Below are 143,139 nucleotides of genomic sequence, written 5' to 3' on the forward strand. Positions count from 1 at the left end.
CACCCCTCAGGCCACAGCATCTGTCAGAGGAAGAAGACAGGCAGGCTCTATCTTTGAATTCCCAGCACCCGACCTAGAATGGTAAAGAAAATTCACACTGGCTGCTGGCCACGGAGCTGTCTACAGGATGTATCCAGGACTCACCTTCGCAACTGTTGATTGAATGGATCTTATAAAACTGCCTGCCTGCTCTTGAGAAAGGCCAAATATTCCATTTCTATCTTAAGTGACAACTTATAGAATGGTTGTTTTATGGTAGTGTCTTTTAAAATAACTTTTTTTTTTGTAAATGTGTTCAGTGTGAAGAGTTAAAACAACTAATCAAAGATCGAGGCCACTGTGAGCACATTTTGATGGACAGCCTTCCCTACAGCTCCTTATCTGCATGTACACAAGCAGGCACACATGCTTCTGTAAAACAAATATCCTACCTGCACCCACTGTGGATGGCCTTCTACCCTGCATCCCAGGCTTAGGTCAGACTTTCACCCTCTGTGTGGGAGGCCAACCTTACAGGTGACTGAGTTACACTCCCCAGCTGGGTGCTGAGGCACTTAGTCACAGAAATGGGTGTGTCTTGCTACAGCCCCATGGGTGAAGCTATGCTCACCTGTTCCTTTGTAATATAAACCCTTGCCCTGTTTAGGATAGAATCTTCCATGGAAGTGCCTAGTGTGTGTCCCTTCCTCTTACTGTGCCCTTGGGTATGGCCTACCCAGGTGTCAGTCAACCTGCTGACAGTGGACATCATGAAGATACTCAGCCCCCTGAAACCTGACCCCTTGCCTCACTTGAATAGCTTCTCCTCAATAAAAGGGGTCAGCGCGTGCTCTCTCTCTCTCTCTCTCTCTCTCTCTCTCTCTCTCTCTCTCTCTCTTTCTGCAGACCTTTAAGGTCAGAGGAGCTGTCACAGCAACCCCAAAGAAATAGGTATTTGTGTCTCTTGTGTGGTTGTTTCGTGCAGCCCAGTTAGCCCAGTTTAACTAGAGTGACCCCTGAGCCTTTTAGTCACGAGAACAGAAACCCGGCACCTCTGTCCACAGGAGGTTCCTCCTTGATCTTGGTTAGTCTTCACAGGGAACTTTCTATAAGGCAAGTACAGGACTGAAGTTTGCTCAAACTGACTAAAAAGAAGCAGTGGGTTGAAGGGGAGAGATGTCCTTCTCTCTTCCTCTCTTGAGCCTATGAAAGTAGACTTTAAAAGCATGTGTTCCTGGCTGGGTGCAGTGGTGCACGCCTGTAATCCCAGTGGCTCGGGAGTCTGAGGCAGGAGGATCATGGGTCAAGGCCAGCCTTAGCAGTCTAGCAAAGTCCTAAGCAACTCAGCAAGACCCTGCATCAAGGAGGTTTACCCAAGGCTTCAGTGCCCAGAGGTTTTCTTGGGACTTGGTCACAGCCTGCGTGGCTAACCCGTAGACTGCCGCCTATCTCTGGGCTAATACCTTTGGCTTGGTTTCTCTAGAGGTTGGAACTAATACTCCATAGCCCAGAGCCCCCAGGCAAACTCCATGTTTCTGCCCAGCAGGACGTTCCCAGTCCAGAGGACCTCCCGGTGACTGAGGGCAGAGGCTAGAGCTCTCTTTGGCCAGGGTTAGTTCTTCACTACATACTTGTACTTATATTTGTTTTCTTTTTGCAGATTCTCTTCTTTTACTATTTATTCTCAAAAGGATAAAACAATCTAAATATTCACTAAGAGGGGACTGGTAGAATACGCCAGCTAGAAAAAAAAATGGGGGATATACCTATAGACCATGAGGCGATGGCCAGTATGTTACTCAGCTGTCCATCCCTATAACAAAAGACATGAGATAATTAACTTATAAAGAGAAAATGGTTATTTGGGGCTCAGTTTTGGAGGATCTAGTTCATGTTTGGGAAGACCCAGTATATTTAGGCTTCTTAGTGGGATTGCTGGGTGGCAATGATGGGAAGCACGTGGCCGAGAAAAACTGCTCACCTCGTGTCCAAGAAGCAAAAGAGAAGATGAGGGGGCACAGTTCCCAAATCCCCTCTAAGTGTGTGCCCCCAGAGGCCCAAAGACCTCTATTAATTCTCCCTCTGAAATCCTCTACCACATCCCAATAGTGCTACCCTGAGAACCAAACCTTGAATACACAGGTTCCTGGGACACTTAGCCAAACTGCTGAAAGGAACTACTTAGTGAAAAGAGAAAGACGATGTTCATAGCAGCACAATTCACAATAGCCAGACTGTGGAACCAACCCAGATGCCCTTCAATAGATGAATGGATAAAAAAAAAAAATGTGGAATTGTACACAATGGAGTATTACTCTGCACTAAAAAAATGACAAAATCATGGAATTTGCAGGGAAATGGATGGCACTAGAGCAGATTATGCTAAGTGAAGCTAGCCAATCCCTAAAAAACAAATGCCAAATGTCATCTTCAATATAAGGAGAGCAACTAAGAACAGAATAGGGAGGAAGAGCATGAGAAGAAGATCACCATTAAACAGGGACGAGAGGGGGGAGGGAAAGACAGGGAAGGGAAATTGCATGGTAAAGGAAGGAGACCCTCATTGTTATACAAAATTATATATAAGAGGAAGTGAGGGGAAAGGGGAAAAAAAAACAAGAGAGAGAAACGAATTATAGTAGATGGGGTGGAGAGAGAAGATGGGAGGGAAGGGGAGGGGAGGGGAGGGGAATAGTAGAGGATAGGAAGGGCAGCAGAATACAACAGACACTAGTATGGCAGTATGTAAAAATGTGGATGTGGAACCAATGTGAATGTGCAATATGTATACGGGGTAAAAATGGGAGTTCATAATCTGCTTAAATCAAATGAAAGAAATATGATATGTCAAGAGCTTTGTAATGTTTTGAACAACTAGTAATAAAAAAATAGAAAAAATTTAAAAAAAAAGAAAAGAGAAAGTTGGAAAAGACCTGTACGTGTCATATTTCCGTTTACCTGGGGGGGCTTGAATATGTAAACAGTCACTCATAATAAAGACACGAAGGAAGGTGATACTAGAAACCTTTTTAAAGGTCATCTCGGGGGGAAAAAATAAGGTCATCTTGGGGAATAAGAGAATGAGGCATCTCCCATGTGCAGATGCAGTTTTTAAATAGTTTGTATTACTAAAAGGAGAAATGGCTTATTCCAGAGACGGAAATACTCTACTCCTTGACTTGCAATGGGGTCACAGCCTAATAAATCCATCATAAGTGGAAAATGTGGGGGTGGGGTATGACTAGTGATGCAGCACTCACCCTGCATACATGAGGCCCTGGGTTTGTTCCACAGTGTGTGCACACACGTGCACACACACACACACACACACACACACTCACTCACACATTTTTAAGTCAAAAGTGCATTTAATAACCTCACCTATGGAATATCATAGCCTAGCCTTGCCTACCTTAAGCATGTTCAGAGGACTTACATTAGTCTACCGCTGGGAAAAGTAATCTAATGCAAAGTCTGTTTTATAATGAAGTGTCAGGTATGTCACATAATTTATTGAATACTGTACAGAAAATGAAAAGCAGAGTGGCTGTGTGGGTATACACTCACATCATCCCACAGTCAAAAGATTGTTAGCCTGGAGTGGTGACACGCCTGTAATTCCAGCAGCTACAAAGGCTGAGGCAGGAGGATTGCAAAGTCAAGGCCAGCCAGACTCAGCAACTTAATGAGGCCCTAAGCAACTTAATGAGACCCTGTCTCAAAATTAAACATTGTTTTTTAAAAGGGCTGGGTGTATTGCTCAGTGGTTAAGCTGAGAAAAAAATTGTAAATTCACAGCATCATTAAGTCAAGGACCACTGTACATAAATGAGCCTGGGACATCTTGTCATGCCAGAGAGCAAAGGGACTGACCCGAGAGGACTGGTCATGTATGGAAGGATTCAGGGACCAGATTCACTGGCCAGAGATGACATCGTTGGAGCACCAACAAGGGCAATCATGGCCACAGGCTGAAACATGAAGTAAGCTGAACTCTGTGAGTTCCTAATGACATAAAGAGTTCAGCCAGAGGGGGCCTGGAAACCAATTCATTATTTGGAGAACTGGTAAATGAGGAGAAGACCCAACATCTACCCCAACTTTAATCTCATTTAATCAAACTGTATTCAGGATACCCCCGGGTGGATGGCAGGAAGTTTCTCCTTACTGCTGTATTCCAGGTGAGAAATGAAGAAGAAATGACCACGTGCAGTTCCTGCTGAGCTCAGGGGTGAGGGCCAGGGCCACCGCGACTCCTGACATCATTGGGAAGAAAAAAATCACGTGCCTCTGCCTCCCTGTAGCACCTATGATGTACCCAGGCCGAAAGTGAACTTGACAAGGTCTCTACACCTAAACAATCACTGTGAAGAAGAGAGAAAGAAAAAAAGAAAGTGAGGGAGGGAGGGAAGGAGATGGAGTGAGAGAAGGAAGGAAAAGTGGGAAGGAGGGAAACAGAAGAAAAGGAAGAGGGAAGCCAGGTGCAGTGGCACAGACCTGTAACCTCAGCAGCTTGGGAGGCTGAGGCAGGAGGATGGCGAGTTCAAAGCCAACCTCAGCTACAGTAAGGCGCTAAGCAACTCCGTGAGACCCTGTCTCTAAACAAAATACAAAATAGGGCTGGGGATGTGGCTCAAGGGTCGAGTGCCCCTGAGTTCAATCCCCAGTAATAAAACAAAAAAGGCGTGAAAAATTCCTCTAGGCATGGATTTTATTATTACATGCAAGTGTGTGGAGTGGTGATCATACACACAGCACGTACAACGTGATTAGCATCGCCCTCCTCTTAAACGTTCACCACTTCTTAGTGTCAGGAAGCTCTAATCTCCTCTCTTCTAGTTCCTTATAATTTTGTGATACGCTGTTGTAAACCACGATCGCCCCACTGTGATCTAACTGCACTTGAAACCATTATTCTCCCCAGAAGGTAGATTTGAAGAAGAGTTTTGATTCTCAAACAGTCGGAGTACTGTTGATGCTTGGTATTCTTGTCCTAAAGTCCCTGACCACTGAATTAGCCACGTTGACTGCTGCCCCTCGGGGTAGGTTCCTATGGGCTATGATCACATTTTCACCCACTGGTCAGGCTGCAGCCCTGTTCAATGTGCACCTCTGTTTCCCTCACTTAACTCACAGCTGACAGCACTGTATCTCCTGCCTCAGTGAAGCTTACCTAGCATATTTTCCCCACAGGTAAGTCCCAGATCTTGCTCTTAGGAACACGACACCGCACTTCAGTGCTTGCTTGGGGCCACTTGAAACAGCAAAATCTCCAAGAAAAAAAATGCAAACATGCAAAAAAAAAAAATCGTGGACTCAATAGAAAAGGACACTTGTTTGTAGCAAGTGAGAACTGAAGCAAAAAGTCAGAGTACCACTTTGAATGACCTCAGCTGGGGGTGTGCACGTGAAAGGACCCAAGGCTTGGCAGTTCTGCAGATGTCTGCAAATTCCTGCAAAAGCGCTATGAGAATTGAGTACTGCGGGTATGGGTTTTGGAGTTGCACATACGTTTTAGCAGGTTGTCAAATTCACAGACTCGGGAGGAATGAGGAGTAATTGTATTTCATAGACCCAGGATTGTAGCTAGGTGAACGGACTTGCTCCAGGTAGGCCGTTTTTGAAAGAGCCATGGTGGTTTTCGCTTTAGAAGGGATATCCTGACCTGCCCAGACCACTGGACACCTGGACACTCACCATGCAGCTTGACCCTGTACTTAGTTGTCTCTATGACCTTCCGACTTGTACCTGTCCTACAAAGGCACCCACAGTTCCTACTATTTCCTGTTACCAGCCCATTGCCATGAATGGACCAGCATGCTATTTGCAGGATTTCAAGATTGTCAAGGTTCCTCTGAACAAATGGACAGAACCCTGAAGCAAGACAGTGAAAATATAAGGCTGTCCCTGCAATAGAAATGCAAATTGCTTTTGACTTCTCCTCTGACAGGAATGGGAAAGAGAGCCTTTACCAGGTCAATCAAACACTATGGTGAATGCCAAAAATCCATGTGCAGAGCTGCAAACTTCAGACTTCAAACTACAGTCCGACCACTCCAACATTACTGTAGCATTGTCTAACTTGAAGACATATATATTTTACTATATAAATATATTTTGCCATTTGTCTATGTGCTTAGTAACAAATTTGCATTTTTTATTTGATATAACAAAGGCTTTGATGTAATTTCTCTTAGATTTTGCATTTTTCATTATTATTATGCTTAACCTCAAACATATTGATTCTTACAAAATTGTATTAGTATTATGAACAATCACATGAAATGTTGTGAATATAATTATAGGGCTTTTTTACATTTAGCATGAACCTTTCCATCAGTGTGGAAAACGAAGAAAATTTCTTCCCGCTGTATAATCTGGGATTTGTAGCTTAAAGTTTGTTTTTCTGTGAATAAAATGTACTCAATAAATGCTTATATAATTATATCAAAATGGATTCTGCTGTCATGTATGACTAAAAAGAACCAATAAATTAAAAATATATTCAAAATGAAAATTAAAAGATGAAAAAAAACCTATGGTGTTTAGAAATGAAATATTTGGGAGGTGATTAGGATTAAATAAATTCACCCCAGTGAAGTCCCCATGATTGGATACAGGTGACTTTATAAAGGGAGGGGAGTGGAGATTTCGGAGGATACCCATCCTTACACTTGTGGTTCTCGCCATGTGAAGCTCTGCCCTGGCTCGGGCTCTGCAGCAAGAAGACCATCCTCAGCTGCTGCCCTTGCCCCTGATGTAGACCTAGGAAACAAACCTCTCCTCTTTATACTCCTCCACTCTGGTGCTGTGTTATTAGCGACAGGGACTGGATTAATAGAAGGCGAATGCTCTGTTTTAATCAGATCACAGATTCATGTTTTGGGGCACATTGAAGTATAAAGTGACCACTTTACTGTTCAGGGCCTGGGAGTTGCAGAGGAAGGTAACGTCATTTATATACTTTAAATGAATTTACATAAGCAGCAAAGGTTCAGTATGGTACTTGATAATGTCTTTTCCCTTGGTAAGTGCTTCAAACAGCAAACTCAACAGCAGCAATTAATGTATCCTTCAGAAGACACCCTGTAATCAATTAACTCATGACATTTGACTATTCAGCCTATTATTAATCCAAATTTAATATTCACCTCAAAACCAGTTTGCCATTATCAAATCCACTAAAATGTCCCAATGAAACAATTTTCCAAGGTGAAAAAAATACAAAGATTCAAGCTGGGGACATGTTGGCTTCTTAAGAGGGATTTTAAGATTGTAGATCTTTGTCTCTTCCCAGCAGCTCTCTGAATATGACCCCAGTTTCCTCATGTTAAAACAAGGGCATTGCATAGTCTGGCTGGCTCTGTAGGTCTAAGGCTCCCGTGTCCAGGATCTGCCTATTTTTAGCCCAAGGCATCTTAGGGATGAGGCCAGAATTCCAAATGAGGTTCAAATTTGAACACCACTAGTGGCCCAGGTACACAGTCTCAGAAAAAGACTCCAAAATGACTTAAAATTAACACATCATACCAAACTTTTTGTTTTATAAGTGAGAAAACTTAATTAAGGAGAAATTTCATGTTTTCTTCCGATTAACCTACTTATCTTTCAAAATTCAGTTCTGAGCTGGAGGTACACAGCTCAGTGGCAGAATGCGTGCCTAGTCAGTGGGAGGTCCTGGGTTCCATGCCCAGCACTGCAGAGAGGAAGAAGAGGAAGAGGAAGAGGGAAGGAAGAGGAGGATGGGGGGAAGGGAGGACCTGAGAGGAGAGACTGATTTAATTTAGCCATTCACCCGGAAGGTACAGCTGACCACTCCCTACTGTCATCAACATCAAATATTCACTGTGTGTCAGTTATCTGCCAGTCCCTGTTCTAAGCACTTAGGATTCATGGTGCACAGTGGAGACGAAAATCCTTGCTCTCAAGTGGCTTATATTCTAGGTGGGGGGAGGGCCGGAGGCACTGCACTGTAAATGTAATAAGTAAATCCTGCTGTATGTGGCAGGGAGCCAGGACTAGAGGGAGACAGAAAAGGACCATGGGGATCAGGAACACCAAGAGTGGGAATGGCTGAGTTTGTGAGTGACTTATTTAGTTAGTTAGTTAGTTTTGAGTTTGAGATTTTTACCTAGTCTGATAGCTTCATAAAGAGGTGAAAGTTGATTAAAAAAAAAAACTTATAGGAGATGGGGAAACGAGCCAGGGAGTATCTAGAAGAAGAAGAACGGCAGGGTCCCACCCTGTGAACATTCTCCACCAGTTCAGGTCACAGTGAGCAGGCTCTTGAGAGCTAAGGCTAGGGAAGCTGGTCACACAGAGCCCTCGGGGCCACCACAGAGGCTTCTACACTCCAGGGTTTGAGTAGAGCAGTGACATGATCCAACTTCTTCCCTGCAGGCCCACCTACTCTGGTTGCTGTGTGGGGAATAGAACATGGTGGACAGGAAGAGAAACTCTGAAAGCCGGTGGGGGCTGTTGCAGCCCCTCAGGTAAGAGGCCAGGACTGCTTGGACCCAGGGCGGTAGCGGAGGTCGGCTCTGTGCTGAAAACACAACAGGGTGAGCTAAGAGATGAGATGACACTAATGGGAAACATGAGTAAAGTGTTTCCTTGAGTTTTGTGAGCAAACAAATCAAACCCGAGGACAGGGCTGTGGGAACTCCTGATTTATACCTGTCTGAAGTATAAGTGACAACCTACCACTTGAAACTGGCAATTTGAAGGGGGCGGGGTGTGGTCAGAGTCTTGTGATTCTGAGCTCTCAACTTGTAGTATCTGACACTATTTCCAGATAGAATTGGAGGACATTCAACTGCTGGTGTTCACTGCAGAACTGGTTGGTGTGTGGGGCTTCTCCCACATCTGATGTCTGAAGTACTGAGCGTCTGCATAAGAGGTAGTTGGTACTGAAAACCAGAGTGGGAAAGTGTTTTCCCCACACTGTGTAACACATTGCTGCAAACTTTGCAACTTTAAACAATACACCCTTATTCTCTCACACTTTCCATGGGCCAGGAGTCTTTAGCTAGGTCCTCTGTTAAAAGTTTCACAAGGCTGCAACTAAGGTGCCAGGCTGTGTTTTCATCTGGAGGCCCCAGTGAGGAAAATGTGCTTCCAAGTTCATTCAGGTTGCAGACAGCTGGTTTATTTGTGGTTGTAGGATAAGGGATCTAGCTGTTAGCTTGGAGCACCCCGCCATTCCCAGGGGTCACTCACAGTTCTTTGATGTCAACTCCTTCAACACTTCCCCCTCTTCATCAAGCTGTAAGGAAAGCCTTCAATGTAACATAAAGCAATCATAGGTGACACCGTATCACCTTTGCTTTATTCTATTAGTTATAAGCAAGTCTCTGGATCTGCACACTTAAGTGCCTGAACACCAGGAAGTGGGACACGCAGGATCACAGTGACCTGTATCATTAGAAGTGTGTGTGCCCCTCATCTCAATAATTCTGTCTCCTGTTAGCTCTGGCATAGCATGGCTATTGTGACAAAAGAACTTCATTTTCTTTTTAAATTTTTTTTTTTGGTTGTTGACAGACCTTTATTTTATTTATTTTTTATGCAGTGCTTAGAATCAAACCCTGTGCCTCACACATGCTGGGCAAGAGCGCTTCCACTGGGCCCCAGCCCTAAGAACTTCATTTTCAATTTAAAGAAATCTAATGATCAATTTAATTTAAAAACCCATAGTAAACTCAGTTTCAGGAAAAAAAATTTTGTGTAAGTAAATGAGACTTCTTTTTCAACTGTAAATTTTATAAAATTAGATACAGATCACATATCTCCACTGAAAACTCAGTGTTTAAAAAGTATGATTGATGTTAATTGTAAAGATATACATCAAGTTTCAAAGACAATACAAAAACCAGAAATCTCTTAAATAATTTCCAAAGTGATGTTGAAATGATAAGATATATTATTAAAAACAATTTTATCTGCTTGTACTTATTTTTGAAAGAAACGAGTTACCAGAGGATTTTAAGTTGCACACGTGGTTCAAATTCTATTGCTGAGCAAAAATAAAGAGGTGCTGAGCTTACACTTGGCAAGACACCAATGTCAGCTAATAGTGCAAGGAAACATCTGATTAATGATAGATGGGACACTGTGGAGGGCTCAGAGGGGTGCGGACGGGCTCTCCAAGCACTGGGAAGGTCTCTGGAGAAGGCTGACCTGTTGCTGACACACCCAGCAGGACGCCCCGCCCAAGCCGCTGCTCCGCCAGCTCTTCGCCCGGTGCCCGCTGTGAACGCGGCGTTGCTTGACCCTCGCGCAGCGCCGTAGGCCGCGGTGCACGCCGGGCGGCCGCGATGGCGGACGTGTCGGAGAGGACGCTGCAGGTGTCGGTGCTGGTGGCTTTCGCCTCCGGAGTGCTCCTCGGCTGGCAGGCGAACCGGCTAAGGAGGCGCAACCTGGACTGGAGGAAGCAGAGGCTTCAGGACAAGCTGGCGACGACGCAGAAGAAGCTGGACCTGGCCTGAAGCAGCAGGTACGGTGGGGCCGGGCGCACCGCGGGGTGGGCGAGGGGGCGCGGGGCGCCGCGGGGCTTTCCTCCCAGCGACCCCACTCCCTGGGAGCCGGCGTCCGACCCAAACGCTCCGCACCCCGCGACCTCCCCGCGCCAAACCCCGCTCCAGCCCGCGCTAAACCCCGCGCGAAACTCCGCTCCAGCCCGCGCTGCGCCCGGCCGGGCCAGCCACGGAACCTCCCGACCGTCCACGAGAGACCGTGTCCCCCGCCCTGACGGCCCCCAGCCGCAGGGTCTGCAGCCCAGGGCTGCGCTGGAGCTGCCCTACCCGCGCCCGCTCCGCGCTTTCCGGGGTCCCTGTCCCTGGAGCCACCGCTCTTGGGGCCCAAGCCTCAGGAAGAGTCCTACTGTGTCAGGACTGCAGGACCTGGAGGGCGAGCAGGGACATTAACTAGAGGACACACAAGTGATGTCAGCATGAAAGTTAACTTCAAAGATAAACCAGTGGCAAAGGAGATGAACTCTCCCAAAGACTGTGAAAATGGCCACTCTCAGTCTTGGGGGAGGCGTGGCCGGCCTGGCACCTAGACTCACTGCTCCAGGGTGTCAGGTTCAGCTTTCTGGAAAGCACTTCGAGGAGGTGTAGCCCATGTGCATGCGCCCAGGCTGGGTAGTGGAGTTCCAGAAACCTGCCCTATGTAATAATGAAACGTTGGGACAGAGATTGATAGATAGTAAAAGTACTGGTCTCATTGTTGCTTAATAGAAAAAATGATACACTTTAATGAGAAGTAATAGGGGAATGAATAACTTTTGATGGGATATAATAATACTATTACTAAACTTTTGTTAAATGTTAATGTGTTAGGGAAAATATTTGTGATCAAATGGCAAGTTAACAAAAACAAAACGGAATAAAAGGTATCTTAATGACGTTTTTCTATATATAGTACATGAAAAAGATATAAAAGAAAACATGCTGAAATGGTATCTCTGTGGTGGAATGCTGGGAGTAGTGTTTTTTCTCATTTTTAAGTACACCGAATGCCTATGCCTTTTTTTTTTTCCAGTACTGAGATTGAACCCAGGTGTGCCCTATCACTGAGCCACATCCCAGCTCTTTTATTATTTATTTGTTTTTGTGGCACTGGGGATAAGTCTGGGGCCTTGTGCATGCTAGGCATGTAAGTGCTCCACCAGTGAGCCACATCCCTAGCCCTTTTTATTTTTTATTGTGACACAGAGTCTGGCTAAATTGTCGAGGCTGGCCTTGAACTTGTGATCCTCCTGCCTTAGCCTCCATAGTAGCTTGGATTATAGGTGTGTGACATTTCATCCCAGGTCTATTACCTTGCGAGAAAAAAAAAGTAAATAGCAATTAATAGGTTCATTTTTTTTTAGATTCTTTATCAGTTTGCTAATTTTATTTTGTAAAAAGGATCTATTGCCAAGATTTTTACTCTAAATAAAATTATTTTATATCAGTTAAAAATAAGCCAGGCACAGTGATGCAGGCCTGTAATCCCAGCAGCTCTGGAGGCTGAGGCAGGAGGATGGTGAATTCAAAGCCAGCCTCAGCAAAAATGAGGTGCTATACAACTCAGTGAGACTGTCTCTAAATAAAATACAAAATAGGGCTGGGGTCATGTGCCCCTGAGTTCAATCCCTGGTACCTAAAAAGAATTTAAAAAAATAAATTTTAAAATGTACCAAAGAATTTGGCACATAAATATTTAAGTGACTTTGTATTGGAATCACAGTGGTACAGCAAAAGCAAAATTGTCTCCTGGTAGAAATGAAAAATAAAACTTGATGGAGTATTGACTTACTTACCGGTAACTTACTGTGGTTCTGCACTTAATTTTAAATTTAGTAGGACATTTAGAGAACCAGGAAATTTTTCAAAAGTAAACTATAAAAGCAGTTAGTAAAGCAAAAATAAAAGATGATTACAAAATTATTCAACTTGGGGACAAATTGATTCAGGAACCACTTGATACCTTGAATATCTGGAAAGGACGTTTTAATAGTATTAGCTCATTCTTTCTTGTATCCACAAAAGAGACCTGAAAAGAAAGTGGACGGACGGGGCTGGGGATGTGGCTCAAGCGCTAATGTGCTCACCTGGCATGCCCTGGGGGCGCTGGGTTCGATCCTCAGCACCACATAAAAATAAAATAAAGATGTTGTGTACACCGAAAAGTAAAAAATAAATATAAATTTTTTTTTTTCTCTCTCTCTCTTAAAAAAAAAAAAAAAAAAAAAAAAAGAAAGTGGAATAAATTTCCAGCATGATATCCATGGGACAAGGAATCACCTTTCTATTTGGGTCACTGAGTGTATGAATTTTGTAAATAACTCAGGTGGATGCCAAATAATAAGGACAGAGAAGAAGCTAGTGGAATTTACTTTTTTATCTACTTTATCTTTTGCACATAATCTGCAGAAAAGAAACCAAAGAAAGATGTGCCTTTTTGGAGGGGTACATTGACAAAGATGCAAGTAGTCTTTAGTAACACAGGAAGTCAGGACAAAGTCATGTAACATTCGATGCAATGAATACTATTTGGTAATAAGGAATAAACTTATGATACAACAGTGTGGAAGCATAACATTACATGGTTCATGTAGACAAGAGTTCATACTGTACAAGTTCATTTATGTAAAAGTTCAAGAGCAGGCAAAATTTAGGGTGGACAAAAATCAACACAAGTTTGTCTCAGGAGGAATGGGATGGAATTTACTAGAAAGGACATTGGAGTTCTTCTATGAGGTTTCAGTTATAAACACATATGTTTGTCAAAATGCAGCAGATATACCTTTTAGGTTTGTGCATGTCTTTGTATGTTTTACATCAAATATTCAGCTCTCTTAGTGGTCCCTATAGCACATTATTTAGGGGGCAGTGTATTGGTGACTGCGGTTGACTTCAAAATGCATAAAAATAAAGTGGGTTGATGGATAGATAGACTAAATAAGTAGGGTAAAATGTGAACAGTAGAATCGAGGTAGTGGCATATAGGTATTGCTATAAAATTCTTTCGACTTTATTGTATTATTTATTATGTTTATTTCATAAGGGGAGAAAAGTAAATAGACATAACTGAAATGTAAGAATCATAACTTAATATGATGTTTTAAACTGTCTCCGTTTGCCGTAGGTTGATAGTCTGCTTTCTGAGAGCTGATTGAAAGAAGCTCTAGAACCTAATAAAAGTCGAGATATTTACCAAAGGTAAAGTATGCTCAATTATTGGGTTTTCTTGGGACTAAGCTTATATCTCAATGAGTTGGATTTAAGGCACAGAAGTTGTTTGAGACTTTCTTGCCCTCTTTCCCTTCCTTTCTTGCTTTTTCTTTTTATTTATCTCTGTTTCACCCGAAAGACAAAATAATAATGGTAGATAATATTGAGGTAACAGTGAATAAGATTTTCTAAAATGTACTTTTAAATATTTCCTATCATTATCTAAATCTACCTGGTCTTAATTTGAAATGATAAGATCAAATAAAGAATAGTAAATATTAAAAAGAAGTACCCTTCATTTATTTTATACCCTGTATGTGCCGGGCATTATAGTCTGTACTCCTCAAACTTTTTCTTAAATTTTTTCAATAATACCATAAGGTACTTATTAACATAAATAAGAAAATCAAGGCTCACAGCAGTTAGTTAATGCATCTAGCATTACTTGGCTTTAAGACACTAAAGTTGGGAGCCTATGAAAATGTTTTAAGGTGGCTAAGGAATACAGAATTCCTGAAGCAAGGGAGAGCACTTGAGAACCTCAGAGGTGCAGGGTTTAGTCCATTACAACCAAATGGAAGGATTGCAGGGTGATGTCATGAAGGTCTAGAAGGAACCAGCTACACCTAGTGGTTGTGGGCTTGTTGCTATTGTGCAGCAACTAAAATCTGCTCAGAATGCACTGTGGTGGCTCACGCAGAATTACCCTAGACCCTTGGCTCATGTAGCCCAGAAATGATCAGAAATCTTGCTAGAAGCAATTTGTCTTTGCTTGGGATAATGACCTTTAATTTTCTTGAAAAGATACTGTGTTCTCTATATGAGTAAGTAGTTTCTGGTTTTAATCCCTGGGAAATTTTAACATTAAATAGACATAACGAACTAAACTGAACTAGACTGTTAACACTTTTGCATTAAGTTCAGAACATCATTAAGTAAATCTGCATATTTGAGGGTATTTAAAGAGTTTATAGCATTCAGAAGAACATGAGAAGGGGCACCAGGAGATAAATAGTAAATACTTAAGTAATAAGACCATGGGGAAGAAAAGAAAAGAGCATGAGATTCATTCTATTAACTTAAATTATTTATTAGAAGCATTTGGAAAAGTTTTACTTAAGCCAGCAATTCAAAGTGTCTAAAGGCAAAGTAAAATATAAATAATTTTTAAAATGTCAAATGGAATTTAATTTACCATTATTGGCAGGATTGATTGTTTAAGGAATTATTTCAAATTAAGTTAATTAATAATAGTGAAGAAAATAATAAAGGTAATCGTGCTTGCTTTGCTAGATTTAAAAACAAAATAATATATACAGACTATATTTGAAGCCCTGGGGAAAGCTAAGTTTTGAATTTTCTTTTAAAAAATATTAAGCGTTGGGGCTGGGGATGTGGCTCAAGCGGTAGCATGCTCGCCTGGCATGCCTGGTGCGCTGGGTTGGATCCTCAACACCACATAAAAATAAAATAAAGATGTTGTGTCCACCAAAAACTAAAAAATAAATATTAAAAATTCATTCTCTCTCTCTCTCTCTCTCTCTCTCTCTCTCTCTCTCTCTCTCTCAAAATAAAAAATATTAAGTGTTTATGGGGAGAAGAGATTGAACCCAGGCCCCTTTGCCACATGGTTACATCCCTCGTCCTTTTTATTTTTTTCTTCTGTGACAAGGTCTTGTTAAGTTGCCCTGGCTGGCCTCAGACTTTCAATCCTCCTCCTCAGCCTCTAGAGTTGCTGGGATTGTAGATGTGTGACACTCCGCCTGGCAATAATAAGTATTTTTAAGCCATAGTTAGCTTGTGAATAAAATGATCCCTTCACAGTCCCTTAAAAATTCACACTGATGTTTGCAAGTCTGAAAATGTCATTTTGCCCTTATGTTTGATGAATAGTTAGCTGGTTATAGAATTTAAAATAATTGCTACTAAAACTTTTGAAGGCATTGTTGAGTTTTCTTTGCATGCAGTGATGCTGGTAAGTCCAATTATCGTTCCTTAATAATTAGCCTGTTGACTTTTCAGCCTTGGTGTTTTGAAATTTTAGCAGAATATATTTTGGCATTGTTTTTATCTGTTTAGCACCAAGTGGATAGTTTCACTTTGAAAACTCATATATTTCTCATGAGCTCTGGGAAATTTTATTTTACTAAAGATCACTTCTTTACTTCCATTTATTTATTTTTTCTGAAACATCTTTGAGTCGGGTATTGAATATCTTGGATAGATTGTCTAGGTTTCTAAACCTCTCATGAATACTTTTGTTGCTTGTCTTTTTCTTATGCCTGGGAGTTTCTCTTGACTTTTTTTTTTCCCTCCTAAATGGAATTGTAATTGAGGATTGGGTAACAAATACTGACAGTATTTTGTGTAGCAGCCACAATTAAGTCCATCAGACATTCCAAATATAACACTAACAAAAATTTTTATAACTTCTATGAATGTTTTATTTTACTGATCATGTTGTTCATTTACTAGTGTTTTTTCTTGTTTTCAGTCTTTTTTTTTATACTATCATATTCCTGCTTTCAGATTTTCTCCTTCCATGCTTAGGTTTGTTTTTAAGTTTTCTTCTGTTCTTTGAATTGTCTTTGCTTCCTTGTTGCTCGGATTCCTATTTATTTATTTATTAATTTTACATTTTACCCTTATGTTGCTGGTTTTCTTTATTTAGTCTGGTGGCCCTTTACTATTCATTTTTATTTGAGAATGTGAGCCTGGGTTGATTATTCTAGAGCCCTTTCTCAGGTTCTTCCACTGTGGCATATCTTGGTGTCTTTCCTGTTAGCACCATATGCTGAATGCAAATTAAGTTCTTTGCAGGTGGACAGGGCTCATCATGGGGTCAGGAACCAGCCTTTAGTCTGAGGAGCCTTCAGTGCAGGAATAGGTGTGCTGGAAAGTTCTTTTGTAATTATGATTCTCCCCAAATCATTTTATTATTATTATTATTATTATTATTATTATTATTATTATTATTATATTTTAAGAAGAATCTTCTGGTTCAGTGGGAAAACAGAAGGTGAGATAAGAGAAGAGAGCTAACAGGCTGAGGATTTCTGTAAATAAACTTTAAAAGTTGCTACCTTTATTACAAAAGAGCCTTAACTAAATGTAAACTTAATGAGAATCTTTGCTCTTTCCCCGAGTAATACAAAGACCCCTGATGGCTTTAAGATTGATTTCCCTAAACGTGCACCCATGTGCATCCTAGACAGATCTTCATGATCCTGGAGTGTTCTGCCGGGTGTCCCTTGTGCCTGTGTGACACTTGATAAGAGTGTCACTTGATAAACGAACATGCTTCTGTTTTTTCCATGAAGCAGAAATTTGTTGCCCTCTCTTGCTGGCCCATGATCCTTTCCCATTCTTTGCTGTTTGGGGTTATTACCTTCGAAAACACTTTAGTCATTTTTTGTTCGGTTTCAGGAGGCAGCGAAGATGGGTGTGTGCTTAGTTTTTATCCTGAACCAGGAATCTTAAGAATCTGGGCTGTTTGAGGATTTGATAATTTTATAGATATGAAGCAGATATTTTCTTGGATTGTGTATTATAAAAAAATCATTTTGCACTCTGGCTCTCAAGTGAGATTTCTGAGTTCTTTCATTCAACAGGCCATCTGTCAAAATAAGCAGCTTTACTAAGTCTCATCTGACAAAACTCTGCTGCTGGATTCTCCCAGGTGGGTCAGTGGCTCCTGATGTCCCAAGACCAGCGGTTGGTGACGTTCTGTCTCTTCTGCCAGCCTCAGCTTGTTGATGATGTCTGTCCTCAGAATTGCAAAGTCCTTAGGGGGCAGTATTTAAGAGCAGGAAGGGGAGGGGGTTTCTTAATGCCTTGCTGTAGAGGCTGGGGGCAGGGGGCATCCTGAGCATGCTCTTTTATGTTCTGTTGGCCAGCCCAGGTGTCCCCCCACCACCTGCAGTGGAGGCTGAGAACAGAGGGCAGGTCACAGGATAGAGGAAGCCAGAGGAGGGTTTGGGGCAGGCACCTGGCAGGGTCAACCAGTTTCATGTTGCCATTTCTCTTTTTCTGCCCATTTCACAAAGGACTTTTGACTCCTACCCCTTTTCCCTTTTATGTCATTTCACTCACATCTGTAAGAGAAAAACAGCTCCAGTAACACAGAAGTCACTTTTCAGAGAGTGAGAGAAAAGCCAGGGCTCCGAATAGTACAAAAAGATTTGATGTTTGAAAACTCCTCTGGGTGCCACGGCACACACCTGTGATCTCAGTGGCTTAGGAGGCTGAGGCAGGAGGATCATGAGTTCAGAGGCAGCCTGAGCAACTTAGTGAGTCTCCAAGCAACTCAGGGACACCCTGTCTCTAAATAAAATGCAGAAAAGGGCTGGGGATGTGGCTCTGTGGTTCAGTGTTCCTGGATTCAATCCTTAGTATCAAGAAAAAGAAGGAAAACTCCCCTATCATCAGTTGTAACCCATTTTTGGTCATTTTTTGTATCTCTTCTCTGGGTGTCTGAGACTTCAACTGAGATATATGAGCTGTCTCTGTAGCCCAAAGCATTGCACCTGTCCCGAGAGCCTGTTCAAAAGGGGTGTGTAGTGGCAGTGGCAGGAAGAGGCAGCCACTGCCACTGCCACTAGTCCGAGTGCCCACTCGGAGTCCGGGTGCCCACCTGCCCTCCCTGCTGCCCTCCCAGGGACCCACTGTGGTTCTTTTTAGAACCTTATTTTCTCTGCCTGGAATCGGGCTTGTTGGGAGACTTACACAGCTGTGGTGGGGGTCAGTTGTGTCTCATGTCCAGTTCCTTGGCCTTGGCAACTGTAGAGCTGGGGAGGCGTCTTAGAACCCAGAGCCCCTCCTCATTTTAGACTCAGGAGACTGAGGCCCCAGGTCCCTGACATTTCTGAGCCTGGTTTTCCTGCCCAGGGCCTTGGAGCGCCCCTTGGATCATCTAAAGCAATGGGTACAAAGGTTTTTACATGTGGATTTTTAAACATTATTTTTAACAGTAGCCAATGGCCTTGCCTGCTTAGTGATTGAATGATTTTTTTAAATAGCTTTCTAATTGTGACAACAGAAAAATCATTATATTTTCTTTTTTTTTTTAAATTTAGATGTATCCAGTTAAAATAGGCAATAGATGAGAATAAAAATGTTCTTCAAAAGCTAAGAAAAGTAAGTATTATGTGAATCATATTAGAAAAAAAACTTTTTATATAAATATTTTCATGAAGAAGAATGAATTGGAGTCGGTAAGTTCCTGGGTTGCATTAGAAATAAAGCCCAACCCAGAGGTGCTGAGTGGGGGCATGGTCTCCCAGGTGTGCTTCAGAGCAGAAGAGAACCTCCAGCCCTGCTGAGGTCTTCAGCATTAAGGACCCAGAAACCAGACACTGCCTTTCAAATGTGTGCATTGTATAATTTAGATGAGTTGCATTTTGGAGCCATTTTGATTTTAATCCCACTGTGGGTAGAGTCTAGCCCTCGGTGAGTGGAAGGAAGTCTCGTCTCGGTGGTGGCTCTTACAGCAATGACTGCCAGATTGGAGGAGCCAGCTTTACCCTTGGCCATCCCTTCAGGAGTTTTTTTTTTTTTTTTTTCCTATGGGCCTGAGTTTCATCTACGTGTCTAGGGCTAGAGGCTCATGGAGCAAGTGGAAGTCACCTGAAAGTGTCCCCTGCCTGTGTCTGAATCCTTGTTACTGCATCTGAGTGTCTCCTCTGCATTTCTGCAGTGACACAGAACTTTTCAACGCAGGAGGCAGGCTCGCCCCGAGTTTGAAAACCTAGTTAACCCATTTCACAGATGGGAAAACAGCCTTCAAAGGTGAAGAAACAATGTCTCTGTCAGTAAGCGGCAGAACCTGGGACCAGCCCTCTCCTTTCTGACTCTGGAGCCAATATCCTGTCAGACCCTGTCCCCTACTTGACTCTAGAGTGTCTGCAGTGCTCAGCAAAAAACAAAACGAAAACAAAACCATGTGGTTTTGTGTTTTCATTTGGCTTGCATTCCAACTCAATTACTTCACTACATTTCTTGTAACTCTGATGTATTTCCCTAAGGTAAGTATAATCTCACACTAGTCTTTATTTTGTCCTACAGCACTTACTGTGGTTTTTATTGTTATTTTTTTAAGATGAATGTAATTAGGAAACTAAAAATCATTTTTCAATGAAATATTCTCTCCTAGGCGGATGAGTCTGCACCCGTCAGGAACTATAATCAGAGAAAGGAGGAGGAGCAGAATTTTCTGGACAAGCTCACTCAACAGCTGCAGGCGCTTGCTGTGACCACAAGCAGAGAACATAGAACTGAGTATGCTATCTTCTTGCCTTCATTCCTTTCTTTCAGATATTATATTGCTATCATTTTTACATTTGATTCTGAAATAAATATATGCTATAACAGCATAGATATGAGGAAATGACCACAATGGTCTGAATAATGAGTAGTTATTGTGCATGATAGGACACGTCAAATCCCAAGAGAGATGTAAAGATGTGCACGTCCTAGTCTTTGCCCTCAGATTACTCAAGATGTAGTTGGGAAAGCAAATCAGAGGTGCGAGAAGCTACGTAAACAAGTGTTAAATAACTAGGATGACGCCCTGAGTGTCAGTGTTGATGGGTAAGGAAAATGACTTGCAGTGTCTACTGACAGGGTCCCCTTTCTTATAAATGTTTTTTAAAAATTTGAAGTAGACACATAATTGTTTTTCTGCTGGAGAGAATGTTAATAATCTCTCTTACAAATTACAAAAGACTTGTAGGTATAAACAAACCCAATTTGTAGGGAGCAATAAAATATCAATTATTTAGACCCTTCAAATGCTCTTCCCCAGCTTTTTACACTGTGGGAAAAATGGTAAGAATATTGACTCGAAGATTCTAGAATTTTCACTGAATTCTAGCATTAAGAATGTCAGAATAGCTGATATTTTACTTAACTTTTCCACCACAAACAACTATAAAAATCTGTGCAAATAAATAATATGCATTCTTTTCAAATGAACATATAACATTAGTCAAAATGAGCCATATAGGACCAGAGAGCAATTTTCAATAAATTTCAAAGAATTGAAATTGTATATATTTTTTGATCTCTTAGAATTTTATTAAAGCTCAGTGACAGAAAAATAACTAGATATCATTAAAAGTCTGCAAATTATGTTACATACTTTATCTGTATGATGCATTAATTCAAGAAAGTATTGCACTGGAAATTGGAAAATATTTCAAATGATAAAAATGTATGACTCTGGGGCTGGGTTGTGGCTCAGCGATAGAGTGCTTGCCTAGCACATATGAGACGCTGGGTTTGAGCCTCAGCACCACATAATACCTTTATTTATTATGTCCAACTACAACTAAAAAAATATTTTAAAAAGGATGTATGACTCATGGGTTGCAGCCAAGGCAGTGCTTAGAAAGGAATTCATGGCTTCAATGAATAATTTTAAAAGATACCAAAAATCAATTATTGAAGCTGTTAACTTAAGAAGCCAGAAAAAAGAACAAGGTAAACCCAAGGGAAAGGAAAAAATACAATGGGAACAGAAAACAGTGACATCAACAGATAAACAGTGGTGCATTCAGCAAAGCCAAACATTGACTTTTCTGTAAATATTAATCAAATTGATAAATTCTTAGCAACACTGATTAAGAGGAAAGAAATACAATAGTGATGAAGATAAATGGCTCTAGGTATATCCAGATACTCCAGTATACATTCAAGAGCTCTACCACTGAGCCACTGCCTCAGCCCTCATCCTAACTGGCTCTGATGGGAAGCTCACTGCAGGCAGACATTGTTCTAAACACTTTACGGATTGTCACTCACCTCATCCTCATGACAGCCTTAGGAGTCAGGTTCTGTTGTTATCTCAACTTTATTTATGAGAAAGGGAGAGCTTACAAGAAGGTCACCCACGGAAGAGAGAGAGCCAGAATCAAAACCCCCACTTGTGTTTCAAGCACTGTGTGAGAGCGCTCAAGCAGCGTGTCCTGAATGGGGGACCCAGGCCGGGGGTGGGGTGCTCTTGTAGCACAGGCCTCGATCATATGAACCGGCTCCTTGTCCACCCTCAGTCCTTCAGGTCACGTGTGCTCAGCACGGTTGTGGGAACCATTAGTTGTACTTTCCTTTCATTGCTTTTTTTTTTTGGCCAGCTCCAAAAATGGAACAGTTCTTCAAGGTACAGAGGTTCTGCTCCAACTGGGTTTGTATTCGCATGTTTTTCCAAGAGATCTCCTCATACAAATGCTTTTTGTAGAACTGATGTACTTACTGACAAAGAGGAAGATGAGGATTCTTCTGAGGAAGATGAAGAAGGTGAAAATGATGACGAAATGGAAGAAAGTGGTGGAGAGGAAGAAGAATCAGAAGAGGAAGAGGAACAAGAAAATGAATGTCCTAAACAAACAAGTAGAAAATATATTGCTCTTGGAGATTTTACTGCTCAGCAAGTTGGGGACCTTACATTTAAGGTAAGTAGAGAAGACGGGGACCTAGTGTAAGGAGAATGTTTCTAAAGGCTCAGTCTGTTTAAATAAGGGATTATGATTTACAAGCAGTAGTTATGTGAGAGTCTATTATTAAAGTTACCTGTTCTAAAGATGTGGCTTTAGTGTTGATAAATCTTAACAAGGGGTAAAATTTTATAATTAGTTTCTGAATGTCATATGTACCGAGTTATTCAGGTGAGTTAGGCAGTGTTCTAGCTGAGGTAGGGGGAGCACTATCACACTTCTTCCTGTTGGCTTAGACTTGAAGGGGCGCACGTCCATTCTAGGCCTGTGCATACATAAGTGGCAGGTGGGATAGAAAAATGAAGTTGTGGGGTCTTGTTTGTTTATGCAGAGCAGGGATCAGACCTGGCCTAGCCGGGCAGGTGATCTACCCCTGACCTACAGCCTCAGCCATGCAGGTGTGGTTTGTAAAGGATTTGAGACAGTTTTCTGCTAGTGAAATGATTCAAAGAAATTTTTTTTTTTTTTTGATATTTATTTATTTATTTATTTATTTTTTAAATTTTAGAGTGAGAGAGGAGAGAGAGAGAGAGAGAGAGATAGAATTTTTAACATTTATTCTTTTTAGTTCTCGGCGGACACAACATCTTTGTTGGTATGTGGTGCTGAGGATCGAACCCGGGCCGCACGCACGCCAGGCGAGCGCGCTACCGCTTGAGCCACATCCCCAGCCCCAGAAATTTTTATTGAATATATAAATCTTGATCTTTTGTTTAACTTCAAAGTGTGACACTCATTAATAGTAAAATATGCAAGAATATTGTACAAGTAATATCTTTATTGTTTTTTGTTTGGTTTGGTACCAGGGATTGAATTTGGGAGTGCTTTACCACTGAGCTACGTCCCCACCCCTTTTTATTTTTACTTTGAGACAGGACCCCTTGCTAAGTTGCTTAGAACCTTGCCAAGTTGCTGAGGCTGGCCCCAAACTTGTAGTCCTCCTGCCTCAGACTCCCAAGTCTCTGAAATTACAGGCATGTGCTACTGCACTCAGCTAATACATTTTAATTCATAGGTTTTTTTTTTAACTTTTCCTGGAAAAATGCCACCAATACTAAATAATAATGTATATTCTAAGAAAGTCTTTGCTTTTACATGTCTTCAGTAGTGGAAATTACTGTTTTTCAAGGATGGATTATATTTCGTACATGAACAAGTATTGTTTTCAATGGACAAGTATTGTTGAAAACATGGATTAGGTAGGTAGGAACATTGGGTAAACTATTTTTGTTTCAAAATAGGGCTTAACTTAATAGAATCATTTTTCTTCAGGGATTTATATGATACTCCTGGAAGAAATTTTCCAAAGAGAGACTTACAAATTCAAAAATATTTTCTGCAATAATCAAATTGCTAGAATAAGTACGGGTCCTCATAAATGCTTGTGGAAATGGTCCCCATTTGCATGTAGAATTTGAATGTGTGTTGAGCAACCCAAAGGAATGATTCATTTATAGTCACAAAGGTATTGGGGTATGGCAGTAGGGAAGCATTTGATAAAAGTTAGGATAAATATTGAATTAAGGAAGTATTTCCTTTTTTCAGTGTATATTTTAAAGCATTAGTAATGAAATGCTACTCATGACTAGTGAGCTTTATTTTTATTTTTAAATTTGTACTTTGTTTTGCGTTAAGAAAGGAGAAATTCTTCTTGTAATTGAGTTCCTGACGGAGGGGCGGGGTTATTCTCTGACACCACGGGTGTCATTTTCCATATCAGCTCCATAGCACCAGCCAGTGTCCAGCAACTCAGTTGGATTCTGGCCTTAACTCCTGGATTTAGCACAGGTGTCACACAGTAAGGGCACAGTTCCACTAGACTGCCCTATGTTCAGATGCCAGTCACATGTCCCAGCAGCCACTTGTACTTCTGACTGATTGGCCAAAAATTCAGAAGTCTCATCTCCTTCTGCAGGGGTCTCATGATTCCCTAGGGTGACTCACAGAACTTGGGAGAACACTTTCCTGTCTGTCCTCTGTATCTGAGGATACAGAGCAAAAATATCTTAAAACAGTTGCGTCTATATTGAACATGTACATTTCTTTTTCTTGTCATTATTTTCTAAACTATACAATACAATAATCATTTATTTGGCATTTACATTGTGTTAGAGATCATAAGTATTTTGTATATGATTTAAGGTATGTGGGAAGATGTATACAGGTCATATGCAAATACTGTATCATTTTATATAAGTGACTAGAGCATCCTTAGGTTTAGTATCCATGGGGATTCCTGGGACCAATCCCCTGAGGATACTGCGGGACAACTATACTTGGATGTACCAGTTTATTATAAAGGATGCAACTCAGGAACACCAGTGAAGAAGACGCACAGGGCAAGATGTTGAGGTGGGGCATGCAGGACCTAAGCGTGCTGTTCCCCAAAGCCTTTGTGTATTCACCCACCTGGAAGATACCGAAGCCTCAGCCTCCCGGGGGTTTCTATGGAAGTTTGTTTATTCTCATTAACTAAACCACTGACCATTGGTGATGAATTTAATCTCTAGCTCCTCCATCCTCCCTAAAGTTTGGAAGGAAGAGCTGAAGGTTCCAACCTCTAATCCCTTCCTGAAGCTGTCTAGGGGTCCTCTAGAGGCACCTCACTAGCCTGCACACTAGAATGGTTGAACTTCTTAGGAATAAGAAAACTTCTTATGGATAAGAATTCAGGAGATTCCAAGAGTTTTAGGAATTCTTTGCCAGCAAAAGACACAAATATATATTTTCATTACATTCATTAAGAAGTAAACAAATAGGGGGAATTATTTTTAATATTTTATATTGTCTAATATATCAAAAATATCGTTTCAACACATGATCTATATTTGGATATTGAGTTACTTGTTTTATATTAGGTTCAAAATCCAGTGTGTGTTTACGTGGACAGCACATCTCAACCTGTGCTAATGTGAAGAGCTCAGTAGCCACGGGTGGCGAAGGGCTATGCACCATGCAGGACAGGTCTAGGTGGTCCTTTGGAAGGCAGCAAGCATTCCAGCTCGTGGTGACATTTATTCAGGGTGTTTGCAACCTATAATCACCATCAATTATGCCACAAAGAACCTAAAATTAGCTTCTATGAGTTACCAAAAAATCTCCCCAAAGCAGCTCACCTGAGGTAGCTGCGTCTTCTCCCACACATGGAAGGAGTGTGGAGATGGCTTTCTGGTGCTGGTTCAGGCCCCACCTGCAACTCCATAGCTCCAAGTGAGGCAGCTCTTCCTGGGTTACCTCTTTAGTTAAGTCAGTGGCCAAATCCTTTAATGATTCTGAGCAGCAAAAGGAAAAAGAGGAAAGAATCAAGAAATATGAGCTGCTATCTAAGGAGGTAAAAAGTTTTCTGGAAGTTAGAAAACTTCAGCCACGTCTCGACGACCAGCATATTTAGTCCCCAGGCCACACCTAGCTGCAAGGGAGGCTGGCTGGCCAGATGGAGTCTCAGCAGACCCGATGAGTCAGTGGTTCTGCTAGAGAGGAAGAGGTGGAGGGTGGCCACCTGCAGCCTGTTTGGATCAGTCTGAATGTACCTCTTTGTAGACTCTTGGTTGTTCTTCTTGGGTGAAATCCTACATGCTTGTCAGTGCTTCAAAGGGTTTACACCTTTATATCTTGATTTATTTTGCCAATTTTGTCTTGGCAAAATTATGGCCTCCTATGTCAAGAGGGCTTATTTCCCCATGCATCTGCCGAGGCTGGCCAGTACCAGTCTGTCTTAGCCTTTGCCAATGTGGTCAACAAAACAGCCTCATAGTTTTTATTTGTACTTGTGATACTCCCAATGAGGCCGAGCATCCTTTCATTTGATTTACTACCATTTGCGCTTCTTCTTTGTGGATAACCAGTTCAGTTTCTTTGACCATTTTTCAAATGAATTTTTTTAAAAAATCTTTTTCTTGATTTATAAGAGCTTTTTATGAAATTAACCCTTAGAACTTGGTGTTAATGGTTTCTTTATTGACCTTCAGCTGCGTGTATTTTTTATTAGTGAAATCTGCTAGCATTTCCATTTATGATTTTTTAAATTTTGGTATCGTAACTGCAAAGGGCTTTACTCCACCTTTATTTTCTCTTATCAAAGGTAATTCTTTTAATTTTTTTCATTTGAATAAATTCTACCTGGGATTTATTTTGGTGAATTTGCTGTTTACTTTAGTCTTTGTCATTGTTTCACATAGTGAAGTTATCAGTCATGGGTTGAAATTTTTTCCCTGTCGCATATAAATTCCCCTCTGTGCCTGAAAGTTTCTGAAAGTCGTAACATTTTTATTGGTTGATTTTTGTGTTAGTTGGAAAGCACTTCCTGTTTCAACACTTTTCCAGCCCTGTGACAAAGAAGAGGAGCAGGCGACAAGTGAAGAGGGCAGTGAGGAGGACACCGGGGGGACGGAGGGTGAATCCGAAGCTAATCAGAGGTACAGAGCGCGGGAGAGCGAGCAGCTTCTGCCGACTTTTTATTTATTTTTACTATTAAAATAATGCAAGATTTTCTTGAAATGGAGTCAACTTATACCCAGAGAGCTTTTCATATTATTGTTGACCTAAAGGTCATGGCTACTTTAGTTCTGCAATTATTTTTAGTGCATTTAGTTCTAGCTTGGTCTCGCCTAGAGATTGTTTGGTCTTCAGAATCTACTGAGTGTTTGTACTTGTTCTCTGATTCGTGTGGTGAGGGGCAGAGGCTGCGCCTGCACTTACCTGCTCTTTCATTTCCCCAGAACTGATACTCGCCGCAGTGCTGTTCAAAAAGCTATCTCAGAGGTTGGTATCTGCTGTCTTATTAATAATACTTTATATTTGATGTCTTATAATATTTTTGGCAATGAAGACATTTGGGATGTCCTAAGTGTTCTATTACCTTTAGTTCTGGTTGAGTTCAGATTCAAACCAGGATGGAGACTCTTCTAGACTGCCTAGATCTACCCAGGCTCAGGTGTGGAAGGTGCAGGGCAGAAGGCTTCTCTTTCTGCCTTAGCAAGCCTGAGCTGCAACCAGCATTTCTCATTAGGGCTTCTGTACAAGAAGAGTAGATCATCTCATTCATGGTGTGATTTCAGAGCTCGGAATCTTTCTCATTGATCCTATCCAGATTATTTATCATTTTGGCAAAGGCTGGCATTAGATTTTAGTTATTATTTGAAAAGTCTGAAAAACCCAGAAAGGTAAGACACTATCTGTAATACTGTCATTTAAAAAAAATGACACGACAAAATGAAAATTCTCCACCCCGTGAGTAATCACCATGAACGGTTCAGTTAGCATCTTCTTGACCTTCTACTGCTCTTCTAACTCCCAAGGAGATGCTAGTGGTATCATCTGCTGAAAGGCAGTGCAGTTGGGGTGGGGGTGGAGCAGGAGCATTACAGTCAGAATGTACTTGAAGCAGTGATCTAGAAACACAAAGCTCTGCGCCCAGCACTATGTGGGCCCCAAGTCCTTGTGAGAGTGCAGATCCAGTGATGGCCACGTCCTCTCAGGAATTGGGTCACGTTGCAGCACTTTCCCGACACGTGCACATGGTGTTTTCCCGTTGGGTTGGGCTTGCTGTGGTGCTGAAGGGACACAGTGGGGAGGTGAGGAACCATGGATGGAAGCGAGCAGACCACTTTTGTTTGTCCTCTCTTCGGCAGATGAACACCGTGGGTGTGTTAACCAGCATGGGGGCTATCCCCGCAGGCTTCAGGCCTTCCACACTCTCCCAGCTGCTGGAGGAAGGTACGGTGGCGCTCGGCCTCTGCAGCCATGCTTGGAGGCTAATTTTTCTCTGGTAGCTAAAACAAGTTGAGGAAGATGCCGAGTCTCACTTCTCTTTGGAGCACGTCCTTTCCTTGTCCCTCTTGTGACCATAAGCAAGGACTCCAGTTCTATGAGAGGGCCATCTGTTTACCTGTGTTGTGGGCTCCAGCCCTTCCCTATTCTCTTTAATTGCCAGCCCTTTCCTGCTCTCTAGCCTGCCTGTCCTGCCTTCCCCTGCCACCACTGTGAGCAGCGCACCACAGTGCCAACGGCCCATCCCGTCCCAGCATAGTGCCACCAGCCCATCCCATCCCAGCGAGGAAGCCTCCCTTCCTCTGCTCCTCTTCACAGCAAGTGCTCTCCTGGAGCGTTCCGTGGGCTTTCTGATTCCTGTTCACCCTGGATTTCCCGCTACTTGGCAACTTTTGTCTAGAAGCTCATTTTGAAGGGGAGTCATGAGGGGCAGGCTGGCTCCTGTGTGCCTGAGCCATTAACTGTGGGTGGAAGGGCTGCTTCAAGGTTCCTTCTGCTGGGAAGGTTCTTCCTGCCCCTTCCCATCCTGTAGTCTCAGGGTCCCTTCTACCTTGGCAGCGATGCCCGCTCTGGCAGCGCGGCTTCCCTCCCACCCTGTGAGCACATGCACTAGTCTCATGTGCCTACTTCTCTGTTTCCCTCACTCAGCTGTGGTCAACAAGGATTCTCGGCTCCATTTGCAGCTCCTAGCACAGCCCATGGCACAGGGCAGGGACTTAAATGATTTCTTAAACAAAAAAGTGATTTTATAATAAATATTCTTCATGATAAACTATGGAAGAGAAGTATAAAAATGCTTATGTATCTCCCATATCCTGCGTGGGCAAGGGAATGGCTTCCCTTCGGAGGGATGGGCTGGCTGGGAAGTAATAGTTAAAAAAAAGTACCACGAGATGACCTCAGAACACAGGAAAGCAGTTTCAGAGCAGGGGCATCAAAGGGCAAAGCTGACCAGATGGGTCTAGCTCCTAACAAAGAATGGAGCCCGCGCTTGCTTTATTTATATTGGAACACATCAAAGACTTTTGGTAGAAAATTCTTCACCAAAGCAGGATAGAGGTGGGGACAGGTAGGCTGCTTCATTCCTGACAGGTCATACCCATCTCCGGTGCTGCGCAGGACCTTTTGGCAGAGTGGAGGGGGAGTTCACTTGCATTGGGTGGTCTTAATAGCAGAAGTGCCACTATAAGTTCCCAAATACGAGACCTACCCCCTCGCTGGCTTAAGTGTTGAAAAGGTCCTCGTGCATTTTGTGGATGGATTCCTGCACTTTTGTGTTAAGAAGTAAAACTAGGTTCTGGGGCCGGGCTCAATGTAGAGCGCTTGCCTAGCACATGTGAGGCACCGGGTCCATCCTCAGCACCACGGAAGAGTAAATAAATAAAATGAAGGTATTTTGTGCGTCTACAACTAAAAACATATATGTGAAGAAAGAAGCAGGGCTGGGACTGGGGCTGGGGCTCAATGGCAGAGCACTTGCCTAGCATGTGTGAGGTACCAGGTTCGATCCTCAGCCCCACATATAAATAAAAATAAAGTTACATCAACAACTAAAAAAATTTAAAAAAGAAGCAAAACTAATGGTTATGTATTTTTTCTAAAATATATAAAAAAATGTTACACATTTCTGCATTTTATAGAAATATTTGAATAAATCATCTTCACTGTGAAGCATGTTGTTGGTCTAAACTCTTTAAGATCTTCCTTAAAACTATCTTAAAGTAGTCTTTTATCAGTTTTTATCTTAAAATTTTGAGCATGATTCTATCTTGGTTCATCTGTCTTGGAAAGCAAGTTGCTAGTAAGCCCCTTGGCATTTTGGAAATATCTGTTTCCTAAATTTGTAGCATAATGTCTTAGACTTTTGGTTTTGAATTTCATTCTTCTTTTTATAAGAAAATAAAGGAAAGCTGTTTTTTCAGGGAATCAGTTTCGAGCAAGTTACTTTCTGCAACCTGACCTCACGGCATCACAGCTGGCCTTCAGAGATCTGATGTGGGACGCGAAAACAGGCACTGTGAGTACAGCGACAACAGAGATGCTGCAGCCTGGCTGCCGTTGTCCTGGGGCCAGCACATGAGTGACATGTGGCTTTAAAGCAGTGGTGTTCACATAGCCAAGGCAGCACCTAGACTTGGTCCCCTGACTCTGGTTTCTCTTAGCGGTTGTGCCCTTCTCCCATGGCCACAAAGGATGTAATACTGAGTCTCCCTGTTCATCATGCTTTACCTCAGTGTCTTCATCTGGGAACAGGGATGACAGTCCTCCTAACATCGAGCGGTTGTGAGAATTTATGAAGGCTTTGGCAGTGCCTGGCAGAGTATGAGAACGCAGTCAGTGTTGGCCAGCACTGTGCTTTGGATAGGTGCCCCACGGCCCATGGGTCAAGGCTTGCTGCCAGCCTGGGGGCTATTGGGAAGCGGTAGGACCTGGAGCTGGGGCCTAGTGAGAGGAAGTTACATGGCTGAGCCACACCCATGAAGGGATTGTAGGACCCCAGCCCCTGCCTCTCTCCCATCTGCTTCCTGGCTGCTGCGAGGTGACACATCACGCCACCATGTGCTCCCCGCTCTGATTCTCTGCCTTGCCACTGGCCCCAAAACAGTGGAGCCAAGCGAACATGGACTAAGACCTCTGAGACCAAGAACTAAGCAGACTTTGCTCTCTGCGAGCTGCTCATCTCAGATCTCTTGCAGTGGGAAGCTGCCAGCTCCGTCAGGAAGAGTGGAAGTGACATGATCTTAGTTGAGTGGGAATGAAAAAGTCGGCAGAACCTCATGATCACACTTTTTGGGTACCACCAAGAAAAAAAGATTCTTGCTATGCCAGTATTTGAAGTAGAATATGCTCTTGATCTTTAATTCTACTTTATATGTGCCTGTAACAGATATAAACTGCATTAGAGTATGTCACTCTCTTCCCATTTACCTTGACTTTACCCCTCAGTGTTGGCCGGGGTGGTAGGAAGGGGGGTGCAGAACTTGGTGCCCCTAATCCTCTCACCCTGAGCATCAACTGGCACCTTAGTAGGAGGTGCTGTATTGCGATTGGGCAGAGGGGCTGCTTGGTGCACCAGTGCTTGAGCAGATCACAGTTAATGCCGTGAACTTGTGCCCGGGAACTAAAAACCCAGCTCTCATTACTTAAATAAAAAGGTGACAGATTATTGATATTATCTTATCTTTTGCAACAATATAAATTATTTAAATGAAAAGGCTTGTGATCATAAAGCAGAATGTAAAGTTTAGCTGATTGAAGCTGTTCTTTAAAAATAAAAATACAGAATGCCAGTTTATGTATTCACAATCTGACCTTTATCTGTGAAATAGATTTGAACAGTCAGACCAAACATGACATTCTATGTCAAAGCATCTAAGAGCCAAAGAGGAGGTAGCTGGGTGACATTAATGCCAGGTATCTTGGTTGTCATGCTAGGGTAACTCTTTACAATTCCTCACATCGTATGGGAATGGACCTGGAGACTAGAATACAGTGATTCGAGGGTCAGGTCATATATTTTACCTGCTAGTACTAGTAGTCTTTCATTGAAGTTTTTAAGTAGTTAAGAAAAAAATGCAAATATTTCAAATATAACTTTATGCAAAATTTACCTGAAATAACTGGGTTTGATTTTGAACAGACTATTGAAACTCTGTGTATGTATATCCATGTAAAAGTTTTCCTTTTTGTATTCTATGTATATCTTCTTAAGCTGTATTTTACAAATGATGCTTTGGAAATGAATTTGTACCACTATTAATAGGTTTTTATGTTTTTCTTTCAGATTAAGTCAAGGCCAAGTCGTGTTTCCTTGATCCTCACCCTGTGGAGCTGTAAGATGATTCCTCTCCCAGGAACGAGCATCCAGGTGCTCAGCAGACATGTTTGCCTCTGTCTGTTTGATGGCAGTAAGGTAAGCTCACTGAGTTGAACCATCTCACACAGGATGATGGAGAAGCCCTTGTGTGGTACCACACATTAAATGTGGAGTGCGCTGTGTGTGTGAGTGTGTGGTACCGCAGTGGGTTAACCCTGGCTCTTCAGTGTGTGATGTTGGTACACACACAGTTAACCCATCTGGGCCTTAGATTTCTTCACTTATGAGAGGGACTGGTACCTGTCTTCTAGTGTTGTGTACAGTTCAGGTCTAAGTATAGAGCATTGCATTTTTGAAAATGCAATGTATATCCAGCTCCCCAGGCAAGATATGGAGCATCGCCATCTCTGGAATCCTTTTCTGCTCAGCTCTTCCCTGATTCCTAAAAGACCATTTTTTACCTAATACCAAATGATAGTCTGAATGACTTCTAAAAAAATAATGTATCTTTCATGAGATGTAGCTTAAGTGGTGCTTAGGTAGAAATCCGTAGCTTTAATTGCATATACTAGAAAGAGGGAAGGTTTAAAATCAGTGATCTAAGCTGGGAACTTAAGAGACTAGAAATTGAAGAGTGAATTAAACCTAAGAATGTAGAAAAGAGGAAATAACAAAAGAGTATAAATTAATGAAATAGAAAACAGGTGGACAGAAGAGAAAATCAATGGAGATGAAGGTTGATTCTTTGAAGAGATTAATAAAATTGAAAGATGCCCAGAAAGACTGACCAAGATACTTTAAAAAGAGTGAAAGAAAGCCGGGCGAGGTGGCACATGCACACCTGTAATCCCAGCAGCTCTGGAAGCTGAGATAGGAGAATCGCAAGTTCAAAGCCAGCCTCAGCAACAGTGAGGTGCTAAACAACACAGTGAGACCCTGTCTCTAAATTAAAAAAAAAAAAAAAATAGGGCTGGGGATGTAGCTCAGTGGTTGAGTTCAATCCCTGGTACAAAAAAAAAAAAAAAAGAAAAGAAAACAAATTATCAATATCTCCTATTGAAATAGAAATATCATTACTGATCCTGCAGACACTGAGGACAATAAGGGATATTATAAGGAATTGTATGCCAGTAAATCTGACAACATTGATGAAATAGATAATTTTATAAAAAACCATAATTTACTGAAACTGACATAAGAAGAAATAGAAAATTTGAATTTCTCTTTTAAAGAAATTATAACTTCAATTAAAAAACTTCCTACAATGAAAACTCCAAGTCCTTATGGCTTCACTCTAGTGACTTCCCGCAAACATTTAAGGAAGAAATAATACCCATCTTATGCACTCTCTTCCAAAGAATAGAAAAGGAGAAAACATTCCCTAACATATTTCCTAAATCTAGGAAAAACATGACACCAAACGATGACATTACAAGACCAGTATCCTTCATGGATATAGAAACTAAAATCCTAAACAACATTCTCAAGTTGGATCTAGCAATTTATAGAAAGGACAGTAGGTCACGACCAGCTGGAATTTCTCCCCATGTTCAGATGTACACACCTGTGCATCCAGCATTGGATATGCGAAATTGTAATGTTATTTCATCATATTAGTAGACAAGAAAAAATCATGTGAACATCTCAATAAACAAAGAAAAAACATTGACAAATTCCAGTGCCCATTCACGAGTTTTAAGAAATTCCCTACAAACTAGGAACAGGTGGGAACTTCCTCAAATTTATAAAGAACAAGAAAAACCTAAATTTCTATCATTGACAGTGAAATGTAGAAAAAGATAACTCAGTTTTTTAAATGAGCAAAAACTTGAACAAGCCCTTCAAAAAGAAAACATGAGAAACCAATAGGCATATAAAAATATACCTAACATGTAATACATTATTAGGGGAATGTAAGAGTTTACAGTGAGAGACCCACTTAGATGCTCCATACAAGAAGCCCACCTTAAATAGAAAAACGTAAGTTAAAGGGAGGAGGGTTCCCTATTCAAGATATTAATGTCAGGCTGGGAATGTGGCTCTGTTGTCTCAGGCTTGGGGCGGGGGCAGAGCCATGAGCTGGAAGGACCCCATGTCCCTGTGAGCCCTCTGCTGGCCAAGAATATCCCCCTGGGCCTAAAAATATCCCCTGGGCCAGGGATGAGGAAGACACTGCCTGGGTCAGCCCGATGGATGGCTGGCATTCCACATGGCAGCCAGGAAGTGCGCCCAGTGCTTCTAGAAACTTGGTATTCCTTAAGACTGGCCGCTGGAGACCCATACCACTCATTGACGTATTCTCCCTACTGGAGTCTAATACTCCCATGCCTTGAGGCTTAGAGTGATTTCACATCGAATAGCAAAGGAGGGCATGAAGGCAAGTCCACCAAATGTGATCATCGTGGGCCAGTGCTGATCAGAGTTGTCACCGTCACCCGGAACCTAGGAGCAAACCGAGTTCCTGGCAGGAGGCAAAGGAGAAGGAGGAGAACAAAACTGACGCCAGGCCAGCCCGTTTTCATATTTGGTCAACAACAAAAAGTCAGTATTCTTGGAGATCCATTTTGAATTATGCCTGGATAATTTTTTCATTCACATACCACAGCCTGAAAGTGTCCAGCCAGAGTCTACTTTGTCTCATGAGCCAGTTTTGAGCTGTGTGACTGACAGTATGCTTGATGCCCCAACTCTTTTACTTTTACTTCCTAGAGAATCGTATCTTTTTTAAAAACTGAAATGATCAATTATTTTCAAATGATTAGCACAACCCCAATTGTTTTATGAGAAGCATTTAATAAGATACTGTGCTATTACCAGGTAGACTTGATCTTCATAAATTTTTGTAACTTATACTCTGAATTTAATAGTTACTGTGCTAAGGGCATATAAAGATTGTAAATATGGAAAAAACTAAAAAATGTTGCCATCTTAAAATAGGACTTGCCATCTTAAAATTGGACTTTATCCATTTGTTATGTATTCCTCTGATGAACTGAATTTAAGCTTTGCATATAAACCTTTTTTTTTTCCTTAAGTAAATGAAGACAGACATTATATGAAAAAGAAAGAAGCAAATGCTTTTGAAGAGCAGCTATTAAAGCAGAAAATGGATGAGCTTCATAAGAATTTGCATCAAGTGGTGGAGCTGTCCCAGGAGGACCTGCCGAGTGTCCAGGAAAAGCCTTAGGTACAGACATGCTCTGACCTGGGCGTCCTGTGCCCAGCGGTGGGGATTGTTGGCTCTCTAGGCCCTGTTTTAGAGTTAATTCTAGCTAGTAACTTTCCAAAATTTAAAATTGTGTGATTCAGAAAGACATTCAAATGAAGAATGAACAAAGGAATGTAGAGAATAGAGGGCTGAGGTTTCATGTATGTGTGTGACCATGCTTATATATTCACACATTAGCACTTAGCGTCCTTTTTCTGGCTTTCATACAATGACTATAGACTTCCAATAATGTGTCATCTAGACATATTTCTGTTTGCCATTGTCTTGTGTGGGAAGAAGAAATAGGGATGAATATTACAGCCACATATTTTCTTGAAATTATTTATGAATGGGAGAGATTGGGAATAATTTAAGCTATATTACATTTGCTTATCTTCCACATTGTATATGTCTGTCTGTGACATAGGATACTTTAAAGGTAAAGCTTATTTAAATGCATGTTTTTAAAATGATAGAAAATTCATGACTGCAATGATTTTTTTTTTAATATTGAATGAAAGGTGTGTGTGTGTAATATATATATATATATATATATATATACATATATATATATATTATGCAAAATCTATGCCAGAACATTCACTAGATATAAGTATGTATACCCAATTATGGGGAGCCACTCTGAATGATTTGCACCTTCCATCCTGGAGCCGAGAGGCTTTGACCAGTCACTACATCTTATAGTGACCTGGACATTGCCCCGGTCCAGGAAGTTGAGGGCGTGCCTTCAGATGTAGGTGTGTTGCTCCATGGCCCCTTGGGTTGAATTACACTCATCTATCCCTTGTAACCCTGCCCCTTCTGGCCTTTTTTGGATGGAACTTTCTAAGAATAAGGTCCCCCAATAAAAGCCCGCTTCCGAATGTGCTTGCTCTCTCTCGCCAGCCTCTCGTGACTTTCTCTTGCTCCCCCATTTGGGGAGCCTGAGGCCGAGAGCAGAAAAGCCGTGTCCTGAAGCTTGCTTAAAGGTAAAGCGTGTGTCTGTGTTTTATTTGATGTCCCTGGAAATTCACACAAGTGACCTTAATTTCAGCTGCCCACACGGGTCGGGGGAAGACTCAAACATACATGAATATCCACGAATGTTCTTATTCAGTGCTAATTGCTGAAATTTATCTTTTTTCCAGATATATGCTGTGCATGAACACACATAAAAATGAACACAGTTGAATTTTCCATATAAATAAGACTTATTTTCTGCTTTTTCTACAAACATATCTTTCAATATCACTGCACAGAGACCCAGTTTACCCGCTGCAGCATGGTCTTCTGTCATACTTACAGCAGGGCAGGTACCAACATCATACAGAGACTGTTACAAACATGATACAAGATTGTTTCTCTAGAAATGATGGAAGTACAACTGTTGCCTTTGAAGTTTGTGCACCTAAAATACTGTCCTCTAAAAAATTTCATTTTACCTCATATCAATAGTATATAAAATTACTTGTTTCTCACATACACTTTGATAATGTTAGTTATCCTAAGTATTTTCAACCACCTGTTTCTTTAATTACAAGTGGTACTGGACATTTTTAATTGATTTAGTGGCTTTTTGTCTTCTTTTTTCTTTAAATTGACCATAAAACCAGGTGTGGTGGTACACATCTAAAATCCCAGTGATTCCAGAGACAGAGACAGGAGGCTCACAAGTTCAAGGCTGACCTCAGCAACTTAGGGAGACTCTGTCTCAAAATAAAAAGGGCCGGGGGTATGACTCAGTGGTTAAGCACCCATGGGTTCAATCCCTGGTACCAATCAAATAAATTGACTTTGATGGATTTGTCTATTTTTCTATTGGGTTTTTTCATTTTTAATGTTTATTTCAATTTTTATATAACTTGTGTTTTCCCTTGATAGATATAAGCAATTGTTAAAATAATTGTCTCATTGTTTTGTTTTTATGTATTTTCTTGCTTCTTATCAGTCATCTATCCCCAAATTCTGAAGAAACTTAAAATATTCATCAATCACATCCAATACATCAGATGCACTCCCATTCCCTTTTCTTGGCCAGATGTCTCCCAGAGCCTCTGAGGAGTGGTTCTTCCTGCTTCTCTCTGGTGGTATATCCCTGATTCACATGCCATTGCTTTTCCTTAAGGTCCCCATTTTAAAGGTACACAATCTCTCATAACTTTTTTAAAAAGCATGTATGAGGGGTTAAGTTTTTGAGATCTCTTGCTTGTCTAATGGTGTCTTTGTTCTACCCTCACACTGGTTGATGATTTGACTAGAACTGTTCTAGGAAGGAAATCATTTTCCCTCAAGTCATTTTGGATTTTATGCAGTACTAGAGATTGAACCCAGGGTTACTTTACCACTGAGCTATACTCTCAGTGCATTTTCTGTTGGTTTGCTTTTGATCTTGGAACAGAGTCTGTTAAGTTGTCCAGGCTGGCCTTGACCTGGCAATCCTCTTGCCTCAGCCTCCCTTAGAGTTTTCAAAGGCATTGCCCGTTGCCTTTTGGCTTCTACCATTGGTATTGGAAAGTCCTGGATCATTCTGACTCTCGGTTTTACAAATGTAATCCCTTTTGTTCTTGGGAAGCGTGTTGTAACAAAAGAAATGTGATGCACAGCTCTGTCCCTCCATCATACTCAGTACCCTAAGGGTCTGGTCCTCCAGGTCCCTTTATAGGATTTTCCTGTGTAGAGGTGGCATGAAGATGTACTTTCCAAAATGAATTGCCAGTTGTCCATAAATCATTTATTGACCAGCTTGGCCCCTTTATTCAAAATATGTTTATCACATACTAAGTTTTTATATTATAAAATTCATTTCTAATATTTGTTTTAGTCACTATCTCTCTTCTTTATACATATATATATATATATATATATATATTATTTACTCTTTTATTGATTTTTTTTTTAAATACATGACTGCGGAATGCATTACAATTCTTATTACACATATAGGATACAATTTTTCTTATCTTTGTATATAGAGTATGTTCACGCCAATTCATGCCTTTATTTACCTTTTTTTGCATTACAGTTCTTATTACACATATATACCACAATTTTTCATATCTGTTTATATATAAAGTATGTTGACACCCAATTCGTGTCTTCATACATGTACTTTGGATAATGATGTCCATTATATTCCACCTCCCTTGCTAATCCCCTGCCCCCTCCCTTTCTCCAATTGCCAAAAAATCAAATGAGGAGGCTGACTTATAGTGGGGTAGGAAGGGGGAGCATGGGAGGATTAGGGGAATTCTGGATAGAGAAGAGGAGTGAGAGTATATCTCTTCTTGATCTTTCCATATTGTATATATGCTATAGCTTTCCTATTTTGCTATCTGGTAGAGAAAATCTCTGATTATTCTTTTTAAAATATTTTCTTCAGAACTGAATATTGGTCAAGCATCTCTGAAATCTGGAAAGCTCCCAAATCTGAAACTTTTTTAGTGTCATGTCCCATTCTCAGAAAGTTGTGGATCTGAGAGCATTTCAGATTGCAAATTTTTGAATAAGGGATGCATGCTTAACTAGTCTATGAAAATATTCCCAAAATCTGAAAAAATTTTGAAACCTGACACATTTCTAATTCCAAGCATTTTATATAAACAATATGTAAGTAAACCTGTATTACAATTATTTTTTTTTCTGTTCTTCTATTTATTTTTTATTTTTATTTTTTTATTAGTTGTTCAAAACATTACATAGTTCTTGATATATCATATTTCATACATTTGATTCAAGTGGGTTATGAACTCCCATTTTTACCCCGTATACAGATTGCAGAATCTCATTGGTTACACATCTACGTTTTTACATATTGCCATACTAGTGTCTGTTGTATTCTGTTGCCTTTCCTATCCTCTACTATCCCCCCTCCCCTCCCGTCTTCTCTCTCTACCCCATCTACTGTAATTCATTTCTCTCTCTTGTTTTTTTTACCCTTTCCCCTCACTTCCTGTTATATGTAATTTTGTATAACAATGAGGGTCTCCTTCCATTTCCATGCAATTTCCCTTCTCTGTCCCTTTCCCTCCTACCTCTCATCCCTGTTTAATGTTAATCTTCTTCTCATGCTCTTCCTCCCTGCTCTGTTCTTAGTTGCTCTCCTTATATCAAAGAAGACATTTGGCATTTGTTTTTTAGGGATTGGCTAGCTTCACTTAGCATAATCTGCTCTAATGCCATCCATTTCCCTGCAAATGCCATGCTTTTATCATTTTTTAGTGCAGAGTAATACTCCATTGTGTATAAATGCCACATTTTTTTTTATCCATTCATCTATTGAAGGACATCTAGGTTGGTTCCACAGCCTAGCTATTGTGAATTGTGCTGCTATGAACATTGATGTAGCAGTATCCCTATAATGCGATCTTTTAAGGTCTTTAGGGAATATGTAGATTGGAGCTTACTTTTTCTTCTATCAGACACAGAGTCTCTGATTTGATATCAAGCTCCTTGATCCCTTTTGAGTTAACTTTTGTGCATGGCGAGAGAAAGGGATTCAGTTTCATTTTGTTGCATATGGATTTCCAGTTTTCCCAGCATTTGTTGAAGATGCTATTCTTCCTCCATTGCATGCTTTTAGCCCCTTTGTCAAATATAAGATAGTTGTAATTTTGTGGATTGGTCTCTGTGTCCTCTATTCTGTACCATTGGTCCACCCGCCTGTTTTGGTACCAGTACCATGCTGTTTTTGTTACTATTGCTCTGTAGTATAGTTTGAAGTCTGGTGTTGCTATACCGCCTGATTCACTCTTCCTGCTTAGAATTGCTTTTGCTGTTCTGGGTCTTTTATTTTTCCATATGAATTTCATGATTGCTTTATCTATTTCTACAAGAAATGCTGTTGGGATTTTGATTGGCATTGCATTAAACCTATAGAGAACTTTTGGTGATATTGCCAATTTGATGATGTTAGTTCTGCTTATTCATGAACAGGGTATATTTTTCCATCTTCTAAGATCTTCTTCTATTTCTCTCTTTAGGGTTCTGTAGTTTTCATTGTATAAATCTTTCACCTCTTTTGTTAGGTTGATTCCCAAGTATTTTATTTTTTTTGAGGATATTGTGAATGGGGTGGTTGTCCTCATTTCCATTTCAGAAGATTTGTCGCTGATATACAGGAATACTTTTGATTTATGTGTGTTGATTTTATATCCTGCCACTTTGCTGAATTCATTTATTAACTCTAGTAGTTTCTTTGTAGACCCTTTTGGGTCTGCTAGGTATAGAATCATGTCAACCGCAAATAGTGATAATTTAAGTTCTTCTTTTCCTATTTTTATGCCTTTAATTTCTTTTGTCTAATTGCTCTGGCCAGTATTTTGAGAACTATGTTGAACAGAAGTGGTGAGAGAGGGCATCCCTGTCTTGTTCCAGATTTTAGAGAGAATGCCTTCAATTTTTCTTCCATCAGAATGATGCTAGCCTGAGGCTTAGCATAGATAGCTTTTATAATATTGAAGTATGTTCCTGTTATCCCTAGTTTTTCTAATGTTTTGAACATAAAGGGATGCTGTACTTTATTGAATGCTTTTTCTGCATCTATCAAGATGATCATATGGTTTTTATCTTTAAGTCTGTTGATGTGGTGAAAAACGTTTATTGATTTCCATATATTGAACCATCCTTGCATCCCAGGGATGAATCTTACTTGATCATGATGCACAATATTTTTGATATGTTTTTGTATCCGATTTGCCATAATTTTATTGAGGATTTTTGCATCTAGGTTCATTAGAGATATTGGTCTGTAGTTTTCTTTCTTTGAAGTGTCTTTATCTGGTTTAGGAATCAGGGCGATGTTGGCCTCGTAGAATGAATTTGGAAGTTCTCCCTCTTTTTCTATTTCCTGAAATAGCTTGAAAAGTATTGGTATTAGTTCTTCTTTAAAGGTTTTGTAAAACTCTGCTGTATACCCATCCGGTTCTGGGCTTTTCTTAGTTGGTAGTCTTTTGATGGCTTCTTGAACAGAAGTGGAGAGAGAGGGCATCCCTGTCTTCCTCAATTGATATTGGTCTGTTTAAGTTGTGTATATCCCCCGAACTCAATCTGGGCAGATCAGATAACTTAAGAAATTTATCGATGCCTTCACTATCTTCTATTTTATTGGAGTATAAGGATTAAAAGTAATTTCTAATTATCTTCTGTATTTCTGTAGTGTCTGTTGTGATATTGCCTTTTTCATCCCGTATGCTAGTAATCTGAGTTCTCTCTCTTCTTCTCTTCATTAGCATGGCTAAGGGTCTGTCGATCTGATTTATTTTTTCAAAGAACCAACTTTTAGTTTTGTCAATTTTTTCAATTGTTTCTTTTGTTTCAGTTTCATTGATTTCAGCTCTGATTTTAATTATTTCTTGCCTTCTACTACTTTTGCTGTTGTTTTGCTCTTCTTTTTCTAGGGTTTTGAGATGAAGTGCGAGATCATTTATATGTTTTTTTTTTCTTTTTTTAAGGAATGAACTCCTAGCAATGAATTTTCCTCTTAGAACTGCTTTCATTGTGTCCCATAGATTATGTTGTGTCTTTTGGGATAGAGGGAGTAAGAAGGAGAAAAACAAATAACAAGGATAGAAAGAGAAAAAAGAGGGTGGGAAAAAGAAAATAAGAGAAAAAAGAAATAAAAGGGGGGAGAGAGGTGGGGCATATGGAATTCCTCTATATTACATTATTCTGGTGACTCAGTTGTTAAAGGCCTTTTTCATGCACAATTCTTGGTTTCACATATGTTGAGGTTTCGAGGACCACAGTGGGAAGGGTAGAGGAGACTGGATGAATGGATGAAAAGAGAGAGAGAAGATAAAAAAAGAAAGAAAAAAAATGCCTCTCAGAACTCTGTTTTCATATCTTCCAGTTGGTGGCATTGTCAATTCCTAGCTGGAGTCTCTGGGTTCAGGGTGGTGGTGGTAGTCAGTATGAGAGGACTTGAACTTCCACCTGTGGCCTCTCCACTCTTATTCTCTGAGATGTAAACCAGGTGCCTGATCCGCTGAAGAACCAAACTGGTAGCCACGCCCACCGGTTGTTGAGTTTTAAGGGTTGGTGGGATTTTCCAAGATGAGTTCCATCAGTTTTTCTCATAAGGTGTTTGATGAGGTGGGGGGTGTTGGGGAGACCTATGTTTGTCCAGAGCTCAGTCAGGTGACCGTATGGGCAGGCGGCTCCTCCAGTTGGGGTGGTCTGTCTACCTCTCTGGCGGGCAGCTGTGCCCCCTCTCCGGGTCGCATGGTCTGCCGACCGTGCAGGCGGGAGGCTGGGCTCCTCCTCCAGTTGGGGTGTACAATTATTTTTGATCTGTACTAATTTAGTAGGTAAGGAAATGATGTAGGTCGTTTTAAGTTATATTCTTTGATAAGTAGTGTTATTGTTTAAAACAATATTCTAGACATTTGATGTTTTTCCTAACAATTTGTAAGGATACTTTTTGGGCAAGGAATTAACCCTTCTGTCTTTTAAGTTGGTAACATTAGTTCTAATCTATGTACTTGTGAGTAGAAAAACAAAGACCTTTAGTCTAATTCTTCCCAACATGAACCCTATTTCTGAGGCAGTTCATATACACATGTCCTATTTAGGAAGACGACGCTGCCTATCAAGGGTAGTTTAAGAGAACACCATTGTGAGCGTTTGGTAACATTGATTTATTGTTTTTTTTTCCCTCAGTTTAATAAAGAGAAACAAGACACTTCTTAAATACTGATATGACTGCAGAGGCTGGTTATTTTCCAATGGTTAGAAGTGTGAGTGGCATTCACAGCCGGGGTTGGAAGCAACAAAGCATTTGTTATGTTTTGGAGTGGTCTTTTTTGGTCACTGTTGAAAATTTCCAGGTGTTTTAAAGCACCTGGAAGGATAAGGGTCACATGCTTTGAAAGCTCTAATACCTGATAATAACATTCTGGTCTTTGTGGTTTATTTTTGTTCCTTTGTTTGTCTGGCATGAAAGGTGGATTCAGCATGTGTGGGGCTAGGCACAGGTGCTCAGTGGGAACTTGGTGCTCGATGTCTTCTGTCACTCAATCAGCAAACCCCAAAGAACTTGAGCGAGAAGCCCAGAGAGGTGCCTCCTGTTGTTCCTCCTGCGGCAGATGCTGTTCCTCCTGCTTTGGTGTCCCCAGCAGTGTGCCAGAGCATAGCTCCTCCTACTCCTTTGACAGCCCAGCCAGTGACAGAGTCCAGGTAAGTCAAAGCCAGTCCTGGAGATGAGAGTGGTGTAAATGGCATCTGTCAGGTTCTTTTTTATGACCTGCAGTATCAAGAGCATTATGTAAGAGATGGGGTATCTCTATTAAAAAATGTTTTTCTTGCAGTACTGGAAATTGAACCTGAGGGTGCTTTATCGCTGAGCAACATCCTCATCTCTTTTTTGGTTTTGTTGTTCCTGAGAGTATGTACTAAGCTGCTGAGGCTGGCCTCAAACTTGGGCTTCTCTTGGCTCAGCCTCTTGAGTAGCTGGGATTACAGGTGTGTGCCACCATACCCAGCTAAAATGATTTACATGAATATGTTGTTGAAAAAAATTATCAAAAAAATTGAGCCCAAAACTTTCAAACATGTGTATTTTATACCTCTTTAGAGGGATCTATCCCTCTTCTAGATTTTAGATTTGTTTGTCTTCATACTTTTCTTCTGAATTATAAATTAAAATTTCCTGAAACGCAAGTCGCTCTGTATTTGAAGAATAAACACCTGTAGTTGGAATTGCCTTTTGCCTCCTGGCTGTGGCCAAGGCCTGCAGGGGACATTACTCCAGGCAGTGGCTGGCATGCCCTCGTACTCCTTTTGTCCTCCCACGGAGCAGTATGGGATCCATGTTTGTGACTCCATGTCACAAGCCACGTCCACACTATTGTGAAAGTTTTTTTTCCCAATTTTGAGAGTTTTATGGGTTTCAGATATTAGAATTAATGTCACATCACTTGTTGTTTGTTTTTATCTTCAGTCACTGTGACTGTCTTGCAACTTGTGATTTGATATGATATTGTTTAATTAAAAGTGCTTTGTGCTTTTTACTTCACATTTTAATGACATTCCTTAAGGGAATCCTGGGCAGTATGAGGTGAGGCCCCTGCCCCTAGTGTACTAACCACAGCTTTAATGCAAGTGGTTTGCATAGCTTTCTTATCTTTGTTGGTAGCTATTGTTTTAAAATCTGGATGTTAGCCTGAGGCTGTGGGCTCATCAGAAAGGTATTCGCTCAGCTGAGGCACATTGGTGCCTCCACCTTGTTGGGCATCAGTGCCCAGTCAGCCCCTTATGCTGTACAGCAAATGAGCCCATTGGAACTAGGAAGCCATTGTCCTGTCCTGCCACAAGGAGGGCTGGTTGTTGTGGTGCCGAGACACAGAAGTGACACGACATACTAGTGTTCCATGCCTGGCCTTTATCTGTAAGAGTGTTTTCCTCAAAAAGAACTGAAGAGAAAAAACATTTCATTTATTTACACCGTGGATCTAAGCAGCTTCATCTGTGTTTCAGCAACAGGCTGTGATTGTTGACCAGCTTCTTTTACTATTATTTCTTGAGAGTTAATGAGAAACTCTCTTGTAAGACATGTTGATTCTTGTGTGTCTCAGGGTTTTCTCTTCCAGATGTATGAGTCAGAGTGCTCATGGATTCCAGCCACAGAGTGGAGCAGAGACCAAAGAAGGTGAGCTTCATGGGGGTCTCTTCATCCTGGCCTGCTGGGGCACACTCCTTGGGCTGTACTGGGGCTATGGGACAGGAAGCCTTCTGACCTTACTAAACCTAAGCGTTAGGAATCCTCTTCTTAGAATCCAGGGGTTATTTCAGCCCCAGACTATTGAAAACAATGGTATTAATTGTAAATATCTTATCAGTTCAGAGTTCTTTGAAAGATTAATTTATGCAAGTTTTTCTATTAACTTTCTCAGTACATTAATCTAAAATGAGTCATGTTAGTTGGGTCGAGTAAGAAAGGTGATTCAAAGTTTAACTACGAATACTGTTCTCCTGTCTGGCACCACACTGGAAGTGTGTGCATAGTTTATTAAATTACCTGGGACAGTGTGGGTGTTCCCTTCCCCCTGCAGGTGGCTGTGGCATTCTTTCCATTGACTATTAATGAGGGTGGGCCCTCTGAAACAGCTGGAGACTCATTCTATTCAACTGAGACTTGGTGCCTGCTTGCTGGATGCTGGGCACCAACCATTCTACATCGTTAGAGATGGAATCTTGACAAAACAATGAAAATCCCCCCAGGAATGAAAGGGCTAATATTGAAGTAAGGGGTTAGATTTCAGAGAAGGTGAACAGGGAAGATGCTGGTGAGGGTAATGCCTGCATAGAGGAATAGGGAGGGAGCTACTCATGCAGCCACCTCGGAGAACCAGTTTTCAAGCAGAGGAACTGCAGATGCAGAGCTCCCAGGCAGGACTATCCCTGGTGTTCTAAGCACAGTAAAGAGGCCAGAGCTTCAGGGCGAGCAGGGCAAAGAGGAATACACTGAAACCTGGGCAAGCAGGGCCCAGGCTGTGCGGGCCTTGTACACCACTGGCTCAAGCTGAGTGGGATGGAAAGTGGTCTAGGACTGACAGTGGGGGGGTGGGGGTTACACTCTGACCACAAGCAGACAGTACTTGAGACATGGTGGAGCTCAGGATGCTACCTGTGACAAAACTCTAATTGGTTTGATCTCAGGCCAAACACCCGGTGTCTTTGAGCCTTCGCTTTATTTTGTGTGAAACTATGATTCTTGCCTCACCTACTTTATGTATTCTTACAAAGATAAGTATGTGGGTCTGGAGTGATGATTATTGACAATTACGGTTACCACGGTAACCTGGTCTAATTGTAGTAAGTTATTGAAGCAGTTGTGTGCCTTCTAACACGTTTTAAATGACCTGATGATCCTGCTCTTGGTCCTGTTCCTTTGCCAGTGTATGAAACGCACAAGGTGGCCAGCGCAAGTTCTTTCCATGCGACTCCAAACACGTCACTGGGAATGGTTCAGGCAACACCCTCCAGAGCCCAGCCCTCGTCCACGGTGCACACCAAGGAAGCACTGGGTAAACCATTTTGTTTGAATGTGTAGCACCTTAAACTATAAAAAATTTAAACTCTTTTGCAATCTGTTGATGGATATTCTTTCTGGTTTTTAGGTTTCATCATGAATATGTTCCAGGCTCCTACACTACACTTCCTGATGTTTCTGATGACAAAGATGAATGGCCATCTCTAGACCAAAATGAAGACGCATTTGAAGCCCAGTTTCAAAGTAATAATTTATTTGAAAGCTAATTGATGCATTGTACTGTGGGTGGAGCCCAGGCATTGTCAGGGATTACCTAAGATGTGGCCTTGCCTTGGTCATCACAGAAAGTGCATGAAATAGAAGTGTGGCAGAGTTGGACAAGGTTTTCATGCGTGTGGTAGAGTTGGGGTTTGCATTATGTTGGGTTGGGTTAGGTGGGTTGGGTTGCTATAACAGTGATATCTAAAGGAGGATAAAATCCCCATGGGGAGGTACATCAGGAAGAGCTGAGTAGTCCAGGAGTGATTTGAGGCCTTCTTGGTAGAAAAGTGGCCAGATGGTGGTTGGAGGCCAGCAACTAGCCCTCTTACCTAGGGCCAGGGGATTCATGTGCTGGGAGCCAGAGATTGTAATAAAGATCAGTAGGATCCATTTGGAGTTGGGAGAAGAGATTTTTCTTAAAGCAAATGAAAACTAAAACCACTGAGAGCTTTTATTGAATGAGTCAGGTGATAATAGAAGTGGCATAGGAGAATGATGAACTGTGTTCTTGATGTGTGGCAGTCATTTGGGACCTGAGGCTGCCCAGTGATTATAGTTAAATCACTTCATCCCACTTCAAAGTGATTTGCCTTACCACCTAGTATTTAAAAACTGATGCCAGTTCTTTTCTATAAGCTTTTCCCCTCTACCTCCCATTTCATTTGTAGTTGAAGTTTTAGTGTAAAGGGTCATGTTTTTCCTAGAACAGTCATGAAATACATTTTTTATTCTCTTGCAGAAAATGCAAATTCTTCTGGGGCTTGGGGAGTCAATAAAGTTGTCACTTTGACATATGCTTTTCCTATTTTTGAAGATGGAAACAAAGAAAATTATGGGTAAAGAAACATCAAGTTAATATATCACTGGGGGGACACATGTCATACTGCCACAGGATGCCTGGAGGTGCCTGCAGGACTCAAGATGGTGAGGCAGCAGGGAGGGAATTTGGACTGTCTGCCAGGGTGGTCTGGTTCTGGCCCAGCTCTGCACTGATAAGCCTTTCTACCAACAGCTGGGAGCTTGTTGCCAGTGTTCTGCAGAGCCACAGTGCTGTGCATGGGTTCCAGGAGGGCAGAGCTCCAAGTGAAAGCACAGTAGAAAAAGGAAAGCATTAGAATTTGTCAAAGAACAGGATTCTCTGGTTTGAAATTGTTTCAGAATGTAGAGGAATCAGTGCAGCTGTCCGTACTGTGCTGTTTACATTTGCAGGATTGATAAGTGGGAAAGGAGGCAGCTTACACTGGGTAACGCTGCAGAGAGAATGTTTTAAGGCAGAGGCACATGATACTAGAGAGTGGTTAATAGTTTAAACTATGGAAAAAGAGGTATCTGGGTGAATTACAAGTGTCTTGGTATGGAGGAAATTCACACCGAGGCAGAATGGAGAAAGCATGACCAGCATGCAGAGAGAAGTTCCCTATCTCAGCCAGGCACTGGGAAAAGAGCTAAGGTGTTTCAAGGCATCCAAGGTATTTTATTGGCCATGCTTCTAATTGTTATTTTGTTCCTAAAAAAAAAATTGTAACAATTTAAAAACTAACAAAAATTGCATTTTCTACCCTCTCTTTGGTAACTGTTAGTCAACTTATATTTACATAGTCAGTTCACTTTTTCTGGAAGTGCAATAGTAAGAAACCCCTTAATAAATGAGGGGAGAATCTTTCTAACATTAGATCAAGTGGTAGCATTTATTTCATCACCATATTTTGCTGTTTTTGATTTTATAAATCTTTTCTTTAGGTTACCACAGCCTAAAAACAAGCCCACAGGAGCCAGGACCTTTGGAGAACGCTCTAGCAACAGACTTCCTTCAAAACCAAACGTAAGCCAATCTCTACTTCATCTGACACAGATCTGCCAAGTGATTATGCCACTCAAATGGTGTGATGTCTATAAAACCACAGTATATTGTGCGAAGTAGAAAATCGTTATTCTACTTATTAGAATACTTGTTATTGTTCTAATATTGCTAGAATATTGTTTGACAATTATTTGAATACCTGTGATGTGCCAGATATCTAATATGTATAGGAAATAAAAATGTATTTGATATGATCCTTGCCCTCAAAGAGCCTTCCCTCTAGTAAGAACAAGCCACCTGGGGATATTTGTTTTTCCTAGATGGAGGAAGTGAGGCCTAAGTGGAATATCAGTGAGAAACCCAACAAATCTGAATCCAACTGAGATGGACCATCCTCAGCACAGCTCAGCAGGCACCCTTCACTGCCCAGTAGCCCACTGCATTCCACTACGGTGGCCTTTGTGTCCGTCCTCATTGACTTCCACCCTGGTCCTAAGTATACCCACAGTGTGCTCGATCCCCAGCCCCTGCCTGACCCCATGGCAGTGAGGCACCATTGAGAGCCACTGGCTCACCAAGCACCTCACTAGGACACCAAGTCCTGGCTCCTATTTGTAGTCCCTTGGGGGGTTGTTTGGATGAACTATTGCCTGGCTCCCTAATCCCTCTGATGATCTATTGAGCTTAAAATTTTCACAAATAATGAAGTGAATTGCAGACATAGTGCCATCACTTTAAAGGTACATTTTGTTGAACTATTACTTTTACCAAACCCACAATGCATTTTCCATATATCCTGATGCTAAACATAAGCCAGTACTTTATCTTATATCATCTGAAGAAGCAATCTGCCAGTTTCGCCTCCATTGGAAGAGATGGTGGATTTTATGAAGACAATGCAGAAGATATAAAAATTATGTGTGAGAACCAAACCCACATAAGTACAGTTATCTCATACTAGATAAAGGCACCATAAGCATACATTGAAGAAAAGATAGCCTCTTAACAAATGGTGCTGGGAAAACTGGAAATCCATCTAGAGCAGAATGAAATTGAACTCATATCTACTAGAAGAAAACTGGAAATCCATCTAGAGCAGAATGAAATTGAACTCATATCTACTAGAAGAAAATGTAGGCCCAACTCTTCATCATGTTCACTTAGGAACCAACTAAAATGCATGAAGCAAAATCAAGAATCAATAAATGAGATGGTGCCAAACTAAGAAGTTTAGCAAAGTAAACAATTGAAAACATGGAGAGAGGGAGAATCCTCTCCCCTACAGAATAAGAGAAAATCTTCTTCATCTGCCACTCAGGTAGAGCATTTCTCCAGCATATGCAAAGAAAACCCAAAAAACATAACACCAAAAAATGAAATAACCCAACAGTAAATAGTTAAAGGAACACAACAGGCACTTCACTGAAGAAGAAATACGAAAGGTCAAATCATATATGGAAAAACACTCAACATCTGCAGCAATTAGAGAAATGCAAATTAAAACTACACTGAGATTCCATCTCACTTTAGTCAGAATAGCAATTATCAAGAATACAAGTAACAATAAATGTTGACAAGGATGTGAGGGAAAAGGTCTACATCCATTCCTTATGGGACTGCAAATTGGTGCAACCACTCTGGAAAGCAATGTGGAGATCCCTTAGAAAACTTTGAATTAAACTACCATTTGGCCCAGTTATCCCATTCCTTAGTTTATACCCAAAGGACTTAAAAACAGTACTACAGTGACACAGCCACATCAGTTCACAATAGCTAGGCTATGGAACCAACCTAAGTGCCCTTCAACGGGTGAATGGATAAAGAAAATGTGGTATATTTACACAATGGAACATTACTCAGGTATAAAGAAGAATGAAATTATGGCATTTGCTGGTAAATGGATGGAACTAGAAGCTATCATGTTAAGTGAAATAAGCCGATCCCAAAAAAACAAGGCCAAATATTCTCTCTGATATTGAAAGGTTAATAAAAAAGGTACTTGTCATTCCGTTTCTCTATATGCTTAACAAAACACTGTTGAAATTTTAAGGACTGTTTGCTAATCTTGTTCTCAGAATGTGCTGTCCCTAACTGTGGACTGTCTGCTAATCTTGTTCCCAGAATGAGCTGTCCCCAACTGCCAAACTACAAAATGTAACTTCTCTCGCTGCCCTCTCCAAGGAAAGTATATAAGCTCTGCTCAAGCTGTTCTCAGGGCTCTATCTCTTTTTGCTATAGAGAGAGCCCTAGCATGCTGGTCTCCAAATAAACCCACCCTTCTGCTTTTGCATAAGACAGTCTCTTGCGGTCTCTTACTCCGACGTTTCGCCGGACCCTTACAATATGTGGATGCTAATACACAATAAAGGTGGGAGGCAAACAGAAGTTCATTGGATTGAAGGAAAGGGATGTAATGAAGGGAAGGGATGGAAGTAGAGAAGACAACAGAATGAATCCGATATAACTTTTCTGTGTTCATATATGAATACACAACCAGTATAACTCCACATCATGAACAACCACAGGAATAGAATCCTACGTTATACACCATGTATGTATAATATGTCAAAATACGGTCTACTGTCATGCGTATCTAAACAAATTAAAAAAATAAAAACCATGGGTGGCATTGTAAGGGCAACCAAAGGGGGTCATGAGCTATGGACCTGACTCAGCAATTTGTCTTTCCCTACAGACTCTAAAAAACTTGACCTGTAATTCTGTTCTTGGAGAAGTGCCTGATTCTAGGGGCTGGGGCAAGAAAAATACAAGATAAGTCTGGAGCATATTGTGCTAGAAAATTAAGGAAGGATTTTGGGTTTTGTTTTTTCCTATAAGAAAACCAAGAAAGATGTGGCATATCAAAAGAATATAGATGCCAACCTGAATGAGCCAATGGCTAAACCTAGAAAAATTTGAACAATAAGTAGAATAAAGTAATATTGAATTATCACCCAAGAAATAAAACAGATATTGATATAAATAAAAGGGAGCAAAGGATGATTCTTCCTTAGAGAAGAATTCCAAGTGATGTGGAAGGCATCATTAGAGTCCCAATAAAATAAATGCTATAGGCAAGATCCACTAAGGAACAGACATTGGTGAGTAAAACTTCAGGAAGAAACAGGCACTTCTGGAGCTTCCAAATATCACACCACTGTTGATTCTGCGGTGGTTTAACATTTGTCCACAAATGCTTTAATGACATCCTAGAAGGTGGAGTTTAATTTACCTCCCTTGAGTTTGGGTAAGACATTTTTCCCATTCTCTAACAAATAGAGAATGGGAAAAATGGTTTCCCGTGAGGAAACCTCACAAATGCCTTCTCAGTGATTGGGTTTAACCTCACCAGGAACAAGCCTTGTGGCTAGCTAGCATGCATCCCCACTGTATAATGAGAAGGTCCTTTACCCCAAGTTTTCCCCAAAACCTATAATTCTAGTCTACATGTGAGAAAACGAGCCCAAATTAGGGGGACATTCTGCACAGTTCCTGACTAGTGTTCACAAATTTCAGTGCAAGGAAAGAGTAGGAAGGACTGATAGATGGTCATAAACTAGAGGAGACAAAGTCAACAGGACAGTCCACATGCCATCCTGGACTGGATCCGGGACAGCCAAGGGATATTGGAGGGGACTTGTGAAATCCAGATAAGGACTGATAGCTACAAGTGGTGTTTAACTTTTTGAAATGTGCCAGGATCTAGAAGAAATTGACACTAGTGGGAGCTTAATGAAGGTTATATGAGACTGTGCCACCTTTGTAATCTTTCTATAAACCTGGAATTTTTTTTTCAAATTTAAAGAAAAATGTAGAATTAAAATAAAAAATGTGACCCTTGTGTTGTAGTTCCACTGAGATGTATTAAAGATGAGGGGTAAAATGTTTTTTGGGGACAAAATCTCGCTGTGGTGCTCAGACTGGTCTCAAACTTCACGTGATCCTCTCACTTCAGGCTCCTGAATGGCAGGGATACATTCTGTACCACTGCACCCAGCTTGAAGTCTTAATGTCTAAATTTCACAGACAAAACAAGAAGATGGCGATTATTTTTCAGCTCCTCCTTTGTTGTAGGAAGTGCCTCATTCTGAAGAGTTTTTGGATGATTCAACCGTCTGGGGTATTCGCTGCAACAGAACCCTGGCACCCAGTCCTAAGAGCACAGGGGACTTCACCTCTGCTGCCCAGCTTGCATCTACCCCCTTCCACAAGCTTCCAGCAGACGCAGTGAACAATCTGGAAGATAAAGGTATGCGACATACTTTTTCAGTGTCTGTCTTCTACAAACATTAGTATTAGTTGGTTCATTACTATTATAGTGTTCTTGAAAATTCTAAGGGGGACGTTCGAAAACCATAAAGGGGCTTGGAATCCATTAATTGTTTTTTTCTTTGGCATACTAACTTCATAAAGTCCACATATTTTGAAAATTTAATAACAGATCATAGGTAGAAATGGGGGAAACTTATAGAAGCATATAAAGGCAAATATACAAAGTCCAAACCATTTGTACAGGAGTATGATTATGTTTTTCAAAAGTCAAGAGGGGAGCACTACAGATAATTATTTGAATGCTAAAAATACTAAACATGGTTTTTAATGAATAAAAAAATAGCCAATTTTGGTCCTTGATACATTTCTATAAATTTTTATTATTTCAGACATGCAGCCAAGGATACATTACACATAAAATAATTTTGTTTTTTAGTGTTTTGCTTCAAGGGAATAATGACAAAACTCACAAATAGTCTTTTATTTCTACTGCATCCCAAATATAGCACCCTATATAAAAGAAATATATATCTCTGAATTGAACCCTGATATGTGGCATTACATTGAGCACAGATAATTATTAGTTTTTTATTACCAACCTACAGTATAAATATTATGAGATCTGGGACTTTGGTACCATTTCAGTGACTACCAATTTACCAGCCAAACTCTGTCACTGCTGGTACTTCTTAAAAGCAATAATGAAATAACTGCCAAGGAATTTCACTTCACTAATCTCCTGAACCTGGCTGTGACCTGTCACCCATGCCAGTGACCACCTGTGTGGTCATCCTGTCTGGAGTGGACCTGCTGCTCTCTGGACTCTTTGTTCTTGAAGGATCATTATAGATCAGATGTCAAAACTGAAGTGCTCCCCTGTACGAGAGGGTTGAGTGATCTTGATTTTCCGCATCTTATCGCACTTTGCCATGGAACACTATTTTGAAATTATAATGAAAGTCATCATATAAAGGAATTCTAGAATTGTAACCATGTCAAATGGTATGCGCGTGCATATACATGCATGAAATGTTTGTGTCTCTCGTTTTTGTGTATTTCAGAAAGCATGATAGCAACGCAGTGCACCCATGTGCCGTTGAGTTCTTGTGTTGAGAATGTGGTGGAGCCCTTGAGAGACAGAAAGTTCAGGTAACTTGCAGTTGTGCCCTTCTCTGCATTTCCACTTGAGCTTTCCATGAGCTTTCCTTTTCCAGATGTAAGAGAATGCCTAATCCCATCCTAAACAACTCATAAAGTGCTTAACAATTGGCAGCTTGTAGTCAGAAGGTCCTCTAAGCCCAGTAATGAGCCCCCCTCTTGGTATCAGGACAGTGAGAGAAGCAGCTAGGGTGACAGAGTCTGCAACTGACTTGTACTCATTTGGGGATTAGAACTGGAAAGCCTTTTACCAAAAAGAGACCCTGCCATGTGAAGACTGTTGCAGAACTGGGCAAACACAGAATTGCTTTTCATACCCAGTAAAATTGAGAAAATTGATGACTTCCTTTAAAGAGAAGAGAAGGTACTTAAGCCTCCTAAGGAATAAGCAGTAAAGGTAGACTCGGCACCGTAAACCCCACCATGTCTGCGCAGGCTGTAAACCTCAGAGATCCTAACCAAGGCTGCCATCTTCTGGGTAACTATTTTATTCTAGACACAGTACTTACGCTTTTCCTGGACTCTGTCTTTCAGTTAGCCCTTATAATAACTGAGTTGTGGGGACTATTCTTTCTTTTTCCATTATAGATAAGGAAATTGAGTCTCAGATAAATTATTGACTTAAAGTCATAAGGCTGCAAATTTACAGAATTGGAGTGTGAACCTGTATTTGTCTGAGTGCTGACCCCTTCTTCTCACTGCCTCCTATTAGAAACCCACAAGGCACAAGTTCAATTAAAAAGCAAAAATATATTGAATTTGCATTAATTTTATTATTGATGTTAATCACTTTCTATATGTTTAGGTTCATTTATTTTTTTTTTCTTAAGTAATTTCTGTTCACATCTTTTATCCAATCATTTGTTTATTTGGGTCACAGTTGAATGAGGTTTTTGATAACAAGAGCCATCAGGAGTGGCTAAGCCCAGCCAGACCTTTGACTCACAAGAATGCCATAAGCCATCCTTGATGTAAGATTAACTTAGAAGTACATAGGGCAGAAATCCCAGTTGCTGGCTGGGTGCATCCTACCCAAGGAACTGTTGTCTTTGGCCCCATGTGACAGTTCAGTTGCAAGGAAGCAAGGCTCACATGAACCAAGTGCAGGATCCTCGCTTAAGAGCCTTATGCAACACCTCCATCAGGTCCCAGGGTGCCCATGAGAAAACCCACTGGGCACAATTTCAATTAAAAACCAAAATTTATTGAATTTGCATTATTTTATTATTGGTGAGTTAACCATTTTCTACATGCTTATGCTAATTCATTTTTTTTTCTGAAAAATGAATAACTGAAACTATGGGTTCCTAGCAGATATTTGTAATTCTACTCCAGATACAGTTAACCAGTGAGGGTTATTTTTAACCATAACCAATGGTGACAGAGTAAGTTTTTAGGGGAAAAGAGCTAACAGTTAACAGACTCAGATTCTTATGGACAAGAGAGAAAGATTTTGTTAATCATTTATGCATTGACAGTAATTTGGATACCCATGTTACCAGTATCGGTAGTATAAGGTATGGAAACAATTTTTCAATGTACAGGTAAGGTACCCCTAGTGTCTATTTGAGAAGCCAAATAGTGGCCAGTACTATTTGAACTATCATGGTCTTGGGAAACTAGGGAATACTAAGAAATTGTTGCAGTTGAGAAAGGGACATATTTATTTGTGATGTATATGTATAGATGTAAGGGTTAAATGTGGGTGTAGAGATATACATGATTGATTCTCATTGTTCCTTGTAGTGTATACTGGACACTTGTCCAGGGGAAATACATGCTTATCCTGTTGCCATGTTTGTTTAAAGTCACCTTATTTAACACATATTACTCATGACTTACATTGCACTTGTGCCTGGATGAGGCTTACCTGTTTTCTCTGTAAGGCATCTCAGAGCCTTCTATGTTTAGGAACAATAGACACACTTCAGCAAAACACCTGAAATCCCAACAAAAAGCACAGAAATGCAAAAACCATGGCATTAGACTCCAAGCAGGGCAGTGAGGAGCATAAGCTGTAGGCTTCACCTTGCTCCACCTGGCCTGGGAACACGCACCCAGATTTTTCATTTCTCTAAAGTCTGCAAATGACTGAAAATTATAGAATGTTGATCTGGATGTTTACGTAAATTTTAACACATAGGTGCATTCACAAATCTGAAACCTATGAATGGGAATCAGCTGTGTATGCATGTATATACACACACCCATATGTATGGAAATGTGTAGGATTTTGTTAGATTGTGGTTGACATTTTTTTGTTGTCTGAATGTTATAAAAGAAGTCATTTTTAGAAAGAAGTTAGATATCCAGTCTTGATCATAGCAGTGCTGCTGAGATACCCTTTCTCTCGACATTCCCTGCTAAATAATACCAAGCATATCACCACCCCCATTTATCTAGTATATCATCATGTCTTTGATTTTTATTTCTATTAATATTGGACTAGCTTTGTATTTGCCTATAGTTGTGTAAGAAAATGATTTAATCAACTCAAGCTGTGCAGCATATTTGAAGTGACATTCCTAGAATGAAAAGGAAACTCTGTTGTAGAACTTTTGTGTGATCAAGTCCATTAGGCTTCTAATAATAGGGTGTTTTGATTTTCTCTATAATTTTCTTCACATCCAGTTCAATTCAAGAGAAGAGCCCAGAAGGCACATGCCCCAGAGACCTCTCTTTGGCATCCTTGCACCATTTCAGCCAGCCTGCCCTGGGTGCTGCACTTACCCAGGAAGCTGTATGGGGCCTTGAAGCTTGTAAACTCACAGACACTGACCGTGCCGTTGTGGAGGACCTGTCCGATGCCAGTGCCAGGCCCCAAGAAGACCGGATGCAGATGGGTCCCCATGGGGATGTCAGTGCTCCAGGTGTGCACAGAGGCTCAGGCTTAGTCATGCCATTAGGACCACAGCATAGGAAGAGCTGTTCTGTGGAAGAACTCAGAGGGGGACCCGTGTGCCATTGAGTAGAACCTACAGTCAGACACTTCTCACTGTACTGAAGTGCAGTCCAGCAGGAATGTACTTGAAGGGCAAATCGATCCATTTTAATTTTAGATTTCAAGTTAAGTACTGTTGGAAGAGGGAATTGGAATTCAAGGGCCTACTGTGTGTCAGGCATTTAATCTAATGCTGTTTTCCCCACTTTACAGAAAAGTCAACAGAGGGTCAAGATTAAAGAGATCCCTCCTACTACCTCTTGTCACCCAGACAGTCTCACCTACTGGTAGAGAATATGGACCAGAGATAGAGTGGCTAGGGGACAAGGCTAGGTTCTACCCTAGCAGTCCTTTCATAATTGCCACTAATAAGAATACGTTATTATTCTAAGTTGGAGAGAAACCTTCATCTTCCCTTTAGAAATTGTTTTCTATCTTAGACCAAAGTACAACTCATGTGCAAATTGTGTTTTGTGGGTATGAGTGGGCAAGCAGTTAAAGACCGTGTATCTGTCTGAGCACATTTGAGGTCACTAACCAACCCCATCTGTGCCTTAAATGTGCAGCCATCACTGCTAAAGGCAGGACCTAGCATTTTAGGTGAGCGGAGTGAGATGCAGATGATATCCCTTTGTCACCCTGAATGTTGATTTAAACTTTCAAATCCAAAATGGCAGATGGTCAACTGCACAACTCCCAGTTCTGACTTTTGGAAACAATTCTCTATTACTTGAATCAATGCTCTCTAAAGGATGAGACTTTTGAAAGCTTAATTAATGAATGAATGTCTCCACTTGCTTTATCTAAAATTTATTAAGTAAAATCTTTGAATACTGAACTCATGTTTCTTTTCTTATTCCTGTTCCTTTAAGACTTCACTATTGAGAATCCGTGGGATGATAAGTTGATTCTCAAACTTCTGTCTGGGCTTCCTAAACCAGTGAGTTCCTATCCAAATACTTTTGAGTGGCAGTGTAAACTTCCGTCCATCAAGCCCAAGACTGAATTTCAATTGGGTAAGAACTTTATGGGTGATATAGCTTTGAATTCTTGTTCATCCATGGAACGTTGATGGTGATTCATGTGTATGTGAGATTCTCCTCCTGTCCCCCAGCCCCAGTAAAGAGTTACAGCTACAGTATTGAGAAATCTTGTTAATCCATGGCTATAGAACCATGAGTGCTGTTGGACTGGAACCCATTTAAGTCGGAGATCTCTATCAAAGTAAAAATGCACGTGCTTAGGCTGGGGAAGCTCAGCAGCAGAGCACTAACCTGGCATGTGTGAGGCTGCGGGTTTGATCTCCAGAACTGCAAAATTTTAAAAATGCAGTTAGACTATTTAAGAATTTCTTACAGATTTTATAGTCAAAAACAGGCATTGATAACAAAATGAGGATTTTTTTTTTTCCATTCTGACCACTTTTCAATATACTGAGGCACTAAGGACGTTGATAATAAGCACATGTGCAACTGTCACCACCATCTTATTATAAGTTTTTATCATCCAAATGGAAACTTGGGTTTTTTTTTTTTTTTTTTTTTTTTTAGTACTGGTGCTTGAACCCAGGACCTCACACGTGCTATGCAAGGACTACTACTGAGCTACATCTTTGGCCTTTTTTATTTTATCTTGAGACAACGTATCCCTACATTGCTCAATCCAGTGTCAAACTTGTGATCCCCCTGCCTCAGCCTCCTAAGTAGCTGGGATTACAATATGCACCACCACACTTGGCAGAATGGAAACTAATTCTGTATGGACAGTGTGTGTTACATGTTTCTTAAGAAGAGGGATAGTATTATATACTCATTTGATAATATTTCTGGAAAACTCTTGAAGAATACTCAAAACTAAAATAGTTGGCTTAGTGGGAGTGGGAAAGTGGGTGGTTGTGGATAAGGCGAGAGCAAGGCTTTTCACACATAGAGCCGCAATAGGCCTTCAGAACAATTGAGGGGCCATCAGAGTTCCCCATGCCTACCTCCCTGCCCCTCCCAGATCCTCTGTTAGCGTCTTGAATAAGTGTGCCTGCTGATTGTGACAGTGATAAGCCAGTACCGGTATGTGGCCAAAGTCCACGATTTCCTTCGAGGTTCCCTGTACTGTGCGTTCTGGGGTTTGGAACGCTTGGCAGATCTCCTCGCTGCAGGGCACTTCAGAATAATTGGCCTGCCTTGAGTCTCCTGTGCTTTCCCCTTCTCCCCTTCCTCTGCACCCCAGAAGCCCTGGCAGACACTGACTGGGCCCTTTATTCCACAGTTGGCCTTTTCTAGAATGTCATGTGTTTGAAATTACAGTTTGTAGCCCATCAGGCCATTTCCTGACACTTAGCAACAGAATTTAAGGCTCCTCTTTGCCTTTTCATGGCTTGCTAGCTTTTTTTGAATCACTGAATAGTCCCCACCGTCTGGATGGCCCTGTACCCCACAGCTCATTTACCCATTTACCTACTAAAGGCCACCTCATTGCTTCCAACTTTTGGCAATTATGAATAAAGTTGCTTTAAACATTGTATGTAGGTTTTTCTATGGACGTATTTTTAACCCATTGAAGTAAATACCAAGGAGTGTGATTGTTGGATTTCGAGGCATGAATATACACTCATCCCTCAGGTCTGCACAGGCTAGCTCTAGGAACCCAGTGGGTGCCAAAGTCCATGATGCTCAAGTTTCTCATATAAAATGGGTAGCCGTGCATATAACTTAACATATACTTTAAATAATTTTGAGGTTACTTACAATACTTTGTACAGAGTAAGTAGTTGATATGCTCTATTATTTAAGGAATAATGATTTAAAAATATTTGTACATATTCAATCTATAGTTGGTTAAGTTTATAGATTTGGGGGCTGGGGATGTGGCTCAAGCGGTAGTGCGCTCGCCTGGCACGCCTGCGGCCCGGGTTCAATCCTCAGCACCACATATAAACAAAGATGTTGTGTCTGCCAAAAACTAAAACAATAAATATTAAAAAAAATTCTCTCTCTCTCTCTTTAAAAAAAAAAAAAAAAAAGTTTATAGATTTGGATCCTCATATACAGAGGGCTGAGTGTTTGCTTATATGAGAAAGTGCCAAGCTCTGCTAGTGTGGCCATACCATCTGTGTCTTTATCAGCAGTGAGCAAGAACTCCCTGCTGCACCCTCGCAGCTTTTGCTGTTGTTTTTACCCTTCTGGTAGGTGTGCAATAGTGTCTCACTATTTCAGGGTGACAACAGTGATGTTCACCAGTAAGAGTGAACATTTTTTCATGTGTTTACTTGCTGTCTGCATACTTTTAATGAGCTATGTGTTCAGATCTTTTGCCCATTTTTTAATTGTCATATTGTTAAATATCAAGAATTTCTCAAATAGTTTAGATAGCAGTTCTTTATTAGATACTTGTTTTGCAAAGATTTTCTCCCAGTCTGGTTTGTCTTTCTATTTTTTTTTAAATTGTGTCTTTTAAAGCACAGAAGTTTTAATATTAATGAAGTCCAGTTTATCAGGTTTTTTTCCCCCTACAGGTCATGCTTTTGGTGTTACATCGAAAAACTCATTGCACCAGTGGAAACTTAAATAGTCTTCTGTATTCTTTTCTAGAAGTTTTACAGTTTTATTTTTTCCGTTTCGGTCTGTGCTCCATTTTGAGTTAACCTTTGTGCAAGGTATAAGGTGTGTGTCTAGGTTCATTGTCACTTGTGCATGTCTGAATGCTTGGCACCACTTACTGAAGACACTGTTTCTCATGTTTGATCCTTTGCCCAAGAGCAGTTCTAAGTCTGTGTGGTTCTGTTCTGGACTCAGCTCTTTTCCATGGGTTTGCTTGTCTCTTGCCAGCACCACAGGGTTATGGTCAGTCTCAGAGTGGGATGAAGTCAGCCCTTTACTTCCTTCTTCCATCTCAATATTGTGTTGACTTTCTGGGTCTTTTGCCTTTCCATATAAACTTTAGAATCAGTTTGTTGGTGTTCACAAAATAACTTCTAGATTTTTATTGAGATTGCATTTAGTCAAGTTGGGAAAAGATGACATCTTGACAAAATTGAATCTTATCCCTGTTCATGGAAATCTCTCCAATTAAATCTCCTTTGATCTTTCATCAGAGTTTAGGTTTTCTCATATAGATCTGGTACATAATATATATTATTACCTAAGTATTCTTTGTTTTTTTAATTTCTCATTCTAATTGTGTATTTCAGGAACATAGGGAAGTAATTGTATCTTATATATCTTCTTTGTGTTTTATAAGCTTTCTGTATCCACTAATAGTTCCAGGAGATTTTGTTAGTGTTGATTCTTTAGATAGTCCTGTCATCTATAAAGAAAGATAGTTTTATTTCTTCCTTTTCCAATCTGTATACTTATTTTTTTAAAATGTCTTATTGCTGGGCTGGGGATGTGGCTCAAGCGGTAGTGTGCTCACCTGGCATGTGTGCGACCCGGGTTCAATCCTCAGCACCACATATAAACAAAGATGTTGTGTCCACCGAAAAACTAAAAAAAATAAATAAATATTAAAAATTCTCTCTCTGTCTCTCACTTTCACACTCTTTCTTTTTTTTTTTTTAAAGAGAGATTGAGAGAGGAGAGAGAGAGAGAGAGAGAGAATTTTTTTAATATTTATTTTTTAGTTCTCGGCGGACACAACATCTTTGTTGGTATGTGGTGCTGAGGATCGAACCCGGGCCGCACGCATGCCAGGCGAGCGCGCTACTGCTGAGCCACATCCCCAGCCCACACTCTTTCTTTTTAAAAAAATAAATAAATAAATAAATAAATATCTTATTGCACTAGGTGGGAATTCTAGTACAATGCTGAATAGAAATGATAAGAGACATCCTCACCTCATTCCTGACCTTGGGGCTGCATCTATGTAGTGTATCACCATCAGGTCTGATGCTGGATATAGGTTTTGTACATGTTCTTTATCAAGTTGAAGTTTCTCTGTTGCTAGTTTGCTCAGAATTGTTATGAACGGATGTTGGATTTTATCAAATGTTTTTCCTGCATATGTTAATATGATCATGTGATTATATTATGTGATTATTCTTAGCCTGTTGGTATGATGGGTCAGGTTAACTGATTTTCAGATGTTGAGCTATCCTTGTGTTTCTTGGATCATTGCTATGGTTTGAATGTCCCCTTCAGATGTCATGTTTAAATTTAATTGCTATTGTCACAGTTTAAGAGGTGGGATCTTTAAGAGTTGATTAAGCCATGAAGGCATACCCTTACGATTGAACTGAGGCCATTGTTGCTGGGTGGGTTAGTTGTAATGGGGGTTCTGGCAGGCCATCTCCCGCCTCACCCTCACCATGTGATGCTCCTACCATCTTAGGATGGACGATGAAGATCCTCACCAGTTCTAGCCCCTCAATCTTGGACTTGTCAGCTTTTGGAACTATGAGCCAAATAAATCTCTTTTCTTTATAATTTATCCAGTTCATAATATTCTGTTATAGCAGCAGAAATCAGACTAAGACAGTCGTGGTATATAACTTACTGTATACATTGTTGGATTTTACTTGCTAATGTTTTGTTAAGATTTTTACACTCATGAGAAGTATTTGTCTGTAGTGTTTCCTATAATATCTCCATCTGGTTTTGGTAACCTGGAAATGCTGACCTCATAGAATGAATTAGGAAGTATACTCTACCACTATTTTCTGGTAGAGATTATAGAGAATTTCTATAATTTCTTCCTTACAGATTTGATAGAATCTGTCAGTGAGTGCATCTGAACCTGGTGCTTTCGGCTTTAGAAGGTTATTAGTTATTAATGCAATTTCCTTAATAGATGCAGAACTATTCCAGTTATCTAATTCTCTTTATGAGCTTTGATAGATTTTGTCTTTCAAGGAATTGGTTCATTTCATCTAAGTTTTTCTCACTTGTGAACATTATGTTCTGAATACTCTCTTATTATGTCTTTAGCGTCCATGAGCCTTTCATTTCTCATTATTTGTGTCTTTTTTTTTCTTAGCTTACCTGACTTGATGTTTATCAATTTTATTAATCTTCTCAAAAACACAATTTTTGGGGTTTTCTTATTTTTCTCTATTGATTTCTTTCATAATATTTTCTTTTGTTTACATTTAATTAGTTCTTTTTTCTTAAGTTCCTAAGGTGGAACCTTAAATCATTAATTTTGTATCTTTTTTTTGGTTATTTTTATTCTTACTTTTTTGTAAACAATTCTTTTTAAAAATGTGTTATTTTTAGTTATATACTCTTTCTTCTTTTCTAAGTCCTTCATGAGACTTCTTCAATCCATGTGTTATTCAGAAGTGTGTTTAATCTCCCAAGATGTAGGGGCTTTCCAGCTGTCTGCGTTAATGGATCCCCAGTTTAATTCCACTGTGGTCTGAGAGCAGACATTATATGATTTCTATTCTTTTAAATTTGTGAGGGTGTATATTACAGCACAGAATGTGGTCTGTCTTGGTGAATGTTCCAAGTCAGTGTGAGAATGTCATATATTCTGTAAATGTCATTCAGATCCAATTTTCTGTTTAATGGTCCATTTCTTTTTTTTTTTTTTAATGTTTATTTTTTAGTTTTAGGTGGACAATATATTTATATTTTACACAATATATTTATTTTTTTATTTTTATGTGGTGCTGAGGATTGAACCCAGTGCCTCACGCATGCCAGGCGAGCCCTCTACCAGTTGAGCCACATCCTGAGCCCCTTAATGGTCCATTTCTGATGGAAGGATATAGGAATCTCCAAGTGTAATAGTGAAGTCACCCATTTTGCTTGCATTTCTATCAATGCATGCCTCATATATTTTCACATTCTTTTCATGAGATGTATACACAACATGTCCTGTTGGAGAATTAACCCCTTTTTCATTCTGTAATGCCCCTTTTATGCCTGTTAATTTTCCTTGATCTGAAATCTGCTGTATGGAATTAATACAGCTATTTCTGTTTTCTTGAGATAACTGTTAGCATCCTATATCTTATTAACTGTTAATCTGCATTTGTCGTTATACTTTCAATGTGTGTGTTTTCATTGGTGGGTGAAGATCATTGGTGTTCTGAGTGATTATTGATATAGCTGGACTCATATTTCATTTGTTAGTTTTCTAGTCATTACACTTGTTCTTTGTGGGTTTTTTCCCCCCACTCTCTGCCTTCTTTGGCTTTGAATTATTTCATATTCTGTTGCGTCTCCTCTCTCAGCATATCAATAATATTATCTTTGTCACATTTGCAAGTGGATTCTGCAGAGTGTGCAGTATATATACACTCAGAGCCAGTCCAAGTCCACTTTCCGATAGCACGTCACCCCCTCACAGCAGGGCCCACACCATGCAGCAGGGGTGTCATTCCCTCCCTCCTGCCCACCTCTTCTGTCATTGCTGCTGTTGGTTTCACTTATCCACTGGTATGCCACCACTAGGTGGACACTATTGTTTTGAACAAATGGGTTTTTGTTAGATAATTTAGAATAAGAAACATCAAGTATTTTACTTAACACTCTTTGAGTCTAAGTTTCTGGCCTATATTATCTTCCTTCTCTCTGAAGAACAGTGCACGTTTACCAGTGACAGATTCCCTCCATTTTTGTGTAAGAAAGTCTTTATCCTTCACTTTTGAAGGATAGTTTCATGAAGTAGAGCATTCTAGCTGGTGGTTTTTCTCTTTCAGCCCTTTAAATGTTGTACTGCACACTCTTGCTTGTGTGGTTTCTAAGGAGAAATCTGATGTACTTATCCTTGTTCTTCCGGAAGTAAGCTCTTTTTATAGCTATTTCTATTTTGTAGCATTTTTCAAAATTTTCTTTGTCTTTGATTTTCTGCATTTTCTTTGTGATGTGCCTAGGTGTAGGTTTTTCTATCTGTACTGCCTGGTATTCTCTGAGATTCCAGGATCTGTGGTTTGGTGTTGGTCTTGAATTTTTGAAAACTCACACTTTTTTCTTTTCAATTTACATTTCAGTTTTTCTCTTAGGGTGTCCTGGAGCTCACTGATTCTTTCCCTGGCCGTGTACAGTCTACTAAAAGACATTCTTGGTTTCTGGCACAGAGTGGGTTTTTTATTTCTAGCATTTCTTTTTGCTTCTTTCTGCTTATTTGAGCTATTTGTTCTTGAAAATTGTCTCCTTTTTCTGTTAGAATCCTTAGCACATTCATAACAATTTTAAAAACTATCCTGGTCTGATAATGCTGAAATCTCTGCCCATTTCCAGTGCTTGCTCTGCCTCCTCAAGCTGTGTTTTGTCTTTTAATATGCCTTGTCAATTTTGTTGCTGGCCAGACCTGATGGACTGTGTAAATGGAACTGAGATAGTTAGGCTTTGGTGTAACCTTTATCTGGCTAGAAGTTAAGCTGTGTTGTCTTCCCTGTTGCCTTTAAGGTTCCCTAGAGACTTTCTTTTTATACTAGGGATTAAACTCAGGGGCATTTTATCACTGAGCACATCCCAGTCCTTTTAATTTTTTATTTTGAGACAGGGTCTCACTAAGTTGCCTCCTTAGTCGCTGAGATTGCAGACGTGCACCAAACAACCGAGTCATCTTCTTAGATAATCTGAGGAGTACTGTCCTTCCCATTGCTAATTCCAGCGTGGTGTCTGCTGTGAATCTCTGTGTCTTCCTCTCCGTCTCCCCACTTTGGGTGCAGCAGTTTTCCCTCTGATCTCAGTTTTTTAATAGTTCAAGAAGAGCTGTTGAATTTCAGTTGTCCAGTTACTTTCTTGCCATAAAAGTGGAGTGACAGCTTTCAAGCTGCTTATGTGCTAGACTGGAAGTCACAGATTTTTTTTTTTAAATATATATTTGATTTTGAATGGGAGGATTATTTTTAGAATTTTTAAGAATCAAATGCAACATCACCATGGTCTTTTTCTCCAAAATCAATAACCCCAGTGTAACCACAAGGAAAATATAAACAAACCCAATTTGAAGGACATCTGACTAGTACTCTTTGGAACTATCAAGGTCAATTAAAAAAAAAAAAAGACAAGAAAAGTCTGAGACATGTCACAGGCTAGGAGTAGCCATGGAGATAGAATGACTAAATATAATGTATCCTGAAACACAGAAAAACTAGTGAGTCTGCAAGTGTGGATTTCAGTCAGCAGCAGCAGCACTCCTCGGTTGGTTCCTTGTCTATGACATAAGAGCCATGTGGGATGCAGAAACTCCGCTTTCTTGGCCACTTTTCTATCAATCAAAAACTATGTAAAATTAAAAGTTGAATTAAGTATTTTAAATTGTCTATTGCAAATGTTTGCTATCATTTTATTTTGCCCTTTTTATTTTAATTTTTTTGTTTTGTTTTAATAAAGTTTTATTTTTCCAAATGCACAGTTGCTTGGACCTGCTAGTGCATCTGCACAGCAACAGGGGCATCTCCATCTCAGTATTTCTGGTGTAAATTACTTGAGCTCTGTGCTTTGACACCAGTTTGAAAAGTCCTTTACTGAGGAGCTCCTGAAGGGCTGCCCTGGCCAAGGAACCGCAAGTCCTTATCCCTCGAAGACCCCAGCTGTGCTTAGAAGCTCGGAGTTGGGAACGTCCTTACAGAGTTTGTCATAAGTAGCTTTGTCAGACAAGACTAGATGTTGAGCTTGCCCTAATCTTTGCCTTCGGACCACTTCTTCTTTTCAGCGTTGCTCCAGATTTATTCACTGGGTCCTTGCCTTTCTTGGCCGACCTTCCGGCATCTCTCTTCTTCTTGTCACCCTTGAGCAGCGTTGCAAAGCCTGGAGAGCAGCACTAGCTATTGGAGCCTGGTCAAGATGTCTTTTTTATTTTTATCCTATTGTAAAATGTGTTTATTTCAAAAAGCTTTATGTATCACTTCAGGGAGGATTTCTCCTGTCATCTGCCTGCAAGATGGGCAGCACAGGTGCTGCTCAATTTAAAATGCGAGAACCTTGATGGGGAGGCACTGAGTGCCCAAACCCACGCACCTTAGTGACCCCCGCAGGCTGCCCTGAACTTGGTAAGGGGGCTCTTGTTGCAGGTATTTACTTCCTTTCATCTAAGCCTGTAAAACATTTCCCAAGCAACTGTGGCCATTTTTATTTATGAAAGCAATTCAAGTACAAAGAAAATTTTACAAATTCTTCATTTGGATAAAGTCCTTAATATTTTGAGCCCATTTGTCATTTTGACACATTTATCTCTTCCCAGGTTCTTCACTGGTCTACGTCAATCACCTTGTTGGAGAAGGGGCCTTCGCCTAAGTCTATGAAGCTACCCAGGGAGATGTGAATGAGACCAAAAATAAACAGAAATGTGTCCTAAAGGTAAATGGTGCAAATACATTTTTGAACTGTAGAGAAATGATTTTCAGCCTCTTTTTTTTTTTTCCTTTAAGACAGTGATGTTTTTATTGAGCAATTAAGAAATAAAACAATACTATGAGGATCTGGAATTGCTTTCTGCAGAACAAATCATAATGTCATTACTTTCTCATGTCCCTTATTAGGATACTATTTTCCAGAATGTGACTCTGGATATAAATAACACATACCTGGTTTTGCTTGTAGGTCTAGAAGTCTGCCAACCTCTGGAAATTCTACATTGGTACCCAGCTGATGGAGAGACTAAAGCCAGCTGTGCACCACATGTTTATCAAATTCTATTTTGCCCACTTATTCCAGAATGGGAGCATCTTGGTAGGAGATCTCTACAGCTATGGGACACTATTAGTAAGTGTTCTGTTTTTATAATATGGATATGAATTTAAGTGCATTTCTGGTTTGTGCCTTACCCATATATTTTCTGGTTAGAGCTTTAGTTGGAGTGCTAAACAGGGGCAAAGTCCTTGACTTGAAATTTCATTAATCCTCATCCAACTCAGGATACCATTTGCATTGTTTCTAGAATGCCATTAACCTCTACAAAAATACCCCCAAAAAAGTGATGCCCCAGGCTCTCGTCATCTCTTTCGCTATCAGGATGCTCTACATGATTGAACACGTCCACAGCTGTGAGATCATTCACGGAGACATTAAGCCAGACAATTTCATACTGGGAAACAGGCAAGTGTGGACCTCTGAACAGGGTTCTTTCCTGAACATCTAGCAGCCCTTTGTCATTTGTGCTCATTTCCTGTCCTGAATTGTATTTAATCTAGGTTTTTGGAACAGAACGATGAAGATGGCGATTTGTCTACTGGTTTGGCACTTATTGACCTGGGTCAGAGTATAGATATGGAACTTTTTCCAAAAGGAACTGCCCTTACAGCAAAATGTCAAACATCTGGCTTCCAGTGTACTGAGATGCTCAGTAACAAACCATGGAACTACCAGGTACGGACCTAAAGTAAGAGGTTTGGAAAATTTTCCTCTGTTGTACCTACCAGATTTTCCAAATGAATTTGGAATCTTGTTAGTTTGAACTGGTCTCTTGGACACAGTTGAAGAAGAGATGGGGGCCAGGAACGTGGCTTAGAAGTAGGGCACTTGCCCAGTAAGCATGAGGTCTTGGGTTGACTCTGTAGCATTCAAAGGGAGAGAAGGTAGTAAAGGAGAGATGGGACTTAAGGCTCAGGGGAAGGGAGGGATGAAATTCTGTTCCTGAAGAGTACACTTTTCTTATTATTCACAAGAAGGAAAGCAGATATGTTCTGAGTTTGACCCTAGGAAAGGTATTTAATGATCTGTGAACCCTTCAGAACGAAAGTCTGCCAATTCTACTTTATATGTGCCTGTAACAGATATAAACTGCATTAGAGTATGTCACTCTCTTCCCATTTACCTTGACTTTACCCCTCAGTGTTGGCCGGGGTGGTAGGAAGGGGGGTGCAGAACTTGGTGCCCCTAATCCTCTCACCCTGAGCATCAACTGGCACCTTAGTAGGAGGTGCTGTATTGCGATTGGGCAGAGGGGCTGCTTGGTGCACCAGTGCTTGAGCAGATCACAGTTAATGCCGTGAACTTGTGCCCGGGAACTAAAAACCCAGCTCTCATTACTTAAATAAAAAGGTGACAGATTATTGATATTATCTTATCTTTTGCAACAATATAAATTATTTAAATGAAAAGGCTTGTGATCATAAAGCAGAATGTAAAGTTTAGCTGATTGAAGCTGTTCTTTAAAAATAAAAATACAGAATGCCAGTTTATGTATTCACAATCTGACCTTTATCTGTGAAATAGATTTGAACAGTCAGACCAAACATGACATTCTATGTCAAAGCCAAAGAGGAGGTAGCTGGGTGACATTAATGCCAGGTATCTTGGTTGTCATGCTAGGGTAACTGTCTTCAATTCCACACATCGTATGGGAATGGACCTGGAGACTAGAATACAGTGATTCGAGGGTCAGGTCATATATTTTACCTGCTAGTACTAGTAGTCTTTCATTGAAGTTTTTAAGTAGTTAAGAAAAAAATGTAAATATTTCAAATATATTTACCTGAAATAACTGGGTTTGATTTTGAACAAACTATTGAAACTCTGTGTATGTATATCCATGTAAAAGTTTTCCTTTTTGTATTCTATGTATATCTTCTTAAGCTGTATTTTACAAATGATGCTTTGGAAATGGATTTGTACCACTATTAATAGGTTTTTATGTTTTTCTTTCAGATTAAGTCAAGGCCAAGTCGTGTTTCCTTGATCCTCACCCTGTGGAGCTGTAAGATGATTCCTCTCCCAGGAACGAGCATCCAGGTGCTCAGCAGACATGTTTGCCTCTGTCTGTTTGATGGCAGTAAGGTAAGCTCACTGAGTTGAACCATCTCACACAGGATGATGGAGAAGCCCTTGTGTGGTACCACACATTAAATGTGGAGTGCGCTGTGTGTGTGAGTGTGTGGTACCGCAGTAGGTTAACCCTGGCTCTTCAGTGTGTGATGTTGGTACACACACAGTTAACCCATCTGGGCCTTAGATTTCTTCACTTATGAGAGGGACTGGTACCTGTCTTCTAGTGTTGTGTACAGTTCAGGTCTAAGTATAGAGCATTGCATTTTTGAAAATGCAATGTATATCCAGCTCCCCAGGCAAGATATGGAGCATCGCCATTTCCCGTGAGGTCTCCTGGAATCCTTTTCTGCTCAACTCTTCCCTGATTCCTAAAAGACCATTTTTTACCTAATACCAAATGATAGTCTGAATGACTTCTAAAAAAATAATGTATCTTTCATGAGATGTAGCTTAAGTGGTGCTTAGGTAGAAATTCGTAGCTTTAATTGCATATACTAGAAAGAGGGAAGGTTTAAAATCAGTGATCTAAGCTGGGAACTTAAGAGACTAGAAATTGAAGAGTGAGTTAAACCTAAGAATGTAGAAAAAAGGAAATAACAAAGAGTAGAAATTAATGAAATAGAAAACAGATGGACAGAAGAGAAAATCAATGGAGATGAAGGTTGATTCTTTGAAGAGGTTAATAAAATTGAAAGATGCCCAGAAAGACTGACTAAAAAGAGTGAAAGAAAGCCGGGCGAGGTGGCACATGCACACCTGTAATCCCAGCAGCTCTGGAGGCTGAGATAGGAGAATCGCAAGTTCAAAGCCAGCCTCAGCAACAGTGAGGTGCTAAACCATACAGTGAGACCCTGTCTCTAAAAAAAAAAAAAAAAAAAAATAGGGCTGGGGATGTAGCTCAGTGGTTGAGTTCAATCCCTGGTACAAAAAAAAAAAAAAAAAAAAAAAAAAGAAAAGAAAACAAATTATCAATATCTCCTATTGAAATAGAAATATCATTACTGATCCTGCAGACACTGAGGACAATAAGGGATATTATAAGGAATTGTATGCCAGTAAATCTGACAACATTGATGAAATAGATAATTTTATAAAAAACCATAATTTACTGAAACTGACATAAGAAGAAATAGAAAATTTGAATTTCTGTTTTAAAGAAATTACAACTTCAATTAAAAAAATTCCTACAATGAAAAATCCAAGTCCTTATGGCTTCACTCTAGTGACTTCCCGCAAACATTTAAGGAAGAAATAATACCCATCTTATGCAAACTCTTCCAAAGAATAGGAGAAAACATTCCCTAACGTATTTCCTAAATCTAGGAAAAACATGACACCAAATGATGACATTACAAGACCAGTATCCTTCATGGATATAGAAACTAAAATCCTAAACAACATTCTCAAGTTGGATCTAGCAATTTATAGAAAGGACAGTAGGTCACGACCAGCTGGAATTTCTCCCCATGTTCAGATGTACACACCTGTGCATCCAGCATTGGACATGCGAAATTGTAATGTTATTTCATCATATTAGTAGACAAGAAAAAATCATGTGAACATCTCAATAAACAAAGAAAAAACATTGACAAATTCCAGTGCCCATTCACGAGTTTTAAGAAATCCCCTACAAACTAGGAACAGGTGGGAACTTCCTCAAATTTATAAAGAACAAGAAAAACCTGAATTTCTCTCATTGACAGTGAAATGTAGAATTTTTTTTTTTTAGTCTAAGATTAAGAACAAGTCAAGGATGCTAAGAAATAAAAAAGATAACTCAGTTTTTTAAATGAGCAAAAACTTGAACAGGCCCTTCAAAAAAGAAAACATGAGAAACCAATAGGCATATAAAAATATACCTAACATGTAATACATTATTAGGGGAATGTAAGAGTTACAGTGAGAGACCCACTTAGATGCTCCATACAAGAAGCCCACCTTAAATAGAAAAGGTAAGTTAAAGGGAGGAGGGTTCACTATTCAAGATATTAATGTCCGGCTGGGAATGTGGCTCTGTTGTTGAGTGCTTGCCTGGCATCTGCAAGGCCCTGGGTTCAACTCCCAGTGCATTAAAAAAAAAAAAAAAATGTCAAACAAAGTAGATACATACCCAGTCACCCCATGTTAGAGCTTCAAAACACATGACCTAAAAATTGATGGAACTGAAAAAAGAAATGGGAAAAGCCACCATTATAATTGGAAACTTCACTACTGTTCTCTTAGGAATATAGAACAAGCAGACAGAAGATGAGAAAGGATATTAGGAATTGATTAACCTATTGACAAACTAGGTAGGATCAGTATTGAGCAGCACTTCACCTCTAAACAGTAAGAAGCATGTTGTAAGTGCATGTGGAATATCCACCAGTCTACACAGGTGGACCTGGGTCAGAAAATAAACCCCAACAAGTCTAAAATAGAGTTGAGAGCCAGGTATCGTATGGCCTTTGAGCACATGAGATTAAGCTAGATATCAGTAACAGAAAGATCCGTGGGCAAAGTCTTCAAATGCTTGGAAATTAACAGATTTCTAAATAATCAATGAGTCAAAGGGAAATTAGAAAATATTTTGTACTAATCACAAAGTGGAAGTGAAACAGACAGTCTGGTAGATGTCAGCTAAAGCCTAGTTAGAGGGGTTCCCAGAGTGGGTGAGAGCCGCAGAAGAGCTCCTCACAGCCTCACCCTCTGAGCTGAGGAGCCCCAGGCCTCCGTGGGACATGCAGGCAGAGGCCCTCTGGGGAGGGGACTCCAGGGGGAGCAGGGTGGCTGCCAGTGTGGAATCCTGACAGGGAGTGTCTGGAAGGCAGGCAGTGTGAGAAGCAGTGCGCGTCTGTCCTAAAAACAGCAGAGGGCACTGAAGGAGGTGACATGATGAGATTCATGTTCTAGAAAGATCTCTGGCTCCTCTCCGAAGAATAAATAGAAAAGGTAAGTTAAAGGGAGGAGAGGGCAGCCAGAGGGGACTCAAGTGGATCACTGGGGTCAGGGCCCTGGCATGGCAGGCAGAGGACAATAGGCATCATCTTGAAGAAGCAAAAATCTGGATCCAGCTTGCTTAGGATTGCCCCTGGCGCTGGCATTTGCACAACATGGGACCTTGACCTTGCTCTCAGGCTCCTCCTCTTGTACCTCCTGGGATCAATGTGAGCAAACTGGGTTATTATAAGTAAAGCATGGAGAACAACACATGGAGCATAATAAGTGCAACCAAAAGAGTGATGACGATTACAGCTTGGGTGGAGATCAGGTCGGGGGAGATGCAGGAGGCGGGAATCAACGGGATTGGTGGTGGGCTGAGTGTGGAGGGTGGAGAGAGAGCAGGTGTGGAGCGGGCAGTAGGTCTCAGACATCCACCCCTGGATAGACCATGGTCACCCGCACACAGGTAGGGAGGCCTCGGGGAGGACTGCGTGTGGCGCTGCCCTGGTGGTTTTCTTCCACCTGAACTTGGAGTAAGGGTGACCACAGGGCTACTGTGCACAAAAGCACCACCGCAAACGGGCCAGGAGGTGTCAGCAGTGACCAAGAAGAGAGGACCTGCTGTACTCTCCTGTTCTCACGTGAGAACCGAAAACAAAAACTAGAATTTCACTTTAATAACAGAAAATATGGGATTCATTTTATATCCAGATCCTAGAAGTTCATTTATGAAATTAATTTTTATCAGAGTTCGAAATCGAGAAGTTTTGCATCACATTTAATAGTTAGAAAATTGCATTATTTGCTCTTTGAAGGCTTCTTTAACAAATCTAGCCTATTACAAAGGAAAGCTCTGTTGTCGAGCCTGGGCAGTGCCAATCCAGGACGCCCTCCCAGCACCCACCGTCCTCGCAGGGCGGGTGCACCCACACCTTCAGCGTCGGGGGGAGCCTCAAGCCTCTGGGTCTGCTGCCTGCTTTTCTTTTTTGTTTTATTTTCTAGGGCTGGGAGGGAGCCCGGCTTTGTTCTCTCTCCCTGTTGTCCTCTCTTCTCTTTCCTCCTCCTTGCGTGTGGCTTATTCGTTTCTTAGAACTCCATTCTGAATTATCCGTGGTGTTGAGTGGTCTCTCTGGGTGGCTTCCTGGGTGCTTGCTGTAGGTGTCATTTTATACACCCAGCTAATCACAGTGACCACAGGCAGCGTTCTGGTTGGAGAGAGAGAGGCAGAGACTGTCCCTCTCTCTAATTCTCTTTGTCCTCATTCACTCACAACTGACTTGCACATTTCCTCTACATACACTGAAACCACATCATCTAGTCTTACAATTTTTGCTTTAACCATCAACTGAGAAATTAGTAGTATTTAATCAGATCTTTACTGTTCCCATTGATCTCCTTCCTGATGTTCCAAGATTGCTTCTTTAGCTTGTCTCTTCTGTACAGAGAGTGTCCTTTAACCATCCCTTCAGGGTGACAGATTCTCTTAAACTAGCTTTATCTGAGTATCTGTCTCCCTTCCTTCCTAAAGGACCTTTCCACTAGATGTGGGACTCTGGATTGACAGTTCTTTTCATCTACCACTTAAACACCGTGGTGCCACCTCTTCCTGGCCTCTGGTTTCTGCCGAGACACCCACTGCCATCTGAGTCATTCCCCTGGCTTAACCTGGCTGTTTTTCTCTCTTGCTACCTTCAGTGTATTTTTTTTTTTCCTGTTTACTTTAGAAGTGTGGTGTACCTGGCACAAATCCTTTTGGATCTCCCCTGTTTGGAATTTGCTCAGCTTCTTAAATCTGTCGGTTTCTGTCTTTGGCTGAAATTGGGGATTTTTCAGCCATTATTTCCTACAGTACCTTTTAAACTCCTCTCCTCTGGGACTCTGATGACACAAGTGTTAGATCTTCTGTTTTAATCCTCTAGGCTTCTGAGGTTTCTACCTAAAGTGTCACTTCCTCTTCTAGTAAGCATATCTCAGATATTGAGTATTCACTTGATGTGGTTTATTACTGTCACAAGGGCACAAATGTGAATCTATTTTATCAGCTCCTTCATTGTTTTATTAATAAGTATTGGGACCATTGTTTTCACTGTTTGAAAAGTTAGATGCATACTATATTGGATGAAGAAAGAAACCCAGATCTTACAGAACTGCATGAAATAAAAAATGGAAGCCCCTCCTCTCCCTCTGCCCTGACCAATATAGCCACTGGTAATTATCTGGGACTAAGAGGGTGATGTTTCAAAGAACTTCCTACAGCCTGATCTGAAATCGGAAAATCTTTCAGGTCCTGAGCAACATTCACACTGTGAGGGCCACGTGGCAACCCAAAAAGCCCAAAACCTGGACCTTTCTCCCCAGGTAAGAAATGTGCTGAGTAGCAGAACAGGAAACACCCTGCTTTCCTCCTAGGCGACCAGCAGTTAAGACCTAAGACGAGGCTGTGGAAGCATCACATTCAGCACAGAGCACATGGAGCCACATGTGAACCCTTAGATTCTTTACTGTTCTAGGAGGACTTTGATTAAAGTTATTTGTGTTTCTGACTCACCAAGGTTATAATTCCAATGAATCATCCTATTCATTGGATTTCAATTTTAGGAAATGCCCATTTGATGAAAAATGCAGACAAGAAGATAAAATTTAGGAAGTGAAGTGTTTTTCAGAAATGGAGTCTTACAACTGCACTAATGACAGTTGTGTTTTCCTCTGATGAAATGAAAGGTGCCGCCTAGGGAACCAGTACACTCCGGACTGTCAGAACTGGGATGAGGTTAAGGTTTCTACCACTGAGTCAGTCTCGCAGGGATGGATGCTAGTGAATCCAAGATGTCTCTCTGTTCTTTTAATAATACAAATTGTCTGTAGTTCACCTACTTCCACCCCCAGGTTTCATTACTTGAGTGTTTACTTCCCTCCCTCAACTAACTCCCTTTGTTACTGCACCCTAATTACCCTTCTCCTAATAAAGATCTTAACACAAATGGGGGTTCCTTGAGAGGGCACTGGCTGTGAGTGAGGCCCGCAGCTTGCTGGGTGCCACAGGCATCCTTGCTTGACTACAGCACAATGCCTGAAAGTGAGCATGGCCTCCTGACCTCCTGACCTCCCTGCCTCCAGGGAGACACACCACATATCTTTGGGTCTGTCATTTCACAGTTCTGTGATGCACAGCTGTGTGTCATGCTTTCTCAGGATATAAAGGTGAGCTTTGGGAGGAATAACAAAGTGCTTGTCACCTTCCTGAATGAACTGAGGTATCCGTTACGTGCCCACTTCTTCCTAGTGCATGAGGGTTTACTTGTATGTCAGTGGGGAAGAAACACAGGTGCAAATAATAAGAATGCTCTCTACTTAGGATGCTCTAGCCACGCACAGGCCCTTGGGTCCCTGGTTTATTCAATCCTTAGAGTGGCCCTGTGGGGCGGGCGCTATGGATTACTCTGATCAGGCAGGCTGTGAGGATATGGGTCTCCAAGCGCTTTGGGAAACACAGAGGAGAGGGAAGTTAATTCTAGCCCTTGAGCCTCAGGAGGTTTTGTAAAAGAAAACTAGACCTCAAAGACGGGGTAGGGTTTTATAGGCAAGAAGGGGGGGATGGATGCTGTGTAGGGAGAGGGGTTGGAGGAGCCCAAGGGGAGGGGGCCTGTTCCAGGCAGGCATCAGGAAAGCCCAGCAGACATGTGTGCCCAGCCACTCAATTCTGTTTAAAATGAACAGCGATTGGCATAAAAACCTTACAGCATATGCCAAGTGGGCCTTGAGCACCTTGGGGTGGTTTGCTGCACAGGTTGTATGTTAGCCCTGCTCGGAGAAAAGTAAGTGAAGAGAAAGGTGTTTCCCTCAACAAGGGAGCTGAGTGTGTTTACCAAGTCAGTGGTGTGGATGGGTCAGTCCGTCTGCTCTTAACTTTCCTTAAGAGACCTTTGTGGTAATGCAGAGGCACAAGCCTTGTGCCTTGGACGGGGCAGAACGCCCCTTCCCACTGTGCACTGTGGTCAGTAACCCATGTTTCTTTATCGTTCCAGGTCACTGGCTTCTTGCCATGCTTGCTCCATGGCGACTGTTTTATCAGGTCCAATTCTTCATCTCCAGACCTGGGAATATTATTTGAACTTGGAATTTCTTCGCAATGTATGTCAGACGCAGGATAAATGTCACTTTATAATATACCAGTTAAAAGGGAATTGGCAGGCTGGGTGCCATGGTTCAGGCCTGTGATTTCAGCGACTCAGGAGGCTGAGCAGGAAGATGGCAAGTTCAAAGCCAGCCTCAGCAACTTTGAGAGGACCTAAGCAACTTAGTGAGACCCTGTCTCTAAATAAAAAATTCAAAGGGATGGGGATGTGGCTCAGTGGTGAAGCACCCCTGGGATCAGTCCCCCCCCCCCCAAAAAAAAAAAGGAGTGCTGGAGTGTGTGTGTCTGTGAGTGAAGTCCTGGAGGGTTTCCCTAGGTGGGATTTTCATCTCTGGTGGAACGAGCTGGCAGTGCTGATGATTCTTATGCAGTGCTGCTTTCTCAGTGGCATTTAAGATGAACAGGACCTGCTTACATGTGTAGCACCAGTGAACGCCAGAGCTCCTAAAGAATGGAAATTCAGAACAGAAGGGGTTTTCAGAAAGTGATCAGAAGCACCATGGCACTTCAACCCCAGGACCCAGTGCACCTGGCCCTGCAGTCAGGAATTCTTATTGAGAGACCTGGCCAGGTGGCGGTTCTGTGCAGGGAACACCAGAAGCATGGTGTCATGTGAACTGCTGGAGCCGAGGCGTGGCCATGCTAGCAGCCCTCCATCTCCCACCCCCTAGCAGCATCTGAATGCAGTATAGGAACCCGGCCCCTCGTAGCCCAGAGCCACCACAGGTACCCTGTGTACTGCATCATCCCGGGTTTCTTTAGGACAAGTAAACCCAGGGGAGTCGCAGATGAGTCAGAGCGAGGAGAGGAGCAGCCCGGAGCCAGGCCCAGTGGCCTCTGGCAGTGGACAGTGGGGCAGACTTCCAGGTGTCAAGGCCTTTGCATGCTGAATCCCCACAGTCCACTGCAGGGAGACAGAGCTTGCTGATTCAGGAGCACCCATGTGCCTCTGGGTGATGCCACAGGAAGTGCTCAGCTCCTGAGGCACCTGTTGGCACATCAACAGTTTCAGGGATTTTCAAGGGAAATTTTGACAAAAGGTGAGCATCACTTAAAGTGCCACCTCTGCTGTACCGTGGGACCCACCACGTTTCATTTGATTTTCTGGGGCAGAACTGCTTAGCCCTAAGCGGGGATACTGGCCTTGTTCCTTTCAGGGGCTTGCATGTGCTTATAATTTTGACTCGTTCAGATGTTGTTTCTCAGACTTGTTTTATTTCCTAGTCAACGGGTGAGAGAGGAGAGTTGAGTTGCGGCTGGGTGTTTCTCAGGCTCTTCGATGCCAGTGGCGTTCCAATACCAGCAAAGTAAGTGCTCTGCGAATTCCTAGCAGTTGTGTGATTTTGTAGAAGTTCTTTTTTTAGGATCAAGGAACTCAGGTTTGTTCTGTTGGCATGTCAACAGCTTTTGGGGCGAGGGCTTTTAATGTTGATTTTAGTGTTGTATAAAGTAGTGTATGAAAGCAACACACACACCCTCCCCCAGAGAGGGAGAAGGACACATAGGACATGTTCTAGAATATGCTTGCACTGTCTGCCTGCTGGGACTGTTCCCTGAAGTACTGGCACATTCCACCATGCTGAAAACAGTGCAAAAGCTAAGTCCAGGGTCCCCAGGTCCTCTGTGAATCTGTGTAGGACATTGAAATTATAGCAGTTTTTTTAATATTTATTTTTTAGTTGTAGTTGGACACAGTACCTTTATTTATTTATTTTTATGTGGTATTGAGGACTGAACCCAGGGCCCCGCACTTGCTAGGCAAGTGCTCTACCTCAGCCCCAGCCCTCCTGTAAGCAAATTTAAACTTTAAAAGCACAGTGCAAGCTAGAAGCAAATATCCTCATGCATACCACAAAGTTGGAATGTTGTTAGCCCTAACGTAAAAAGAGCCCTTGAAAACTAATAAGTAAAAGATCATCTGAATTTGTATTTATTTATTTATTGGTTCCAGTGATTGAACCCAGGGGTGCTTAACCACTGAGCCACATCTCCAGTCCTTTTTATTTTTTATTTTGAGACAGAGTCTCGCTGAGTTAGTTAGGACCTCACTAAGTTACTGAGGCTGTCTTTGACTTGTGATCCATCTGCCTCAGCCTCCCAAGTCACTGGGATCATAGGCATGTGCCTCCTCACCCAGCTCATCTGAATTTTTAAATGGGGAAAATAAAGATCTAAGTCTAGGATATAAACAGGACATTCACAGAGGGCTACAGATGGACAAGCAGTAGGGAGGATGGTGATCAAGATTCTAAATTTGTCATTACGGAAACTCAGGGTGCTGGGTCCCACACTGCCTGTATAACAGGAGGTATGCGCCATAGTGTCCAAATTCCCCCCACCTTTAATCTGGGGAAATAATTCCTACCCCACAAGCTCCTGGTGAGGATTAACTTGGATAACATGCCCTGCACAGCCTCCTTACCACTGAACCCTAGTTTCTAATTTCATCCTAGCCGGAGCAGGAGGGGCGCCCCATTATCAGGAGTGAATACAGAAACTCAAGTTTCTTATGATTCTTTAAAAAATATGTTCAGGGTTTTCACTTATACTTAGAAGAAAAAAATAAGGAAACATCCAAAATTCCACCTTGGCAAAGTGAGGTCCCAGTTATTTCCTAGAAGGTGGAGCTCGGTCGATAGGGAAGCATTCTGATGTGTATTGTGAGGCACAGGGAGTCACAGGGTGGGTGACAGTCAGGGCAGGAGACTTACTGAAGTAGGGGGAAGGACAGAGGAATTTTTCACTTTTTACGTGTCCTGTCTATGCCATTCCAACATTTTTCTTAAATATTTATTTTCTAGTTATCGGTAGACACAATATTTTTATTTTTTATTTTATGTGGTGCTGAGGATCGAACCCAGTGCCTCACGCATGCTACGCAAAGTGTTCTACCTCCAAGCCACAACCCCAGCCCCCATTCCAACATTTTACAACGATCTATGTTACTGTTTTATTTTAAAAATCATATAAATTCATAATGGGTTAATTTCAAATATTGATTCAACACATTTAAAAACAGTAATTACTTGCTATTAACAAGTCATTCAAGTCAAAACATCTTTATTTTTATTTGTTTATTTTTATGTGGTGCTGAGGACCGAACCCAGTGCCTCACGTGTGCAAGGCAAGTGCTCTACCACTGAGCTACAGCCTCAGGCCCATCTTAATAACAGAAATCTTTCTCATTTTCATATAAGTACATTTCCTGTGTTGATGCTTGGGACAGAGTCTCTTTGCTGAGATGACACCCCATGGAAGGGTCAACACTGTCATTCTCATCCATCAATGAGACATAATTAGAATGAATACATTTGTGCTAAAAATGTTTCACTTCTGGTTCAGGTGTCTACGGAATGCCCGCCATGCGCAGCCATCATAGTATGTTATTCTTTCACAGAACTTACGAGCTCTTCTTGAATGGTGGCACTCCTTATGAAAAAGGTGTTGAAGTGGACCCTTCAGTGTCCAGAAGAGGTACTGCAGTGGTGCGCTGCCTTCTGTCAGCTTTCCGTCACTGTGACAACGTACCTGAGATAATCAACTTCAGAAGAAAGAGGTTTATTTTGCTTCACGGGTTTCCGTCCATGATTGCTTGGCCATTTCTTTGAGCCTGTGACATCAAGGTGGGAGCACAGGGCAGAGGAGGCCTGTTCATCTCATGGTTGCCAGGACTCAGAGGAAGGGTTGGGGTCCAGTATCTTCAACTGACCAGTGTCCTAGCCTCCTCCCATAAGGCCCCATCTCTTAAAGGTCCCACACCTTCTCCCTCAGTGCCACAGGCTGGTGACCAGGCCTTTAATTTGTGGGCCTTTGGGGAACACCTCAGATCCAAACCGTGGCACCTCCTTTTCCTTAAAGATGAAACAAATGGCAGAGGCTTCAGAGAAGGCAGCCATATTCCAGTAAGCATGACAGTTTCTACTTGGATTCCCATGTTTTAAGATGTGCCATTTGGTGATGTGATCTTAGTCATTTTTATCTCAGTGATTGTTATTTTGGTAGCACATGTAAGACTATAATGTTGAAAATCGTGAGAAATGGGGCCCTGCGTTAGTTCTGTCGCTGAACGCTGAGCTGATGCTGTGGCAGGTACAGAGTGAGTGAAGCCGGCTTCCTCAGAGATGGCCCATTTCAGGGTCAGGGCGTGTAGGCATTGAAATCGTGACATGCATGCCACCTCACCCTCCAGGAAGATGGAGCACCCGTCAGTATGTCTGTTGGCCAGGGGACACCAGGGAAGGGAGTGGAGGGCAGCACAGATGGGCCCTCCCCCGGGAAGCTGTGGGCTGACGGCTGGAGCCCCCTCGCACGCCTCAGCCCTCCCGTCCTTGTGTGGTCCAGGACACCAACCCTGGCTGCTGCCCCAGTGGCAGGCTCTCTCCTCCTTGGAACAGGAAGGAGTTGGGGTTTGGGGTGTAGGTGCTTCTTCCTGGGGCCGCATGTGCCCTTCCCCCTTTCCCTGCGTGCTGCTGCGGCCATCTGCCCTAGTGGCCAGGGGTGCTGTAGGGAGGCCGCAGGTGTCTGTCACCGCCAGGTCTCTTCTGACAGCCGGAGGGATGTGGGCGCCTCCTGCCTGCTATAACCACCAGTTGTGCTGACCTGTCACTTAATAGTCTTAACAAATAGTCTTACCCGTTCCGAGCGCTGACAGCTGTGGGTCTGTTTCTGTTTGACAGCGCAAGGCAGTGTTTTCCAGCAGATGATGACCATGCGGAGGCAGCCTCAACTCCTGGTGAAACTGAGGTCTCTCACCCAAAGGTCATGGAGCATGCTCAGGTGCGTCCCGCTTCCCGGGCAGTGACCGCGGGGCACTCGGCCCCAGGTCGCATCTGCCTTGGGTCCCCCCTGCTTGGCTGTCTCTTGTCATTTACTTTTTACCTAATTAATTATTTTTGCCAAAGAGCAGAAGAGAAATAGAAAAATAATAAAGCTTAGCATCATTTACTCTTCTTTAACACTAAGCTCAAGTGACAGACTTGGTAATAAATCCTTCAGCTACTTTTGAACAAATGAGACTTACCAATGCCTGGGCCTATCTTCAGGGAAATCTTTTTTTACTTGTTCTTTTTGGTTTTATAGGACAGGAGAATGTATTTTGACATATCCTACATACATGGTGTGCGACTTCCCATTCTTGTGGTTGTACATAGTGTGGAGTTCCACTGGTCGTGGGTTCATATGTAAACACAGGAAAGTGACGTCCCACTCATTCTGCTGTCTTTCCTATTTCCAGCCCCTCTCCCTCCCCCTCACACTCTTTGTCTAATCCAATGAACTTTTCTTCTTCCCTCCCCTCCCCTTATTGTGCTTTAGCATCTGCATATCAGAGAGAACATTTGGCCTTTGGTTTTTGGGGACTGACTAGCATATTTCACTTAGCATGATAATCTCCAGTTCCATCCATTTATTGGCAAATGCTATAGTTTCCTTCTTCTTTAGGCTAAGTAATGCTCTCTTGTGTGTATAGATACCACATTTTCCTCATCCATTCATCTGTTGAAGGGCACCTAGGTTGGTTCCGTAGCTTGGCTACTGTGAATTGAGCTGCTATAAACACTGATGTGGCCAAGTTACTACAGTATGAACTTTTTTTTTTTTTTTTTAATCTTAGGTTTATTTAGGTTTTACTTGCATGCAGTAAAATTTATGATTTGGGGGTTGCAGTTCCTGGAGTTTTGACAAATGTACCGATCACGTGACAATCACCACAATCCAAAGAATATTCCCTTTGCTCTCAAAGGTTCTTTTGTGTCCCTCTGTTGTCAGCTCCCAGCTCTGGACTTGGGGAAGCACTCTTCAGTTTTTTTCCCCAGCACTTTGGCCTTTCCCAGATGCCATAGGTGGACTCATGTGGCCTGCGGCCTGCAGCCTCTGAGTCTGGCGTCTTGGACCATCATACATCTGAGGCTCGTCCACGCTGTTGCCTTTGTTAGTGATTTGTTCCTGTTCATTCTAAATGGTTACTGCTGCATTTCATGGACATGCCACCATGTGTTTATCATCCTCTAGTTGGTGGTCATTTGGGTTTTTCTAGGTTTGGGTGACTATAAATAAACCTGCTCTAAATATTTGCATACACGTTTCTGCGTGTGTGGATGTGAGGCTACCTACATCTCAAGTAGGACTGCCTAGCAGAGGGTTTGTTGTTACATCTGGTGTTGGTCTGGCTGCTTCCCTGAATGCCTGTGCCATTGACCCTCTCCCCCTCTCTGTGCACGGGTTTCAGTGATTCCGTGTTCTTGGCAGCATGTGGTATGATTTTTCTGTTTAGACCAGTTTAAAAAGTGAACAGCAGTTTCTCACCATGGTTTCATTTGCCTTTTCCTGGGGAGATCCCAGAGCTTCCAGTTCTCACTGGATCCCCTGTAGTCATGTAACCTTCTCTCGGGGTTTCAGTAGCTGCCTCTTTAAAATGGGGATAATAGCAATGTCAATTCCCTCCAGCTGTAATGAGGTTTAATTGAAAGCAAGTATATAAAACACTTAGTCCATATTTATAGTCCCTGGCTATACAGAAACACAGTGGTGTTGGCTATAATTATCTATATCCTAATTATTTTATATCCAAATAAATGTCAGTGCACACCAGGTAGATACATGCTGCCATTTCCTGAAATTTGTTCAAATGAAGAGGACTGAGGAATTTAAAACAGATGTTAACCGATTGGAGGGATGAGAGGGCCTTCCTCCAGGTCACACAGGGGACAGGAGACGGTGAGCCTGATGCAGGTTGGGGAGCAGCAGGGGAAGCAGACTGAGTGGTGGCTTCCGCCCCTGGGTCAGGGCCTTGCTTTAAATATCCCCTGTTCCTTCTCCAGAGCTGACAGGTGCTTGTCATCACACACGGGTGTTGAGTCTTTCAGTAACTGTTAATAACGTGCTCCTGGGGATTAATCTCTCCTTACCTGCCCCGCCTCTTTTTTCTTTTCCTGGATATTCGTGGCCCTTTTTTTGGCAAATCTTTTCTCAGAAAATTGTGTTTTTTTCCCAGTGTGAGGAGAAGCAGCACAGTAGCGGTCTTTGTCAGGGGCCAGCCGGACCCATGGGGCCTAGTTCTCCCTCTTGCTGCTGCTGCCAGCCGCTCCTCCGGGAGCCCAGGGCACCCCCGCTGCCCTGTCAGCACAGCGCTTCCGGCAGTTTCTGTGGCTCCAGATACTAGCTTTTAAGTCCCTTCACCATCTCAAGGTCAGGTTTGACTGTGGTGCAGGGGGTGGATGAAACTAGGAGCACTCTTCTGTGTGTTGGCTTACTAAGAAGGGCCCTGGGTCCTTGTCCCCAACCTCAGGGACTGAGGCTCTCGCTTGAGTGTAGTGCACACGGGCACCCAGACCTTTGATATCAGAGCATGCCTCTCAGGCGCCCTGCTGCTGCCGCCCCTGCCCCTTACCCAGACTTGGGCTGTCCTGGCATTGCCTCTGCACATGGCGAGATCCTGCCGTGTGCGTCCCTGGTGATGCTAAGGGTGGGTTTGGGCACCCTGCTGTTGTGACCCAGGGACAGGCTGGCTCACCGACAGCAGGCCATGGCAGTGAAACCAGAGGCCCTAGGCCTTTCCAAAGCGTGGACCATGGGCTGCGGTGTACATAGGTCAAGGTCAGGGGCCAGATGTGAACTTTAGGATGTTGCTGCCCTGCCTGAGCACCTGTAGGGGCAAAGGCAGGACTGACCCAACTGGGCATCCTCGCCACCCATCCTGCTACCTACAGAGAGAAGGGAGCGAGTGTGGCACCTGCAGCCCTCTCCTCTCTTTCCAAGGAGCATCCACCTCCAGCCCCACCTGCCCTGCCTACCAGCTCCACCTTGGCTCAGCCATGTCTCTGCTCCCAGGAGACACGAGGGGTCTTTCCAGGACGCCAGCGAGCACAGAACAGTGGAGCAGCAGCGCCAAGAGCAGGAAGCCCTATTTGTCTCAGAGCCCTTTGTCCCCTAGGGCCCTAGCTGCCCCAGCCCACAGCCTTACATGAGTGTAGCCTGTGGGTGTCAAGAGACCTTGAAAATGCGGATGAAGCTGGGCAGACCCCTGCTCCCTGGAGAGAGCTCCAGGGTCCTGCACAGGGGCCCAGCAGACTGTTCAGCGAGCTGGCTGGGCTGGGACAGGCTAGGGGGCGCTGTCATCGTGGCAGGGAGCACACAGGTGTCTCAGGCTCCCCAAGGCTTGGCTTTCTGACTCTGGAGCTGTTTCAGATCTAACTTAGTGCTCTATATTGTTTAGCCTTCTCTCAGGGTTAAATAGGAATTACCTCTCTCGTTCTGGAGCTCTTGTACAAAGGGTTCAATTTGCAGTGATCAGGTTCTCAGCCCCTTAGGGGAGGGGAAGCTCCGAATTTTAACTCTGAGTTCTGAGCACCAAGAAGCGCTGGCCTGTAGAAGGAAGCTACGTGCATGTGTGTGTGGCGGTGCTAGAAATGGACTTCCCTTTGCCTTTTTGATGCATTGTTTTTTCTTTTTTTTATTTTTATTGTTGGTTGTTCAAAACATTACATAGTTCTTGATATATCATATTTCACACTTTGATTCAAGTGGGTTATGAACTCCCATTTTTACCCCGTATACAGATTGCAGAATCACATCAGTTACACTTCCATTGATTTACATATTGCCATACTCGTGTCTGTTGTATTCTGCTGCCTTTCCTATCCTCTACTATCCCCCCTCCCCTCCCCTCCCCTCCCCTCTTCTCTCTCTACCCCCTCTACTGTAATTCATTTCTCCCCCTTGTATTATTTTTCCCTTTCCCCTCACTTCCTCTTGTATGTAATTTTGTATAACCCTGAGGGTCTCCTTCCATTTCCATGCAATTTCCCTTCTCTCTCCCTTTCCCTCCCACCTCTCATCCCTGTTTAATGTTAATCTTCTTCTCATGCTCTTTGTCCCTACTCTGTTCTTAGTTACTCTCCTTGATGCATTCTTTTCCTCTCTTTTAATGCTGTTATATTATTGCTAAAAATAAATAGGATATGGCCTACCTGAGGCCCATTCACCCCAATCACAGCACCTCTGCCACCAGAGACTGCTGGTCCCCGTGTGAGGTCAAGAGGATATGTTCTTACTACTTCAACTCAGCTAACCTTTGGTGACACAGAACTTTCTGGCCATCTTAGGTTTGGAAAAGTCAGGAGGTTTCTCTAAAGGAATTTAAAAAAAAAAAAAAAAAAACAGGTAAGCAGCATTGCCTCATGGAGTGGGAAGGTGCCAGAAGGAAAGGCGTGCCCACTGTGGGAGTGCCCAGCCTGCCAGACAGATGAACAGGGAGGTGGGCAGCAAACAGCAAAGGAGGGGGTGAGAAGGAAGGAAGGAAGGAGGGCTCAGCCTTCCCCTGCGCAGCACAGCGACGACCACTGTTACTCAGCAGCAGCTGGAACACAGGCCATGGGGGCCTGGGGCAGAACAGCCTCTGGAGTCGCAGCATGACTGCTGGGTGCACATGGGGCACTGAGGCTGCCAGTCTTCGGCTCCTAGGTCAGGAGTAGACATGGGAACCTGAGTGGCTTCAAAGAGGGCTGAGGCTGCTCCCGCCTGGAAGTGGGGGAAACTGGCCTGCACCATGCCTTGATGCTTCTGGACAGTGGGCAAGGTGCTGCTCCAGTTCCCAGGAAGCTCAGGAACGGGGATCCCCTCGCTCAGGCCAGCCCAGGGTCATGATCACCGTTTCCTTCCAGCCAGCTGGAAGCCTGAATGTGGCCCCTAGGATAATTGTTCTAAAACTCTGGAGTTAATTAAGATAGAGGATTAATTTATAAAATTAAGATTTCTTTTATAACTTCTGAGTGTAAAAGTGAGTCTCTTATAGGAAAGCATATAGTTGGATCTCGTTTTTTGCAGCCACAGGCCTAACTCCTAGGAAGCTGGGGACAGGTTAGGACTCTAGTTAGTTGCTGTCCTGCCTTAGCACACCACCTGAGGTGACAGCTCCTCTGGCAGGGCTCCAAGGGCCCCACCTTCCCCAGGGAGACGGGGGCGGGGCCTATGCCAGGGCGGGAACATGGAGCCTGGTCCCCCACAGCTCAGTGTGGGAGGAGCCCGGAAGTAGTGCCCTGGAGGCGGGGCTGCAGCTCCAGGTGTGGTGGGTCCAGCTCCTGGGATCCAGGAGCAGAGAAGGTGAGCTGGCCTGGAGCGGCCCAGGTCTAGACGCCCACAGGAGGTTGGGACCCCAGGAGGACTCTGACGCCGCCCTGGAACCTCGGCCCCGGGTTGCCTGTCCCCTGGAGCCCAGGGCGGTCCCCACAGCGCCCACCGCGAGACCCCGCTGTCCTGGTTCTCACCTAAGGGCTTTCCTCAGCGGAGCTGCTGGTCACAGCTGGTGGGTTTTGATTTGCAGGGTCCTGTTCAGGATGCGGTGGCCTCAGCAGTGTGGCCTGCGCCTTGGACCTCAGAGGAGAAGAGGTGGCCTGATCCATCCGCAGGCCCCCTGGAGAGGGGAGGGCCAATGGAGGAGCCCAGTGTGACCTGGGGGCAGGAGGCAGGTTAAAAGACAGACCTGCCCAGGTATTTCAGGTCTCACTGACTCTGTGTCCTTTTGTTTTCCTGTCGCACCTGTGGATTTTGTTTTAAGTCCTCGCTTTAAAAACCCTCTCCTGTTCCTTCTGTGTACCTGACCCATCATTTTAAACCATGTTCCAAGGTCACTTTTTGGTGTATGTGTGGTTCTGGGGATTGAACTCAGGTCCTTGAGCCTGTTAGGCAAGTGACCTACCTGAGCTACACCCTCAGAGACCCCTGTAAACTTTTTCCCCTCTGCCACGGGGTCAAGTTGCCAAGGCTGACCTCGAAGGTTCCTCTTCCTCAGCCTCCCTGGTGGCTGGCATGACAGGCATGCACCTGGGACTGTCACTCTAGCCTGTGATGGGAACTCATGTGCATCTGTCCAGGGCTAGGCATGGTTCTGCAGAGCTGTGCTCCAGGCTCCCTGCAGGGCTGTGGAGGCTTCTGCTGCCCAGCAGCCCTGGTGCCATGGCCAGGGCTCCTCCCACCCTGGGGCAGGCAGCTGCCCATTGCTGTAGGCTGACCTTATTTTCTTATGGCACCCTTACATACCCTGGAGTATGTTGGATTGTTTGTCCATTACAAGTCTAACAGGTCCTTTAGAACCTTCAAATAATTAGTAAAATTCCTAAAGAGTAAGTGAGCATGCAGAGAAATTGGGCTAATGGGAAGAATGATGTTGGATGATATTTTCATGACTTGAATATATTATCCAACATGAAGTTACATTTTATTACAAAATAATAAAATAATGAAGCAATACCATGGGCTGAGCCAAAATAAATCCTCAGGATCTTAGGCATTCTGTAATAAATTTGCATCATTTGAAGTATAGAGTTGATCATCTCTGGGTAATGAAATGGAAGTAAAGGTATCAAAGCCAATGATCATCTGTTTCCAATTTTCTGTGATTTGCTTCAAGTGGTAAAGTGGTGATATTTATTAATAATGGATCAAATAGGTTCATAATTGTTTTAGATAACAATTAGATGCCTTTACACTTTAGGCTATATGGGCACATTTGAGAACGGTTTCAGCCATTCTCTCATCCTTTGGGTCATTCCCTTCAGATGTCCTGTGAGACATTTTCTATGTGAGGCTTTAAGAGGAAGAAGAGAATATTCTGTAAAGAAAGCCTTGTGATCTGTGCATTATAAAATTAAATGGGTTCATTCAGAAATCAGAATTTCTATTGAAAGCTATTTGCATGAGCCAAATAAAACCTATTTCTAGGCGTCCTGGTGAAGACAAGGTTTTATCTTTATATGTCTCATTGTTTCTGCCTTGCGACCAGCTCGAGCTTCATGAAAGAAGGTTCAGTTCATAAGAAATTGCTAGTGAGTTTTAAATTAAAGACACAAGACTCTCATTACCTTTCACACAGCTCTGAGACGGCTTCTTCTAGCTCCCACTTCTAGCCACCTAATGTGGTGGCGAGGTTTACACAAGAGACTAGGGAGAGAGGGAGAGCATGCAGGGAGTAAGCTTTTATTGGGGAATAAAAAATTCAAGGGAAAATCCCATCCAGTGAACGTTAAGGGGGGCAGCATCCCAAGGTCAAGGGCAACGATTGGGTCTTCAGGTCAGTGGCCAGGCACGCCTCTGCATGGACAAGCCCTCGGACCTGGGAAAGGGTGGGGAATGGCTCTGACACAACTATGTTTGAGCGCCTCTCACCCAGCCAGGGAAGTAAGTCAAATCACGTGCGAGGATGGCCTCCCACAATTGTCTGGTTTTTTTTTTTTTCTTGTTGTTGTTAAAATGAAATTCATAAGTTGGCAGACCATTTTTTCAGATGTGTAACTAGATGCCATTTAAATTACCCACCTTTAAATGGTAGACATTTTGTACATGAACACTGCCTGTCTGCACCTTTTTTAACAACCAGTCTGGGCTCAGGAGCCCAAATACCATTGTTAGCTGGAACATGTTCTTCAATTTGGCCTACTTGCCAGTATCCCCTGAGGTCATCTGTTCAATGAGCTTCCTTACTCCTGCTCCCTCACTGGCTTTCATAGAAACCACATACTGTCTATGAATCAGGGACACCAATCCCACAACATTGTGTTCTTTGAGCATCCAAAGTCCCACTTTTCACTTCACCATGCCTGACATAAGCAGTAATATTTATCAGCAAATGTGAGGTTTTCAAAGATCCAATTCTATGTGCTCCTTTCTCAAAGAGCATTAGGCAGGGCTATAGCATACATAAATATTAAGTAAAGGCCATAGTTTTAAAATGTCATCCATTGAATAGTTGACACATGTCTGAGATACTTTTTATTTTGGAGGAAGTATTTTTTAATAGGGAATTCCAACAGCTACGTAATAGTGAAATGAGAAATCTTGCATCCATTTTATTCTTTGTTTCTTATGATTTTTATCAGTAAGGATAAGATACTTTCTTGTTCCAATGCAGATGTTGCCCACTTCTGTAAATGGATGTGGGGTGTCACCTGCTACTTGCATGTCTGCATGTTGTGCTTGACACTAATATCGTACTTGGTAGGTGGCAGAAAGTCAATACTGAAGTTAAGGTCTTGTGTTGTAGCAGCAGAGCTGAAGATCCTTGGTGTGCCACCTTCTACAACCCATGCTGCTCTGTTCGAGTCCTTTAATGACTTCCTGGTGATGAGCATCATGGTCTCCTGGTCTTTGAGAATGGCCAAGCATTGCTCTGTGAATGTGGAAGATGGGCGTGTGGAAGGCTCCAGGGAGGATGGATCATTGAACATGTACTCTAATCCATATGCCTCTTTAATGACCTGTTTTTCTTCTTGGGTTTTAAGGGAGACAGTGCCCTCAGACACTTCTGTGCAGCTGGGAATGCAGGCTTCTGTTTCACCTTGAAGGAAGCATTAATGATTCATTTCCAGAAGACATCAGGAGAGAGAAGTGAGCCTCTGGTATCATGCAGGTTCCTTGCATTGCCCATGGGCTAGAAGGGAGAAGAGTTGCTTCATGAGATTTGATCCCCTTTTTCCTGAAGAGTTTCACACAGAGGTGAGTCCCCAGCATGTTTAGACACCATTTCATACCCCTTTGTTGACGGAAATGAATCGCACCCCCTGATGATGTGGAAGAGCTAAAGATGTGTTTGCTATGAATTTTCTATTTTATTTCTCAGGGCCTGAGTCAAGCCAGCCATTGTGCTGTCAGCGCATGAGCTGCTGGTCAAATGTGAGGAAGTGGTCTTGCTTTATGAAAATACCACCCTGATTCAGTGAGCCAGAGGCAGCCTGCAGTCCCTGTTTTCCTATAAAGGCAGATTGCTGTGGATGGCCTCTGGCCTCGTCATGCAGCCCTGCTCAGAGTAGGGGATTGAGGGTCCAGGCAGATCCCTAGTTCCTTTTGACCTTTATTGCCATTGGGCCACCCCAGGGTCCTTGGACTCTACCTGGTCTTCTGGCCTGGGTCAGGGGATGTGAGGTTTGGAATCCCCCTCTGTGGCAGGATCCCAGGTCCCCCAGCCACTTGAGGGCAGCACATCCTTCTCTAATTGTGTTAGAGGGGGAGGATTCTCCCACCCATCCTCATCCATGCTCATCCCACATTTTGTCGCTTGATACCTGAGGACCTTTATTCATTGACTTAGTGGTTAGTGATGATGGTTACTAAGACTAAATGACTCTTTCAAGTCACATCACGTGCATGGTAGGGCTAGAGCATGGATCTTCCCAATTGATTTCATGGGACTCTCTCATGGAAACTGTGACTGCTTCCTAAACACACACTCTACATTTGCAGTGTCAAAATTCTTGGCACTGCCTCCTTGGCAAGTGTATCTTCTCTTCTATGTGGGAATTTCACAAATATTTTCCTTTTGTTTGTGGAGGTCATGCAGAAGGGATTTCATTTGAAATAGCCCCAACAAGAAATACCAGTTGTCTTTTTCACACATGGATGTGTGTAGTGAACACCTCTCTCTGTGTGCTTGCATGAGTTGCTCCTTTGAATTTGTTGAAGAATGGTTGGCTGGGGAACAAGGTAACGAGAGATGGATATCAATGGTTGTCAAGTATTCTGAAGTGAAGAATGTATTGAGGATGTCAAGGCTTTTCTAGCCAGTTCCTATGGCTCAGTCAGGGATCAGTCAGAGGATTCTGTCTGGTAGACTCTTTGGAACAGATGTCAAAGTGGCCTGGTCTTACCCTGTCCAGGACTAAATGCTGAGCTTGAGTGGGAGCTTCTTGTCATTTCAAGCATTTCCATGAGTCTGTCCTCTGTTCTCTTGTATCCATGTGGTTTCTAAGAGGAAAGCGGAACAAAAATTGAAAGTATGGTGATTGATTATTTATACCAATGTTATTTCAATCAACTTTGTATAATACGAAATTAACTTTCTCCTAGTAAGATTTCATATGTGAGGAAATAATGAAAATATTGGGGTTAGGGGATGAGAATATGCAAATCAAACATTTTTGAGCACCAAGACCCGTTTTTTGTTTTTGTTTTTGTGTTTTTAACTTAAATAATAAAGTGCCAGAGGACCATACCTGCCATTCAGCCTCAACAACCTCCAGGTCCAGCTTCCAGGCGGCCCATTTCACCAGGGTGTGTGGGACCACACTGTCCTGGGATGAGAGAGCAGTACCCATGGATGTTGTCATCTCACAGAGTAGATATTGCCAGAGACAGTAGGGAGCTAGTGGCACATGAGGAAGGGAAGAGCTCTCAGGATGGGAAGAGGGGGCCGCTTCGAGACTCACTGGGTATGGCACGAGGCTGCTGGGTGTGGTATTGGCCTGGGCCCACTGAGTGGGGCAGATCCGTGGTCTGTGTCCCTGTACCCTCCTCTGTAGCCTGTGTTGGCAGCAGATCAGGGAATTGGGATCAGAAGTGCTCCCAGTAACACAGGCACCAGCCCCCAGAGTGTGTGCCTCGCCGTTTCCCCACCTGGCCTGACTTGGTGCTTGTCTTGCCTCAGGGCTGAGACCCTACAGTCTCTGATGAGGGTGTCTGTGGTCCAGATCCAACCTGCATGGCCAACTCAGACCTTCAGCTGGGTCCTAGGCTGCTGCAACCAAACTCTGTCAACTGGGTGGCCGACAACAGAGGATGTGTCTTCCGTTGAGCTCCAGAGGCTCATCACAGTAGGTGTTGGGCTGTCCCAGTTCCATAACCCCTCCCAAGTTTCAAGGGGACTGTCCCCCCAACTCTCCCAGCCCTTCCCACTCTCCTACTGCTGCCCACGATCTGTGGTTCCCATATGGGCATCCCCTCCTGACTCCATCCTCACTTAGGCTGTATCCCCAAGTCTCCCTGGTCTCTGGGTCCAGACTCTCCTCTTCCTACAAGAATATCAGAAATTGGATTTGGTCCCAGTTGATGCCGTGTTCCATCATGTGAGCTCTTAGCTTCATCACTGTGCAAAGACTCTTTTTCCACACAAGTTCGCACGACTTTTGGCTGGCTAAGAATTTTCAGGGCACACTTTTCTAATGAGTACACTTTCCTTCCTTCAGATCTCCCCCCAGTGAGCATTCCTCGCACCCTTGTGCTAGTTCCTTTATGGCAGGTTCCCTCCTTATGGCTGAGAGGACCTAGTGACCCCTGGATTCACACATTCTCCTTAATCACCAACACACTGCAGAATTCTCCATGGGACTGCGGTGTTTTGCATTGGAACCCACCCCCTGACCTCTAAAAGTGGTCTAGACAATTGGGTTGGCTCCCTCCCTCCTGAACCTCTTTGATGTCCTTTAAAGTAAGTTATTCTTTTGGATTCCTTCCACAGTAGGCAAGTCCTTGGATCCCCTGCTAGAAAGTCTTCCAGCCTGAAGGTCAGATGTGTCCAGATGTTGAATTGAAGGATATCAGCTCCTAGAAGCCCTCATTCTGGCTGCAGTGTTTCCTCCCCTCAATGCAAAGCAAGAAAGTGCAGTTGGCCCTGCACCCATTCTTCTGCATCCATGATCCCCACCAGCTGGAAATCCAAACTATTAGGAAAGGAGTTGTGTCTCTCTGGACAGATACTTCTCTCCTCATTGTTTCCTGGATCTTACAGTGTTACAGAGAATCACACTGCCCTTTCATTGTATTAGGTGTCAGAAGTCATCTGGAGATAATGGAAGTGCTACAGGAAGAAGATATGCAGGGTTTAAATGCAAATACTCGGGCACTTTTGTAAGGGACTTGAGCCTGTGTGGACAGGTGTTTTGGACTGACTTTGAACAAATCTCCCTTGGATTTCTTGTAACATTTCTGGTTTCTGGGCTTGGGAGTGTTCAGGACTTGTGTGTGAGTCAGCCTCATGGAGATGTGATGGGGGGCAGTCGGAGCTGTTGTGCAGAACCTCAGTGATGGCTTGTAAGGCCACCTGCAACACTGCAAGCAGCAGACGAGAAGGGAGCCCGCTCCCCATGTGTTCAGCTTAACTCTTGTCTTATCCAAAATCATGACTTGTGAAATGTTGCAGAAATGGACTCATGCCAAAAGTTGGGATGTTCTGGGGAGCATGGGCTGTCATTCTATGCTGTCTCTGCATTATGATGTGTTAGTGGGTGGGAACTTGAAGACGTGCTTAGGCCATGGATTCTCCTTCCCTGGGAAAGGGCTTCTCAAATCAGCCCTTGTCCCTCTTTCACCTGCTTGCCCAGGAGGACACAACAAGAACGTTCTTACAAGTTGGCCCCCGGTCTTGGTCTTCCAGCCTCCCAAATTTGAGAAATAAAATCTGTGCTATGAATTACCCAGTGCCAATACAACACAAACTATGCTAAGATAAGTCAATCAGCAGTCTCCCAAGTGTTTACATTGTGGTAATTGACACCAAACATCCGTTTTGTAATTAAACCATTTTGGAGTACACAGTTGAGTGGCATTAAGCATGTTCATGTTGGTGTATAGGCGTCACCACCATGCATCTCCAGAACTCACGTGGACATACTCTTGCCATCAATGCTGAATTCTAGTGCCCTTGAGGCCTAGGAAAAGAACATGGTATTTACTTTTTATGAACCTGATAATTGAGAATCTGAGATAAGTGAAATCCTACAAAATTTGCCTTTCTCTGGACACGATCATTTTCAAGAAATGCAGATCACCCTCACTCGTGGGCATACCAGGTCCACTGCTAACTCTGCGGGTGTTTCAATTGCACTCTCAGTGACAGTGGTGACTGTGTGCACATGACCTGTGTGTCCAGCTCAGATCTCAGGATCTAGGGTCTTTGGTTCCACGCAGCCTATAGGTTGCCTGCTCCTCCAGATCTCTGCAGGCCAGTGGCACGAAGGCCCTGGGCCTGGTGGTTTCTTTAGTGAGTGCAATACGTGTCCACAGTGTCGTGGGTCATGATGGACTATAAATAGAAGCAATGCCTGGATACTCCTGGGATCTCAGTAGGCTCAGCCTGTGTGCTGAGAATTGTTGTGACCTCCTAATTAATGGGCCCCCAGAATCCCAGAGAAAAGGTCAAATCCAGAGCCAGTTGAACTTCAGTGTCTCTGAGAGAACTTTTGGGGTGGGGGGCCTGGATACATTGATGTGATGACTCTGATGCAGAGTCACGTGCTTCGAATCCAGGTAGAGGTGCTCAGGAGCAGCCTGGGCTGGCACGTGGGTTCCCCACCTCCACACCTGTGGAACATCTTGGGGCTCTGAGAAGCACAGCAGCCTGACCACGTGAGGGCATCTGCTGTCTCTGCATATAGTGAGCTGGGTTTTCGTCACATCTCTCAACAATTCCACATAACACCAGCTCTGAACCCAGAGTCCTGGGCACTTAGTTGAGGCTCCATCAGCTCCCACCTCTCTACCTGACAGAGCCCTCCTGGCTCCCTCTGCACTCATTACATTGAAGATGAAAACCTGGAGGGTGGGACTTCCCGTCATCCAGAAGTTCGCAAACACATTCCACTGTGGCATTTGTTCCTGGAACCCAAATGGTTGGGGGTCCACAAGCACCCTGGCATCCATGTGTGGGAACCATGGTAGTATAATCAAGAAACAGGAAGGAGAGGGGTTGGACTGATCAGTACAGATGGCAGGGCATAGTACAGAGTGGAATGGAGAGTTCTCACCCGGGGTGATTGTTGTGATGTGCACAAATGCTCTGCTGGTGCTGGGGTGCCCGCATGGTTTCTGGGGTCTTGAAAGGCTACAGATGCCCACAGAGTGTTCTCAGATGCACAGTGGGAGGCCCGTTGCAATATATACATGTGGAAGAAGTAGGAGACCCCCTTAGTGTGGAGGTGCCATCTAGAAGGCAGCCTCACTTCTCTGAAAAACTTGATTGGAAAAAAAGGGTCCGTACCTGTGCCCAAAGGGCCATATATGCTCCTGGAAGTTGGTGGTGGAAATAGTTCTCCATCCATTAATCACTCCCTCACTCACTAATGTCCTTGTGTCCTTGAGAAAGGCTCTCCCTTTCCTGGTTTTCCTGAATAGAAATCCTCTTGCCTCTTGGGTGAATAGGGTTATGGGTTGTGCAGAGGGTGGTGGTTTACTGAGCATCTTAGAGACTGTCCTTTATGGAGTCTAATGATCCCAACTGGGGAATGAGGCCAGGGTCCTAACTGTGGTTAGTGTGAGGACACCATGGGTTCAGAGAGGGAAAGAAGGACAAGGGAAACTCAGATGTCCCTTCATGGCCCCTGGAGTTAGAGGACTTACCCCTTTGCACCTGGGATCAGGAGACCTCATTTTTTCGAGGACACGCACACTCGGACGTTAATCTTGAGTGTGGGTTCCTTTCTGGGGTCCAGGGCTGTTGTTAGCCACCAGGAATGACAGTGCTCTCCATGCTGATTGGAGCCATTTTTGCCAGGAAAGAGAGCCCATGGTCACGCCTTGTGCAAAGCATCCCACGCCAGGGGCTCCCATCCCTACATTCCTGTCCTGAAAGGAAGGCACTCAGAGGCAAGGTGGGTCCAACCACCTCCCATGTGTTCACTCATCACTGTGTTCCAGCATCACCCCAGTTAACAGTCCTGATGGAATTGGATGTGTCTCAGAATGTCACCCTCATGAGCTCTACCCTGCTACAGCTGCAGTTCTTCAGTGGGAGAAACTCAAAACCTCAAAACACATGCACATGAAAGAAAAGAGCAAGAGCCAGAGCCCAAACAGGCCAGGTGTGGCAAAGACAGCTGGAGTGCCTAGGTTGGGACTCAGAATTATGTCAGTGGGGTGGCATTGCTGCTGGCACCAGCATGATAACAGAGAGCCAGCCCTGCTCATTTTGGGGAGCAGTGTGTTGGCGAAGGCAGCAGAAATTGAGAGGCAGGATTGAGTTTGGCCCTAGGAGGAGGTTGGGTAAAAGGCCAGTGTGAGTTGGAGGGCTTGGGCAGATAGAGAGGTCAGGGTACACCCCAAAGCCTGGAGACTGCACTTGATGTCCAGGGTTGTGAAACACCACCTCCCCTCTTACTCAAAACTGAGAGCAAGGGGCATTGATGAGTTCAGTTTTTGTGCGGCTGCATCCAAGGTGGCTTGGCTAGGCACCTCTGTTTCCTTGACTCAGGAGGCTGGGAGTCCAGGCTCCACTGAGGCTCGGCTGGGAGGATCGGACTCTGAGTTTATGCCTGTGTTCCTGGTAGGATCCATGTTGGCTGAGCCTCAGTGTTTTTGTAATGAGAGGATGTGTGACCGTCATGTCTTTATCACAGGACACACTTGCTAAATGGATTTGTTTGCTCTGAGGAGGAAAGAGAGAGAGGGGAGTGGTGCTGGAGACAGGGATGCAGACAGGGGTCATGGACTTGGCATAACTCAGTCTTGGAGGTGATATCCCATCACCTGTACCCACTTCAATTCCCATGAATCCAGAGGCTGAGCCCCCTTGAGGTGAGGGGTGAACCGGTTCTGGGCAGCAGGATGATGTGGTAACTCGGAGTCTCTGTGAGACCCCAACACTAGACACACTTGGCCCTTTTGAAATCTTAGGAGAAGCTTTGGGAAGTTGTATGGCAGAGGGGAGCAGCCTCTGCATCTCAGTCCCCTCCAACTTGCCATGGTGTAGAGAGGGAACTGCAGCCACGATGGGACGGACATTGGCCACATTCCTGTGTGGGACACAGGCCTGATTGAGTTGGGGTGGATTCTTTGTCTCTGCCCTTCTTGTGATTGTCCCATCTCTACATTTGTGCTTTAGCCACCTGTGAGTCCCATCTCTGGTTTCAGAGAGAATAGAGGGTGTTATGGGCCAATAGACACAATAAACCCTAGAGATTAGATGCTACCCTACTTTCCAGAAAAGACTGGGCACAGCATGAGTTGCACATTAATGGGACCAGGGTCCAAAAGCTGCTGAGAGGGAAGGACTAGTTGTGAATGCATTTTTGAAGGCTCCAAGCTGGAACTCTAGTGGCACCAAGCAGGGCAGATTTTGGTGGGGATGTTTGGGTAGTTGTTGGTGAACACCTGCGCACCTGAGATGGGTAGGCATGGAGGAGAAATCAGCAGCCCATAGGGCTTTTGAAAGTGGTCTTATGTGAAAAGAGGCTCAGGTATGGACACAGGAAATGACATCATTGCCTTGACAATGGATCAAACAGAACATGGAACCCTGGTATCCAGGCACCCACTTCACTGACCAAGCCATCCGAGCTCATTTGGTTGGAGAAACTGGAGTGAGAAGGATGTTCTCCTGTGGTTGCAAACAATGCCGAGCCTCAGGCTCCCAGGAATCTCAGGGGGGCCAACTAGCCCTTTTGTGGATGCACTGGGTGAGGCTTCATCTTAGACGCCAGAGCCTCTGGAGATTGTCGCAGAGGAGCTCAAGAATAACAGTGAGTAGCACAGGGCAGGTGAGCCCAGCAGGCCCTCTAGTCTAATCCCTGATGAATGGCCCAGGACTCCTATTCTGACTCTGTGTGTGTGTGTGTGTGTGTGTGTTTTTGTACTGATGGGAACTGTCCCATTGTGCTTTGACTCTAGTGTATTGGCACAAGTCATTTTTCTGTTTGTCACCATTTCCATTTTGAACCCACCATTTTTGGTCCCAACCCAGGGTGAAAATGATGAGAACACGGAGGAGCCCTTCAGGGTACAGAGCCTTGAACCTTACAGGCAGGACCAGCTTAGGAATGAGCTCCTGCCTGTCATTTGTGGGAGAAACCTACATTTCAGCAGCAACATGGGGTTAATCTCCTGGGATTCCATCCCCACCCAGCAGGTGCTGGATCTCTTGTTCCCAAGGTAAGCACCAGACCACCAAGCCCAAGTGTGTAGCCCCCTCATGCCTGGGTCTTGGGGCTGCCATGTACCTCTCAGGGACCCAAAGGTTTGTGATACCTAGCGAGATAGAGGACCACACTCATAGTGGAATGTCAGCCCCGAATGGGACGAGTCCTGGAGGTGCCTGCCACAGCCTTGCAAGGGGAGTGAACTTCCCCTCTCAGGCAGAGAAACCATTCTGACTCCAGCTGATCCACAGAGGTCCGTGGAGCAGTCCCCACACACTGGGCACCACAGCTCAATGGTGTGCACTGAGCTCATTCCCAGGTGGACTCAGCAAGGCCAGGTGGTCTTTCTGGTGTGATGTTGGCTTTGTGAAGAACGTAGATCTGTGCCAGAGGCGTCTCAAAACTCGGGCCTTGGAAAAGCACTTTTGGGTTAATAAAGACATGTTAGTTTCCATAGTGGGACAGAGCATCCTAGCTGGGACATAGCTGGACAGGGGCTTTGGACATGGCAGCTCCCACACCCAGAGATATGTGGGAATCAGCAGTTTGGGCTCATTCACTGATGAACATGGAGAAAGCACCCACTGTGTGAAGACACGTTTCCAGTCACGTTTCATAATTCAGTGAAAAATGGGGTGCAAATGACTACCATTGTGTCCCTTTTCATGGGGATCAGCCTCAAACCGCAGGTGCCATGAGTACATATCCTACATGTGACTGCATCCCTGACTCCATGGGGCATAACTGCACATTGTCCTCTTCAGTGACTATGGTGGACCCTTGGACCAACTTCAACATGGAATGGGCTTGAGGTCAAGAGGGTAGGCTCCTGTTTCTAGAGTAGGGACCTGCAAGGTGATTTGACTTGGGAAGGCTGAGGAAAGACTGCTCTCCCCAATTCAGTTTTCTGCCTGCAGTGTAAGGTGTGGGGCTTCAACAGTAGGAGGGGTAAGGCGGGGAGTTGTAGGTAGTCATGGTCCTCTGGGGAAGGCCCTGGGATAATGGATCCCCTACTCTACACCTCCCTGTCCTCCCTCAGGGCCACAGAGATGTGGTCTGCACTCATGGGAAAAGAGAGGTCCACCGCTACTCAGGGGGACTCAGTGAGAGCTCACAGAGAATGAGGTAGCATTGCAGCCCTCGCCAGGGGAGGAGGTGTCTCTTGAGCCCTGAGAAGAGTGGGCAGGAGGACAGACACTCCTGGAAGGTGCATTCCAGGTTGGAGAGCAGGTAGCCAAGAGGAAGAAGAGTGTCGGGCCTGCCCAGAGGAGGGGAGAGCTGGTCATACCATGAATCTAACGCTCCTTCATTGAAGGTTCTTTGCCTAGCGACCTGTCCTGTCCCTGCCTGTACAGCCACTGTGTCTTTCCTGAGGTGGACTGGTGTGTTCAGAACCAGGGACGGTTCAGGAGGGTAGGGTCAGAGGTTTGCTCTGGAGGCCATGGCGAAGGCAAGGCCAGGGTTTCGCTGACTCCACACATGCCTCCCCACAGTGCCTCATCTTCTTTCCTGGGGACCTGGGTGAACTTCCACACCGAGGCTTCCCATCAGCCTCCAGGCTCTCTGAGTCTGCAGCAGCTGCTGCCATACGTGTGGCTCCTCCTGAGTGGCTTTAACCTGGAGCACCAAGCACACCACCTCCTGGCCCCAATTGAAGATGGCATATCAAGCCAGGCAGAGCCTGAGAGCCAGGTGGACTGTGGTGAGTACCTAAGGGTATATGAGGAAAGGTCTGACTGTTGTTCCACTGCAGGGAGTCTGTATGCCTGGTGTTGGGTTGGAAATTAGGATAAGCCTTTGTCCATTCAGGAAGTGACCCTAGTTTGCAAAGAGGTCCTGTGTGGGCTAAGGGCCTGAGTTCTTCCTGGCAGAAGGGGTATTGTCTGTCTGTGCGAAGGTCAGGGCAAGGCAGTCATGTTGGCATCTTTTCTCCTCTAGCTACAAGCTCAGTTCCTGTCACGGCTCCTCAGCCAACCCCAGAGCCAGAGCCTTCTCCCAGGGAAGGGGCAGAGCCGGAGTCCAGGACATCAGGGGTCTCCACTCAGTACTCCCCACGGCCCAAATATACCAATCCGATGAGAGGCAGGTGCGTCATTCGCATCTACCTGGAAAATGAAAGGACAACACAGTATAGGAGCATCCTGGTGAGTCTTCGAGCAGGGGAGTCTCCTGGGAGCCCACAGTGGGGAAGACCGAGTCCACAGCAAACTCTTTGGACTAGGCCTGTGTTCTTGAACTGGAGCTTCTGGAAGGTCAGGAAGGAGAGCAGAAAGTGAGGAAGAGAGAGGCGGGAGAGCAGCAGCATGCCAGGTCTGGGTGCGAGTGGGCCTGCGTGTTTGGGGGTGTGCAGGTCAGAAGTGCAGGAGTGAGTGCTGGGTTCAGAGGAGGTCAGAGAAATATCGAGGGTACAGGCCATCCTCTACTGACCTTGGTATTGAGGAGGAGTATATTGAACCGTGGTATTGAGGAGGAGTATATTGAAGCAGAGGAGTTGGCAGTCATTTTCTTGTGTGTGGGAGGGGATATGTTGTTGGTTGAAGGGAAGGGAGCCATTGTAGAATGATTAGGGTGGGTAGGTGTGGGTCACAGACAACTGGGGGCCTTGGAGGGGCCCATTAGTGTCCTAGTTTGCATGTATGTGAATAGAGATTTAGCGGCTCTCTGTGCAGGATCTTCCTGGGTGTGGAGTATCCATCATGAGACTCTGGTGACCACCTCCAGGGGAGCCATGTTGAACCACTGCACCTGCTGGGTCCAAACCTCCTGACACCCCAGCAAGCACTGACACTCTCGAGCCCAGCAGCTTCCATGCCTATCATTAAAGAGTCCGTGTGTGTGTTGTGCCTGGGTGTCAAGACCAAAGCACCTAGGGTTTGTGCCTGGTCCACACAAAAATGCAGCTGCATCCCAGACCAGAGCAGGGATATGGAAGTCCACTGGACCATTCCTCCCATCTGTGGGGACTAGAGTGTGCCTTTTGGTCCTTATTCCCTTGTCCCTGTAGGGCATAGCAGGTTGAAGCAAACTCTTGTACCAAGATTGGACTAGAGGCTCATAGGAAGACCCCACATGATCACATGAAGGCCTCAGGTAGCAGGGTATCAAGATGCTGCCCTTGTGTTGAGAGCTCTCTTATCTCTGATTGTCCTCGAGCACTGTCCTCTGGGTAGCTACTCCCAAATTCCCTCTCTGATGAGCTTTCTCCAACCCTGCTCAGGTGACCTCCCAGGACAGGACTCCAGTCGTAATCCGCAAGGCCTTAGATGTACACTTGCTCCAGCAGAAGGATCCAAAAAACTATGAGCTTCTGCATATTGTCTGGAACCATCAGAGTAAGTGGAACCATCAGAGGGTAGGGAGCAGTGAGTCACAGTGGGCTCACGATAACTGGGAGACAAAACACAGTGTGCGTTGGCCCAATGCCCAGGAAGAGTATGGTGGGACTTGTGCACAAAACAAAGTGTAATGATGGGGCATAAATCTGCAGGTTCTTCATGTTCCCCAGGGGCTGTGGACCTGCCTATCGTGTTCTTTCCTTGGCCTGAGGAGGCATTGCAAAGCTATTATCCACAAAGGGCCAAGAAGAGAGGCTTCTTTGTCTTGTGTCAAAGAAGACAGACAACCACAGGGTGCCTACTTTGGCAGCCTTTCCTGACCTAGATGAGTACATGAGAAAAGCAGTTCAATGAAGAATCATTTCTGGCTTCCAATCTTTTTATTCATTGCAAACTGAGTCCACTTAGGACCAGAGGCCATTTCTAGAGAGAAGTGTGTAGTAGAATAGAACCCTTCACAGCTTGTAGACTGTTCTTGGAGAGAGAGAGGGAGGGAGGGAGGGAGGGAGGAGAGAGAGAGAGAGAGAGAGAGAGAGAGAGAGAGAGAGAGAGAGAGAGAGAGAGAGAGAGAAGAAGAAGAAGGAGAAGGAGGAGGAGGAGGAGGAGGAGGAGGAGGAGGAGGAGGAGGAGGAGGAGAAGGAGGAGGAGAAAAATGAAAATAAGTTGAAGGAGAAGACCATGAATAAGAAGTTCAAGATGACTATAAGAAGAAGCATGAGGAGAAGATGAAGAAGAACAAGAACAAGAAGGAGAAACACAAGGTGAACAAGAAGTATAACAATACATTGATTAAAAATGTGAATGAGAATTATACTCATGAGCAGGAAATGCAGTAGTGGGGAATTCAAGAGAAATATATTGCTCTGGATGGCACAGCCCTGCTGTGGACATCCTCCACCCATGCTCAACACACCTCCAAACCATACCCCTCCAATTAGTGTAGCCCTGTATGAGTGTATGAATCCACTGGCAAGGTGGAGGCACCCACCATCAAATGCTTTTCCCCAAACCCACCTGTGATCATTGCTGCAGTGGGGAGAAAACCTTCAACACATGAGTCTTTGGTGACCAATCCAGATACAAAGTCTAGCTGTTTCTCTTTGTTGGGTCCAACGTGAACTAAGAGAGTCTGGGGTACAAGGGGCTATTTCCTTGAAAGGTGTTCCTGTACTGGACCTCCTGTGCATAGAGGGTCCTCAGGGAGGAATCAGTGGGGAGTCTTTGGTGGAACAGTAGCTGGATTCGGGGGCTCTCAGGTCTGTGTGTGAGACCTGAGCTGGCAGAGGCTCTCAGTTGTGGGGGATGTTGGGTAGTGTATTTTTTGAGTGTCACCTACCACGCCTCTGCCCCTGCCTCTCCAGAGCTGAGGGTCCCTGCTGATGCGAAAGTATATTACGGCCTGATTGGAGGAGTGCATTATGACTTTCTTCTTCGGGAAACAGATGCCAGCAAGTCGTTGAAGGTCAAGCCAAAGGAGGTAAACAGTCACCTTCTTCACTCTTTACTCCTGGTGCCACTCCACATCCTCCAAGGGGACAAGAACCTCAGGTTCTGGATGGATGTTGTAGAATGCCCACAGAGCCAACTGCCAGGCTGTGTGGGGTGCAGGTGCTGGGCTTTGCTGATGTTGTCATCCCCCACAGTTCTTGGAGCCTTCTGTGGCAGTGGCATCCAGGACCCCAGCAGCTGTGAGCAGCAGCTCTGCAGTGGCTGCAGGATCATTGCCCCAGGCCACCCAAAGCAATGAGTGCTGCATGAGAAAAGTCACCAGTAGCAGCTCCTCACTGCTTCACTCCAGCGAGCAGGTGGAAGACAACCGCTTTATTTATATCCTCCTAGAGGGACAGAGCGAGAGAGAGGCAAAGCGCATCCTGGTAAGCCCGACAGTAGGGCTGCCTCCTGGGTGTCCACACAGTGGAAGGCAGGAGACACAGCCAACCCCGGGGCTGTGGTGGGAAATAAAGAAGAGAGAGGTCCATCTTAAGGGCTTGACCTGAGGAGGGAGAGCATCAGCATGCCCAGCTCCAGTGGTGAGTGGGTGTTGTAGTGTGGGTTTTGCAGGCCAGAAGTGCAGACGGAAGTTCTGTGGACAGATGAAGGCAGAGATATGTCCAGGGTGCAGGCTGCAGTGCCTAGAACTTGGTATTCTCAATGAGTGAGGTTGGAGCAGAGGAGGTGGCAGTGACTTGTCACATGTGTAGGAGGGGATGTGTTCCTTGTAGCAGGGAAGAGAACCTCCTTAGCATGACTAGGTGTGGGAATTTGGGGTCGGGATCACCTGGGGGGTCATGCCAAAGCTTCGGAATGTTAGCCTTTTCATGTATGTAAATGCGGAGCTAAAGGGGTTCTTGACAGAATTTCTATGGATGTGCAGTAGACACGCTAATGCTGCAGGTGTCCAGCTGCAGAGAAGACACGTTCAGTGACTGCCAGTGCTGAGTCAAGTACATCATTACAACCAGACCCCCACCGAGCTTCCAGAGGCCAGGGCCTCTCAAGGCTATCATGAAGCACTCAAGTACACACTCTTGTATCTGAGTCTATTTTGTGTAGTGGCAGTCAGGACCAAAATTTTCAGTGCGTCTGCCTCTTCCACGCACAAAGGCAGCCTGCACCCCAGAGCACACTTGGTGCACAGATCCCTGGCCCATTGCTCTCGTCTCAGTGAGATGAGAGTATGTCTGTGCATAGGCAGTTTGGTCCTTTGACCTGAGTGGAATGTGGCTCCCCAGGGGGAGGGGAGATGGCAGGTACAGGCAGATATTTGTACCAAGATTGTTCTAGTAGCACGTTGCAAGAACCCAGGGGTTATATGGAGGCTACACTCAGGTAGCAGGATAACAAGATTGTGCCCTTGTATATGTAGCTGAGATTTCTCCTGAATGTTTGACCACAGTCTTCTGGGTAGCTCCTCTAAAAGCCATTCTCTGATGACATTTATTCCACCCTGATCCAGGTGACCAGTGTGGATACAGTGAAGAGCCTCATCCGAAGGGCCTTGGACCTAAATTTGTTGCAGCATGAGGATGTGGAGAACTTTGAGATGCTGAGAATGATTCCTCTGCATGAGAGTAAGTAGGACAATCAGACAGTGGGGAGACATGATCCACAGTGGGCTCAGGATAACTCATAGCCAAGAGAAAGTGGGCCTTGGCCACAAAATACCAAAGTGTGGTGGGCCTGGTGCAGGAGACCAAGTGCAGTGATGGGCGTGTCCAATGTGGAGGTGCTCAATGAGGCCCAAGGGGGCTGTTGAACCTCCCTAAATGTGTTCTCCCCTGGACCTGGTCTGGCAATGTGAAGCTAATATCCATGAGGGCAAGGCAGAGAGAGGCTCAATCCATCATCAGTTTGGTTTATGGCTCACTGATAAGGATGCCTTCAAATGAAGAGGAGGAGAACATGGGTCCTGATTGGATCAGCATTGCTATGGACAGAAGCAGCACAGGTCCCAATCCATGGCCAGGATATGAGAAGTCCTGCCTACTCACAGGAATGTCAGGATTGCAGCAACTGGGAACAGGACTCAGTGAAGAGGAAGTCAAGGCTAGGGGACAGCCTGTTTGGGTTCTTTTGGGAACAATTCCAAGTCCTCTGTGCCTGGGTGCCCATCTCCTGAAGATATCAGAATGGCCAGGTTATTATTCCTTCCAGCAACAAAGAAGGGCATCTGAAGAACAGAGGCCACAATGCTGAGCTGTCCACAATGCCAGTGCTCTTTCCTTTCTTGTGAGCCAGACACTCCTAGCCTCCACCATCCCAGCCTGTCCACAATAGAACCCACCATCTGTAGGGCACGTAAGTGAGTTTTCCAATTTTCCCACACCACCTCATTTGGGTTGGCTCTGTCTCACACATGAGGAAGACTGAGGTGCAAGGAGCTGGGCAAGGGGCAGTGTCTGCGAATCTCAGGGACTTGGGAGGCATTGCAGGAGGATGGGGATTTCCAAACAACCTCAGAAACTTAGGGAGACCCTGTACCCAAGTAAAAAGGCCTGGGAATGGTCTCAGTGCTTAATTGCCTCTGGTTTTATCCCTAGTACAAAAATAAGCCAGTCAAAAGGAATTACCAAACTGAGAATCTACGAAGATGATTTCAGAAACAGACTTTCAACCCAAGCATCAGTTGAGAGCAGGCTCCAGACCAGGGGAGGTTTGTGTGTAACAGACGTCAAAAGGGAGGACTACGGGGGGCCTGGAACCCACTAGGTGTGATGGCATCTATGCCTTATGGCAGGAGGGTGGCAGTGATGCTGGCCCTCTCCTAGATTTTGGAAACCTTGTTTTCATTGGGGAAACTTTATGGAGGTGGAATCTATTTTAGCAATCCTGGTCCAGATGAGGTGCGGACTTCCATAGGTAGAAGCCTATCCAGAATACGGTGTCTGTTAGGAAGTCTTTCCTGACTGTGACAATGACAAAGAAAGGAAGTCACTTGTCTTCGGTCTTGGTTTCACTCCTGGCCATTGATTGAGAACTGATTTCATCTTGGACTACTGAACGGAGGCTGCATCTGGGCAGAAGAGTGTGATAGATTTGAACTCCTCAGGACGCCCCACCATTGCCAGAGATATAAGGAGAAGGAGGAGGAGAAAGAAGACACAACTGAGTGGGGAGAGGATCACACGATGAAGAGCAGGAGGAAGAAGAAGAAAAAGAAGGAAGTGAACAGAAGGAAGGGTGGAGGGAGATACACAAGAAGAAGAACAAGAAGGAACCATGTAAGAACAAGAAAAAGACCCAGAAAGAACTACAAGAAGATGCAGGACAGAAAGAAGAGCCAGAAGTAGAACAAAAACCAGAATAAAAGTACCAAGCAGACAGCTCATGATGAGAAACAAGGGGAAGGAGAGCGAACCTAGAAAACAATAGAGTTCTCCAGGGCACCACCCTGCTGAAGTCCTCCCATGTCCATGCCCAACACACCTCTGATGGATACCACCTCCCCTCCACGTAGTCATCCATGAGTGGATTCATCCAGGGCAAGGGGATGAATTCGCCCACCATCCAACGCTTCCCTGAATGCCCATGTGTGAGCATGGCTGCCCTGGGGAGAAAGGCCTAAGCACAGGAGCCTTTGCCAATCCTGATGCAGAGCCTAGCAGTGTCCCTTTGGCAGATCCAACCTGCACTGAGAAGTTCTGGGCCCAAGGTGCTGTTTCCATTGCCTGGTGCTCTTTTGGTTTAGAATCCTGTACATCATCTTCTCCAGGGAAGAATCACTGAGGGAGTCTTTGGTGGCACTGTAGCTGGATAGGAGGGCTCTCAATTCTGGTGCAGGCTCGCCCTGGCGGAGACTCTCAGGGGTTGTGTGTGTTTTGTGGTAAAATCCTTGAGTGCCATCTAACAATTCTCTCCACTTTGCTCTGCAGAAATCAAGGCCCCTGACCACTCACCCATGTATCAGTCTAGGACCCCGCGGATAAAATATTTCATCGTGAGGAAACGCCGCGAGGTCAAGAGAAAGGAGGTAAACACCTACCTTATTCAAGCTGTACTTGTGTTGCCATTCCACTCCCACCTGGGGAAATAAGAAGCCTCAGCACCTGGACATATGTGCTAGAAGCCCATAGAGCCAACTGACAGGCTGGGGTGGCTTTCTGTTTCTGGGTTTGCTGATGTTCCATCCCCCACAGTTCTCAGAATCAACCTGCAAGTCCTCCAGGCCGCATTCCCACAAGCAGGTGGGAGACACCTGCTTAATTCGTGTCCACTTAGAAATACAAAGTCCAAAGTCGGCCAAGAAGGTCCTGGTAAGCCTGGGAGCAGGGGTGTCCCCTGGTGCTTACACCTGGGTGGGGAGCAGACACTGGTCCAATACCATGGACTACTCATGCCCTCTTGAATTTGGAGCTTCTGGATGATCAGGAGGATAGATGGGAATCAAGAAGGGAGAGGTCAGTGTGAAGGGCTGGAGCTGAGATGAGGGAGAGCAGAAGCTTGTCCACCACCATGTCTGAGGGAGTCTGTGTGTCAGGTGGCAGCATGCAGTCCAGAAGGGCAGAGGCAGGTATAGGTGACAGATGAGAACAGGCCAGGACCTAGATTGCAGGTTCCACTCTATGGGATGCTGACGTCTATGGAGGAGGACAGCAGTGTGAGGTTCTGCATGTTCCTTGAACAAGGAGCTGAGAGAGTCTCTCTGCAGAGTCAGTATGGATGTGGAACAAGCACACTAAATGTCCAGGTAACCCAATGACCACCCTTGCTGGATGAGGTGCCCTCCTACACCCCAGCCAGCACTGAGCCTCTGGAGGCCAGGAGCTCTCGTGGCTATGTTTCAGCACTCCTGTGTGTGGTCATGTTCCTGGGTCTGATTTGGGCCCTGGCAATCCAGACCAAAGCCTGTAGGTTTTGTGCCTAGGCCATTCCCAATGCCGCCTGCATCCTCGGGCTGACCTGGGATCTTGGAGGCTATTGTCCAATTCCTCTCAACTTGTGGGATGAGATTGCATCTGTATGCAGGTAGTGGGGTCCTTTCACTTGGAGAGAAGTGCAGCTGCACAAAGAGCAATGGCAGGTCCAGGAAGTTATGTACAAGGATTGGGCTAGTAGCCTATGGGAAGAGCCCACGCGATGAGCAGGAGGTCAGCCTCAGGTAGTAGGGTCATGGATGTTGCCCTTGTATTTAGAGTGGAGGTGCCTCCAGAATGCCCCTGCCCACTGTCCTTGAGTAGTCACTTCAAGGCCCATTTCCTGAAGGCCTGTCTTCCATGCTGCTCCAGGTGACCTGCCACGATCGGGCTCCTGTCGTCATCCGCAGGGCCCTCGACCTACACTTGCGTACTCAGGAGAAGCCGGAGGATTATGAGCTGGGCCAAATCATGTCTCACCGTCAGAGTAAGTGGGACAATCAGATGGCAGAGAGCAAGGGTCAGGATGTGGACTCAGGTCAACTCTTAGCACCAAAGTGTAGTCTCTGACCCCCAAGAACACTCCAATAGGTGTGTTGGGTTCGTGCACAAAGCCAACTGCACTTCTGCTGGTGGAAGGTCTCGAGGTCCAATGGTATACCCCAGTGGATATTGTGGCTCCCCACCAGGTGCCTCCCCTGTACATGAACAGGCATCCAAAGCTGACATCTTTGAGGAGTGAGGAGGAAAGCCTCTTTCCAGGAGCAGTATGCTTTCATGGTCTGGGATAGGAGTGGTTTCAGAGGAACATGGAATGCATGGGCTAAAGAGGGAACTGGCATTTTGTGGACTGAAGCAGTAGGATTGAAAGCCTTCTGTGTGACCAGAAAACCTCTGCCTTGGCAGAGCATTGCCAGGATTCTAGCAAGCAGTAACAGGATGAAATTGGGAAGAAAACACAGCCTGGGAGACAGCTTGAATCATCTGTCTTTGCATAAATTCCATGGTCTTCTGTACCTGAGTTCACTTGCCAAGGAGTGATCACAATAGCCAGGTTATGATCCCTAACTAGAGTCAGATGAGGGCTTCCTGAGCACGTAGCCACAAAGCTCATCTGATAATAATGCCAGCACTTTTTCGTTGGTTGGTTGGTTGGTTTTTGTGAGCCAAACACCACAGCAGCCATTATCCCAGCCTATGTATGCTGAAGACCACCATCCCAATGAGTTCTAGGATCACTTGTCTCCTATCTTAACCTACTGTTAGGTTAGTAGAATCAATGGAAGTGGAAGTCTGTCTGGGGCCTTGGTAGCCTTAGAAATTCATAGCAGAGATCTTCACATCCAACCCACAAGGGTTGGAGAACAGGCTCTAGGTTAGAGGAGGGTGACAGGAAACACGTGTTCAGAGGAAGGAGAAGCGGGCTGTTGTATTCTCCCACTTGGGGTCATGGCACCACTGGACCATACACCATGTTGGAGGGAAGCATTCCCTTTGCTGGCCTTTGGAACCATTGTTCTCAATAGGGCAGCATTTGGAATGTGGCCTCCATTCTCAGAAGCCTGGTTCACATGGAGGTGGGCTCCACCAATGCAGAAGCATGGCTCTAATGTGGTATTTGTGCTGGTCAGCCTGTCCTCACTGTGGCCATACTTGAGGAATCCTAGGCCTTTTCTCTGGCTTTCACAACTTTCTCTTTGGTTGTGTACTGAGGCTGTCTATAAAGCTCTAGTGTGTGGCAGTGGAGAGCTTCTCAGCCCTTGCCAAACAGGCATAGACTGGGAGAGAGAGAACAAGGCTGGGAGAGAGGGAGAGAGAGAAAGATGGAGAAGGAGGACCTCTACTTGGAGAATGAGGATTCAGTGGAGCCTACAGGAACAAGGTATTATTGCCCAGGGCGCACCCCTGTTTAGGTCTTCCTCCAACCACGCTCAACCTTTCTTCCAGTCCCTCCCACCTCCCAGTAGTGTATTCATCTTGAATGAGAATTTTATGTTGACACCAGAGCACTCACCATCCAATGCTTCCCTCCAAACCCACTCATGAAGATGGCTCATGTGTGGACTGAATCTTCGGCACAGGAGCCTTTTGTGGGAGATTTCAGATGCAAACCCTAGTGGTGTACTTTGGCAGATGTAAGAGGACCTGGGATGTTCTGGAGTCCAAAGCTTTTGGTAGGAACCGACATTAGGTCTGTGGAAGTGCTCTGCCTAGTTCTTCCTCAGGGAGGACTGTGGAGGCTGTCTTGTTGGTATTGGTGCTGAATTGGAGAGCTCTCAGGTGTGTGGCTCTGGCCTTTTCTGGCACAGGCTCTCAGATGTTGGGGTGTCCCAGAGAGCACCTCCTGAGCCACCTTATTTTGTATACCCCTCTCTTTCCAGAGCTGAGGATTCCAGCGCAGGCCAACGTATTTTACGCAAAGAACCCTCACAGAAAACCCATCTTCGTGCTGAGGAAAAGGAGCCTCCCCCAAAATAATGATGAGTGGATCCAGCCTCAACCTCCCTCTCGTCCTACAAAGAAGGCTCCAGCCCTCCTGAGGATGCTTGCAAAACTATTCTGCTGCTGTGTGCCTGGGCAGGGCTGAGGCAGCCCAGGAATATTTACATTGATAATTATTTTCTTCAAAGTTTGTATCTATAGTTTGCCATTGTCCTTGACCTTGTTTAGTAACACAGTTGTTACTCTATCCTGTATTTGTTGTTTCCATTAATATATTATTATTTTAAAATATATATGTTTTTGTTTCCTGATCTACTGTGATGATTTGAGTATACTAAATGTAGCAGTGATTCCTAAAGGACACATCCAAACCAACAGGAAGGAATGTTTCCTTGTATTAGCAAGAAGTTTGGTTTTTAGGAGTTTGGCAGATGGCATTATCTGAGTCAGTTTTCCAATGGGGGCAATGAAGTATCGGCTATCTTGGTACAAATACAAACAAAGACACACTAGAGCGCACACACACACACACACACACACACACACACACACACTAGAGCACACACACTGACTGAGCGATAGATACACAGATGGAGTTGGTCTCTTCTGAAATACTTTGGAGATGTGGTTCTGATTTCTCCCATTTTGGAGTATTTTCCATTGATAAGGTGTCTTGCAAATGAATCTCATGTCTGAAGAAGACATGCATGTGTACTTCACATGCCACTTTCTACATAACCAGAAGGTCATGTCATGTAATATTTTTCATGCAGCTGTGTTTTCACTGTGTACCATCCCATGAGGTCAGCTGTGGAATTTTCCACTGGTAGCATCACAAAGGAGATCCACTCTTTGGATTTGGGGATATTTCTGATTTTCTTGATTCAGATTGGAAATATATATATATACATACATATATATATATGGTTTTGATGAAAATTCTGCATTTGATGATAATGAATGCCATGCATCTAGGAATCTGTAGACTGCAGACAATGAATGGATGCCTACTGTTGTCTGGACTGGTCTGCAAAGTCCTGTAGCATCTGAGCATGTGTGAGGGCTGTACAGGTCTTGCCAAAAGTCCAGGTCTGATGATCCTGCACAAAGCTGAGCTAGTGGTCTCCAAAACAGCATAAGGGCCAAGGAGAAACACAGTTCCACACAGAAGTTGGGAAGCTACCTTATGAAGGTAATCATATGTATGGGATCCTCTTGCTAGGTCCCTTTTTCCATTGGGCCAGAACTGTTTTCTGAATGTGCTTGCTGAGAAGAGCTTGGAATTTTCTATCTGAAGCAGTTTATGCAAGCTGCTTCCACTTGCAGGAACAAAGTGTGTTCTCATTGACCACTTTGGGCTTTCCCTGGTTCAACTAGAGTGTGTCAGAAGCACTTGTAATGATTGGCATTCACGGTTTCACATTGAAGCCTCTGTGCCATCTGTCAACCACTGATGGCTGCAAGTGGGGAATGGAAGCCATTTGCTGCAAGCAGTTTCAACTTGCAAGACTAACTTTGTTGTAAGTAGGCACATGGTGTTTTCTTCTGTGTGAGCTAGAAGAAAGAAAAATTGCTCCTTACAGGTGACAGGCATGCTTTCACATTGAAGCCTCTGTGCCATTGATCAAAAACAGTTCACTCATTTGGGTACCTGCACTTCAAGTGTATATTGTAAACAAATGTGATAAGTGGATGTCAGTGAGACTTTGGAGAACTGATCTTCTCAGCTGGTCCTCTTTCCTCCTGCAAGTTGGTGATCTCTTTCTGGTGCACTTTGTGTTTCATGCCTGAACTGTGCTCTGAATGTGCTTGATGAGAACAGCTTAGAAGTGCAGAAGTAAAACTGTTTGTGGAAGCAGCTTCAAGTAGCACAAGCTAACTTGTTCTCAGTGAGCACATGGGGATTTTTCCCAGGTTGAAGAAGTGTGAATGAGAATGGCTTCTCAGAGCTGGTAGGCATGTTTGCATTTGGCAAACTTTGCCATCTGTCACACACAGTTCCTTGCATGCAGAAACCTGCATTTCAAGTGTTCTCAGAAAGGTCCGATGAGTGGGTTTCCATGGAATTTTGTGGAGTTCATCTTTTCAGCAGTCCTCGTTGCCTTCTCAAAATTGGTGATCCTGGGTGCAAGGCCTCTCTTGTCAGCCAACATTGTATTTTGGGCCTGACCTCGGTTTTGAATGTGCTTGCTGAGAGTAGTTTGGGAGTGCAAAAGTAAAGCAGTCTCTCAGCAGCTTCAACATTCAGGAGCTCATTTTATTCTCAGTGAGCACATTGGGGTTTGTCACTACTTAAACTAGCATGAAGAACCACCGCTTCTCAGAGGTGGCAGTTTCCCTTTGAAGTGTTTGTACAATTGGTCAGTGCGAGTTCAATGCAGGCAGGCACTTGGATTTCAAGTGAATTCTGTGACAAACAATTGAGCAATGGATTTCAATCCACCTTGGGGAATTGCTCTTCCCAGTGGGCCCACAGTTCTCCAAGTTGCTGACCTAGGTCCAAGGGCACTCTTGCTAGCACTCTTTGCATATGGGCTGAAACTGTGCTCTGAGTGTGCTTCCTGAAAATATCTTGGAATTGCAGCACAGAAGAATTTTGGCAAGCAGCTTCCACATTAGGAAATGACATTTTTCTCATCGTGCCCATTGAGCTTTGATCCTGGCTGAAGTAGCCTTAAATCCAATGGCTTCTGAGAGCTAACAGGCACAGTTTTCATTGGAAACAACTGTGCTCTTGGTCAATGGTAAGTTGGTTGCTGTCAGGCACCTGCAGTTTCAATGAGTTTTTAGAAAAAGGAGACCAAGGGAATACAATGAAACCTGTGCAATTCATTTCCTAATCAATGTTGGTGATGCTAGACCAGAGTGGACTTTTGCAAGGATATTTTCTCATGTTTTTTGCAGGAAATGTGTTCTGAATGTGCATCCTGAGATGCATATGTAGGGGGCAAACAGAAAAATTTTGTGCACAAGTAGCTTTGTTCTCAGTGAACACGTGGCGATTTTTCCCTGGTTGAACATGCAGGAAGCAGAACCTCTTGTCAGAGATGATGGTACCATTTCACTTGGAACCATCTATGCACTCAATAAAGCAGAGGTCATTGTAGTCAGGCTCATGCAATTTCAAGATAGTTTTTAGAATCCGTTTGAGGAATGGATTCCAAAGAATCATGGAGGAATTGAACCACCCATCAGACCTATCTGAGCAACTGCTCCAAGGTACAAGGGCTCTCCAGCTAGTGCACTTTGGATATTGAGCCTGCACTGTTCTCTGAATGTGCTCAGTGAGAAGAGTGTGAAGTGCAGAAGAGAACCAGGGTGTGCAAACAGCTCTAGAGTGTGAAGTGCAGAAGAGAAGCAGGGTATGCAAACAGCTTCAATTGCAAGATGTAAAAGTGTTCCTAGAGAGCACATTGGGATTTGGGCTTGGTTGAACTAGTAGGATTTGGAACCCCTTCTTAGAGCCAGCAGTCCCGGGCTTTACTTAGAAGTTTCTGTGTCTTGTATAAAGCAGAGTTTGTTGCTTGTGGGCCTTTCATTTCCAGTGAGTTTTCAAAAAAAATTGAGAAAAATATTTCAATGAAACTCTGGGCCATTGATCTTGTCAACCGTCCAACTTTCCATATGAATACTGGTGATGATGTTAGGTCCAAGGGCTCTCTGGGTAGCACAATTTGCACTTTGGGTGTAAAGTGTTGACTGAACGTGCTGGCTGAGAAAAGCTTGGAAGTGCAGAATGGAAGCATTTTGTGCAGGCAGCTTCCAATTGAAGGAACGGTCTTGTTCTCTGTAAGCACATTGGGTTTTGTTTCTGGTTGAAGCTGCATGAAGCAGAACTGCTTCTCAGAGCCGGCACTCTCACTTTCTCTCTGAAGTATCTGTTCCATTAGAAATGCAGGTTCCCCTCATGAAGGCTCCTGCGTTTCTATTTTGTTTTCTGAGTAAGGAGGAACCATTGCTTTCAGTGAAACATTGGCAAATGGATTTTCTTCAGAGGGCAGCTTTCCTCTTTAAAGTTGGTGATGAGAGCTACAAGGGCTCTCTTCTAGGTACACTTTTCCTATTGGGCCTGAAGTGGGTTCTGAATGTGCTTGCTCAGGAGAACTTTAGAAGTTCAGAAGTGAAGCGGTTCATGCAAGCAGCGTCCACTTGCGGCAGCAAAGAGGGTTCCCAGTGAGCAATTTGTGGCTGTCCCTGTTTGAACTAGAGTGCCACAGAATGATGTGTAATAACTGGCAGACACAGTTTCACTTTGAAGCCCTTGTGCCATCAGTAAATGTGTTTGTTGCATGTGGGTCCCTGCATGTCATTTATCACTAAACTCATCCAAGTCCAGCAGAACACGAAGCTCACATATTGGCAAGGAAGGCTGTGCTTGAAAACATCTCAAGCCCTCACGGGTGTCTTCAGCTGAGAGTCTGTAGCATTTCCTCCTGGGGCCTCTTTTCCAGTGATGCTGCCACCCTGCCCTCGCCAGCTTCCCTCCCTTTCCCATCTTTCCTCTCTCTGGTCCACTCCTCAGATCCCATCCTCCCTTAAATAGGGCCTCATCCAGGAAGCCTGCCCATGTGCCTCCCACTTGATTCAAACTTCTCCAGTGCACTTGTTGTCAAAGCAGGGAGTCTGAGGAGAGAGGGGCTCTCCTTTCTCCACATTGAAGTCTCTCAACAGGGAGGACTCTGCTTTGGAGAATGAATCTTCTAAATGTTATTGGGCTGGCTTTTGAAATCTCGTGTGGTTTGGCTAGATATAGAATTCTTCCATAAAATTAAGCATGATGTACACTTAGAGAGCATTTTCACTTCCTTCAGGGTGAAGCAGAAGCCTGCATTCCCAGCTGCACAGAAGTGTCTGAGGGCCTTGTCTCCCTTAAAACCAAAGAAGAAAAACAGGTCATTAAACAGGCACATGGATTAGAGTACATGATCATCCCTCCTCCCTGGAGCCTTCCACATGCCCATCTTCCACATTCACAGAGCAATGCTTGGCCATTCTCAAGACCAGGAGACCATGATACTCACCACCAGGAAGTCAATAGGAACATGAACAGAGCAGCATGGATTGCAGAAGGTGGCACACCAAGGATCTGCAGCACAACTGGTAGAACACAAGAGCTTAACTTCAGTATTGACTTTCTGCCACCTGCCAAGTATGATATTAGTGTCAAGCACAACATGCAGACATGCAAGTAGCAGGTGACACCCCACATCCATTCACAGAAGTGGGCAACATCTTCATTGGAACAAGGAAGTATCTTATCCTTACTCATAAAATTCATCAGGCACAAAGAATAAAATGGATGCATTTTATTCTTTGTGTCTCATTTCACTATTATGTAACTGTTGGATAATTAAATAATACCTCCTCCAAAATAAAAAGTATCTCAGACATATATCAACTATTCAATGGATGACATTTTAAAAACTACAGCCTTTTAATATTTATGTATGCTATATCCTTGCCTAATGCTCCTTGAGAAAGGAGCACACAGAATTGGATCTTTGAAAACCTCACATTTGCTGATAAATATTACTGCCTATGTCAGGCATGGTGAAGTGAAAAGTGGGACTTTGGATGCTCAAAGAACACAATGTTGTGGGATTGGTGTCCCTGATTCATAGACAGTATGTGGTTTCTATGAAAGCCAGTGAGGGAGCAGGAGTAACGAAGCTCATTGAACAGATGACCTCAGGGGATACTGACGGATAGGCCAAATAAAGAACATGTTCCAGCTAACCATTGGTATTTGGGCTCCTGAGCCCAGACTGGCTGTTCAAAAAGGTGCAGACAGTCAGTGCTCATGTACAAAATGTCTACCATTTAAGAGTGGGTAATTTAAATGGCATCTAGTTACACATCTGAAAAAAATGGAATGCCAACTTATGAATTTCATTCTAACAACAACAACAAAAAGAAAAAACACCGACAATTGTGAGAGGCCATCCTCCTACGTGATTTGACTTACCTCCCTGGCAGGGTGAGAGACGCTCAAACACAGATGTGTCAGAGCCATTCCCCACCCTTTCCAAGGTCCCAGGGCTTGTCCCTGCAGATGCCTCCTGGCCACTGACCTGAAGACCCAATCATTGTCCTTGTCCTTGGGATTCTGCTCCCCCTTAACCTTCACTGGATGGGATTTTCCCTTGAATTGTTTATTCACCAATAAAAGCTCACTCCCTGGCGTGCTCTCCCTCTCTCCCTAGTTTTTTTTTTTTATTGGTTGTTCAAAACCTTACAAAGCTCTTGACATATCATATTTCATACATTAGATTCAAGTGGGTTATGAACTCCCATTTTTACCCCATATACAGATTGCAGAATCACATCGGTTACACATCCACATTTTTACATAATGCCCTATTAGTAACTGTTGTATTCTGTTACCTTTCCTATCCTCCACTATCCCCCTCCCCTCCTCTCCCATCTTCTCTCTCTACCCCATTAACTGTAATTCATTTCTCTCCTTGTTTATTTTCCCATTCCCCTCACAACCTCTTACATGTAATTTTGTATAACAATGAGGGTCTCCCTCCATTTCCATGCAATTTCCCTTTTCTCTCCCTTTCCCTCCCACCTCATGTCTCTGTTTAATGTTAATCTTTTCTTCCTTCTCTTCCTCCCTGCTCTGTTCTTAGTTGCTCTCATTATATCAAAGAAGACATTTGGTATTTGTTTCTTAGGGATTGGCTAGCTTCACTAAGCATAATCTGCTCTAGTGCCATCCGTTTCCCTGCAAATTCCATGATTTTGTCATTTTTTAGTGCTGAGTAATACTCCATGGTGTATAAATGCCACATTTTTAAAATCCATTCATCTATTGAAGGGCATCTAAGTTGGTTCCACAGTCTAGCTATTGTGAATTGTGCTGCTATGAACATCTATGTGGCAGTATCCCTGTAGTACACTCTTTTAAGGTCTTCGGGGCATAGTCTGAGAAGGGCATTAGCTGGGTCAAATGGTGGTTTTATTCCTAGCTTTCCCAGGAATCTCTGTACTGCTTTCCAAATTGGCCGCACCAATTTGCAGTCCCACCAGCAATGTACAAGAGTACATTTTTCCCCACATCCTCGCCAGCACTTGTTGTTGTTTGACTTCATAATGGCTGCCAATCTTACTGGAGTGAGATGGTATCTTAGGGTGGTTTTGATTTGCATTTCTCTGACTGGTAGCGATGGTGAGCATTTTTTCATGTACTTGTTGATTGATTGTATGTCCTCCTCTGAGAAGTGTCTATTCAGGTCCTTGGCCCATTTGTTGATTGGGTTATTTGTTTTCTTATCGCTTAACTTTTTGAGTTCTTTGTATACTCTGGATATTAGGGCTCTATCTGAAGTGTGAGGAAGAAAGATTTGTTCCCAGGATGTAGGCTCCCTATTTACCTCTCTTATTGTTTCTCTTGCTGAGAAAAAACTTTTTAGTTTGAGTAAGTCCCATTTGTTGATTCTTGTTATTAACTCTTGTGCTACGGGTGTCCTATTAAGGAATTTGGAGCCCGACCCCACAATATGTAGATTGGAGCCAACTTTTTCTTCTATCAGACACAGAGTCTCTGATTTGATATCAAGCTCCTTGATCCATTTTGAGTTAACTTTTGTGCATGGCGAGAGGAGGGGATTCAGTTTCATTTTGTTGCATATGGATTTCCAGTTTTCCCAATATCAGTTATTGAAGATGCTATCCTTCCTCCATTGCATGCTTTTAGCCCTTTTATCAAATATAAGATAGCTGTAACTTTGTGGATTAGTCTCTGTGTCCTCTATTCTGTACCATTGGTCCACCTGCCTGTTTTGGTACCAGTACCATGCTGTTTTTGTTACTATTGCTCTGTAGTACAGTTTGAAATCTGGTATCGCTATACCACCTGATTCACACTTCCTGCTTAGAATTGCTTTTGCTATTCTGGGTCTTTTATTTTTCTATATGAATTTCTTGATTGCTTTATCTATTTCTACAAGAAATGCCATTGGGATTTTGATTGGCATTGCATTAAACCTATAGAGAACTTTTGGTAATATCGCCATTTTGATGATGTTAGTTCTCCTATCCATGAACAGGGTATATTTTTCCATCTTCTAAGATCTTCTTCTACTTCTCTCTTTAGGGTTCTGTAGTTTTCATTGTATAAATCTTTCACCTCTTTTGTTAGGTTGATTCCCAAGTATTTTATTTTCTTTGAGGATATTGTGAATGGAGTGTTTTTCCTCATTTCTGTTTCAGAAGTTTTTTCGCTGATATACAGAAATGCCTTTGATTTATGCGTGTTGATTTTATATCCTGCCACTTTGCTGAATTCATTTATTAGTTCTAGTAGTTTTTTTGTAGACCCTTTTGGGTCTTCTAGGTATAGAATCATGTCATCTGCAAATAGTGATAATTTAAGTTCTTCTTATCCTATTTTTATGCCTTTAATTTCTTCTGTCTGTCTAATTGCTCTGGCCAGTGTTTCGAGAACTATATTGAATAGAAGTGGTGATAGAGGGCATCTCTGTCTTGTTCCAGATTTTAGAGGGAATGCCTTCAATTTTTCTCCATTCAGAATGATGCTAGCCTGAGGTTTAGCATAGATAGCTTTTACAATGTCGAGGTAAGTTTCTGTTATCCCTAGTTTTTGTAATGTTTTGAACATAAATGGATGCTGTACTTTGTTGAATGCTTTTTCTGCGTCTATCGAGATAATCATATGGTTCTTATCTTTAAGTCTATTGATGTGGTGAATAGCATTTATTGATTTCCGTATATTGAACCATCCTTGCATCCCAGGGATGAATCCTACTTGATCATGGTGCACAATTTTTTTGATGTGCCTTTGTTTCTGATTCGCCAGAATTTTATTGAGGATTTTTGTATCTAGGTTCATCAGAGATATTGGTCTGTAGTTTTCTTTCTTTGAGGTGTCTTTGTCTGGTTTCAGAATCAGGGTGATGTTGGCCTCATAGAATGAATTTGGAAGAGCTCCCTCTTTTTCTATTTCCTGAAATAACTTGAAAAGTGTTGGTATTAATTCTTCTTTAAAGGTTTTGTAAAACTCCACTGTATACCCATCCGGTCCTGAGATTTTCTTGGTTGGTAGTCTTTTGATTGCTTCTTCTATTTCATCGATTGATATTGGTCTGTTCAAATTGTGTGTATCCTCCTGACTCAGTCTGGGCAAATCATATGACTTAAGAAATTTATCGACGTCTTCACTATCTTCTATTTTATTGGAATATAGGTTTTCAAAATAATTTCTAATAGTCTTCTGTATTTCTGAAGCATCTGTTGTGATATTGCCTTTTTCATCCTGTATGTTAGTAATTTGAGTTCTCTCTCTTCTTGTCTTTGTTAGCATGGCTAAGGGTCTGTCGATCTTATTCATTTTTTCAAAGAACCAACTTTTAGTTTTGTTAATTTTTTCAATAGTTTCATTTTTCAATTTTGTTGATTTCCACTCTGATTTTAATTATTTCTTGCCTTCTGCTACATTTGCTGTTGTTTTGCTCTTCCATTTCTAGGGCTTTGAGATGAAGTGTGAGCTCATTTATTTGTTGGTTTTTCCTTTTTTTGAGGAATGACCTCCAGGCAATGAATTTCCCTCTTAAAACTGCTTTCATTGTGTCCCATAGATTCCGATATGTTGTGTCTGTATTTTCATTTAACTCTAAGAATTTTTTGATTTCCTCCTTTATGTCTTCTGTAACCCATTGATCATTCAGTAACATATTGTTCATTTTCCATGTGATGTAGGATTTTTCCTTCCTTCTTTTATCATTGATTTCCAGTTTCATTCCATTATGATCAGATAAAATGTATGATATTATGTCACGACCCCCTTGCCAGCCAGAAAGACGTGACTCAGGAATCTTCTTTCAGCAGTTTATTCAGGCCCTTGATATTTTTCTAATAATTCTCCTAATAATTCTCGGATGCCCCTCCCAGCCTTAAGAAAGCACCGCGAACCCCTATGCGAAGCTGCCACGTGGACCCTTCTCACAGGGTGCTAGAAAACAACACGCCAACTCTCTCTGATAAGGAGTTGACAACACGCCAACTCTCTCTGATACGGAGTTGTCCTTCACAGACCACAGCGGAGCCAGCGCCATCATGTAATGTCGACCACAGTCCGCAGGAACGGCTCACCACAATATTATCTCCACCCCTTTATATTTACTGAGGGTTGCCTTATGACATAATATATGGTCTATTTTTGAGAAGGATCCATGTGCTGCTGAGAAAAAAGTATATCCATTTGATGATGGTTGATATATTCTATATATGTCAATTAAGTCTAGGTTATTGATTGTGATATTGAGTTCTATACTTTCTTTATTCAACTTTTGTTTGGAGGATCTGTCCAATGGTGAGAGAGGTGTGTGAAGTCACCCATAATTATTGTGTTGTGGTCTATTTAATTCTTGAACTTGAGGAGAATTTGTTTTAGGACTGTCGAAGCACCATTATTTGTTGCATAAATATTGATAATTGTTATGTCTTGTTGGTGAATGGTTCCTTTTAACAGTATATAATGTCCTTCCTCATCCCTTTTGATTAACTTAGTCTTGAAGTCGATTTTATTCGATATGAAGATGGCCACCCCTGTTTGCTTACAAGGACCGTGTGCTTGATATATTTTTTCCCAACCTTTCACCTTCACCCTGTGTGTGTCTTTTCCAATCAGATGTCTCTCCTGGAGGCAGCATATTGTTGGATTTGTTTTTTTAATCCATGTTACCAGCCTATGTCGCTTTATTGGAGAGTTTAAGCCATTAACGTTTATAGTTACTATTGATATATGGTTTGTACTTGCAGCCATGTTTGATTATTTATCTTTTTTTTAATTTTAGTTTGTTTCTCCATGATTAGCTTTTCCCCCCACCCTCTGTCTTTACAGAGGGACTTCCCACTGATGGTTTTGGTTATTGTTTTTCATTTCTTCCTCGTGTAGTGTTTTGCTCAAGACACTTTGCAATGCTGGTTTTCTGGCTGCAAATTCTTTTAGCTTTTGTTTATCATGAAAGATTTTTATTTCGTTGTCATACCTGAAGCTTAATTTTGCTGGATATAGAATTCTTCATTGGCATCCATTCTCTTTCCGTGTTTGAAATACGTTGTTCCAGGATCTTCTCGCTTTCAGTGTCTATGATGAAAAATCCGTTGTTAACCCTATTGGTTTACCCCTGAATGTAATATGCCTCCTTTCTCTTGTAGCTTTTAATATTTTCTCTTTGTTCTGTATATTGGATATCTTCATAACAATGTGTCTTGGCGTTGGTCTACTGTAATTTTGTATGCTCGGTGTCCTGTATGCATCTACAATTTGTATATCCATTTTCTTTTTTATTTCTGGAAAGTTTTCTGTAATTATTTCATTCAGTAGGTTACTCATTCCCTTGGTTTGAATCTCTATACCTTCCTCTATCCCGATGACTCTTAAATTTGTTTTTTTTTTATGTTATCCCATATCTCTTGGATGTTTTACTCGTGATTTTTTTACCAGCCTTTCTGAGTTGGCTAGACTCTTTTCAAGATGATATATTTTGTCTTCGTTATCTGACGTTCTGGCTTCTACTTGCTCCAATCTGTTGTTGATACTCTCATTTGAGTTTTTAATTTGGTTTATAATTTCCTTCATTTCTAGAATTAATGTTTGATTTTTTTATAATCTCTATAGCCTGATAAAGATGCTTAACTTCTTCTTTTATCTGTTTATGTAATTCATTTTCAATGTGTTCTTTCACTGTTTGAATTTGCTGTCTCGTATCCTCTTTAAGGTTCCATTCCATCTGTCTAAGGTATTCCTTGAGTTCTTTATATGACCATTTTTCAGATGACTCTAGGTCCTCCTGAATATTTAGGCTGTCCTGCATTGTTTGTACTCCTTTTCTTCCTTGCTTTTTCATGCTGCACATGTTACTTCTTGTTCTGTTTGACTGCTGAGTTACTGTTTACTCCTATAAATTTATTTGATGCTTGGGAGAAAAGGTATTAGAAGGGAAGGGAAGAAGTCACTAAAGAGAATGAGAGTAAGCAGGTAGAATTCAAGGAAGGGGAAATAAGAAAATTGAAAAGAAATGAAAAGACAAAAGAAAAAATAGAAAATAAAGAAGAAAAAAATTTTTAAATAATAATAGTAATAAAAAATGAAAATGAAAATTAAAAAAAATTAAATTAAATTAAAAAATTTTTAAAAAAATTTTTAAAAAATTTAAAAAAATTAATAAATGCAGTCTTAGAGTTTGATTAACTTCTCTTCCAGTAGGTGGAGCTGTGCCCACTGGGTCAAGCTTCTCCTCTCAATAGGTGGGAACCAATCACTGTGCAGCAGCTCTTCCTCCCAGACTGGGCGGGTCTCCAATCCTGAGTGTCTAGGGCCTTCTCTTGTGTGTAGTCACTTCCCCACTTTTTCTCAAGCCAGGACCCGCTCACAGGTGACGTTCACCACAATACTGGCTACACGCCAGGTCTGCTGCTCCTTGGAGCCTGTTTTCATGAATGCCTGGGCACACTCTCCCTGTTTGCCATTCCCTCAGACCCTAAGTTTGTGGAGTTTGGGGTGGAGAATCCCCAGCGAATTTGCTTGCCCTCCGGTAGCCACACCCCCGGTAGCTGGTGCAGGAGACCTCAGTTGTCAGCACTGGTGGGAGCAGTAGCTGGGAGTTCCATGCCTCGAGTCTGGCTATTGCGTTCATGGGAGAGTTGGGAGGGGCCCTTAAGGTTTCTCTGCTGCGTGGAGATGGCTAGGGGATTACACACCTGTAGCCACAGGTTTCAATGAAGTTATCTCCTCCACCACGTTCTGGTGAAGTCAGTTCTCTGCCATGGTGGTATCCCATGCAAATGGTGACATTTCGTTCCCTCTGCCTGGTGACCACTGCAACGGGTAGGTCCTGACTGTCTCTCCCAAGCCCCAATTCAATCCTGTGGCAACTGCCTATGAAGGCTCAGTTGGCATTTACCTCCGTAAGTTCATGAGGGCCCACCAGTTGTTTCCGCGGGATCGTTAGTGCTGAGTCACAGCAGTTTGTCTGAGAGAAGCAGGCGAACGGGAGGGAGCTTGAATTCAGCCGATCTGGGCTCGGTGTGTGTTCTGAGAGGCCCACACTGCTCGCCCCAGTTCCACGTCAGCTCAGCATTGCCTAGTGATCCTGAGCAAACACCATTTAGACAGATTACGACTCCCTATGCCCACACAGCTGAAGAGGTCAGAGACTTGATCTCTTTGTGCCCGCCGCCATGTTGCCGTTTCTTCTCTCCCTAGTTTCTTGTGTAAACCTCACCACCACATTAGGTGGCCAGAAGCGGGAGCTAGGAGAAGCCGTTTCAGAGCTGTGTGAAAGGTAATGAGAATCTTTTCTCTTTAATTTAAAACTCACTCGCAATTTCTTATGAACCTAACCTTCTTTCATGAAGTTCGCACTGGTCGTGAGGCAGAGACAATGAGACATATAAAGATAAAATCTTGTCTTCACCAGGATGCCCAGAAATTGGTTTTATTTGGCTAATGCAAATATCTTTCAATAGAACTTTTGATTTCTGAATGAACCCATTCAATTTTATAATGTACAGATCATAAGGTTTTCTTTACAGAATATTCTCTTCTTAAAGCCTCACATAGAAAATGTCTCACAGGACATAGGAGGGGAATGACTCAAAGGATGAGAGAATGGCTATAACCATTCTCAAATGTGCCCATGTAGCCTAAAGTTTGAAGGCATCTAATTGTAGTCTAAAAGAATTATGAATCTATTTGATCTATTATTAATAAATATCACCACTTTACCACTTGAACCAAATCACAGAAAACTGGAAACAGATGATCATTTGCTTTGATACCTTTACTTCCATTTCATTACCCAGAGATGATCAACTCTATATTTCAAGTGATGCAGATTTATTATAGAATGCCTAAGATCCTGAGGATTTATTTTGCCTCAGCCCATGGTATTGCTTCATTATTTTATTATTTTGTAAGTAATAAAATGTAACTTCATGTTGGATGATATATTTAAGCCATGAAAATATCATCCAACATTGTTCTTCCCAAAACATTAGCCCAAATTCTGCGCATGCTCACTTACTCTTTAGGAATTTTACTAATTGTTTGAAGGTTCTAGAGGACCTGTTAGACTCCTAATGGACAAACAATCCAACATACTCCAGAGAACGTATGAGTGCCATAAGAAGAAAATAAGGTCATCCTACAGCAATGGGCAGCTGCCTGCCCTCGGCTGGGAGGAGCCCTGGACATGGCACCAGGGCTGATGGGCAGCAGAAGCCTCCACAGCCCTGCAGGGAGCCTGGAGCACAGCTCTGCAGAACCATGCTCAGCTCTGGACAGAGGCACATGAGTTCCCATCACAGGCTCCAGTGTGACAGTCCCAGGTGCACGCCTGTCATGCCAGCCACCAGGGAGGCTGAGGCAAGAGGAACCTTCGAGGTCAGCCCTGGCAACTTGACCCCGTGGCAGAAAGGAAGAAGTTTACAGGGGTCTCTGAGGGTGGAGCTCAGGCAGGTCGCTTGCCTCACAGGCTCAGGGCCCTGGGTTCAATCCCCAGAACCACATACACCAAAAAGTGACCTTGGAACATGGTTTAAAATGATGGGTCAGGTACACAGAAGGAAACAGGAGAGGGTTTTTAAAGCGAGGACTTAAACCCCAGAATCCACAGGTGCCACAGGAAAACAAAAGGACACAGATTCAGTGACACCTGACACTTGGGCGGGTCTCCCTTCTAAACCGCCTCCTGCCCCCAGGTCACCTGGGCTCCCCTTCCCTCTCCAGGAGCCTGTGGGTCATGCTACCTCTTCTCCTCTGAGGTCCGCAGCGCAGGCCACACGGCTGAGGCCACCGCGTCCTGAACAGGACCCTGCAGATCAAACTCCACCCGCTGTGACCAGCAGCTCCGCCGAGGAGGGCCCTCAGGTGAGAACCAGGAGCGCGCGGTCTGCGGTGGGCGCTGTGGGGACCGCCCCGGCGGCTCCAGGGGACAGGCAGCCGGGGACCGAGGCTCCAGGGCGGCGGCAGAGTCCTCCCAGGTCCCCCCTCGTGTGGGCGCCTAGACCCGGGCCACTCCCGGCAGCTCACCTTCTCCTGTCATGGACCCCGGGATTCGGACCCTCCATCCGGGACCCACCACCCTGGAACCACAGCCCTGCAGTGGGCGCTACTTCCAGGCTCCTCCACTTTCCAGAACTTTCCCACCTCTGCAATCCTTTTAGCCATTTTGGTCCTTTGTCCCCAAGCCCAGGGCTGTCCGTTGCCCTCTCCTGTCTGCACTTCTAGGACTGTGCCTTCACTGGTGCCAAATGGTGGGGAACAGAAGAGGATGAGGTGCAGTGGGGTTGCTACCCTCCTGGAGTCTCATATCCACTAACTGGAGAAGTTTCATCCCTCAGGGCTTCAGTTCTTGTGGTTCCTGTTGTGGTTTCTGCCCCAAATGCCACAGGATTGCCTGGGGGCTGGGGTCAGAGATAACAGAAGAGCAAGGATGTGGGGGTCTGCAGCGTCAGGAGACACCTTCCCAGCCCTTGAGCTGGAATTTGAGGGCCCTCTCTGTGTGAGCTGAGGCCCATTTTGGGTTTGAAGCTGCCCTGCGCTCAGGCCAAGCCACACAGGCGGAAACTTGCACTCTCACTGCTGGTTGGTGAGACCCCGAAGTCTGATTTTCTTTCCTACTCTGTCTGCTGCAATTAATTTCCAGAGTCCCCCAGTACCCAGTCCACACATCTGCCCAGGTCTTGTAGTTGTATCCCAAGGAGGAAACCAGATGGGGCATCATTACGCCATCTTATCTGAAGATTGAATCATTGCCTTTATTTTTAAGGACATTTCAACGTATGAAATTCTAGTTGATAGTTTTCAACTAATTACTGTGGAATTGTTGACCCAGTGTCTTCTCGCTCACATTGTTTCAGTAAGAAATCTGCTGTCGTTTTAAACTAGGTTTCTCTGTAGGTGATAGTGTTCCTCCGGCTACTTTAAAGGTAACTCTCTTTTGCGATTTGATTATGATGTGCCTTTATGTTTTTTTGTGCTTGTGGTACATTGAGCCTCTGGAATAGTAAATATGTGGTTTTCATCAAGCCTGGGGTGTTTTTAGCCATTATTTCTTCAAATAGATTTTCTATCCTCCTTTTCTCTTTCTGAGATTCTAATTACATTGACATCAGACAGCTTGGAGTTATTCCCAAGCTCACTAATCCTACATAAATTTTCTATACTCATTTTTTTGATTTGTTCTTTTTAGACATACATGACAGTGGAGTGTATTTTGACATATTATACATACATGGAGTGTAATTAGGATCCCGTTCTTGTGGTTTTACGTGATGTGCAGTTTCATTGGTCATGTCTTCATATATGAACACAGGAAAGTGATGTCTGGTTCATTCTCCTCTCTTTTCTCATTCTCCCTCCCTTCCCTTCATTTCCCTTTGTCTCATCCAATGAACTTCTATTCTCCCCTCCCACCTTATTGTGTGTTAACATTCACATATCAGAGAGAACGTTTGGGCTTTCGTTTTTAGGAATTGGCTTATTTCACTTGGCACGATTGTCTCTAGGTCCATCCATTTACTGGCAAATGCCATAATCTCATTGTTCTTTATGGCTGAGTAATATTCCATTGTGTATGTATACCATGTTTTCTCTATCCATTCATTTGGTGAAAGGCACCTAAGTTGTTTCGATAGCTTAGCTATTATAAATTGAGCTTCTGTAAGCACTGATATGGTTGCATCACTGTAGTATGCTGATTTTAAGTCCTTTGGGTATATACTAAGGAGTGGGATAACTGGGTCAAATTTTGGTTCCATTCTAAGTTTTCAGATGAATTTCCATACTGCTTTCCAGAGTGGTTGCACCAATTCCCAGTCCTATTTGCCATGTATGATTTATTGTTACTTGTATTCTTGATAATTGCCATTCTGACTGGAGAGATGAAATCACAATGTAATTTTTTTTAGCTTTATATCATTTACTTATTTTCATATGGTGCTGAGGATCAAACCCAGTGCCTCACACGTGCTAAGCAAGTGCGCTACCACTGAGACACAACCACAGCCATCAGTGTAGTTTAAATTTGAATTTCTCTAATTGCTAGAGATGTTGAACATTTTTTTCATATATTTGTTGACAGTTTGAATTTCTTCTTCTGTGAAGGGTCTGTTCAGTTCCTTTGCCCATTTATTTATTGAGTTATTTGCTTATTTGGTGTTAAGTTTTTTGAATTCTTTATATATCCTGGAAATTAATGCTCTCTCTGAGGTGAAGGTGGCAAAGATTTTCTCCCATTCCATAGGCTCTCTTTTCACATTCTTGATGGTTCTATCTTCTCTTGTTAGTTTGATACTATCTCATTTATTGATTCTTGAGTTTACTTCTTTGCTTTAGGAGTCTGGTTGAGGAATTTGGTTCCTAAGCCAACATGATGTAAATTTGGGCCTACCTTTTCTTCTAGTAGGTGCAGGGTCTGTGGTCTAGAGCCTAGGTCCTTGATCCATTTTGAGTTGAGTTTTGTGCAAAGTGAGAGATAGGGGTTAAATTTCATTTTGCTACAAATGGATTTCCAGTTTTCTCAGCATCATTTATTGAAGAGGCTATCTTTTCTCCAATGTATGTTTATGGCGCCTTTGACTAGAATAAGAAAACTGGATTTATGTGGATGTGTCTCTGTGTCTTCTGTTCTCTTCCATGGGTCTTCATGTCTGTTTTGGCGCCAATGCCATTCCACTTTTGTTACTATAGCTCTGTAGTATAATTAAGGCCTGGTATTGTGATGCCTCTTCCTTCACTCTTCTTGCCAAGGATTGCTTTGGCTATTCTGGGTCTCTTATTTTTCAAATATTTTTTTTACTGCCTTTTCTATTTATGAAGAATGTTTTTGAGATTTTAATAGGAATTGCACTAAATCTGTATGTGCCTTTGGTAGTCTGGCCATATTGTCAATATTAATTCTGCCCATCTTAGAACATGGGAGATCTTTTCATTTTCTAAGGTTTTCTTCAATTTCTTTCCTTAGTGTTCTATAGTTATCTTTATAGAGGTCTTTAATCTCTTTTGTTAGATTGATTACCAAGCATTTTATTTTATTTTATTGAAGCTATTGTGAGTGAGAGAGTTTTCCTAATTTCTCTTCCAGTTTATTCATCATTGGCTACATCAATTTTTAAAAATTATTTTTCTCTTTGAGTTTTGTTTTGGAGACTTTCATTACTATTCTTTAAGTTTGTTGATCTTTCCTTCTTCAGTGTCTAATCTGCTATTAAATGATATTCAGTGTATTTTTCATGCCTAGAAATTTGATTTGGGCCTTTTTATATTTTTCATGCTTCTAACTAAGCATGTGGAATATACTTATAATAGTTTCTTGAATGTTTTTGCCTGCTAATTCTAATGTTCATGCCACTTATGAGCTTACGATGAGTTATAATGGTGATAATAGTGATGCTTCTTTGCCTGCCTAAAGTTTTTGATCAGGTGTCAGACACTGAAGTTTTACATTTTTGGTGCTGAATTTGTTTTTGTCTTTCCAAACTCTTTTTGAGCTTACCCGAGATGCAGTTGACTTATGTGGGAACACGTTGATCCTTGCAGATCTTATGTTTAAGACTTGATAGATGAGATAGATCAGTGTATGATCCACGGTTAATTATTCCTGGGACTGAGGCACTTCCTTCTGATCTCTACCCAGAGCTGCCTTGGAGCTGAGCTTTTTCAGTCTGACTGGTAGGAACAGTGACAGTCTGTCCCCCCCCATGATCAAGGGGCACCATTTCCTCTAATCCTTTGGCTGCTCCTTTCCCAGCCCTGGGTGGTTTCCTCACCTTCACGCACTATCTGTGGCTCTGCTTGACCCTTGAAGGGGACCCTCTGCACACCTCCAGAAGTCAGTTGCCTCCTCTCTGACCTGTCCTCCAGACTCTAGCTGGCCTGGTCTCCCTGGACTCTCAGCTCCGACCCATCCACTCTGGGGTCTACTGGGCTCTGGTTCTCCATCCCTGTGCTGAATCTGGGAACGTGACCACCTGGGAGAAGGGTTTGCCAGGCCTCCTGCTCTCAACCCTCCTCTCTGGGCTCCTCTTTCAAAGCTGAGCGACTGGGTCTCCTCAAACCCCCAAACCCCTCAGGATGTGTGGCCCAGCACTTTCCACGTTCTGGAAAGCACGGGCTCCTTCCCTCTGTCCCTCTGCTAGGTGCCGCTGTGCGGGTGAAGGGTGCTGAGGCCCTCTCCTCACCTCCTGCCCCCATCCCGCCCGCCTTCCCTCCTGAGCCCACCCAGCAGCTGCATCGGCTGCCCTGCCTGGAGAATCCGTCACCCCTTGCAAGCCGGGAAAATGCAAATAAAAGCAAGATTATGATATTTTTCGTAAATAAGCAATGCAGCAGCTCAAATCTGGTTCGGGCCGTCAGCTGAAGCCACCAGAGACACATCGGTGTTGAAATATTTGCGTATGTTCTCGTGGAACATTTACTGTGGCGCGTGCGGGGCTCCAATAAAGCTTTTATATAAATTATTCATTATGGAATTCAGACGGAACGCCAAAGCCCTCCCACCCAGGGACGCCTTTTTTACTTCCGTTTTTTTTTTATTACCTCTGAAGAGCTCATCTTGTTAGCATCCAGTGCCATCAGCCAGGCAGGCCGCATAATTAGCCGGGGAAGCGGTTGTCTGGGGAGACGGCGCTGACCTTATGGTCACGTCTTCTCAAGGAAACTTGGCCTTTCTTAAAGGGTTTTCTCTGCTGGTGGACATGCTAGTGTCCCCTCCCATCCTCGAGACCTAGTGTCCAGAGGGTTGCAGGGAGATCGGAGCCCTGTCTGTCTTGCTCCCTGTCCCTGGAGAGGAAAGGGTGACCCTAGGCACGGCCCTTTAAAGCTCACAGTGCTGCCCGTGCCCCACCTAGGAGGTCTGCCTGGGGACCGTGTGACCGAAGCCATCATGCCGACTTTCCGGGTGAGGCTCAGGGATGGTTCTGGGCTGAATTGTGACCCTGGTGACTCAGCCCCAGGTCTGAGGTTCTCACCTGTGGTACCTGACCTGTGACCTCGTGTGGAGACGGGATCTTCCAAAGATGATTAAAGTAAAATGAGGTCATTACAATGGCCCTAATCCAATCTGACAGATGTCCTTATAGGGAGGGGACATTGAGACACAGACACACAGATTGGGCACATGATGTGAGGTCCCAGGAGAAGACGGCAGCTACCAGCCAAGCAGAGGGGCCCCAGGAGGCACTGACCGGGGACCCCTGATCCTGGGCTTCAGCCTTCGGAATCGTGGGGATGCGCACCCTGTTGTGGAAGCCGCCAGCCACAGGGCTGCTCCGTCAGCCCCAAGGAGCCGACCAAGGCTCTTCTCCAGGTTCAACCACAGCGGGGGGGCTCTGACCTCCTGGCCTCAGCATCCAGCCTCAGTGTCCGGCTGGAGGAGCAAGGAGCAGGTTTTGTAAGTGGCCTGAAACCTCCCATGGAGCCAGCGTATGGCGGGAGGCGGGCGAGGGAGGGAGCTCCGCCAGCAACTTCATTTCCCCTTCAAAGAACTCTGCAAAGCTCTCTGTAAATATTTGCGGGATTAATTTCCCAATTCATGAAAGAATAAACGAACGACTGAGCACATCGGCCGGTCTCACTTGCTCGGGACAGTGTCTCAAACAAGACGCTATCCCAGCGGCAGCCTGCGTGCTTGGTGACCACAATGGCCCAAGTCCCTGGGCCTTGTGACCTCCTCAAGGGCCCTGACATGGCACAGGTTCCCAGGGCAGCACCATGGGACCATTCTGCCAGAGCCTCCTGGCCCAGCCTCCGGGAACGATGGGGCCTGCGGGCCCAGACGGCCTGGGGCATGAGGGCAGAGCCTGGTGCAGAGTCGGGCACACACCACCCAGAGCCGTGGTGGCCAGGCAGCCGGGCCTCACCTTCCCTGTCCAGGGTCTTCCCTGAGAAGGGCAGCGCCAGCCAGATCCGTGCGGAAGCGTAGCCTGGCGCACCCTGGCACACCCTGGCACACCCTGGCTCTTCTTGTGCCCTTTAGAAGGTCTTTTTGGGATTTTACAATGTCTCTCTTCAAAAGTGATGCTAAGACGTTATTCATTACCTTTTACCCCTTAGGGAGAAGCAGGGGGTGCATTAAAAACGAACACCCCAAACCCGTGCAATCTGCTGGATTGGTGCTGACCGTGTCCACCCTCCACAGAGGCTGCTGCATCCTGGGGTCCTTCCAGGTCCTCAGGGCTTCCTTTCTCTCCACCTCGCAGTGGCTGAGGGGCTGGGTCAGGAGGCCCGTCCCCTCCCTCTCTCCCCTTTCTTCTGTCCAGTGGGCACCAGGCCCTTTGCACCACTGTGTGTCTGTTGCATCTCCCTGACGTTTTCTGTTATCGTCTCATGGAAGATTCTAGCTGGCTGACCCTTCAGCCTGGCCGCACTGCAGCTGCCCCTCCCTGCCTCCGAGCAGGGAGTTCTGATCGCAGGGAACATCCTCCTCCCACTCCCTCTCCCCTGACCAGCCTGACCCAGGCTTTGGGATCCTGTGGGGCTGTGTCCTTGTCCTCACTCACCTGGCCACCCCAGGCCCCTAAGCTGGACCTGCATTGTGGCATTGGGCTGGCATCAGGCTCCCAAAGTTTCCTCTCCTCGGAGCCTGGACCCTGACGGGTGGCCTCCCTCCACCTGTCCAGGACTCTCTCTGCAGGAGCCACTCTCGCTGCATGTGGCGGGCCTCGGGCAGCTGCATAGTGAGGGGGCTCTGGGAGGGACAGCCCAGTCCTGCTAACCACCCATTCGCAGCGATGCCGGCTGCAGAGAGGCAGCACTGGGAGCAAGGGTGGCCCTGCGCCCAGGACGGGCACCCCTTCTCTTTGCCTGAGGCCCAGGGGCTGTGGGCTCCTCCCCTTCCCTTCCATGTCCCCCCTCCAAGTAGGGCTCCTGTGTGACACACATGGGCCTGAGCTCTGGCACGCAGCCTGGACCGTCTGTCCTCCTTGACCTTCACTTAAAAGCCACAGAGAGAGTCGGTCTGGTTTGTCCCCACCTGTTCTGCCAACAGCTGTGGCACATGAGTTTGGGGTCTGCGCCTGTGGGCTTCGGGCCCTGGGGCTCTGCGGTTCTGGCCCCCTCTGCAGTGAGAGTGGAGGGGGATGGTGGGCTTCTGAGGCAGGTGGGCAGGGAGCCCCACGTCCCCTCAAGTTGGAGTGACAGGCAGCGGGCCTCACTGGCCCCACCTCTCTGCTGTTCCGCCATGTGTTGAAATGCGTTCCTGGAACACTCCTCGCCATCTGTCTCTGGAGCGAGATCATCACTGGCTCTGGAGAGGAGCTCCAATTTGCAATTGTAAATTGTCTTCCCCCCCCTTTCACTCCACGTGCAGCGGCTCTGACGGCTTGAAGAGGCTGTCGGTTCTCAGTGAGCATGGCTCCTTTTCCATATGGCACAAGACACACAGCGGCTCTAAAGTCCTGGAGGGCCGGCCACTTCCTGGGCCAGCTGCTGGGCAGAGGAAGCCAGGTGGGCGGGAGGAGTCCCCTGCTTGGAGCCTTTCTCCAGCTTGACCTTGGACTGGTTCCAGGCCTGACCCTGGACCATCCTGGACTCCACCAGGGGACCCGTTTCCGAGCGCACTCTGACAGGTAATGTGTTAAGAGTGGCCTCACAATAGCACCTGTCCTGGGGCCTCTGTGCCCCAGGCCCCTTCACAGCACAGGGGGGTCCTGGCACCTGTCTCCTCATCATGTCCTCCAGCTCCTATCTCAGCTAAGGGCCCTGATGAGGCCGCTGCCTGGGACCTCAGCCCACCTCTGCCCCAGTTATGACCTCCTGATGGTTCTTCCTGGACGTGTCCCCCGTGCCCCTCCCAGCCTTTGTCCTTCACTGTGGACTAAAGGAACTAACGTCAGATCTTCAAAATTCTCCTGGGCAGGAGAGGAGGGGAAAGTGCTTCCCCACTCACTCCAAGTGCAGCTTCTCCGGGTACCAGGTCAGGGGACCAAAGACCAGAGCAGCAGGCCTGTGGCTCCTCCAGGGCTTGCTCCCCTGGCGCCTCCTGCCTCCTGCAGGGGCCTCAGTCCAAACACCCTCCGGTGAGCCTCCCTGGCTGCCGGCCTCCCCCAGCCTCCCCTGCCTAGCCCTTCCCTCAGCCTGCAACCACCAGTGCTTGGCCTCTTGCTGATTGCTGTCTGTCGCCCTCCCTAGGTGCACACTCCGCCTCTCTCTCCTTCAGGCACCTTGATGTTGGCCCAGCCTGGAGCTGTACCTGGCTGGCGGTGGGCACCTCTCTTGCCTGGTGTCGAGCAATGCCTGTGGCTCTCCAGGACCACGGCCTCAGCAGCTGGACTTAAGATGTCCGTGCTCGCTGTTTTTTGTTAGAGCTGCGTGACTTTGCACACCTTGGCTCTGTGTGGCAGGTGGCAGGTGACTGCCATATTTTTGGTTTGTCATTTAAAATGCCATCCCCGTTTGCTCCTCCTGCTCCCCCTTCCCCTCCTTCCCCCCTTCCCCCCTTCCCCTCCTATCTCTACAGTAATTTCTGAGGGTTTCTCTCCACGGCCACTGTCACTCCCTGGTCCATACCTCCACCTGCACTTGATTGTTGCAACAGACAGGGTTCCTCCTCCAACCTGGGTGGTGCTTGGGCTAGTAGAGCCCCTTGACTCCCCACCTGGTGCGCAAGGCCTCCCTGGCTCCCTGGCACCTGCCTCCTGTCGCCCTCCCTTGCACTTGTGCCTGTTCACACCCAGCACTCTCCCCCCGCCCTGCTGCTCTGCCCAGAAGGATCTCTCAGATCTCCGCTGTGCTGTTGTGACATGCTCTCTCCCCAGGGAGACTGTGGCCACTGGGTGCTGAGTGGTGGGGGGGAGGATCACCACCAGATCAGGGGCCATCACAGAGGGGATCAATGCTGTGGCCATAGCTTTGTGAGCTTCTCAAGAATTAGGCAAAGCCAGGTTTCCTTTTGCAGGGTGGCATGGACCAGGCCAGGGTGGCGTGGACAAGGCCAGGGTGGCATGGACCAGGCCAGGGTGGCCTCTCCGTTCCCATCCTGAAGGCTGGCCCAGGGTGGCTCTCACTGAGTGTCCGTGGGCAGTGGAGCTCTGGGTGTGTGGTGGGCAGGACAGGCTGGGTGAACGCAGGCTAGTGCAGACGTGGCGGGGGGCTCTCAGGGCAGACCCCCACACCAGGCTGTGTGCCCAGGCTCCATGCTGGCCTGCAGAGAGCTCCTGAGAACGCCCTGCACGGGTCTCAGCAGGCAGAGGAAGCGCTTCCTGTTCCAGGTCAGCCAGGCGTGGTGCGCCAGGGACCCCCTTTCCCCTGGACAGCTTGAAGAACTCAAAAGCAGAGGGGCTCAGGATGTGACCTTGAACTTGAGCTCTGCCCTGGTCTCTGCTCACCTGGGAGCCATGGTTTTGCATTGGAGAGTGGTTCGCTCTGTTCCACGACAATGAGCAGGGGCCCCAGGGGGCTGGGCCCCGGCACACACGCTGACTTGACTCTGGCTCCATCCTGGTGGCCCGGGTGTCCTCACTCTGATCACAACTTAGCTGACGTCTCCCCTTGGCCTCTCATCCCTGGAGCTCAGGGCTGGGCGGAGAGCGGGCCTTCCCCAGCTGCCCAGGTCAGGGCTGTGTGTTCATGAGCGCTGATTCCGCTTGATCAACACGTGGGTTCTGCCTCAGGCCAGAAGGAGCTGCCTGGGGAGGAGTCCGTGGGCCCCTGTGAAGTGGGGGCCCAGGAGGACACAGGTGCTTTGGAGCTGTTGGTCCTTGGTGCACACAGGGCCCTCTCGTTGCAGGTACAGTGTCCTCGAGAGCTCTCAGCCGTGGTGTCTCCTCATTTCCTCCCTGGTCACATGACCTGGGTGGTGCCGGGGAAGGCCTCCCTTCACAGAGTAAGGAGAGAGGACACCTGCCCTGGTGACAGTCCCTGCTGCTCTATTGTCCCTGAGCTCCTCCCCTCCTTAGTCCTTTGGCCACAACTCAACACTTAGACACATAACAAACATCCCTTCTTCTTGGGTGGGACACAGGGCCACCCTGACAGTGCCGGGTGGCAGAGGGCATACAGTCCCTGCAGTGGAGGGCAGTGGAGGGGTGCAGGAGAAGGTAAGGGCCACTGGGTCAGTGTCCTGCCTGCCAATGGTGCTGAGCTTTAACTGGTTCAGCTGTGTGGACCCAGCTGCACCCCAGACTGGACCAGCCATATCACTCTCACCTCACAGAAAGGGTCAGAGGCCCAAAGTCCCTGGCAGGTACACACCAGCAGCAGGATTGGCATGAGCCGGTGAGTGTGTGCATTAACATGTATGATGGCCGGAGTGGGTGTGCACGTGTGTGTATGCAGTTAAGTGTTTAAATCACACTACCCTCTATCCCTGGCTGAGCCACGGACCTGTGTGCACCAATAAGGACAAGAAGCTCCGAGTCACGAGTCCCGAGGCCATGGGAGGACTGTGCGGGGAGGACTGTGTGGGGAGTCCTTCCAGGAGGAGGACTGTGGTAGACAGCTGAGCCCCGGAGTTTTGAGTTCCTTTTCTCCCCATGGCCTGGTATGCGTAAGGTCCTGTCCCCGGCCCTTTGGTGGCTGGAACTGCTGCGGGGTCTCTGACCTGGTCTTATTCGCTCCCCCCAGAAGGTAGGTGGTGTCCTTAGGCTGGCTGCTCTGCTGGCACCAACCCAGGCACAGTCTGAGGTCCTCTGTGCTGGCCAGCTGAGCCGCCTCCCCATGAGGCTGCTTGTTGTCTGTGTCTGTTGGCTGCACAGGGGGCTGGTTCTTCCTGCTGGCCTTAGGGGACAGAGGTTGTGGGTCACCCACTCCAAGGTTCAAGGAGCTGCTCAGGTGGAAACCCAGGGGGGAATCCCTCCTCCCAAGCCCATATCTGCAGGGACACAGCTGTCCTCTGCCCTGTGGCTTGAGCCCCAGCTCAGGTCCTGGGTGGGGCCTGGCACTCCTTTGCCCGCCTGTCCGAGACGTGGGTTTCCTAAACTTGGGGAGAAAGCCCGTCTTTTTGCTGGTACATGGCTGCTGTCTGCCCAGGCAAACATTTTAAATTATCCTCATTTAATTTGGCTAATTTAGAAGGAACGACTGCGATGATTTGCTCAAGTCACAGAGTCTCATGGAGAGATATTAATATTCTGATTCCAAGAGGGATCTGTGTGAATTCCTCAGTTATAGATAACACAATTATATTCCTAAATTCTTCCCCTAAATTAGTACAGATGATTAAAAATACTCTTGCTTTTTAATTAATCCTCTGAACAATAGGATTATGAATACAAATGGATCATTATCTCCTCGCACAGACCTGGTGGGTGGGAGGGCAGGAGACGCGGGCACATCCCACTGTGGTCCTGTCCCCAGATCCTGGTGTCAGTGGGGAGGCGGGGCTGGGTGTCCACCAGGTTATGGTGGCAGCCCAGGGGAAGGGACAGGGTCTCCCAGCCATCCGGTCACTTCCTGCTGGTTGTGAGGGTGTGTGGGGAGGAATTTCCCTACCCTCTGACATCTCTGGCTGAGGCTAAGAATTACATCGACACGGGACAGATTAACAGGAGAAGGACACACATTTATATTAGAATCGTCCACGTGCACAGGAGTCTTCCCAAGAAAACCAAGACCCACAGAGGAGCTGGAGCAGAAGGCTCACGCCCCCGTTAGACAGGACGTTTGTACAGAAAGGACGAGGCAAAGGTTCTGGCCAGAGGCAGAAACTCAGGGGAAGAGGGTCGATGGCAAAGAGTGAACGTCAGGGCTGGGGGGTTGCGGCTAAACTGACCATCACAGTTGATTTTCTGTTGCTAAAACTGAATACTCCACACCACATAATACACAAAGAACAGAGGCTTATTGGCTCCTGGTTCTGGAGGGTGGGAAGGTCAAGGGCGTGGCACAGGTATCTGGTGAGGGCCTTCCTGCTGGGTTGTCACATGCTGAGACACAGTGAGCATGTTGCTCCTCTTACAAGGCCACCAGTGCCAAGGTGGGACCCCCCATGACATCATCTGACCCTGATGTCTTACTCAGAGTCCATTGCTGTGACAAAATGCCCAAGACAAACAACTTAAAAGGAAGAAAGGCTTATTTTGCTCATGGTTTCAGTGCCTGGTTTCTGTGGCCTGTGGCAAGGTGATACGTCATGGAAGAAGCATGGAGCCGCATAGCTGCTCACCTCATGGTGGCTGGAAGACAAGGAGAGAGACAAGGGCCCCAGGCCCCCAGCACTACCTTGGAGGGCACTCCTCCAGGGACCAAAACTCCTCCCACTGGGCCTCACATCTACAGGTTTCCATATCTCCCAGTAGTGCCTCAGGACCGTGACCAAGTCCTAAACACACAGTCTTTGGAGGAAACTGACGATCCAAACCATGACATTTTGGTCCTGCCTGCCCCCATGTCCATCTCATATGCAAAATGCAGAGCATCAATCTCTGGGGCTCCCTAAAGTCTAAACAGTGCCAGAATTTGCCAAAAGCCGAGTCTCAAGTCTCTGAGACTCAAGGCAACTCCCAGCTATGAAAATCAAAAGAACAAGTTATATGATTCCAAGATACAGGGGCGCAGGGTAGGCATTACTACTCCGAAAGGGAGGTGTAAGGGAGTAGAGAAGAAAGATTGAACAAAGGAAAGATCAAATCCAGCTGGGAAACATGAAATCCTGTAGCTCCACGTGTGGCACCCGGAGCACACAGTGGCAGAACGTGACCTCCAAAGTGTCTGGGCAGCGTCCCCCTGTGGCCTGGCTGCAGCCCATGGCCTCTTTCTTGGGCTGGCCCTCCACATTACCTGCGGCTGCTCTCAGCAAGCTCCGGGGTGCTGGCATCTCTGACTTCCTGGGGTCCACACTGCTGGGTTCCTTTCTCTTTCAGTTTTGTGTACCCCCCCCCCCGGCAGGGGTTGCTTGCAGGGATCCTGACCCTGCCACACCCTGCATGGCCTCCCTTGGAAATCCCAGAAGCCTGCAGGACCCCTGGCATTCTGCACATCTGCACACCAGGTCTGCCACTGGCCTGAACATCAGCCAGCCTGCATGGACCACCACTGCAGGAGCTCCTGAGGGCTTGGATAGCCAAACACAGGGAAAAGATCCTGGGAAAATCATCCCTGGACAGCTCTGTGTGAGTATGCTGCCCTCCCTGGGTCTCTCTTCTCAGGCAAATCTCTGGACCTGCAAAGATGGGGTCTTGCTGATTCAAGAGATGCCCTCACAGTTTTCTTCCTGTTACCCAGTCCACAGTGCTCGGCTTGATTTTAATAGTGTTAATTTCTTTAGCAACCACAACCTCCTTGGATACAACTTTTAGTACTCCTTTTCTGGATATACAGCAAGTTTTTCAAATCTTTCGGCTTTGTATCTTGCTCCCAATTTTCACTGTATATATGGATAAAAGCAACAACACCCATCCCACTGTCCAAATACTGTGCTGCCTTGAAATTTCCTACATAAATTAGTTCATCACCTTTAAATTTGGCCTCACACAAAGTCTCAGGGCATGGACAAAACACAGGCAAGTTCTTTTCCAGAATGGAACATGAATGACCTCTAGTCCAAATCCCAATGGAGTCCTCATTCTTTCGGAAACCTCATCAACCTGACCTTTACTGTCTGCATACCTGTCAGCATTCTGGTCTTCTGGGTCCTCACGAGAATTGCACATCAAGATCTGCTGATAGCAATCTGGGCTTTCTCTAACCTTCTCCTCCAGACTTTCCCCAATTCCCACTGTAAGGCAGTTCCAAAGGTCTCTGAATCACATCCTCAGATACAGTCACAGAAAGAACCCTGCTTCCTGGTCCCGATTTTCTGTGTTAGTCAGCTTTCCATTACTGTGATAGACAAATGCCTGAGATAGATAAGGGGGACATCCTAAGGAGAACATGGTTATTTGGGTTCATGGTTTCAGACATTTCAGTCCATGGTCACTTCACCTTGTTGCTTTGGGTCTGTGGCCAGTCAGACCCCTCTGCTGAGCTGGAGGGTGGTTTTCAAACAGCAGAAGAAGCCCAGAGCCTCCCAGGGCCAAGCTCCACACAGGCCCCAGACGGGCCCTGAGTTGACCTGGCAAATGTGGAAGGGGAGCAAGGAGAGGCTCCAGAAGCTTTCGGAGTGTGCAGGAGTCCGGGGCAGGGGGCCAGCGTGCCCGAGGCGTGGCTGCACCGTTTCCTCCAGGGTGTGCCTGTGCCTGTAGGGGACGCCTGCCCCTCCTTCCACTGGCAGGTGGCCTGGGTCTGGTGTTTAACTTCTCGGCCTGTTTCCTCATCTGGAAGGCAGCAGGCAGTAGTCCCTACTGTGAAGACTTGTGGGGGGACTCAGGGGCCAGTTCCTCTAAGCCCCCCCTTGCATACTGGGCACACATGGGACTGGGGCTCTCCCTCCAAGAAATGGCCATGCCTTGTGTTCAGCCAGCCTACTTTGAGGGCGGGCAGCCTACTGCCCTGCAGGGCGTGCATAATAGCTGTCCTTCTCCTCCTGTGCAGACAAGAGGGGGAGTGAGGGGTGAGGGTGAGGGTGAGGGTGAGGATGAGGGTGAGGAGTGAGGATGAGGGTGAGGGTGAGAGTTGAGGGTGAGGGTGAGGGGTGAGGGGTGAGAGGTGAGGGTGAGGGTGAGAGTGAGGGTGAGGGGTGAGGGTGAGGGTGATGGTGAGAGGTGAGGGTGAGGGTGATGGTGAGGGGTGAGGGTGAGGGTGAGGGTGAGGGGTAAGGGTGAGGGTGAGGATGAGGGTGAGGGTGAGAGGTGAGGGTGAGGGTGAGGGTGAGGATGAGGGTGAGGGTGAGAGGTGAGGGTGAGGGTGAGGGTGAGGATGAGGGTGAGGGTGAGAGGTGAGGGTGAGGGAGAGGGTGAGAGGTGAGGGTGAGGGTGAGGGGTGGGGGTGAGGGTGAGGGTGAGAGGTGAGGGTGAGGGTGAGGGGTGAGAGTGAGGGTGAGGGTGAGGGTGAGGGTGAAGGTGAGGGTGAGGGGTGGGGGTGAGGATGAGGGTGAGGGTGAGGGTGAGAGTGAGGGTGAGGGTGAGGGTGAGGGGTGAGGGTGAGGGTGAGGGTGAGAGGTGAGGGTGAGGGTGAGGGTGAGGGGTGAGGGTGAGGATGAGGGTGAGTGTGAGAGGTGAGGGTGAGAGTGAGGGTGAGGGTGAGGGTGAGGGTGCGGGGTGGGGGTGAGGTTGAGGGTGAGGGGTAAGGGGTGAGGGTAAGGGGCTGAGGGCTTAGACTGAGGGTGAGGGTGAGGGTTAGAGTGAGGGTGAAAGTGAGGGTGAAGGGTGAAGGGTGAAGGGTGAGGATGAGGGTGAGGGTGAGGGTTAGGGTGAGGGTGAGGGTGAGGGTGAGGGGTGAGAGGTGAGGGGTGAAGGTGAGGGTGAGGGTGAGGTGAGGGGTGAGAGGTGAGGGTGAGGGTGAGGGTTAGAGTGAGGGTGAGGGTGAGATTAAGGGTGAGGGTGAGGGGTGAGGGTGAGGGTGAGGAGTGAGGGTGAGGGGTGAGAGTGAGGGTGAGGGTGAGGGTGAGAGTCAGGGTGGGGGTGAGGGGTGGGGGTGATCGTGAGGGGTTAGGGGTGAGGGTAAGGGGCTGAGGACTGAGCGTGAGGTTGAGGGTGAGGGGTGGGGGTGAGGGTGAGGGTGAGGGGTGAGGGGTGAGGGTAAGGGGCTGAGGGGTGAGGGTGAGGGCTGAGGGTGAGGGTGAGGGGTGAGGGTGAGGGCTCGGGGTGAAAGGTGAAGATAAGGGGCTGAGGGGTGAGGGTGAGGGTGAGGGTGAGGGTGAAGGGTGAAAGGTGAGGGTGAGGATGAGGGTGAGAGTGACGGTGAGAGTGAGGGTGAGGGGTGGGGGTGAGGGTGAGGGTAAGGGGCTGAGGGCTGAGGGTGAGGGTGAGGGGGGAGGGTGAGGGTTGAGGGTTGAGGGTGAGGCTGAGAGTGAGGGCGAGGGTGAGGGTTAAGGTGAGGTTGAGGGTGAGGGGTGAGGGTGAGGCTGAGAGTGAGGACGAGGGCGAGGGTGAGGGTGAGGGTGAGGGTGAAGGGTGAGGGTGAGAGTGAGAGTGAGGGTGAAGGTGAGAGTGAGGGTGAGAGTGAGGGTGAGAGTGAGGGTGAGGGTGAGGGGTGAGGGTGAGGGTGAGGTGTGAGAGTGAGGGTGAGAGGTGAGGTTGAAGGTGAGGGGTGAGGGTGAGGGGTAAGGGTGAGGGTAAGGATGAGGGTGAGGGTGAGAGTGAGGATGAGGGTGAGGGTGAGAGTGAGGGTGAGGGTGAGGGGTGAGGGTGAGTGTGAGGCGTGAGAGTGAGGGTGAGAGGTGAGGTTGAAGGTGAGGGGTGAGGGTGAGGGGTAAGGGTGAGGGTAAGGATGAGGGTGAGGGTGAGTGTAAGGATGACGGTGAGGGTGAGAGGTGAGGGTGAGTGTGAGGGGTGACAGTGAGGGTGAGGGTGAGGGTGAGAGTGAGGGTGAGGGTGAGGGTGAGGGTGAGGGGTGAGGGTGAGGGATGACGGTGAGGGTAAGGATGAGGGTGAGGGTGAGAGAGGTGAGGGTGAGGGTGAGGGGTGAGGCTGAGAGTGAGGGCGAGGGTGAGCCGAGGGTTAGGGTGAAGGTGGAGGTTAGAGTGAGGGTGAGGGTGCGGGGTGGGGGTGAGGGGTGAGGGTGAATGTGAGGGTGAGGGGTGAGGGGTGAGGGTGAATGTGAGGGTGAGGGTGATGGGTGAGGGTGAGGGTGAGAGGTGAGGGTGAGGGGTGAGGGGTGAGGGGTGAGAGGTGAGGGTGAGGGTGAGGGTGAGGGGTGAGGTGTGAGAGGTGAGGGTGAGGGTGAGGGTGAGGGCGAGGGTTAGGGTGAAGGGTGAGGGTTAGAGTGAGGGTGAGGGTGCGGGGTGGGGGTGAGGGGTGAGGGTGAATGTGAGGGTGAGGGGTGAGGGTGAGGGTGAGGGGTGAGGGGTGAGAGGTGAGGGTGAGGGTGAGGGTGAGTTGTGAGGGGGAGGGTGAGGGATGAGGGTGAGGGGTGAGGGTGAGGGTGAGGGTGAGTGGTGAGGGTGAGGGTGAAGGGTGAGGGGTAAGGGTGAGGGGTGAGGGGTGAGGGTGAGGGTCAGAGTGAGGGTGAGGGTGAGGGTGAGGGGTGAGGGTGGGGCTGGAGGTGAGGGGTGAGGGTGGGGGTGGGTGTGAGGGGTGAGGGTGAGGGGTGCAGCTCCTTCTTGGCCCAGGCTTGGTGTCTTCCTGTTTTCTTGCCAGGGCAGTGACCCAATGGGGAAAACCGGGACAGCTCCCAGGCCCCTGCAGGCGGAGGGCAGCAGCAGGTGCTGAGGCTCGTGTGGTAGCAATGGGGCTGGAGGGTGTGGTGGTGCAATGTGAGCCACTAGGAGGAAGGTGCTTCTGTTTCAAGACGTCAACACAAGCTCAGGTCAGATCCCCCAAGCAGGCTGGACCCGGCTCGGCAGGAGGCCCCTGAGCCCGCTCTGTGAGGCAAGGAGGGGAGCAGCCTGGGGCCTGGGGCTCCCAGCTGGGCATTGCCTCGGAGTCCTATCCTGCTTGGTCCCAGCCTGTGGTGGCCCCGGGAGGTGTGGAAGCTTTAGGAGGGACCAGGGACAGTTATGTATTATTTCTGATGTGTTTAAAAACTCAGCTGCTTAGTTGTTGGAGGTGTAACCTGAAGAGGCACTTGGACCTCGGCCTCTTCCTCTGTCTTTGCCTCCATGCCACCATGATGTGATCAGCTTTGGAGGTGTCCCCCCAAATCTCATGTGTGAGATGGTTCAAGGGGGTTTAGAGATGAGATCATAAGATTATGAGAGGTGTGACCTCATCAGTGCATCAATCCCCTGATGGACCAATGGGTGGTAACCCTGGGGGGGGGACAGGAGCAGTACGTCCCTGGGGGCATGAGAGGTATATTTTGTCCCTGCTGAGTGGAGCCCGCTCTGCTCCCTGTTTGCCATGTCCTAAGCTGTTTTTCTCTGCCACGCCCTTCCACTCTGATGTCCTGCCACACCTGCGGCCCTGAGCAATGGGCTTAGCCATCTGTGGATGAGACCTCTGGATCTGTGATCCCCAATAAACTTTTCCTCCTCTGATTGTTCTTGTCAAATCATTTGGTTCAGCAACAAAAATTCTGACTGAAGTCTCTGCCATGATGTTCGGCCTCACCACAGACTCAGAGCCATTGGCAGGGTGACCATGGATGGAATGAAACCTGTGAAACTCCCTCCGGAGTCAACATAAATCTTTCCTCTTTTTAAGTTGATTGTCTTAGGTGTTTTGTTACAGTGACTGAGAGCTGACTCACACAGTTGTCTAATAAGATCTGTTATGTAAACTCAAGTTGCATCAGGTGATGAATTGGGGGCAGGAAGACACCTTTGCAAATGTAAATTT

The 143,139-nt window shown here is 44.7% G+C and overlaps 2 protein-coding genes and 1 pseudogene across 7 annotated transcripts; all 3 read left to right on the plus strand.

Annotated features, from left to right (window-relative positions):
* Nucleotides 1-10,250: 10,250 nt before the first annotated feature.
* On the plus strand, nt 10,251-93,410 carry LOC144369181 (mitoregulin-like). 4 transcript variants are annotated; one of them, XM_078028328.1, is made up of 7 exons: nt 10,251-10,474; nt 13,615-13,688; nt 79,514-79,590; nt 80,793-85,971; nt 86,435-89,601; nt 91,526-91,691; nt 92,336-93,410. In XM_078028328.1, exon 1 carries the CDS (start codon nt 10,296-10,298, stop codon nt 10,464-10,466), a length of 171 nt encoding a protein of 56 aa, XP_077884454.1. In that variant the 5' UTR covers nt 10,251-10,295; the 3' UTR covers nt 10,467-10,474; nt 13,615-13,688; nt 79,514-79,590; nt 80,793-85,971; nt 86,435-89,601; nt 91,526-91,691; nt 92,336-93,410. The 4 variants fall into 4 exon arrangements, with proteins under 4 accessions (XP_077884454.1, XP_077884455.1, XP_077884453.1 ...); XM_078028329.1 differs by lacking the exon at nt 79,514-79,590; XM_078028326.1 differs by lacking the exons at nt 79,514-79,590; nt 80,793-85,971; nt 86,435-89,601; nt 91,526-91,691; nt 92,336-93,410 and adding exons at nt 18,776-18,836; nt 19,852-19,976; nt 21,934-22,051 and having other exon boundaries at nt 10,252-10,474.
* LOC144369179 (mitotic checkpoint serine/threonine-protein kinase BUB1-like) lies at nt 13,680-93,410 on the plus strand (annotated as a pseudogene). Its single transcript, XR_013428671.1, has 31 exons — nt 13,680-13,688; nt 19,852-19,976; nt 21,934-22,147; nt 26,513-26,604; nt 26,908-26,950; nt 27,820-27,904; nt 29,881-29,975; nt 31,743-31,871; nt 42,923-43,155; nt 44,553-44,626; nt 45,876-46,004; nt 46,098-46,213; nt 46,971-47,067; nt 47,972-48,053; nt 52,107-52,281; nt 53,366-53,453; nt 56,094-56,332; nt 57,276-57,419; nt 66,535-66,650; nt 66,894-67,055; nt 67,231-67,388; nt 67,484-67,658; nt 68,919-69,068; nt 74,266-74,339; nt 76,007-76,112; nt 77,341-77,423; nt 79,514-79,672; nt 80,793-80,892; nt 89,388-89,601; nt 91,526-91,691; nt 92,336-93,410. The product of XR_013428671.1 is annotated as a mitotic checkpoint serine/threonine-protein kinase BUB1-like (transcript).
* A 4,957-nt stretch (nt 93,411-98,367) lies between these two features.
* On the plus strand, nt 98,368-110,165 carry LOC144369180 (uncharacterized). Of its 2 annotated transcripts, XM_078028324.1 has the most exons (10): nt 98,368-99,426; nt 99,663-99,868; nt 100,942-101,056; nt 102,421-102,536; nt 102,703-102,933; nt 104,016-104,130; nt 106,432-106,529; nt 106,696-106,812; nt 107,785-107,899; nt 109,794-110,165. In XM_078028324.1, the coding sequence occupies exons 1-10, from the start codon at nt 99,204-99,206 to the stop codon at nt 109,997-109,999; spliced, it is 1,542 nt and encodes a 513-aa protein (XP_077884450.1). In that variant the 5' UTR covers nt 98,368-99,203; the 3' UTR covers nt 110,000-110,165. The 2 variants fall into 2 exon arrangements, with proteins under 2 accessions (XP_077884450.1, XP_077884451.1); XM_078028325.1 differs by lacking the exon at nt 99,663-99,868 and having other exon boundaries at nt 99,236-99,426.
* The last annotated feature ends 32,974 nt before the right edge of the window (nt 110,166-143,139 follow it).

This window comes from Ictidomys tridecemlineatus, chromosome 12, assembly GCF_052094955.1.
Source record: "Ictidomys tridecemlineatus isolate mIctTri1 chromosome 12, mIctTri1.hap1, whole genome shotgun sequence".
Classification (NCBI taxonomy): domain Eukaryota; kingdom Metazoa; phylum Chordata; class Mammalia; order Rodentia; family Sciuridae; genus Ictidomys; species Ictidomys tridecemlineatus.

Excerpts from the sequence above, each read along its gene's own strand:
- LOC144369181 (XM_078028328.1), top strand. The coding sequence starts at position 10,296 with ATGGCGGACGTGTCGGAGAGGACGCTGCAGGTGTCGGTGCTGGTGGCT.
- LOC144369180 (XM_078028324.1), top strand. The coding sequence starts at position 99,204 with ATGCCTCCCCACAGTGCCTCATCTTCTTTCCTGGGGACCTGGGTGAAC. Across the intron at positions 106,813-107,784 it reads AGTCGGCCAAGAAGGTCCTG|GTGACCTGCCACGATCGGGC; the intron begins GTAAGCCTGGGA and ends ATGCTGCTCCAG. Across the intron at positions 107,900-109,793 it reads AATCATGTCTCACCGTCAGA|AGCTGAGGATTCCAGCGCAG; the intron begins GTAAGTGGGACA and ends CTCTCTTTCCAG.